This window comes from Cygnus olor, chromosome 2, assembly GCF_009769625.2.
Source record: "Cygnus olor isolate bCygOlo1 chromosome 2, bCygOlo1.pri.v2, whole genome shotgun sequence".
Taxonomy (NCBI): Eukaryota; Metazoa; Chordata; class Aves; order Anseriformes; family Anatidae; genus Cygnus; species Cygnus olor.
In genome coordinates this window covers 114,920,315-115,064,493 of record NC_049170.1, presented here as the reverse complement: position 1 = coordinate 115,064,493, position 144,179 = coordinate 114,920,315, and the positions used below count along the sequence as shown (strand labels likewise).

General features: G+C 39.6%; 5 protein-coding genes and 1 long non-coding RNA gene across 12 annotated transcripts in view; 1 reads left to right on the top strand and 5 right to left on the bottom strand.

The window, feature by feature from the left end:
• MEP1B (meprin A subunit beta) overlaps window positions 1-3,088 on the bottom strand; it is a 25,687-nt gene extending 22,599 nt beyond the window's left edge. Inside the window, exon 1 of the mRNA XM_040548696.1 lies at window positions 3,026-3,088. Coding sequence (XP_040404630.1) covers window positions 3,026-3,088 — 63 coding nt within the window. The remainder of the gene's footprint in view (window positions 1-3,025) is intronic.
• Window positions 3,089-12,640: 9,552 nt separating this feature from the next.
• Window positions 12,641-23,133, bottom strand: RNF138 (ring finger protein 138). 4 transcript variants are annotated; one of them, XM_040550297.1, is made up of 7 exons: window positions 22,818-23,123; window positions 21,701-21,866; window positions 20,049-20,164; window positions 18,459-18,524; window positions 17,861-17,966; window positions 16,908-17,015; window positions 12,641-15,500 (listed from the first exon to the last, which is right to left on the bottom strand). In XM_040550297.1, exons 1-7 carry the CDS (start codon window positions 22,922-22,924, stop codon window positions 15,432-15,434), a joined length of 738 nt encoding a protein of 245 aa, XP_040406231.1. In that variant the 5' UTR covers window positions 22,925-23,123; the 3' UTR covers window positions 12,641-15,431. The 4 variants fall into 4 exon arrangements, with proteins under 4 accessions (XP_040406231.1, XP_040406230.1, XP_040406229.1 ...); XM_040550296.1 differs by having other exon boundaries at window positions 18,459-18,527; window positions 22,818-23,114; XM_040550295.1 differs by lacking the exon at window positions 12,641-15,500 and adding an exon at window positions 15,537-15,926 and having other exon boundaries at window positions 22,818-23,133.
• A 24,429-nt stretch (window positions 23,134-47,562) lies between these two features.
• LOC121065707 lies at window positions 47,563-50,187 on the bottom strand. The gene is made up of 3 exons (XR_005817270.1): window positions 49,430-50,187; window positions 49,114-49,230; window positions 47,563-47,981 (listed from the first exon to the last, which is right to left on the bottom strand). It is a non-coding gene; the product is annotated as an uncharacterized LOC121065707 (long non-coding RNA).
• A 2,793-nt stretch (window positions 50,188-52,980) lies between these two features.
• On the top strand, window positions 52,981-102,107 carry TRAPPC8 (trafficking protein particle complex subunit 8). Of its 4 annotated transcripts, XM_040550290.1 has the most exons (31): window positions 52,981-53,354; window positions 58,139-58,333; window positions 61,150-61,233; window positions 64,018-64,107; window positions 65,357-65,531; window positions 65,925-66,078; window positions 67,206-67,293; window positions 68,425-68,672; window positions 69,177-69,292; window positions 70,112-70,262; window positions 71,575-71,675; window positions 72,187-72,292; window positions 73,824-73,955; window positions 75,926-76,150; window positions 76,887-76,995; window positions 78,027-78,221; window positions 78,398-78,525; window positions 79,591-79,665; window positions 80,328-80,454; window positions 81,509-81,666; window positions 82,139-82,581; window positions 84,379-84,526; window positions 85,794-85,890; window positions 86,687-86,755; window positions 86,872-86,912; window positions 88,270-88,455; window positions 89,011-89,112; window positions 96,386-96,433; window positions 97,781-97,926; window positions 99,140-99,229; window positions 101,063-102,107. In XM_040550290.1, the coding sequence occupies exons 1-31, from the start codon at window positions 53,198-53,200 to the stop codon at window positions 101,295-101,297; spliced, it is 4,419 nt and encodes a 1,472-aa protein (XP_040406224.1). In that variant the 5' UTR covers window positions 52,981-53,197; the 3' UTR covers window positions 101,298-102,107. The 4 variants fall into 4 exon arrangements, with proteins under 4 accessions (XP_040406224.1, XP_040406226.1, XP_040406225.1 ...); XM_040550292.1 differs by lacking the exon at window positions 61,150-61,233; XM_040550291.1 differs by lacking the exon at window positions 96,386-96,433.
• Window positions 102,108-107,051: 4,944 nt separating this feature from the next.
• On the bottom strand, window positions 107,052-109,257 carry LOC121065166 (cation channel sperm-associated protein subunit delta-like). Its single transcript, XM_040547770.1, is given in 4 exon segments — window positions 107,052-107,329; window positions 107,332-107,953; window positions 108,378-108,432; window positions 109,049-109,257. Coding segments are annotated over 4 exon segments (1,164 nt in total).
• A 19,260-nt stretch (window positions 109,258-128,517) lies between these two features.
• LOC121065704 lies at window positions 128,518-130,022 on the bottom strand. The gene is made up of 2 exons (XM_040548694.1): window positions 129,839-130,022; window positions 128,518-129,667 (listed from the first exon to the last, which is right to left on the bottom strand). The coding sequence occupies exon 2, from the start codon at window positions 129,476-129,478 to the stop codon at window positions 128,531-128,533; it is 948 nt and encodes a 315-aa protein (XP_040404628.1). The 5' UTR covers window positions 129,479-129,667; window positions 129,839-130,022; the 3' UTR covers window positions 128,518-128,530.
• Between the last annotated feature and the right edge of the window lie 14,157 nt (window positions 130,023-144,179).

The window sequence follows — 144,179 nt, the reverse complement described above, 5'->3', positions numbered from 1 at the left end:
TTAAGAGGGGAAAAACATTTTTTTTTGCCTAACCAACTGGAGGCTATAATTTAGAAGTTTAAGATTTTTTACCTGGATGTGTCAGTTCCAGAAACCATTGAGTAGAATCTGTTTCCTAACCCAATTTCTCCTGAAGCGGTCATGTTATTAGAGAACAAGTACCTCACAGTTCTGGGTTGTTTCAGATTATGGTAGGTTTCAATATACCTGACTCTTAAAAACCTAGTGTCATCATGGAAAAGTCCATTGTAAAACCCTTGCTAGAGTTGTGCAAATGTAAATGCACAAATGCTGAAGGATTGATTTTGCTCTCATATTTCACTGAGTTAACTGGTGTTATTCAGGTTTACACTGATACATGAGAAATAAAAACAGTGATTTAGAAAAAGAATAATCATATAAATATATATGGATACAGTTCAATAAAACAAAATATATTTTCCAGACAAATCACCCATAAATATGTAATGTCAATAGATGTCTCTTGCATTCTGAAATTCTATTGCACTCATATCCTATCATTATGTTCCTTTATCACAAGATATCCCCAAGACAGTATCTGATCCTTGTATTCAAGATCTGAAATGAAACTTAAGCTTATAAAACAAGATAAAAGTATGCAAGCGAAATGTGTCATACATGCTTTGAGCAATTTATTGCTATTAAACTCCCGCCCTCAGACAGACTTCCAGGTAACGTGAGAGAAAAACATTGAGAAGTAAAGTTTGTAATATTAAAAAATTAAAATCACATTGTGGTCTTTCCTGTTAAAGATTGTTGATGGAGGAGAGGAATCATAGCTATATGTATTGAATAAACTTACAGCCATTAATGGAAAGTAAAATTTCTTTAGTTTCAATAATTACAATGTTCCCATTTCTACTAATCAGAAAACGTAACTGCTCTAAAGGTAAAAACTGGCTAGCTCATGGAAAAGCTCCTCTATCTGCAGCCAAAGCTCATAAACTGAAATAACTGTAGCTAAGTCCAGTGGTATTTATGGTGCATAAACCAAATTATGAGGCCATCACTGAAGAATACCACATTCAGCAAGCAACTGAAATCCAGGCTGGTCCCCGGTATCTGAAAACTGTTGCTGAATGTTCTACGCAGAAGGAATTCCTTTCATCATTCCTTTCTACTTGTTTCTGAACAAAATTAGGTCCTTAGGCATGTGAATCCGAACAGCAGAACACTGAATTCCCAAAGGAGTATCTGTGTATTACTTGTTTGAGTAGAAACAGCTTCAGTCTCAGCACCAGCCTGACAACTGAGACCCATACGATGAATTTCTAGTCTCTGAAAATGTTGTGAACAAATAACAGATTCACAGTTCACAGTCACATACAGGGGGAGGTTACATGAACTGCGGTTTACCAAGGAGGAATCTAATTTAGTCTAACCAACGCTACTTTTAAATCTACCCAGAACATTTTTTCTGAACATTTATAATATTTTTCCCTAACTTTGGCAAACAACATGATTCATGTGAATTAAGTTACTTTAAAGGTGGGTCAAACCATGGCTTGTCAGCACATTTAACTGTTTAGTAATTCAAGTGCACCCTGAACAGTTGGGAAAAACACCTCACCTATTTTAGTCATTGAAATTAGACATGTAATCAGTGGAGAAATAAATGGGTAATTGTATACATAATTCATCTCTCCTGAAAATAGGTATGGCACCGCCATGATGTCCTGGCATGTCTAAAAGATGATGTACCTCGCTGAGCTTCTACTCAAAGATGTGATGAATCACCTGATGAAAATTTCCTGGTCTCACCACAGACTTCATGTGGAATATGGTCAGCTAGTTTGGATGAGACATCCTAACTTACCAGTGTTTTCTCCAGACTATGTAACTTAAGGTATTGGTATCCAGAAGTATGAAAGGAGCTCTTCCTGGCCATAATGAACATGGAAACCAAGTAAGTAGCCCTCATGATCTTAAGCTCCTGCCTCACACAGGAACTGGTTATTAGGAGTCAGCTTGATGGGTGATAGCTTGTAGATGCTGGTAGCAGTCTGCACCACCTGTTGTATGATTTATAAAAGCCTTCAGTGGAATCTAAACAAGGCTGAGGGTTGAGTGTCCAAAAATTTGGTAACAGGGGAAGAAGAAGTTGTGATGTGTGAGGAAATAGAAGTGTAGGGCTCAAGGCAGTGGGGGATACAGGGAGCTATGTGAGTTGGGGGGTTGGGGTAAAACACTTGACTGAGGGAGATATATGAACATCTCTTAATGGAGAGGAAGAATATCTGACTGCCACAGCAAGATATTGGAGCTGGATTCACAAAATCAGACAGTTAAGTTGCATAAATTAAAAAAAATAAGATTATTCCTCTTAAAGGAATACCTTACTCTGTAAATTACCCTGAAGCTATTAACAACAGAAGTGAACTTACAAAAACCCACTGGTTTTTGTTCTCTGAATTAATTGTATTGTGTATCACCAATACACCTGGCCTCTACAATGAATTATCACAAAATCAGCAAAATACTACCTTCTCTACAAAAGAAAGGAAATACAAAATCTCAAAGCTGTCATTGTTATTTTTTGGCATTAAGCAGTTTAGCTGGACTGGAGAAACAGAGAATGGTCATTAAAAAGCAAATCCAGCAGCTAAAAATGCATCATTTTCAATACAAAATGTGTTGTAGTGAGAAAAACACACACACACACATCATATTTCTATTCAAATATGGAGTAGCAAAATAAATTTTAATACTTATCTTGGCTCTAACTCTAGACTTACAATTCTGGTAACACTACTTTTAATGCTAGTGGACATTTTGCTCAGATGGGGCGTGCAAGTAGGCTCTTCTAATGTATAGCGAAGCCTATTAAAAATAGCAGCTATAGGATCCCAAGGAAACAGAAATCCTTTTCTCCTCCACAAAAAAAAAAGACAACAGACTTCTTATTTTGCAACAACCACATACTTAAGTCTTTTCTTCTCAAACTCATCTCAACCTGCATCATTTACTTAAGAATATAAAGAATGTGTATTCTTTGTTTTCTTACCTGGCTCCAGACCACCTGCAAGAGAAGCCACGTTAGGAGCACAGGCACAGAAAACCAGTCCATGTTGTTATCCAGTCAGCAAGCAGGTGCATTGACAGAATTTGAGACCAACTTGGTACTTAAGATGGAAAATATCATAAATCAAAACCTTTGTCCTTTCATCAATGATTAACTTACCTCCCTCTGTGTTGTTTTAAAGATGAAGTCCACCATAAGTACATTAAGGCAACTAACATATAGCTTAATTATTTTTAAGCACTGCTGTAAGAAAACGTGTCAGACACAAGCTGAAATACAGGAGGAAATGAACACAAGAAAATGGAAACTGAAATGAAATGGATACAAACAGAAATATAACAAATTCCATTTAAACATAAGAAAACATTTAATTTTTTATTTTTTATTTTTAATTACGAGGATGATTAAACACTGGAACAAGTTGCCCAGAGAGGTTGTGGAGTCTCCATCCTTGAAGATATTGAAGACCCAGCTGGCCACAGCTCTTAGCAACCTGCTGTAGGTGACCCTGCTTTGAACAGGGGGGGGTCACACCAGACAGTCTCCAGAGGTGCCTTCCCACCTCAGCCATTACGTGACTCGGAATAAAGCTGGCACTAAAACACTCAGAAAAGCTGAAAGCTAGTAAGACACTTGGCAGGGAAGACTTTAATATATGAATTATGTAGTTTGTAGCAGAAAGTGAAAATGGTAAATGTGTGCACATAAAAAAATCTGCCAGTAACATGATTTCAGAATCTTGCTTTTAGAAAAGGCAATACTGTTTCTATTGTTGATAAACGTGAGACACTGTGTTTGTCAGTAAATCACGTGGTGGCATTCTTCTGTCTTTATGTAAAAATTCCTCACAAATTATTTTTTAAAATGTTGCTATAGCTATTGTACTATCACCCTTGTCACTGTTTGGAGTTTTATCTTATTCCAACTTCATTCTTCTCTTTACTGACTGGGAGTGTTGAAATTGTCACTTAAGTTCCCTATTATGCTTAAATTTAAGGTACTTGTGGTAATTGTATGATCAAACTTGGCTAGCTATTTATTTTCCCAGACTAGTTATCTGGTTAGAATTTCATAAAAACTAAAATGGCATTTAGATTTTTGTACTGTAAAGGAAAAAATAAAAAAGAATTCTACATGATTGTATAAAAATGAATAACATTTCTCATACTAGTATCAGAAATGATAACAAACTGGTTGGTCTCAAGCATTTGCCAAGCCAAGCCAGTTTTTAGCTGCTCAGATCCATGCTTATTACATTGTTGATCCACTGAGAAGCAGCAGTTGTTGATATCATTATTCTTACAGGATTAGCTTTTTCCTACAAAAAATAGTACTAAATATCGTAGTCCTCTAGCCAACAACAATGACACTGTCAATTGTTATCGGATCAGTAGTATTTGGAAGGCTAGAAAGCTTTTTTCAAAGTTTTTGTTTGTTTGTTTGTTTGTTTTCTTCTGCAAGTTCAGCAGTCCTTGAATTCTGCCTGCTGCCTTCTGCAGCTGCTGGGTGAAGCCAGTAATTCTCTTTTTGGAGGCTCTGTAGGTTAGACTGGCTATGGCTATAGTAACAACCACTTTGAACCAACTGGAACAGATTTCTAAATCGAAGGATTTGGTGCTAAGAACCTGGCATCTATGCTGTACACATTTCAAAGGGTTTTACTTCAGCCAAGCTCTGATCTGATCCCAAGGATTGCAAGCCAGTGGTGGCAACTGGACTGCATTAAGCAAGGATTTGAAGCACATATTCTGGTTTAGTTTCAGACCAAAGGAATTCAATTTGTATGCTCCAACACTGCTTTGTGATGTGAACTAAAGTATGGTAAGTGGGGATGATGATGATACTTGTTTAAAAATACACTTCTGATCCAAAGTAAAAGACTACTATAGCTGCAACCATTGTTCCTTGATTATATTACCTTATAAATGCCTTACAGTGAACTCAAAAGAACAAAAACATTTTTTGGTCTGGTCACTTGGTGTTGGAAGAAAGCCTAGAAGGCTGTTTTTCTACTTCTTTTGTCCCCTCTACATGTAACTAATCAAGACAGTCTGCTCTCTGTTCCCACATCCCTACCTATAAGATGCATCAGCCAGCACTGAGACCTCACACCAACCTCTTTACAATAGGAGATACAAGGATGATTTTCCTGTCACAAAGAAGGGCTCAATAAACCTCTATGTCATGATCATTGCTGCTTGGAGGACTGGCTAAAAAGTGCGTTACTCAGAGAAAACACTAGAAAGTGCTGGAATTGGAAAGTGCTGAATTGTAACACGAAAGAGAGAAGGCACAGATGAAGGTAACCACTGCACACAGTTAACCAATGCAGCTAACCCTGCATTGTTATACAGTCCATATACGTGTTTTTCTTCCAGTTCATTCAGCTTTTCAACCAGTTATCTATTATAAATAAATAAATAAATAAATAAACAACAGATAGTTAAAAAATATATGAACAATAGAATGTCTGGAATTCTAAGTCAGACGTTCTTGCATAAAGTCCAAAGTCCTCCATGAAGTAGCTAAATGGAGTTTTAATACATGCTGAGACAATGGTAATAAATAAGTGGGCAGTCTTCAAGAAGTTGTGTTTTTTGTTTGTTTGTTTGTTTATTGTTTATTTGTTTTTTAATTTAATTGGAAAAAAGCTTTTCAATTGAGTTTATCTGCTTTTGTGACCATGTTCTCTACAACGACAAACACCTTGCTTTATCACTGACTTTCTGTGTTCAGGCAATATACCTACCCCTTATTTTACTAAAGGGTTTTGCTACATGATTGTATTTTACTTTAAAGATGAAAAGCACTCTTTGCCATATCATACTTCTAAGACCAAGGTCCACAGTAGGAAATAACAGTATTACTGGAGACGAATTAATGAAGGCTAGTGAAACTTATTTGAATAGGTGGTGTGCGTTTTCAGATGTACAAAAATAATGGCAGTCTTACATTATGAATTTATTCAACAATTAGCAAGACATATAACAGCCAAAAGTAACACATATACTTTCTTGACACAGTCAGGGAGCTGTGGATTCCAAAGATGTTGTTTCCATTACCATTCTAATCTGCAGGTAGTTTCCACTGACTAGAAGCTCTGTATTTGAGGAAAAGAAAGAAAACAGAATGAGCAGGTCTTTAGCTGGTTGATTCTAGTCAATTAGATTTTGCCCTGTAGACCCACGTGCTCCTGTGCTGGTAGTACAAGCAGTGACAAGGAAAGACATCAGAAATCAATGTGGAGGTTGCTGCAGAAGTCCTGCAGTGACCTCTTGGATCCCTACCACCAGACAGATGGGCAACATCACAGAGCAGGCTGCACGTTCCCTTGGACAGACAATGTCTCCTGGTGTCTGCAGGGCAGCACCATCGCAGGTGGGCACTACTGTACCACAGGTAGTAATGATAATCCTGCAGTCCTTATCCTGCTGCTTTGTTGCAGAATAAGAAACATTCACCAGGCATTGCCCAATGCAGACGGAAAGCTACACCTGCTTTAGACTGCTTAGTAAAGCTAGATCTGGGGGTAAGAACCCAGGAACAGACAGTAATGCTGGTAGACATACTGGGAAAAAAAAAAAAAAAAAAAAAGAAAGAAAAAAAAAAGTGAAGTGAAGTACAGGAGAGCTATAAAAAGTCCTACTTTGCTTGCAGGTGCTCTTTATAAAGCCAAAGGAACTTAATTTCAAAATGCAATCTCAGCTAACTAAAAAGAACCATAAAAACAATAAAAAATAGCTCTAGATGGACAGAGATTTTCTAGCATTTTTGATAGGTAGCTTTATACTTGGTTGGTTTTGTTGATCTGTGTTTCAGCACAGATGCTTTGATAATTTTGCCATCAGTATACTGCTCAGTGAACAACTGTGATTCATGGCTGCTTGTTGACATTTGGGTGAAACCTGACTGATTGTGAGTTTCAATGTGAACTTAAGTGATATGAATTAATTAAGCAATCTTGAAAATAGCTGGCTTGTAGTGCATTATGTACCCCATTTAGCAGTGCTTGTAGAGCTATTGTTAAAGAGCAGGAGGATATTCAAATGGTCTGTTACTCTCAGATAGCAGATTGTTCCTTGCCCCATCTCAAACTTCCTGTGTTATCTTGCACAAATTAGCTTCACTTTTTCAGATAAACTCATGAAAGGGGATAACACTGAAAAGCTGTCTCCTTGGCTGATGAGGCACAAGCACCAATAAAGATAAGGGCTGTCAGATAAACCTGCAAGATAAGAGACCTTCATCCAAATCCAAAACGTTTCAAGTTGAACATGTAAGTATTTCAAGTTAAGAAACTCCAATGTTTACAAACCCAGCAGGTGTCTAGTGGAAATAATGTAAGAAAGTGAAAATTACAACAGATACCAAATACAGGTGTTCTGTCTTCTTGCAGAGGAGCAAACCTGGCACAGGCTGCCCAGAGAAGCTGTGGATGCCCCATCCCTGGAGGTGTTCAAGGCCAGGCTGGATGGGGCTTTGAACAACCTGGTCTAGTGGGAGATGTCCCTGCCCACGGCAGGGGGTTGGAACTGGGTGGTCTTTAAGGTCCCTTCTGACCCAAACCTTCCTATGATTCTATGAAATACAATGTTTGCTTTCATTAATAGTTACCAAGAATATGAAACAAACCTTCAGCTTCCTCCCACTACAGGGGAATTAAAAAGCAATATTAATAAGCATCCAGATGAAGCCTGGGCGTACACATTTTTACCCTTTACTGCCCACTGTCACTTCAGATGTACTTTAACCGTTCTCTTTTCATTTGTGTGAGAAAAGTGTCTTTCAGAAAGTAGGTAATTACTCACACAGGATTACACCTCTCCCCCTCTGCTGGAACCCGAACCACATCTGACATGTTTTCACACAAGTGCGTTTTAAGGCAAGCACAAATGAGGTTAACGCACAAAGTAAACAGTGAGCAGCGTGCAGCCCTACAGTGGCTGGAGCTGGCCACAAAGCATCACACCACTCCAAGAGCCCGCTCCAGGGATACTTTGCTCTCTTTCAGATGGCAGAGCGAGAGACGTGGCTGGGAGAATTTCTCTCTTCACTCCGGAGGCCGGCAGCAACCCCAAACTATTGAGCGTGCAGGCAGAGAGCAGTTCACCAGGCCTAAGTAATGCTGGGGGTATTGAAGCCTCCCCGCACCTGGCAGCAGGCACACCTCGCCACTTCACCACCACAGCAGTTGTGAGCAGCACAACCCAGGTATGATGGGCGAGGTCGACGGCATGGGTGCAGTTTCATAAAGCAAGGAGTCAAAAATCAGCGATATTGCTCATCAGCACAGAAAGCAACAGTCCTCAGACGCCCCCTTGTGATTCCTGGCTGCACTACTACAACGCTTTCGTTGTAAAGACCTCTAAAGAAGGCGTTTGGGGAAGGAGGGGACTTGCAAGGGAAAAGCTTTCATGACCATGCTACTTTCTGTGTCCACTCGTCACCTGGGGAGCACTCAGCTCTTCCCAGGGCACCTCCTTACAAGCTCCTTACAGCTTACTTGCCCGGGTGATGAAACACACTTTATGAGTTGCAGGTTTTAAAGTGAATTAGAAATATCCTTACTGGGATCATTCCAATCTACAGAAAGCCTCTCAACCCCTAAAACATGTAAAAGATTTATTATGTTTTATGAAATGTCTGGATAGAAATATATCTAAAAGTGTCTAAGAGTATAGCTACTTAGTGAATTAAGATCATTAAATCCTACACTTTGACTCAGAGACAACCCAAAAATATTCAGTGCCCTCTTGTGGCTTGAATTATGAAAGAAGAAAAATTCATAAAAGAAACTATTGAAGTTTTGAACAGTCTCACAGCTGAGATGGCACATACATTGCACTTTCTCTAGGACTGCTGCTGCAACAGCTACCCTGGAGAATGGCCTGACAAAGGGCCTGGAGCACTTCTCCTATGAGGAGAGGCTGGGAGAGCTGGGACTGCTCAGCCTGGAGAAGAGGAGGCTCAGGGGGATCTCATCAATGTCTGTAAATACCTGAAGGGAGGTGCCAAGAGGACAGAGCCAGGCTCTGTTCAGTGGTGCCCAGTGCCAGGACAAGAGGCCATGGGCACAAACTGGCCCACAGGAGGCTCCCTCTGAACACCAGGCAGCACTGCTTTATGTGCGGGTGGTGGAGCACTGGCACAGGTTGCCCAGAGAGGCTGTGGAGCTCCCTCCCTGGAGATCTTCCAAAGCCACCTGGACATGGGCCTGGGCATCCTGCTCTGGGTGGCCCTGCCTGAGCAGGGGGTTGGATCAGATGGCCTCCAGGGGTCCCTTCCAGCCTTAAACACTCTGATATTATGAGAAAAAAAGCCACTGTCTTCTTATTGTCTTTGGTACATACCTGCAAAACCACAAAACCCAGCTCAAGTTTTTTTGAAAAACAAGCGCCTGTTATGGGGAATGAGCTGGTCTGCATGAGATGCTTTGATTTTAAACTTAATTCTAATCTAAAAAGATACCACCACCTACCACCCCCACAAGGAGAACAACAAAGTAAATACTTTTAGCTTGATGAGGAGACAGGACCAACAACTTTGATTATCAAATATGACCAGTAAGACTTTCGGAGTCTTTCAAACTGCAAACACATTTGGAGAAAGAAAAACTCTAGCCATAGCAGTAAATGTAGCAGGATAACTGAAAGGTATCAATGTCGAGTTTCTTAGATACTCTATTTACGCCCGAGGCAGACATCAGCCCCAAGATACTGAGGGTAGAGCCACAGGTACTTATAAAGTAAACAGAATATGAGACAATACTTAGTAGCTAAGTAATATAATCTTAGCTATTTAATTGTTGATTACTTTAAAAGACAGAAAGGAGAGTGGGAGGAATACTTACATGGAGAAAACTTCTGAGAGTTGCTGCAGGGAAAGACATAGAGGGAGGAAAACAAAGAGAGAGAGACATCCAAGAATACAGAAAGAGAATATAGAGTAATAGTGAGGAATGCTTTTCCCAGTGACTAAGTGTTCTCACAAGCTTAAGCAAATTCATAAGAACAGTATTTTGTCACTAAACCCTGGGAAATGACCTGCAGCTTCATGGAGCTGAGGAACGCATCTTAAACGTATACAATTTCCTACAAAGATTTAAAATGGAATTAGATGATTTCTATGGAATGCATTTGACAGTGATGATTTTTTTTCTTTCAATTTCTTAACAGCTTGGGGGGTGGAGAGTAAACAAATGAAAATTTACTTTTTTTTTAAAAAAAAAAAAAAAAAAAAACGCTCTTTCCTGTCTATAGAAACAAAGCTACAGGACTGGGAAAGGGGAGTGAGGGGAGGGGAGTGTTACAGCCAGAACAATGCTGCTTAGGGAAGGAAAATTAAGAAGCGAAGACTAGCCCTTTCCAAAGCAGACTTACAGCTTAAGCACAGTAACAGTCCAAGCTTACTTCTTGCATGAGAGGAAAAAAACGTCAACCAAAGCCTGGTAATTCACTGGGAAGTGGCAATTTTAACACTACTGCAAAGCCTTTTTATAGTAGAGGCCCTGAATTTTGTCTTCTACATATATTCAGTTATACATATAACAGGACATAGAAGAGATTTTTAAAAGGGAGTTTGTGTTCCATATTGAGAAAAAACTATATAGCGTTTCTGTCCTTTCATCACTAGTTTCCTACAATTCTAAAAGAACCTTGAAGATGCTTTTCACAGAATTGGCAAAGGCTGGAGGGGACCTCTGGAAGTCACCTGGTCCGGGCAGGGCCACCCAGAGCAGGGTGCCCAGGCCCATGTCCAGGCAGCTTTGGAAGATCTCCAAGGAGGAGCTCCACAGCCCCTCTGGGCAACCTGGGCCAGCGCTTTGCCACCCGCACATGAAGAAGTGCTGCCTGGTGTTCAGAGGGAGCCTCCTGTGGGCCAGTTTGTGCCCATGGCCTCTTGTCCTGGCACTGGGCACCACTGAACAGAGCCTGGCTCTGTCCTCTTGGCACCTCCCTTCAGGTATTTACAGACATTGATGAGATCCCCCTGAGCCTCCTCTTCTCCAGGCTGAGCAGTCCCACCCAGCTCTCTCAGCCTTTCCACACAGGAGAAGTGCTCCAGGCCCCTCATCACCTTCACAGCCCTTTGTTGGACTTTCAGTATGTCCGTGCCTTGTACTAAGGAGCCCAGAACTGGAGAAAGTGCTCCTGGTGTGGCCTTACCAGTGCTAAGAAGGGAAGGATCACCTCCCTCGACCTGCTGGCAATGCATTGCCTGATGCAGCTCGGGATACCATTAGCCTTCTTTGCTGCAAGGGCGTGTTGCTGGCTCATGTTCAACTTGGTGTCCACCAGAAATCCCAGATCCTTTTCTGCAAAGTGTTTTCCAGTTTCGTGGCCCCCAGCCTGTATATGTGCATGGGGTGGTTCCCCCTACAGGTGCAGGACTTTACACCTCTCCTTGTTGAACATTAGGAGGTTCCTGTTGCAAGATATCTTTGTAGCTCTCCTTGTCTGTAATAAAACAACTTTGGCTGCAGGTTCTAGTGTCATTTCACAAAGTGCATAGTATTTACAAGACCCAGCAAAGAGTACATGATTTGAGAATCCATGAATTGATGTGTGTGTTTCAGCATAAAACACAGGATACTAAAAAATACTCTAGAAACACTTATATATAGCACTCTCGTGTTCAAATCCCATTGGTCTCAAAAGTAACATCTAAAGACGGGACTGAAAAATGCTTCCCAAACACAGAATACATTCTAGCCCTGACTACCTGTCAGAAGACAACACAAGTGACCCCTTGTCTCCTTGGGAATGAAGTCCTGGCTTAGGACTAGAGCAGGACAAAGAGGAGTTCTGTGGAGCTCACTTATCCTATTATGAACTCACTGACAATGAGAATTAAACACACTGAGTACATTCTCTCTACATAATGAAATATACTTTGCTACAGTAAAAGAAAATTAAATGGAATCTCTAACAAAGGGCTTATAACCAGATTTAGGTGGTACAATAATCTGTTTAGAGCTCACAAAACTACATTCTAAGGAGAAAGAACAATAAACTAATAAAAACTAAATGTATATATTTTGCCATATTCTATCATTCAAAATAAGATGTTAACTCAAATGTCTTAACCATATTATCATGTTTATGATCCTTGAATGTAAAAACACAAAAAATAACCAAGTTTTTCTGCTCAAAAATACAGCGGCAGAAGGGTAAATCACCCGCATGCCACCAAGGTGGTCCAAAAATTCAGCCAGCCCAAACCTATCAACTAGTCTTTCCTCAGAAGAACATTAACTCTTTTCAGTAAGTTTACTTTCAAATAACAAGGTTTGCTATCAGTGCCAAGTGTTACATACATCTTTCCTTCTTTTAGGAGGTTATTTTTCTGTTAACATCACATGGGACAGCAACGTACTAATGTGTGAGGGAGGAAAGGCTGCATGAGTAACAGTTTTGTCCAGCCTATCATCATTTTTGCTTCATGGAAAGATCTTATGATGTGATTTCAGGTAGCTTGTCAGCTCATGAGAGGATCATGAGCCAAGATCAAACTCATTAGTTCCAGCAACATACTATGAAGGCATATGAATGACAATTAACTGAAGTTTACAAAGCATCTGGAAAGGAAGAAGTAGTGTCAAAGGAATTGATCATCTTTATTATGCAACAAAAAGACAAATAGAAAATAAAATATTTTAATCGAAAAAAAACAGAAGGTAAAATTCAAACATAATGTAGCATATTGAAACCATACACAATGCAACATGAACATGAAAACATTTTTCAACAGCAATGTCCCAGTAAAGGTTTTATGTTCTGAGTATAAGCATGACCTATTACAAATATACAGCTTTTTGTGAACGTTTTTAAGTTTCAGTGAGAAAGACCATGACCAGCAGCAGCATATTTAATCAGATCGTTCATTTTCATTAAATGCTTACCTAGTGAATGTACTGGATGCAGTATCTTCATATTAGAAGTATAAAACATTAATCAAGGCAGCGCCTACCAATACAGACCTTAGTATATGCAAATAAAGAGGATAAACATTTTGCAAGGTTTTTTTATATTGCATTTATAGCCATTTGTTGCTTTAAAATGTGCATTTGAGTCTTTCAACGTTTAAACATGACCAAAATGCTACTTCAGCAACTATGCACCAAGTGACAACTAATTATTGCTATAGAAAAACATATTTCCCAGAGTTTTAAAGTAGATGTAAATTTATTTGCAATTCTCAAGGTATGTTCAAGTAACAGAAATAACTAGTTCCAGTGTCCAAGAGGTGTTCTGAATCTGTATTGGCTATAGGCATTTTTTGCCAGATCAGATAAATATTTCACTGAATTAAAAAAAAGTTTCATATAACTATTAAATTCCTTAGAAAATTTATGCAGCAATAAAAACCAAACACCATGGTCATTTTATTTTAAGAAGTTACACCTTTAGTATCAGGCTACCTTGAAATTTCTTTCTGTTTAAGGACACTATTTCATAGCTAGCTTTATAGAGGAGCAGAGAAAAAAAATCTAAAACTTTTCAGTTAGATCACATTTGGAGTGAACCACACCAAAACAGTATGTGGTCAAAACAAGCACTAGAGCTTACAGAGTGAGAATACTCAGATAGGAATACGGAGGCAAACAACGAAGGTGGAGCACCAGATCAAATTCTGGCCCTTTGTCAAAATACCGTATCAAGCCAGTAAAAAAATACTATGCATGTTTTATAAAAGGGATGCTAACTTTTAGACCACCTCTGAAATAGCTGATTTTAGCTGTATTTGAGCCAGCTATTATTCCTTCAGTGATGTTTTAGACTTTTTTAAAATAGAAGATAGACATTTCAAGTTACAATGTATAGCATTTTAGTTCCAACATTCAACATATTATAACTAGGGTTCAGTTTTGAAACCCATTACATTGTAGAATGAGGCATTTCAACCTTTAACAGTTTTAGAATAAGAAATGCTCTAGTATTTAAAGAGTAATCAAAACCCTGGAGAGCAAATGGGAGAGAGGGTACAAGAAGCAGATTGTACTTCTGCTGCACAACTGATATTATTACATATAACTCATTAACTAGACTAGAAAAACTACTGAGTATGCTCTTCACCACATATACAGTACACGCTACGAACAACAGTTTGCCAATGGATGATAGTAACGCAACATGAAGAGTCAGTCCTAAAAGGAATATATTCAGAACCCTGTCTGAACCTCTGAAAAAGTTACCTGTGCAGCTTTATTTCCCATTCCTCCCATTAGTATTAAATATCTGAATGTTATTTTAAAAAATGGATTTTCCATTTGAATTCAAAACTGCCTAGGTGATTTTCTTCTCTGATTTTAACAGCTGTCTTGCTGGGGGTATGGTTATCTAAAATAGGAGTATGTTGTTAATTATTTTAAAAGAAGCTTTTATTCTCAACTGTTTTTTCAAGCCTTCGGATGCAGTAGGTGTTGAAGTTTTAAACAGTTTTACCAAAATAAACAAGTTCATTTCTGAGCACTGGTAGGTCTGAAGCCAATTAGTTCTCTACTTACACAGTCTCCCAAGAAAGACAGGACAGAACCAAACTTAAATTCCTAAAACAACTGTAGAAGTTTTTAAAAAAGCTCCAGAAATATGAAAAACTAGCTGGCTACAGTCATATATTAAGAAAGCATACCTTTTGCATGCCATCTTGGATTGCTCAGAAAATATATCAGGAGCACTGTCTTCATTAACAGTTGGGAGTACAGGGAAAACTCTTCATCCAGTTTACTAAGCAAGTGTCCTACTTCAGTTATGCTCAAAGAGGGAAAACATAGATGTAATTATTCCCAGGCAATGGCATCATTCTTTCTCAGCGAAAGTGAAAGAAACCTCCTCTGCATTGCTGATCTATACAAAACAAGTATTCTGATTTCTTACATTGGCATTATTTTCATTTACACAGCAATGGTAAAAAACAAATCACAACATCAAACAAAACTTTGTCCTTGGGCAGGAAGAAGAAAAAATGATTATCTCACAGCTATCTTAGTAGATGAAAAATGAACTTAAAAAAAAAAATCAACAGTGCAACAGAGCATCTTTGCATCGCTTTCCAACATGCTGTTTTCAAATTGTTACTGGTCAGTTAAAATATCTGTCATTAACATAAGAAACTTTGTAATTAACAGAGTAGTAAAAGTTAAAGACAATCAAGACAACTGTGAGATGTTCCAAAAAGGTCCCTAATTCCACCAGGACAGATCTCAGTAAAAATATCTAGTTTGAGTTTTAGTAAAATCACTTATGAAAAGTCCTTATCGGCGTGGAAAAAATTAAGCCTGAAAACTAGTTACTGGATTCCATTTTTATTAATATACGCTCCAGATTACCAACACAATTAATACATTTTTTTCTCTCAGATAGCCAGTAAGATGAAGGGAGCCTATACTTTAAAAGTTCACATGACAGGATTCTTGAACTGCGTTTTGGTATTGGGCTTCTTCATCAAGCTGAAGATTCTAAACAAAATGAAAACATCATCAAAATACTCAAATATTCAAATACTCAAGATGCACCAGAGTCTTTACTTTAATCATTCATTTTCCACATTTTTACATAGGAATTGTCACGTGGTACTTGGTGGTACTCGACTGTTTATGTTGCACAGTATCTTTTATTTAACCAAGTTAGTACAAGATCCACGAGACAGGAGAAGAATCAGATGAGTGGGACAAGGCTCATTAAACAGAAGGGTCCATCTTCTCTTCCTGGCTCAATTACATTGCAGAATAGTCAGCTCAGGAAAGCTGACTGTGTCACACAGTTCTTATACCAGGGTTTCCAACAAGCCATAACCTTCTCCATTAATAAATACTAAACGTGATCCCCAGGCAACAGTAATCATAGATTGTGGAGAATATACTGCTTAAATTGAGAAAGCAAACCTGTATCACAAAAGATGGGTGGTTAACCCTGCTACTTTTGGAGAGCTATATTCCAAGATGTTAACATGCCAGAGTAATACACCTTTTTAGTGCAATTCTGGCAGCTTCCTCAAATCGTAATTCCAACCACCAGTTCTACATCCTCAAACACGCAAGATGCACTCATGTTGAAGAGCCCAGTCCTGAGTCAATCTCCAGGCTCTTCTTATCTTTGTCACAGATCACTCAACACAAAGAACATACCTTATCATTGTGTTCATTAACCTGTGAGGCTGCCTATGCCTCAAATACTATGTTTGTCCCACACAAGGCTAAAGCAGTGCACCCCAAAGTCTGTTAAATACTCTAGAAACTACAGCTTGAACTCTCCAGAGACCTGATCTCTGTAGGTCTCATCTGTCTGGCTTGACTTACGATCCACCCAGTGACTAACAATCTGCTTATGTAGTTTTGCATCTACTCCAGGGCCACTTACTCAAAGTGAGCCTGAAAGAAGGCAACCAGACCAATGATTCAATGTCACATCTCTTTTTCACACTGCAGACCCTCTCACAACATACTGAAAGAGAGGCTGTAGCAGAACACCAGCTTGTAAAGCTGCACTTTTGAGTCCTGAGAACTATGGTCTAGCCACTTCTGCCGTGACAGCTGCAAAATGTCAATAAAACAGAGTAGCATCTATTATATTTTCCTCAGAAGCAGAAGTAATAGACTGTTATAAAAGAACAAATAGTTCAGATTGAGAACACTAAGCTAAAGACTTAAGTTACCAGTTTGGAGCATAGCTTAAGTGTTGACAACATCTATTCCCAGTAGCATTCCATATAGATAACACAAAGCTAAGAACAGACAGGCCTACTTCTGACTTCTGTCCAGAGCAGCAACATAGTGTGAAGCACAAATTTTTTATTTGGCATTTGTATTTCTAGAAAAAAAAAGTTACTATTTGTTCCCGTACATATCAAAGACGAGAAAGCTTACCACAAATTCTCCATAGTCAAACTGGTGTCTCAGATTTAGATGGCTAACAAGATTTCTGGTAACCTGGTTAGAATCTGCCCAAGGAAGAGATACACAAATAGGGCAGATCTGAATTTGGGAGAAAAAGAGAGAATTAAAAAAAAAAAAAGTTACTGGTAATTCAGAACACATTAAAAACATGTTCTACAGGAATAACTAGACTACTACTTATCCACTATCAAAATACAGTAAAAAATGTAAAAAAACTATATTTTTAGTTTTAGGTATTCTTTTCCTCAGTGGTGTAACATTCAAAAATTAAATTTCAGCTTGACAAATTTGTTAGTGTTTCTCTAAGAAGTGGAGGATTATCACTTCTGTCTGGCACTCCCTTCACCAATTTCCATTGCTTAAAATTTAGAAAAGAAAGTAATCACTGAATCCTACTTACTGTTTGGAAGGATTTTCATAGAATTGAGATGATCAAGTGAAAAGAAAAAAATAACAATTCCTAAACATTTCTAAAAATTCATAAATTTGAAAACCAAACAGATTTTTCTCCTCCACTCCTTTTAATAACCTAAGTAACCTTAAGTTACTTCCCAAGTAACTGTAGGTTTCACATGAAACAACAGTTATGTTACAAATGAGATTCTGTAAAAACAGGTCTGGATTACTAAATGAAAAGGAGCTAATGTCAAGCTTAGAAGCTGAGTTTGTTTCAGCTTGAGATAAATGAGGCAGTTATGTGAGAACTGTCTTAAAAACAACCAGAAGATGGATAAGTGTTTTCAATTCAAATGCACTGCATTACGTACAGTGCTTTTCAGAAGTCTACAGCAACCTGTGCAGATATAGACTAGTTACTGCACACTTAAATTAATTTTCACATAATTAAAATGAAAGTAGCTTAAAAGGCATACATTAGTAAAAATGTATTTAAAAAAAAAAAGGGGTAGGGGGTGACTACTTACTACAGGAACTATCTGATAAAGATGTCTATTATTACAGTGATCCAACAAGCGCTGTCTGGTAAAATTGGCTTCTTGACACAGGGGGCATTTGAAAGTTGGATGTCCACTGTAAACAGAAATACACAGCATTAAACAGCAAAAAAAAAAAAAAGTTTTGGAAGTAGTGTTATGAAAAGTTTAATTCATCTGTTATCAGAACTTAGGAAAATAATGACAAATTAACAACAAATAAAACACCGTTAATGACATAACAGTGAACCTAACAGAGCTCCACTGATACTTCCAAACTGCAATTTTAAAACAAATTTATTATTTGTACATCTAAATGCATTCTTTTGAAACTTGGACTTCAGAAAACACTTTTTATCCAATTGCAACTACATCCTGTTCTTACTTACTGGGTAATATCTTTTAGTTCAAATCCTTCAGGAAAGTACTGAAAAATTCCGATATATGGATGCAAATGAAGAAGAAACAAAAGTGTTTTTTTTAAATATTTTTTTCTGTAGCTTGTTTTTTGTTCTTTAGTTAGTAGAAGCTTACACTATGATTGTATGGATCTGTTGTAATAGTAAGTATCAGAAAATAAGCAGCCTACCTTGTATCTCCTTGAAGTATTTGATTATTAGCCATCCCTCCATTATCAGATCTTGTATCATTCCTGCTACTTTATATGAAATAAAAAAAAAAAAGTTAAAAGGTTATTATTGTCCTCCACTATCAAGATTTCTTAAAATTTATTAATAACAAAAATATATGTATATATCCATTAAGTCCCATGAATTTCAAGGCAAAACATAAAATGGCACACATTTTAACTTTCACAACTTTTCTTTTGGATCAAAGCATGTCTCAGTATCTAGTTACCATGGTGACTCTCAGTGGAATACCACACAACTTTATAGGAAATTGGTATACAATGAAATAGGCATTTAGTCAACAGTAATGGTAATGGAGTTTACAACCACGCAACTCAGAAGGCATTTTGAAGTATGAGAGCATAAGACAGCTAGTATTTTATATATATATATTTTTTTTTTTTTACTTATGGCTATGTAAATAGTCATTTAACTACCACGTGTTCGCCCGAGTCATTTACAACTTTCAACTACAGCAAGAACAATTTCCTCATGCTGTGCACAATATCATTTTCCTAAAATAAGAGTGACAAACAGGAACATTTTAGAAAGTACATTTAACCATATATGCACCTCAAGTTATGCCAGAAGAGGCAGCTCAGATACACTGACAACCCTAAGACCATGAATATTTATTATCACAAATCTGGTCGCAGTACATTTTTTATACTCTATAATGTTACAGGCACAGATATTCTACTGTGGCATAATCAATAATTGTATAACAGTATCCAGAAGCTTCAGTTAAACATTGCTACAACTAGTTCTGGTAACAGCTTGAACTTCTGCTTTCAGTATGCAGATGGACTGAAAACCAAACACACAGAAGTTCAGTGTGCTAAAAATAGGATGTCAACACACAGTGCATAAAGCACAAGCTATATGTAATAAAAATCTCCATGAAACTAGTATGTAAAAATGGTCTTCAAAAAACCTCCCTCCCGCCATCTCTTCCCTCCCCCTACCCCCCCAAAAAACTCCACAACCAAAACAAAACACATCAGTCAGAAGGTATGAGGAAGAAAGCTCTTGAGCTTTACTGTCTGAAAGCAAACTGGTAAATGGCATTTGATTTTATGGTGTGTAACATGCTGGCATTCCTCATACATTTCATAAAAGATCAGTTCAAAACAAATTCAACCTGAAAACAAAAGCTTGCACAGTAATGTTTTGAAACAGGATAACCACTAAAACAGACTTATGAAAAGGGAGGGGGGAATAAATGAAGGGAACTTCCTTGGGGCTAGATATTATGAAATCTGTTACAAAGCAAGCTGCTCAAATGCTGTCAAAGCAAGGAAAGTAAGTTGGAAATACTGTATGTTTTTTTAAAAGAGCCCCTAGAAGACATTCCAAGCCAACATGTAGAAAGGTTTTCTTCTGTATGCTGAGTAAAGAAAAACATCTGGAAAAACTGTCATTTTTTGAAGTGTAATATAACAGAAAATAATTATTACTAAAAGAAAACATGTCCTGGTAAAAAAAAAAAAAAAAAAAAGTCCTTTGGGGGGAAAAAAGATGCATGGTTATACATAAAACACCCTGATTACCTGTTCCCTGTTGAATCTTGGGAAATCTGTAAGTTTGGAATAATAGAAGAAACACCATATTCATCCTGATACTTCTTACACGTTTTATAATGCTGTCTCATCCATGAAAATCTAACCTGTAAATGAAATGCCAAATTATTCAAATCGTACTGAATAATCCAGGGACAGAAGGAAGAGAATTCTGCCAACAGAAAACAATGCATGCAGGGATTATTTAGACATCATATGTAGCAGAAACTCTTAACTTGTGCCTCCCCTCTCAGGATGAACATTTTCCTTCCTAGCATAAGATCTTCAACTCCCTTTTTTTCCCCCCTATAGAGCTTCTATCACTGTGAGAAAGGAGAATGTTTCCACACCCCAAACCCTCTACAGCCAGACAACTGAGAAAGCTCTCTCAGGGGTGCAAGACGTGAGTAAACTCCACTTGACTGAAACAAAACCATGGGAACTACACCTCTCACATCCAAGATCAATTACTGATGAGCTACTGTGGGGAGGGGACCTGAGGATGGAGGCACCACTGCTCCTTATGTCCTCTGGCCCACTGTTTCTCTGTTCAGAGTGAAATCTTTTTGCATTAGGTGTGTTATGACAATATACAACTTTCCTCCTTGAGGGAAAAAAAAAAACAAAAAAACGTAAGAGGACATGAATGAACAGCAGCTTATAGATGCCTATCCATTTTAGATGCAAGTAAGACAGTAATGAGTTGCCCAGAGTTTGTCCAAACAAAGCTGTGCTGGACACGGCCTAAATCAGAATCTCAGGTCCAGCAGCACTCTCAGAAGTGCTTACAGGTTTAGAAGCTGAACAAGACCACATCTCATGAGCCTGTGCCTAAATTTCATTAAAGTTCTGAAGATCTGCTTCATTCTTCCTTTTGACTTACCAACTTGTTATTGTTTCTTTCTCCCATTTGTGTCATATGAATGTATCAGGTGGAACAAAGCAAAAAGCTGATCTTTGCACACTGGTAGACCCAAGACCCAACTGAGATCCAACTAACATAACAATTACGTGGATCAGATGAACTTTGATGTAAATAAAATGGGTTGCTAAAATCCTGGATCCAGTTATAGCAGAAGGCAGATTACTCTAGATTTCACTGGTGTCAGGATTTCACCCAATGCTCTGATAATAATGCCCCCACCACAAAGTAAACAGACTGATGTTCTGTGGGGCAGGGAGAAACTCCACGATTGTATGTTATGTACAGAGTTAATCAAGTAGTGTTTGTTGTTTGTAATTTAAGTTTTGAAGTAACTCTAAGCACTTTCATTTCCCTCCTGAAAGTGTCTGAGGTTTTCCGTATACCTCTAACTTCCATTTTCAGTCACCTAACTTTTATTTTGCCAGTTTTATAGCTATATCCAGTTTTCTCATTGTTTTGGGGGAAAAACTGGCACCCCACTCAGAAAGTCACTGTAGACAATACAAGATCTTCTTTCAGTTTACATGTTAAGCGTACCTAACAGGTACCTAATGGTAGGCATCACATGCCTCACATACACACAAGCCAAACAAAACTAAGTCCAAACTACTACAGCCTTTTTTTTTTTTTTGTAGCTCCCAGACATGAATGGCACACAAGTGTTCCTGTTTGAAAATAAAAACAAGATTATTCAACTTTTTGTAAAGTTTTACTCTACCTGCTTCTCACAGCATCTACAGCCCCCAGAAGCTTTCTTCATATTGTTTTCAACATCTAGAGCCCTTTTGGGATAAGATCTTTCTTTTTTAGTCACACTCCCCCGGCAGAGAGGACAATGTGTTCCACTTTCTCTGATAGCTGTCAAGAAGCACTTCCTGCAAAATCTAAATTGCAAAGTTACCACAAACACAGATTAGCAAAGTGAAAAAAGTTAGATACTTTGTCCTTCAGGAGAGATGAGTGATTACTAGCAAAAAAGCAATACATCGGACTACTGAACAAAAATCTTTAGAAGATAGACATAAGAAAAACGAACAGTGCTTACAAAGAAGTATACAGAAATTAGGGGAACCCAACAATGAATTTTAGGTAAAAATCTTACTATTTTCTGTCTAGTGCTCCAGAGCTGCGCACTGGATTGATCATTAATGATATTAAATGGTGCAGCAGGCACGTGACACTGGAAAATCTTATCAGAGTAATCCTTGTTTATTGTCCTTAAGTGGAGCCAAAAATACCGCAAAGCCTCATTTCTGTAGTTTTCCCAAATATTCCAGTCCATTCACTTTTGCGTTTCTCCCCTGGCTTCTTCTTGAAGCCTCGTATACCAACTATCAAAGGTATTTTGCCTTTCTACTAACCGCACTGTGTGGTTAGTAGAAGAGTACTTTGTGATTAAATATCCCTCCAAAAAGGCATAGATTTCCACTACGAATGGACGAAGGGAAAGAGGGAACAACTAACCTACGATCTCGTTCGGAAAGCGAACGGGAAAGCACAAACAAAGCCTAAAAGTGCAATTTCAGTTAGGTTTCTAAGTTGCCTTCGCTTGCAGCTCAGCTCGGCAGGCACCCAGAGGCCAGGGGGGGGACCTACTTCAAGACGTGCCTTTTCTAACCGGGCCGCTACAAAAGAGCCGGGTGCGGGTGACACCTCCGGGGCCGGCCTTACACCGAGCCCTGCCGCTGCCTTACCTCGGGGCGCTGCCTGAAAACCTGAAAACCGGGCGGGGGGGAAAAGGAAGGCAGAGAAATAAAGGCAGAGACCCGGGGGAGGCGAGGCGACCGCCTCCGCAGGGCGGAGGGGAAGGGAAGGAGGGAGGGAGGGATACCCACACATGCTGGCAGTTCGCGGTCCTCACGGGCGTTTTGAACACCTCCTGGCACACGGGACAGTAGAAATCATCCTCGTCGAAACGCTGCGCGGCGGCTTCCCCGGCCATGGCCAGGCGCCGGGGCCTCTCAGCGCGGAGCGGGGGCCAGGCGCCAGCCCCCCCCCCCCACCGGCGCCCCCCGCGGGGCCGCCAGAAGATGGCGGGCGGGCACCTGGCGCCAGGTGGGCGGCGGGGGAACCGAACGGGCCCGGCACGGCACGGCTCGGCTCGCCACGGCCCGGGCCCGGCTCGGGAAGCGCCGCCGCCGCCCCTCGGCGCTCCCTCCCCGCCCCCCGGCCGCGCTGCTACCTGCCGCTGCCCGCGGAGCGCTGCCGCCCCCGCCGCGGAGCCTGCGAGCGGCTCAGCCGCGGCTCGCCCGGCCCGGCTCCATGCTGCGCCCAGGCCCCGCCGCCGCCGCCACCGCTTCGCCCGGGGGACAGGGGCGGGACCGGGGCCTGGGGCGGGCCTGGGTTTCCATGGCGATGGCCTCCCGGCCCGGCGGGACTCTTGTGACACGGCGGGGCGGCCTCGCCCCGCTCCGCCCGGCACGGCACGGAACGGCACGGCGCCCCTTCACCCTTCACCTCTCGCCCCGTGCTTACCGCCGGTGCCAGCCCCGCCGCCGGTGCCGGCGCCTTCCCGCAGGCCGCCACCCCGGTCACGGCCCCGGGCTTAGGGACGGCGGGGAGGGCGCCCATGTCCCCGGGTCGTCCGGCCCCCAGGGGTGCCCGGGTTGTGTTGGCGAAGGGCGGCTTGGTGCCGCTGACCCCGGCCGCAAGGGCGAGCCCGGCGGCAGGGCTGTGCCCGCCGCCAGGGGGCTCCGCTGGGCCCCCCGTGGCCGTGGGTTTGGGCCTGTGCTCACACCCTGGCACGGTGCGGCCACAGAGTCGGTACCTGTGCTGTGCTCCTGACGCTTCTCGGCACACCAAAGTTCATGGAGTTAGGAAAAATCCAACTCCTGGGAAGGTTGTGCCGCCCAGATGTCCAGCTGCTGCAACCCCATGTCCCTGTCGTCACCCCCGTGTTGAGTATGATGCGACTGCAAACACCGATGTGAAAAAGTATAAAATAAATGGTGGCCCCTGAAGTAGCTAGGGGAAGTGCTACAGGGTAGCAAGCAGGTCTTGTATGGGCACCCTGACTCTCTGGGAGATACTAAAAGTGCGCAGCCAACCCAGCTAAGTGCAGACATTTCATCCATGTCATAACATTCAGGAGCTTCAATTATTAACTAGGTGAACATTTCCAGTTATGCTGACTAGCACTAATAAATTTAGGACTTTGTGTTAGGAAACTCTTGAGGTATTGAATGTTCTGCAGCTGGTTCAGTGTGGTATATTGACAAAGCTGGCTTTCACTAATACCTCTGCCTAATGAAAGTCTAAAGCCTACGCAAAACAAAAAGTACGTGTGTGCCCTTTGCTCCGCTGTAAGGCATTGCCGGTGGAACACACTGCCTAGTGGTGAGGTGACTGCGCCAGCTGCATCAGCTGCAGAACAAGGTTCAGAAGATGGCTCGTGGAAAGATGACCCCATGCGGCCTCGCATAGGCTGTTCAGGAATGCACCTGACCTCTCACTGTGGCCATCTGGATATCATCCAGGACAAGAAACACATCAGCTCTTCAGTTTTGAGCAAGAAAGACCAACAGGATAACCAAAATTAGTTACTTACTTTCTGTGATACTTTGCCTCGTGTATGGAGTGCTTTCCATATACACATATCCATCATCAATAAATAAATAAATAAATAAACAAATATGTTATGTCAAAGAATTAATTGCTTGTGATAGGAAAAAAATAAGTTGTACATACAAAAAAATCATTTATAGATTTACTAACACTAGCAGTATTTCTATGTGTAGTTTTACTGGTATTAGTAATATCTGGGTCACAATTTCTACCTGCTGAATCATACTGATAGAAACTTCTAACAGTAAGCCAGCAGTATGATTGCACGCTTTTATTCCACAATAATGAGTTGTAAGAATATAATTATAGTGATACAGCTATGCCAACAAATTTCTCTGTATTGAGAAGACTTTGGACCTGCTAAGTCCATCTAGCACTGACCTCCTCTGAACATAACTCTTGGCAGATAAACAACAAACACAATTCTGGCAATACTTTAAAAAGAAACAGATTCATAGAGATTGTATTTGTTTCGGAATATATTAATTTGGAGATATATTAGTTTGTAATAAAACTAAGATTCATGTTGGGTCTGGTCTCTCTGGGCTGAAGATAAATGTTTCCTTCACCTTCATGTTCCTTTTCTCCTTGGGACTGCAGCTGTCTCTACCACAAGTAGATGTCTAGAAGAGATCGCTAGGTAGGGAGCTCTCTCTAGCCTGTGATTAAATTTTCGGGGCAGAGAGAGTACAAAACACTAAGCCTTGTGGTTCACATATGTCTCCAGCTCTTCAAAACTATTTAGGCTTCAGACATCCACCAGAGCTATGTATGTTGTATCTGCCAGTGATCAGAAGTAAGAGGCAATGCCCCTGTTGCCATCTGGGACCATGGCTTGGAGAGGAAAGAGGAAACCGGAGGAAACAGCAGTTGGTGGCAGTGACCTCTCCAGTAGCGTAAGTACAGCCGGAAGAAGACACCCAACTACACCTTGAGTGGTAAAGAGCCTGCAGAAAGCTTTTTGTATGTCTCAGTGCACCTGTTTGGACTGTACACACCTGTATAGCCAGATTCAGATATGCCCTACTCATGCCATGAAGCTACATTAAACAGGAAGAATTACAGAAGGCCCAGTTTAGGCACTACAGAGCTGCCATGCATTATTAGCTGGGAGGGAGACAGCATGGCCTTCAGCCTCAGCAGGTGAGGCTTCCACACAGCCATGGGCCTCCCAGCCTTTTCAGTCTCCCTGTAGGACTTCAGGTAAGCGTGTCATCAGGCCTCAATTCCTCAGTCTGTGAAAGGAGAACAGTTTTTAATCACCAAATAAGGCTGCCGTAAAGGTAAATTAATTACCGCAGGTAAAGAGGGTTACGTTCTCTGAAGGCAGGTGTTAAACATAAGCAAAGATTTATTACTAAAGGAACATGATAGGTCCATTTGAACTTTGTTCAGGAGACTGCAGTATTGATTGATTAGTAGCTTTAGGCAGGGGGAGAAATTGTGCTGGTGACCTCAGAGAAGTAAACTACAGGAAGACGTGTCCGAAGGCATTCATGCTGCTGCTAACATTATTGTAAATCTTGGTCCTTTAATAAAGCTGTGACCTTGGAGTAGACAACTAGTATGCCATGGAGCGATATATAGCATGGCACCAGCCTTGTAAATCTTATGTACTTTTTGCCATTGACGTAGACAACATGTAAAAAGAAGTCAGGCAGCTGAAGTTTATGAAACACATTTATTTGAAGGAAAGCATTTTAAATCAGAATTTTTAGATTAAATGAAATCAATGGCCCTGCCAACTTTTTATTCCTCAAGATAAAGAGTGTTTGTGAAATGAAATTTCGACAGTGAAAACTTATAGAATTGCTCATAAAATTTTGCAGTTTGCTGGGGGCAACTGTCACTGAAAAGGTACATTTTAGACCACGTTTGCACAGCTATTTTACAACTTTGTACAACTACTTTTTGTACAGTCATTGCTTTGAGTAGCTATTATTTTGTTTGCTTTCCTGGCAATGCTGCTGCTGCAACAGTGCATCTCCTTGTCAGTATGAAAAGGGCAGCTATCTGGAGTTCCTTGGGAGCTGTCAGAGAAAAGACATGTAAGCAGGAGGGGAAAGAGAAAACTGTGTAGCTGCACAGTGATCAGGAGGTGCCATGTGAAAATCCTTTGCTTTTGCCAACTGTCTCTGTATCACTACCTAAAAAGAATGCTTGCAGCCTCTGAGAAAATTAAAAAGAACATTCCTCAAGAGGGAACTTAATTCCTACATACAAAGAATTCTCCATACATTGTTTTTTAGATGTTCAGGAAGCCATAAGTCCAATAATTTATATACCAATCAATCTGACTACTTTGCTTCTAGCAGAACAGATTTTTATTTTATTTTATTTTTGAGTAACTACTCAAATGTTCCCACAAATTTCATGCTTTGGAGCAGCACTGTACATCTTTCTGACTGGGAAGTTTTCACACTCAAGGACAGTTCTCAAAGGGAAAGGGAAATAAATTTCCAAATTCATGAAATGTTGAATCTTTCTCTCCCCAGAAAGAGTCCCTTTCTGATTTCAAGAAGAACTAGCAAGGACCTAAAGCCTGCCATGCTTTTCCTTGTTGACATATTACCACTGAGCTACTTTAATCACTATACATGCTTCTGTGCATGAACATGAATTTTCATTTCTTACAGATCAACAGCATCCGTGAAAGATACTATGTTAAATTGCACATATAAAAACAGTGTTACTAATTTTATAGTTTTATTACCCTGTCAATATCTTGAACAGGTTTCTATGTTCTTATCATAAACGTAATATTCACTTCTTGTTATTCTTTCAAGATGTCTTTCACTTACCTACATTGCTAATTTTGAGCCTCATCTTGCATAAGCTGGAAATGGAAACTCGTGTGCATTCTTACAGGGTCAGTAATATTGTTCTTGACAGTAGATAGTATGCCTGATACTGTTTTTTTTGTTGTTGATGTTCTGATTTGTTTAGTGCTATAGCATCTGAAAAGCTGTTTGTCATCTACCTCCAGCATTGCATTGTCACCATGAATATCTAAAAGACCAGCCTGCTCCTGGAATGGAGCTGCAAACAGATAGACATCACTGTACAAGCCGATGTATCTGTATATTGGACTATCAATGAGTTCGTGACCATCTGTTTTCTGTAGAGAAACTGACAATATTTCTTTTTATCCTTACAGATTTATTTATTTATTTTTTACAAAATTGAAATTTAATTCAAGAAATTGATTCAGAGACAAAACAATGTTTAAGGAAAAAGAAAACCAACATTTTTAGGTCTAAGCAAATTGCTAAGGCACCATTAATTGCAAAAGGCTAAATGTTGTTTTCCGTTTTTATCTACAGAACATGTTCTTCCACTGCTACTCAGTAGTCTTTCTGTGCTGCTTAGGGTGCATGCACATATTCTGAGAATGACCCATCCAGCACACTCTCAAAAAGAACTTCTCCAACATAAAGAATAAAGGGATATTATATTGAAAATCAAGATACTACTAATTAATGTGTTAACAGATTTCATTTTGACAGTTTGGGTTACCAGTCAACAAAATACTGGTGTCAATGGGTTTACATTCATGTTCAAACTTTACTGTCTAACTTTCTACTCCGTAGGCGTAAACACTGCAACACAGAGCAAGAGAAATCATTATGCAACTTGAAATAAATGAGAATGTCAAGTGCAGAAACAGATGAATTAAGTGATTCTGGAAAAGCAAACAATGCTAATGCTATTTGTTAAAGAGTCCAATTTGGTGATGCATGTTATGTTATTGTGTATATAAATAAATACTCAAGTCATGCGAGCTATCATTAAATGCTATCATACACAGTTCTGCTTCTGTTATGTGCTTTAATTATGGGTTCAAATTATTAAAACAGTTCTTCACCTCTGCCCTCCACTTGGACATCATTTTCTTTAGTGCTTTTGCCTCATTTAAAAATAATAATAATAATAATAATGATTTATATCTTCCTTTGGCACTTTGTTTGCATGAGTATCAAAGATAAATATAGGAAAGCATTAATTAATATTCTTGAGAATTCTAAAAGCATGTTAATGCTTGTGATGCATTTTCTACCTTACAGCCCTCTCAGCAAACAGCTGCAACACCTTTCTTAATTCGAGTACAACTGTGTCATCTTTGGTTCTTACAGAATGCAAATGGATTGTTTAAACAAGTTTCATTTCAAGTATGTAGGGCTTCATTTGAGGATCTCCAAGTACTTTATAAACACAAGTAATATGTATACTTGTTTAAGAAATGAGATAATCAAGAACCTTTGCCTTGCCACACCATTAGACAACAACAGAACAGAGGACAGAAACCGTATCTTAGCACCTGTGAGTACCTGACTATGCTACCTCTGTAAGCATCTGCCACACTTTTTGACTTCGTGGTGCAGTTATCTGCTCAGTTCTTTTCATGACCTCTTGTTTGCAAAAGGCAAGATATACATAAGAAAATTAAGCCCAGTAGCTTCAAAATATGAAGACTCACTACGTAGTCTTCATAATGGAATGTATGTTTTGGTTGAAGATGCCTTATAAAATTTCTGCTGAAAGAACTTGGATCTATCCCAGGCGTCAAACAATAAATTGGACAACACTAAATAAATGGAAGGAAGGAAGTATTCAATTTCCATCTTGGAGTTCTTACAGAAGAACACGTCAGTGCTTAAAAAACAGAAATGTAGAATAAGTGGGTCTGTTATGGCCAAATGGCATTCTCTGAGCAACGTGAATACTGCTAGGGACAATGCGCTTACAGGTCAACATCAATTATGCTAATCTCAGATGTGTAATTTGTGCCTGCAGACATCCCAGGGATTGTTGGTCACCGTACATCTTATGGTTAATGTATTCACTTTCTCTAGCTAACAAGAGATAAGACATGCAAATGCTTTTGTTTTATACAAAACAACATTTGTTTGTTACCCAAACCATTTGTTTATCCATTTGTTTATCATCCATTTGCTTATCATCCCAATAATATATAAATTAGTAACAAATAACCCACATACTTGTTGAGATCTGAGTCTGTACACTCAATGGGCCTTGATCCTACAAGGACAGTCACAATAAGACCTTTCAACCTTCGTAAACATTCAGAATTAAGCAATTATGTGAAGTTATCTTAACCTAAAAAAAAAAAATAACAAACAAACAACAAAAAAAACCACCCTATGAAAGACTGCATACATAAGGAGTTCTCAAATTATGACCCCAAAACCCAGATTAGAATACACAGCAAATGCTGCACAGGAAACTGAGTTAGGTCACTAGAGAGACATAGCACACACATGATTTTAAAGCAGACAGGTCACTGAAACTAATAATGTTCATTGTATTGGCTGTAAGTAAATATTTTAAATATTATGTGCATCCACACTTGTCTGTGACAGCAGGGGAAAGGGAAAAGATATAGGTGTGTTTTTCCTGCACTGTATAAAAGAATTAAGCAAATAATATATTTTATGTTTGTCTGTTTTCTGCTATCAGTAATGTTTGCTAGAATCAATCAGTTTAGCATGTGAATACAGTAAAATATCTACTTATGCACATTGCCACTGCTCTCCTTTCTGGTCTGCAGCGAGACGATGATCCGTTAGATCATCCTCATCTATGTCACACTGGCATAAAGGACAAGAATATCTGGGAATAAGAGGTAGTATAGTGTTAGTGGCAGCAGATATAAGAAACATTTTTAGTAGTACAAGTAATAACAAATGTATTTAGACTTTGGCAAGATATCATTATACACTTCTATTGCCATTGCTAAAAATGTAGCATGGGTCTATGACAGGTAGCTAGGTGTGACGTATGCTGTGTTAGCAAAAGGTCAGCCTTGCTAATGTACACTGTGCCAGCATGTCAGGATATTAATCTAGAAAAGCATTCTTAACATAACCATGACATTAGGAGAGAATGGATGAAAATACTGAACACTACAACTATAGACATTTGATAAAAGCGTCATTTAATTGCTGTGATACACGCAGAGCATGTGTGACCAAACTACCAATTCTCAGGAGCCCATGTTAAGCATCAGCACTACCTTAGTAGAGGAATCCTACTTAGTTTTCTGTACAGAATATGGTCTTGTTTCTTGGTGGAGGCACTGATTTCAGGTTACTGAAATTGCAAAATGTGTGTGGATGAAACTTCAAGATTTTCTGAGTATCAAAAGTGCAGTAACTGAAAAACAGATATGTTTTCTTAGCTAGCAACCTAAATAAAGTGTCATTTAAGAATTCAAATAACAAAAAATATAAGGACTTTAAATTCTATAAATCAGAGAAACATGTTAATACTGATGTCAAAATTGCTATTTAATAGACAAAACTAAAGCCCTTTGAACTTCAAGACCTCAATCACTCTAGGATTGTTACATGTCTGACCTGCTCTAACAGGTCCTACCCTGAAAGAGAATGAATGGGACAAAAAATCTGAACTTTCAACATAAATGTGTATCTATAAATATATATACATACGTTTTGTAAAAAATATATGCTATAAATATGTAAATAAGAAACGCTGTCAGTCTTCTTTGGGGAATTCCGCCAGTCTCTCACTATTTGCTTACTAACAGTGGTTATACTTGAAAACTACCTCTGAGGAACAGATTATTAGAAGTGAACCAATTGTATTTAGATTATTAATGTCTTATTCTGGAAATAATTAACATTTTCAAGGACTTTTTGAAAGCAAACCTACTTCTCCCCAAGAAAAATAGCAAAAAGCTACTGACTTGCCAAAACACAGTTGTTTCTACAAAACAGGTCACATGGAGCTAAGTTCTATGAAAAAAAATGTAACAACTGCAAACAAAATGTATTGTATTGTAATCATATGCTAGAAACAGCATCCATTTTAAGTACTATTTGAGTACTATGACTTTAAAATATTAGTAATTCATCTTGAATGCTATGAAACACAAATAGGTTCTAATAAAAAAATAAAAAATAAAAAATCAGAGAATTCTTCTGCCAGTTTGACTTTACTATGTAGGGATAATAAACTCAAAAGCACTTTTGCAATGTCATCATCTTGTTACAGCACCTCCAAGCTCCTGTACAGGTCCATATTTTTCTATACATTCTTCACAACTCTCCAATGAGCTCTCATTTTACTCAGACATACCAAAGAGATGAGAAGCAGCAGCTCGTTAAGTTTTATTCCATGAAATGTTCGCACATTGCTCTGAATGTTTTTTTGGTTCAAAGCCTTATTACAACATTGTGGCTGTACCTAGGGAAGAGTATTCATTTCCTTCTACTACTGCAATTCCTCAAGCATTATGCTATTGGTTCAGTGTTATTCAAATATATTTTCTAATAATAGCATTCAGCTTAAGAGTCTAAAGGGAGTTAGATTGAAATAATTATTAGTTTGTGGTGATTTTATTTGTTCCTTACATTGGCCCTTAATATTTTGGAATGAAATTTGAGAGGCAGTGGGGACACATTTCTAGTTTTCGAGAGCTCCCATTTCACATCTTCCTCTGTTTTTAATGGTGAAAATCTAGACCAACTCCATTAAAAACAAAAGTTTTCCAACTCAAGGGCCCAGTTCTGACCTCAGTGAAGTCAACAGCAAAACTTTTTACAGATTCATGGAGGTTAAGATTTGGGTTTTTTATTGCTGCTGCTACAAGCTCTCCCATTTTCTTTAACTCAGAACCTCTATACAACAAATCTTTGAAGCACAGTCATGAGGTATTTCCCATGAAGAGAAACAATATGAAATTATATGTAATAATCTCGCTGAGATAATAAATGCTAAGTATAATATTGCTATTCTATATTCATAACTTTTAAACATTAATGAATGGCCTTGATGAGTCTCGGTGAAGAAATTTGAAATAACCCTGACCCACATGCTTGTGCCATCACCTCACTACAAATGGTCATCCTGACTCCAGATGCAGCAGAATGAAACATGCTCTTGCCTCAGTCACTTAATTGCAGTTTCCATACTCCACGCAGAAACTGTAAACGAAATTAGGTTTATACCAAAACGGCAGTCCATGCGTTGATATGTCTGAGACAACACATGAGCATTTGCCAAGGGTAGTCTGCTAAATATCAGAAACAGCATTCAGAGGTACCTCAATGCTATTAAATGCACTCTCTATTTCAACGTGTCTTAGTAGCCTTTACGCTTATTGTTGGCTTTACACAAAAAATACAGCCAACACTTCCTGCAGCCATAATAAAGATTATGAACCACTGCAAATATCCATACTCAGGTCACTTGTTACGCTCTGCCACTGACCAGTGAAAAGCAGTGCTCAAACTCTACCAAGTACAGAGAAGCTCAGCTAAGCCATAGGGGGCTCAGCACTTCCTAACCTCCCCGTTACATTTGTGTGCTTCTGCTAAACCTGATTTTTAAAGCATTGAAAGCAAAGTCACTATTTAACTACTGTTGATATCAAGGTATTGGAGTTCATGCATTTCATTGTTCATTTTAAACAAATCTTTCCGAGTTACAAAATCCATGGTAATAAAAGTAAAGAACCAACAGTGTTAATAACAAAACAAACAAACAATCAAACAAACCCCACATTTTTGCTGCTCTTCTTATGCTCTCTGTTATTCCCCACAGCCCTAGAAATAGCAGTCTTCCTGAAGTTCTCAGGTTTACCTGTCGGTTTACATTTTGTATTATTTTCACACTGCTGCTGACAGACAAGAAAGATTGATGGCTATTGTTTTGCAGTTAGCAAGACAAAGGAAATGATAAAAGCCAGACATGAATCCAGTCAGAGAAAAAAAAAAAAGAGGAAGTAAAATGTAAGCTGCACAATCTCCTCCCACAAAAGAGCCCAGGCATAAAAATATGAGTGTGAACTAAATCTCAGTTAACTGTTCTTCCTATTGATATATGCCATGTCCTCCACCACAAAGTCCTCTTTACCTTCTGGTCTGCACATCATTTTGATGAACATATGTGTTCCAGTTCAAACAGCAGCATGTTAAACTTTGTTTGCATGAGTAAATGAAGTTTCAAAGGCCTTAAGAGAAAAGGCTCAGTGTAGGTAGCTTTACAAAAAGGTGGGAATAAAAATAAATAAATAAATAAATAAAATCACAACATTTTATATCATTATTCCGTATTTTAGCAGATCCACGTGTGATCAGGATTTTTACAATTGGGCAATTGGAGTTAAAAAAAAAAAAGCCATTTGCCCTTTCTCCATCCAAGCCAATGTGAAGAGTCAAAAAGATTCATTTCTTGTAAGTTTAGGCTTGAGCTTAATATTTGCAGTGGCGCTGGCAGTACGTTTTAGAGCACTTTTAGATAAGGATCTTGGTAAGCCTAGCAAAAATCACAACATTTATTCTTCCATCATCATTATGGTGGAGATTCTCTGTTTAGACTTGCCTTAAAAGGGATCATAACAGTGTCAGTTCTTGCGCATGGGTAAATCTCTGGAATTATTTAGTAATTAGTGTTCAAGGTCGCAAACCTGTGTTTCACATTGGGTGCAATTTTGGTATATCTTCATTTTCTTGGCAATATCAGTAGCTGGAATTCTTTCAGAGGGAAGTTAAGCATGGCAGTAAAGGCATGCCCATGCATTATTCTTTAAACCTACAGAAATAAAGGAGTGTCAGAATCTATACAGAAAGAAACAAAAACAAATGTGGTAGTCACCCCAAAACACGCTTCAAATAAGGGAGTATATATAACAATAAATCAAAATTTTACACCACATAATGACAACCCCAGTGTAACATTGCAGGATATTTGTTCTTCATATGATACGCTGTTAGGAAGACTCCAGGTATTGTTCCTGCAGGGGCTGTGGAACTGGTAGGTGGCTGTGTGGACGTGGCTAATAAACAGCATGCTGACTTCGCCATCACAGGCTTTGGACTGGCTCAAGGCACACCTACCTCTGGGAATGTCTCAGCCACTTCAGTTCTCTGGTTTTGGTAGTAAAAGCAGATTGGATTAGTGGTTACTGCAGCTGCTTTTTCTAAAAGCTTTTTTTCTAAAGCTTTTAGTTATCTATGGACATGACAGATGAGCTCTGGTGCGTCTTCCTGTAGAGGTTTAAGACATTACTGCTTTTTCACTATCTGAGCACCATTGCAGAGCCCCAGTGCTAGTGGGACAGGAGACGATTCTTGCAGTAATTGTCAAGGTGATTTGTATCAAGTCAAGATAGGCATCAGAGGGGTCTCAGGTACTGTCACTGCCTGGGGCTGCAAGGAAGGACAGAGGCAAGGATGCACACTGACTGCCAGCAGCTCTGGCTTTGGCGGAGCTAGAAGAAGCTACTATGTCAGACTGCAACCAGCAGCAAGCACGTTGTTCAAAATGGATGAGTGTGGGATCAGTGAGCAGACAAGCACAGACGAGCAGAGAGGTGGCAAAAGTCCTTATACCTCTGTGATAATTCTTCATGTGTGCCCCTCCGCCAAATATCACAGCCCTGCAGCAAAAGAAGCAGGAGCAAAACTTGTGTCCACAACTCCAGCCACACGGATGTAAAATTTCACTTAAGTAAGATGCTGGCATTGCACAGAAACAGGTAAAAAGCAGGAACATCTCCTGTTTAGGTAGTTCTACATGATGATTTAAATGCAATAGCTTCCAGAAGGGAGACACCTAAAGCCATAAATCACTGTGCCCGTTTGCCAGTTACTCAAACTAGCCAGTACCAGTGGTCATGCTGAATCAATTTAAGCTGCTGCCACTCTCACCTGCCTGTGCTGCCCCTCTGTTGAAGGTTACCTACCTTTTCTTCTGTCACCTCTCCCCATCTTCCAGAGCAGCAAGAAGTTTCAAGTGCTTCTCTCTCAGATGCTCCTACTCAATTTGGTGTTTTTGTGCAAGTCCACTTGCTTTAGCAGTTAAAGCTAAATGCTGACCTTTGCACTAGAGCTGCTCAGTCGCAAGTCTGCATTCCTCCTGCCAGCTCTGCTATGTAGAAGTCACTCCAGCAGAGAAGTGGAGCTGGAAGCTGAGGCAAAACCTTCTAGAGCCACTATAAAACAGCTTTCCAAAGCTCGTCTGCCAGTGCAGTCTATGACAGCATTTCTAACATGTCTAACAGCCTGTGATCCACCTCCAGGAGGATTCCAGATGTGATCTCTTCTTTGAAAGCCTTCTTCATATAGCTCCATGGAGCCCTGTCAAATCCCAAGTCAGACGGAAGGTGGTATTTTGCAGTTACCTGACAGGTGTATAAATGATTACACAAAGTGCAAAGAGAGTACAGCCAAGACCCAACATGCTCTTTGTCCAAGGATAAACTGAATTGTTATACATGGTTTGCCCATGGGCAGGTTTTAACTTGGATTAGTCCTGTACTTTAGATGGGGTTGAAAAGGTTTCCTTGTTTTCCACCAAATGAAATAGTCTTCTCTAAATACCCTGTACAAGGTTCACTCGTGCTGTCTGAGAGCTTTCCCCTTTTAATGTCACAAAACATGAAATCAAATTACCCTTGTCACTTTGTTCACCTTCCCCCTAAAATGGTTGGTAGCAGGAAAAAAAAAAAAACTAAAAAAAAAATTAATGTAAAGGATCCAAGGGGATCCAAGGAAAGATGAAGAACACTTACATCCATGTGCTATATACAAATAGTCTTTTGTTATTAGTCAGTGATTTGTTCTATTGATTGTAAAAACAATTAGAATGAATTTCGGGTCCAACAACAAAAAATCCTCCACCCTTAACCCAGTGTATCTCTCTGCTTTATTTGCTCATTGCATACCTGGATATAAAAAAAACAAGCCGACAAACAGTTCAGGAAGAAAAACCTTAAAACAGTCCAGGAAGAAGAAATAAAAACTGAGCCTCTCAGGATATCTTCCCTGAACTATGCTAAATCCCTACATTTTCCCCTTCTGTATGGCCTCCAAATAACTGACTCAAGGCTCCAGTTAGAGGCTGCATGGACACTTCTCAAATCCAGCAAAAGCTAATACACTACTTCTTGAAGATACTGAGGGTGTTGTAAATAGCTGCATTTTTAGTCATACGGATGTGTGCGTGTTGCAGCCCAGAAGCAGATAACTTTCCACGAACCGTGGCTGGAATAAATAATAAAAGCAAGCCTTCCCAAATGAACAGTAGAAAAGGTGCAGTTTCTTAAGCTGCATTTCCATATAGAAGGAACTCTGCAGAGTTGCCTGTAATTTCTGGCACAAACAAGTGACCCTAGAAACCAAGAAGGGGCACAGGAACGTACTAGGATGCCCTTTATAATTTTTGAAAGTTATTCCTAAACGCTGGCTTAAGCCTAACTTCTGACTGCTGTTATCACCAGAAGAATGTCTGTGCCAGAGGCCACGGCTGTAAAGGGAGTCAGTAGCAGATGATTCTGCTGGCAAGAGCCTGGCTCTCTCCTCTTTGCAGCCTCCCTTCAGGTATTTATAGACATTGATGAGATCCCTAGCCCAACATTTCTCCAGGCTGGACAGTCTCAGTTCTCAGCTTGTCCTCATTGGAGAGGTGCTCCAGTGCCTTCGTCATCTTCGTGGCCCTTCACTGGACTCACCCCAGTGGCTCTATGTTCCTCTTGTACTGGGGAGCCCAGAACTGGACCTCCACATGCTCCAGGTGTGGCCTCACCAATGCTGAGTGGAGGGAAGGCCTTAAGCAAATAACCCTTAGCTGGATGAATCTAGACTTATTTCTTGGTATTTAACAGGAAATGTGCATGAGTGTCTTACCTTCTCTCTGCAGTCAGCAGAGAAGCAAACGTAACTTTCTCAGAGTAATTCAATGTTAAATGAATCCAGAGCTGCTTACCTGTGCTCACCATCATCATAGGCGAGCATGCAGTGTTATTACCTTACTCTTACATATTTGGAAATTGCCTATGACAACAATTACCTTATTTTTAGTCATTTCAAATTGGGTTTTTCCCTATCTCCCTCCATTTTTTTTTTTTCTCAGGCCTCTCTCTGCCGTCTGGGTGTCTGCACTCCAAACCATTTCCCCACCACTGACCCCAAATGTCCTGGCTATCTCAGAGAAAATCTGCCTCACTCAAGCCAGGCAGGAGATATCTTAAAGTTCTGATGTCTCTTGAAGTCACTGAAGGTCTTAGGTCTTGTTTTTTTTAGAGCATAGCAAGTGTCAAAATGAAATAGGCCCAGTGTGTTTGTTATAACTCCTTGCAATGCATATTTACAAAATGGTAATATTGTAAGGGCCTGGAGCACCTCTACTATGAGGAGAGGCTGAGAGAGCTGGGACTGCTCAGCCTGGAGAAGAGGAGGCTTGGGGTGGGGGGTGGGAGCGGGGGCGGATCTCATCAATGTTTGTGAATACCTGAAGGGATGGTGCCAAGAGGATGGAGCCAGGCTCTGTTCAGTGGTGCCCAGTGCCAGGACAAGAGGCCATGGGCACAAACTGGCCCACAGGAGGCTCCCTCTGAACACCAGGAAACACTTTATGTGTGAGTGATGGAGCACTGGCACAGGTTGACCAGAGATGTTGTGGATCTTCCTGATCTTTTTGAAGATCTCTTTGGAGATCTTCCAAAACTGCCTGGACATGGTCCTGGGCCACTTGCTCTGGGTGGCCTTTCTTGAGCAGGGCGGTGGAGCAGGTGACCTCCAGAGTTCTCCTCCAACCTCAGCCATTCTGTAATGCTGTGACTTTTTCTGAATTAGAGAGCTTGCAGTGATGCTATATTAACTACTAATTAAGCACAAGTGTAATCCACAATTTTCTTGAAATAGTGGTAGGCAGCGGTAGTTTATCTCAAGGCTGATAAATCGGACAATTGTTACTTTCTGAAACAAATTTCCATTAGCACTGGAGATGGCATTGTCTCAGATGTGGACAACAATGGTCCAAATCTCCAAATCGACTGTTGCTAGCATAATGGACCCTCAAGTGCCACTGTTAAAAAAAAAAAAAAAAAAAAAAAAAAAAAAGGCTAAAAAAGATATAGACAATTACACTAGATATTTCAGAGAAATGTCTTTTTGCTGTCTCTCTTAGTAAAGGTTATGAAAGGCCTTGGTTTTCTGTTTTACCTGTTTGCATCCTATTTCTTCACCTGGTACTCTGGTGATAGCCACACTGAGGATGTCTGTGGCAAATAACACAGGGCAACGGAAGCCACGAGGCATATAACGGAAGCCACGAGTTAGCAACTGCTAGTCAGTGGACATAAACCCACGTTCCCCATCAGTGTGTTAATTTCAGTGGAAGCTAAGGTGGTCAAGGAGTGCCAAGCTGTAGATACAAAGCTGTGACTATTCTTGCCACGTTCTCTCACAGATGTTCCCCATGCATGGAGCTTTTCTGCTCCTGGTGGAAATGGCTGCTGGATGACTTTGAAAGACCCAGGGGAGAATCCTGGTAGGAGCTGAACACCTATGAACATCACACAGCAGCCTTAATACAACTGTCAAAGCAGCGTATAACTTAGGTTATTTTTGCCTGTGATGAGCTAAATTAAACTAGATTTCTTTTAGGCATCCCCAGTTATGTGAACACTTGAAGAACAGAAGTAGTATTCCCAGTTATTTGTACAAGTACTGGAAACTTTATAGTACATTTGGTAATGCACAAAAATTAATTGGAATCTATCTAGGTTTTTCTTATTTGGCTAAAATTTGTACATGCTATACTAGGTACAGTTATTGAAACACAATATATTTGGGGCAATGTTGTTTATTGTGAAAAATTATTGTTTTTAATATTAAGGAAATTTGAATATTGAGGAAATTTGAATATTACTGTCACAAAGACTGATATGTCTCAGGGTAATTGTGTATTTTGTATATTGTATATTTTCCACTATCCAATGCATTTTCTGTAACTTAAATATTTTTTACTGAAGCAAAATCAAGTATGACCCACTTTTGAGTAAGAAATGAAAAAAAAAGAAAGGCAGTAGATTTGGCAACTCCAAGATGAAAGCATCTGCATGTTCAGTATCTTTCGGTTTGTGTCTGGCCTGCAGTAAAACTCGTAATCTCTTGTCAAGTGATTTTCATGGAAATTTCCATCACAGATTTGCTTCTGAAGGAAGATATCACCCTTTTCTGGGCCCAGAATCTACAGTGATGATTATCTCCACTGAACATTTAAATATAAACAGCTTTGACAGTCATGTTATTAACTTGCCAAATCAAATATGTAACGACAGCAGAAGGATAGCAATATTTCCTGTGCACTTACTATTTACTCATATGCTACCTACTGATGAGTAATAAAAGCAAATGTAAGAATTATATTTTGTCTTAGGTAAAAAAACAAAAACAACAACAAAAATCGAACAACACTATGCATTTTTACAGAAACTGCAACAAAATATGTTCCAGCATACGTGAAATCTTGTCAGCCAGAATCAAGTCAATGAATTTCCTTTGTCAGTTAATGTTTATCTTTAGCATCAAATAAAACATGAGGAAAATTGTAACACCTTGCCATTAGCTAAACTCTAATCTTGTCTGTTACTGTGCTATTTTTGGTGTTGCTTGGTTAAGATTTAGATCTTGGTTATACCTAAGTTTAATTTCTAACACTGCATGAATAATATAATGTGATAAAATGTCATTAACTGCTGTAAGATAACTAAGTACAAAAGCTATGAAAGAAAATCAATCAGGGACTAAAACTGTAGTTTTTCTGGTAAATCACACACAAATTTACAGTCTGACAATGTAAATATGAATAATGTATGGAAAACATTAAATCATGAAGGATAAAAGCAAAATGCTTTTTAAAAAGGCATAAAAAAGCAAATAAGCCCTTAAGTGCCTGTCACTAATAAGTGAAAATAAAAACAGCATTGTCATCATTGATTTATTTGGAATGGAAATCTCATGAAGACAGTGGTAAGACTGCATTAGAGTTTTCAGGAATTACTGACAATAATTTTCCAGCACAAAATAGGTGCCGTGCACATAGACCTGAGTGTGGTGGGTAAAGAGGGAATCGCAAGGCTGGAAGCTTGTTCTTGCCTGAAGATCAGTGGTCACAACCAATTACATCAAACAAGGGCAGACAGAGTGCAGGCTCAGCCAAGCTCTTTTACATGTGCACATGATTACAGCTGAGTAGGCATTACCTATGTGTATGTATTTGTTTAGATACTGCATACAGATAAATGTCTACGTCTGCCTAATTAGTTACCTAGAAAAAGATATTAGTTAAGAAATATGAAAATCCAAGAATGTATGAGGAGAAACTTAATGATATTAACAAAAGTCAGGGTGTGTATCAGAAGACTTTATTGTGTGGTAAGTGTACATCAATTTTTTAAATATTAAAAAGCACTATTTTATTAAAAGACCTTTCTGGAAAAGGAAGTAAAGACAATAATTAAAAGTAGATGGCAATCATAAATATGGCAATAAAAATTACCAAATGAAGCCAAGGAAAATTGAAGCCTAGTAAAAGTAGGGAAAAAAAAAAGCAAATGTAAAATATGAACAAAATAATGTAATACAGCAGTTAAGGCTTGGTGTTAGATTGACAGGATAGTGATAATGACACAGAAAGTGTTCAATGGTTAGCTATGGTATTTGGTAAGGAGCAGAATGATGTATTTATATCTGATCAGAATATTGTGCAATTTGCCAGTCCATAACGACAAGGTAAGCATTAAACCACATTTATTAGGAATAAATACGGTAAAAAGAAGGCACGGATACCTTTCAGCCAATAATCCTACAAGACTTGGCTGAGGAGTTTTCTGGCTTGCTGATAATTATTGTTAAGAATTCTGAGCATACAATGGAAATCCTCCAAAGTTGAACTCAAACCACACAGAACTATAGAATCATAGAATATACTGTGTCGGAAGGGACCCACAAGGATCGTTGAGTCCAGCTCCTGTCTCCGCACAGGACCACCCCAAAGTCAAACCATGTGTCTGAGAGCATTGTCCAAACGCTTCTTGAACTCCGTCAGGCTCGATGCCATGACCACTGCACTGGGGAGCCTGTCCCCAACCTGATGTGGTTGACCTCATTGGTTATAAAATGTAAAAGATGAAGTTCAGTCAATACAAATATATGCCCTCTACCACAGTTTTAGAAATTGGTCTTGTCAGCTGAACTGAGGTTGTTCTTTGCTGAACTTACAAAATAATTGATTTTGGTAATTATGCAGGTGTAATATACTTCTGTATACTATTTAACTTGGTATTTCATGCCCTTCAAACTAAAATGAATTAGTATTGTATAATATTAATAAGGTACATAGGAAATAAGAAATACTATATGATAGGTCTTGCAAAGTAGTGTCAAAAACATACATACCTGATTTTGGATAATATTTTTATGAATAATCTGGAGATAATTATAAAATCATCAAGCGACTGTTTGCAGAGTCAAAAGCATAGATGACAATGGACATTGAAGAGTATGATCTGGTTTCCAGGCTAAATTGGACCCATTTGAAGAAATTGCATTCTGAAATAGTCAAGTGCATGCTCGTATACTCTATTTCTAGAAGAGTAAGTCAGGGCCAAACACAATGGAGCAGCAGGGTGGAAAAGCAGCATGCACTTCCCTGGTAGCACTACTATCAATGAAGACTGATAAGTTCTAATGGGGATAGCAGACGGCAAAAACGGAAAATTATTTTATTTATTGCATTAGATTCACTGCTCTAAGTGAAGGACAAGTGAATGAACCTCTGCTTAGTGCAACTCCCCCTTTTTTTTTCTTAATAAAGAGATGGAACTAAACCTTTCGGCATAGCTGATGTTTATCTGAATGCTGTGCACTTCTCACACAATTTGAAATAAATTACATTACATCACTGTTCAAGTAGGGCAAAGTTGGACATTTATTGATTCATATCAGACAGCTTTTTGTACTCAGAAATAAAAATCCAATATTTGTAAGTTTTTTATTTCTGTTTTTGAGGTCTTTGAGCATCATTAAAGTAAATATTCCGGAGAGGAGAGTGTTAGCTGCGGAGGGACAATGATGTTCATTCATGAGATTTTAGGCTGGTCCCCTAAGGATGTTAAACAATATCATCTTCTCTGTGTGTAGATAAATCTGTCTGTTCTCCCTCATTCCCTCAGGCCTGATGGCTTGTTTTTTAGCAAATCTCAGAGCAGGCATTGAAAGGGATGATTCAGAAAACAGTGGAAAAACCCAAACATAACCTAAAATAGTCTGTCTCATAGAGGGTAGACTGCAGAGGAGACACTCTACAAAGTCCTGAGCAGGAGGAGAGGTGGACTGCAGCAAACCCTACATCAGTTCACCCCTCCTGCAGGCAGGGAGGATGTGTACAGCAAAACTTCCATGAAAAATGGAAAATGATCCTTACCCCCAGAAAAAGGCCTGCCAAGGGAGAGTAGGGGGAGAACATGAAGGTCAAGCAGTGCCTGCCCTTTCTAGCACCTCCACATGACCACAAAGCTGCTCTGATGAGACATGATCCTGTATCTCCCCCAAAAATGGCCACAGCTTAGGATGAGGATGATCTAGTAGGAAATAGCTTGAAGATGCCGGGATATGCCTGCTAGGCTGACAACAAAAATGTCTACCAAAGCCATGATATTTGCAACAGATAGTCTCTTTTGAAGGTATATAAGCATAACTTTGACACAGAAGAACTGGAAACGTCATAACATAGGACTGCATGATAAAACAATACACATTTTTCTTTCTTGGGTCTTTAATGTAGCTTCACAGTCCCTTCAGTCATACCTCAGATAGGACATGCCCATGGATCATCTACACAAAATTGCACTAAGGACATGGGGACAATAGATGGGGACTGGATACATGGAGGCTGTTCCAGAACACCGGCTCTGGAATAAATTTCCCATTGTATAACATGGACATGCATGTAGTGAACATTGCTCCTGAACCGCAGCACATTTTCCCACCCACACATAAATCATGGTCTTACAATTGAAAATACATGTTCAGGTACAACAATGGATGTTTGTTGACTGGCCTAGAAGGAGCCCACCGAACTGCCCTTCCTCCTCATTTCCTGCCTTAATAAAAAATGCTAGAATTGTAGAGGATTTCCTCACTTGAGTTTCCTGTCATTTGTGCAAGTCAAAATGACACAACTATTTTCCGCTCCCAAAAGGGAGACAATAGAAAATCCACGTATGTAAGACAGCAGTGCTGTTGCCTTGAAATATGAATTTCAGTTTCAGTGAGCTTTCTTACAGACGACTCTTCATCTATTTACCTGCTTTTAATGAAGCTATTATATGAGAAAGTAATCTCCAACAGTGATATTATTCATCATAGCTTTCAAAAACATTAATGTCTTAACCTTTCCTGGAGTGAGTCATAAAATTAAGTAATTGAGTGAGATCAATTAGAGTAGACACATACTGCCAGATGACAGCATGTGTTGCCATGATTCTGCTTTTATAAAATAATCGTGTAATCTCTAATATGTGCAGGTATCTTGAAGAATTATACTGTTTCCCCAGGGAAAACCCTTGTACAGATATTTTTAATTGCTAGCATTTTAAGAGAAAGACTAAAATATTTTGTTAATTTATGAAATTACTTAGTTTCCATGCTTCTTTCATGGAAAAGTGGTAATGAAAAACAACAACAACAACAGCAACAAAAACAACAACCAAACAAACAAAAACCAAACAAAAGTATCTGAAATTTATTTCTGGTTATCAACATATAAAAAAAATAACCTATTGAAAGCCAAATAACTTCAAAAGCCTCCTTTAGGATTTTGATTTCTCTCAGTTCCTTTTATCTGATCTTCTCTGTAGCTGAGGCTTCTACATAGAATCACCAAACTTCCCACTTCAGCCACATGAACTTTCCTTCAAGTTTAGTCTTTCTTTAGCCTGAAACTGTTGCTCTGCCCTGTTCATTTAATCTAACTGAGATTTGGGTCCAATACTTTTTCCGGGCAGTATTGCACTTCAAGATCCAACTTCGTACAGTGATTTTTTTTCCCTGCTGTTTCATTGTAAACTAGTAATCTATGCTGGCTTGTCTTCCAAGGTTGCTCCCTGATCTGTAACACTCACTGCTTTCCCAATCAATTTGAAGAAGTCATCTTTTTTTTTTTTTTTAATTATTATTATTATTATTATTATTTTTATTTTTATTTTTTCTCCATGATAGAATGTATGCTTGAGTGAACATTCAATTTTCAGTACTTACACCACATTTTGCCACATTTTCCCAGAGGAAGAAAATTCCTCTGAAAAGCAGGGGAACAACAGGTCTGAGCCAGGGTTAGCTGAAGAGCCCAGACAGCATGCTGCATCAAGCCGTGCTTTTGGAAAACAAGCTTGAGAGAAAGGAGGCCTCAGAGACAATATGAGCAGGAGGCAAATGGGAAGCAAGCTATTGCAAAGCCTTTTACAACATTTTAAAAGTGTGAAGCCACACAGACCACACTCAAATTAGAGACACCACACCTCTTTGCAGTTGGGTTCCACAATCATCTTGGACCTGCCTGTAATTGCAAGAGGTGTGTTCATGAGCCTCTCAGTTTTGACCATGGAAAACTTCTGGGACTTCTTAAAAAAGAAACTTCTTAACTTGTTTTACAGAATGCCCCATTTCAAAGAAAAGGACAGTCTTAGGTCAGGAGTATATGGTGAATTTCGTGAAATAGAGTAGGTGCAGATCTAACAGGTTACTGGAATTTCTGTTCCTGAATTTATTAGTTTTTTTCACTTTAAACCGGAACAAAAGTTGAAATTTTGAAATATCCTATGAACTGGCATCTTTGCAGGGAGAAAATCACTTTGTTTCAGGTCAGATGAAACGTTCAATTTTTAAAAAGCTTCTGTTTTGACTTGTAAATGTCATGCTTTCAGTGTATAATTTATGCTGTAATGGGAAACAGCTTTCTCAATTAAATGGCATTACTAAATGTAGAAACTGAAGCACGCTGTTTAGAAATGTTGGGAATGTTTGGACTTTACCTTGGTACAGGACACAAGAAGTGGAAGAAATAGGGATTATAGCCCATGGTCATGGCTGTCCAATTGGGAGCCGGCACTGTCAGACTCAATCTAACACACTTCATTTCCTTCCTCTGCTTCCCTTTTTTTCCAAAGAGCAAAATTATAATTATCCATTCAGTCCCAGTTCCTACTAGTGAGGATGGCTCTCTTATAGGTATTGTGCTACCTGGAAGCTGCTGAAGTGGGATTTTGACTCTGTTTCCTTGCCTTCTGTCTCTTTCCAAGCTAAGTACTACATCCCTACAAATAATGCAGACAAAATTACACCTGTACTAAATTCAGAGATTCTTGGTGTAATTCAAGTCAGAATTAATTCTTATAAAATTCTTCAGATTATAGTGCATTAACAGAATTTGAACAACATATTATTAATATATTATATTGTATTATTATTATATTATATTGTATTATTATTATATTATTAGTAAAACAACAAGTTATATTCTGTGTGTTGTCTCTGCATATCCACTTTATTCTGTCTGAGGAATATTTCATCGACTCCAGGGTGGCTTTGCAGATTGCTTAGATCACTCAAAGCCCAAACATCCTTTGAAAGGGCTCGTCCCAGCTCCTGCCCAGAGTCACTGCCCCTTTCTTCTCTTGGTGCACATTCTTCGGTCAAAAGGTAAGCTGGACGGCTTTTTAAAAACAGGATTAATTTTTAGACCTCTTAGTTCATTATTCCTGCTGATTAAATGTCCATTTGACAAGCAGTGCCAGATTTATGGAGGTACAAAGATACAAAGAGGCATACAGCTAGGCAGCTGGGGAGGGTGGACTCTCTTTCTTTCTTTCTTTTTTTTTTTTTTTTTTGTCAGGCCTAAGTTGGCTTGAATTACTTTGTGAATCTACTCCTTAAGTAGATATCCACATGGTGGCTCCTAAGATAAACAGAAACACTCTGTAGTTATTTTTATTGTTGATGTTGTTCAGCAGGAACTAGGGTTGAAAAAATTATTAAACTGGGTAAAAATCAAAGATTTTACATGCTATTTGAACTGTTTCTATCTTTCCCTGAACTCTCCAGACACAGAAAATAAAAGGAACATGGAACCTAAAGGAATCTTTCCAATATAATTTTGCATCATGCCCTCAGTATGAAAAACTTCTCCCAAGTGTTTTTCTTTCCCTGTTCTCCTGCTCTTCAATTCTTTTTCCCAGCAGTGACGTTTTACAGTCACAGAGTCTAAGCAGGGTACTTTCTTGAAATACTGTTAATTAGAACCTGAATATCAAAATGTTGATTTGAAAATATTACTTGTCATGCATTTGTGTGTACAATAAGGGCAGGTTTTTTATTTTGTATTTCTTTCTCCTCAGTCCTCCTGTGGTGTGATAGATGAATTGCATCTACCAGACTGTTATGACTATTAAATTCTTGTAATCCTCAGATGACCTTTCTGTGACTATTTACAGTGTATTAAAATATGTTTTACAGTCAAAATCTGCACCACAACTTCAAAGACTGCGTTTTTTTTTTTTTTTTTTTTTTTTTTTTATGATAAGGGAAAGTTTATTTAGTCCTTTTGGTTTGTTTGGTCTATTTTATTTATATTCTTTTTTTTTTTTTTTTTTTTTTTTTTTTTTTTTTTTTTGTAACATGGTGAAAAGAAATCTGTTTCTGGAAAGACAGGCAATTCTAATTATACAAAAGAGAGGAAATCTCAAATTGTTTATCCCCAGTAGTAACATCTGGCAAACAATAGAAAACTCTGCTATTAATGTCCCAAGGCATTTATTATTATTGTATGATTTTGCACTATGTAGCACTTTATTTATGTAACTAAATACATAGGAAAAATACTCTCTGTTATCCAGAAAAATGTTTACTGCTAAGTGACAATCTACTGTTTGGATTGTTTTCATTTTCTCCTTATGTCTCCAGAAGTAATTACTCAAATATATAGAAAAGCAAAATTATAAAATCTATTTGAATAAAAAAATAGTTTGACCAAAATGTGACTCCATTCTCTTGTCAGAGAATGGCTGAGAAAATTTACTATTGAGATATCTTTGGAAGCTCCTCTGCATTAAGCAGATTCAAAATATTAAAATATTTTATTCAAAATATTAAAATTTAACTAAATAGCAAACATTTATAAACTCAGCATCTCAAATCTTTTAACAACATAGCTTGCACAAGTAACAGAAAAAATTCAGCTTCTCTGTGGACTTGAGTAGCAACAATTCATTTGCTAGAAATACAGTATCTGGTCTTAAATCAGAGTCAAAACTGACTACATTAAAAGCTACAGTATAACTCAGGGAAATTATTGCTTCTAAATTCTGCCCTTCTGCTGTTTGACACCGTGTGTCGAACTTAATTTTTGTCCTGTGGGGCTGGCACAAATCCAGGACTGTGTACACGCACGTTGCCTCCTTCCTGAAGCGAAAGTGAGGCTGGAGTATTGTTTTTAAAATTCACCCTCACAAAGACGCATCTATAAAGCTGTTACCTCTCACACAGTGGGCAGCTGGCTTAATGACAGTGATTGCTGCAGACTGGCTAAAGGTTGTACTTCTACTTCGTCTTGAAGCAACAAACAAACAAACAAAAACACATACAAAACCAATCCAACCAACCAACCAACCAAACAATAAAACAACAAACTTTACTGCTTCCTCCCTGTCTCACCTCTATACTTGCATCATCTGTGTCCATCTCTTATATCCATCTCCCATCTTGTCTCATCCTTTAATCCATAGACTCTTTGATGTGAAGACATGATTTTGCATGACAATTCATGGGCCTTTGTGTGTGCATGCAAGAACTGCAGGTGCTGGGGTGCTGGCCTCAGCCCTAGCTTTTGCAGGGAGCAAACCCTCAGCTGCGTGAGCCTCAGTTCCCGTTCCAGTTGCCTGATGGGGACTTGCTTGCGAAATCGCCTTCTAATGACTTATATGAAGTATGCTTAAGTGTATCATTTTTTGGCATGCTAGGGTCTAGTTTACTGTAATTTTCCTGCAAACTACACTAAAAGTTTCTGGTCAGGTTATTTAGTATTTTGCTATATAGTGTAATACACAAATGAGATCTTTATGTTACACAAAAAAATACTGTTTATTTCCATGGAAAATGATTTTTTCCCTTTAATTAGAAGATTTTGATGTGAGTTTATCTTAGGCATAAGATAGGAGACGTAACCACCACTTGCCTCATGCCCACATGGCACATACCTACTTGCCTCTCACCACCTCCATTTCCATGCTGTGTACTACCCATATTCACCAGTATACACGTTGATATGGGGCCATATTAATTGTAAGGCTTTTGCACATGACTAAGTGCCACGGAGACACTTAGAGTGCAAAAAGGGAACTGATTTGTGGAAATTAGTTCAAATGGCACCTAAACATTAAGAATCTATCCTTTAGTTCATCCTTGTTAACATCAGTAACTCTCAGTTTCATCAAATAGGAGCTATATCCCCAGGAATTCCCCTGGCTAAGGGCCCTTCAAAATCTGGAACATTATTCAATTACAATTCAAAGAATCTTATAGCAAGAGGGACTGACTAAAGATAAAAGTGTCTAAGAGCATTCCTTCAAAGGAAGCTCTGAGAGCTTTCCTTCAAAGAGAAGGAAAGAGTGTGAAGAGCTTGTGTGTCTGGGGAAAGCATCCTCTTCACTAACTTGTAAGAGCAAAGCAAGGAGCATTATACCTGTCCCTCTGTTGTGGTGAGTGGAGCCACGGTCCTCAGTGCTGGATTTGGACCTGCTGGCTTTCCTTCCTGTCTTCTTTTCATCTGCCTCTCTCTCTCCTTTGGTAATGCGCAAACCTTATGTTTATATAAAAAAAAAGTTACATTAATCCTTATGTAGTCTTTTTTAGACTTATATCTGTTAACAAAAAGGGGCTCTGAATTTAAAATCTCTGTTTGGGGCAATACTACAGAGTTTGATGTTAATCCTGGCTGAGGCAGGGAGTGGTAGATGTCTTCCCCTGGGAACAAAGGGGAGGTTCTAGAGAGCTATTACCTTGGAAATCCAACCCCAGATCAGGACTATCAAGTGCTACCAGCTCTTCCTTTATCTCTGTGGGTGATGGGAGTTGTTCACAGAAAGATCCGGTATCATCATGCCTGGAAGGAGAATTGCATTGTCACATGTTCCCATCCCATGCCCAGCAAAGGTGTTGTGATCCCTGAGCTGGGGCAGGGGAGTGCCCAATTGATTCAGAAGCACTGAAGATTGACTGTTTACCGTCACCTGCTCTTCTTTATAACTCTCCCTCAGGCAAGGCAGGGTAAACCTTTCTGATTAACCACTGCAACTGCAGATCTGACCATCTTCAGCCTGCACATCTGCACATCAGAAGGTTGCCTGGGTGCAAGCTGGGAGCAGTGTTACAGACACTATGGGGCTGGTACATACTTGAGGCTGTGGCACTGTTCTTACTGTGTAAAATCTTCCTTCAGAATTGAAAAAAAAAAAAAAAAAAAAGAAGAAAGAAAACATGTGAAATACCACTTCCATAACTCTGCAGAAGTCTGAACTAGGCAAAAACTCAAATTTGGCCTTTAAGTTTGCAGGGAGTTGGGAGCCCATGATGTAAACATTCAAGGGTATAGTTTAACCTGTAGCTAACTTGTAGGGTCATAGACCTGTTCCATATTTGAAAAATGGTAAATGAGAGCATTGGACTCAACTTCAGATCGCAGCATTTGCAATTCTATAGTCTTTGCTCTCTATGTTAAATGTACATGATAACACAAGTATCATTTTATTTACAGGCAACAAACAAACAAACAAAACAAACAAACAAACAAACAAAAAACAACACCAAACCCAACCCCAAAACAAATAAACAACGAACAAAAAAAAACAACTTTTAAACCTTTAAAAAAATCTTCCTCAGCAGCAACTCAGTGCAGCAGAAAGCTCCTAATCTCTGGCTATGTCATCTGCACAAAGGAATCAAAGAAATTCGAAGTTCAGAAGGCTTCTAGCCTGAGGAAGTCAAAACACACTTCTGTCAGCAGCAAAGCAGCACAGAAGAGTAGAGGCTATGCACTTCTAAGTCCAAATTTTTACAGTATTTTTTTTTTTTCAATTGAAACAGTGGACATTTCTTTTCTGTCTTGGTGATTGTTTTGTTATTGCCAGGCTTTGGAATGACACACGTAATTAGAGATGATATACTATATTCTTTCTAATGTACCTTCTGCCTTGTAAATAAAGATAATGTTATTTGAATCCTCTTTGACTAGACTATTTTTAGCACCAGATCTGGGATACAACACCCTGAGCTACTGTGTCCGTTGAGGATGGGGTTGTTTATCCCTTGGTAGCAGAGCAGACAAGTCAGAGGCTGAATCAAAGGTTCAAAGCCATGGGAAAACACAAACTTGTCTTACTATAACACAGACCATGAGATTGAAGAGCTATATCAAACCAGTATGACAGAATCAGTCCTTTGGACAATGTTGTACTGGAAGAGAACTATCACGAAAGGGAGAAAATCTTAGGACTAGTATTCCTAATGCTGAGCAAAAAGAAAATGTGTACAAAAAGTTTTTATAGACAAAGAACAGTTTTTGAGCACATAAATCTAGGTTCAGAATGTACGGGTGCTCTAGTGACAATAAAAAGCACTTAGAAACTTTGCCCACTGTAAACAAAACAAAAATTAATGTTGATTTCTCACGGTGTAATGGCTACCAAAGATCATTGATAGTCACACACTCCACTGAAGAGCAACAAATAAATGAATGTTGAGTCTTTGCTAGAAAGACATTAAGATGTTCAAAATTTTAAAATAGCTTTTAGTGTCAAATCATTTGTGATCAGGATTGGAACTTCTTCTGATCCACTTCAATCTACCAGATGTAATCCATGTACTGTTCTGAAGTAACAGATTAAGTGGAATGGGCGAAAAGCACTGGTGTTTCAAAGTGTCCGTCTGGAGATCATATTTTATCTCTAGAAGCATTACTTTTGAATATCACTGTGGAATTTGCAGATGTGGACAAGCCATAAATATTTGGAGAATGTTGGCCTTCAACTTGTTCTATTATCTGTCAAAGCCAAAATATTTTTTCTGCAATATTGAGTAGCTTTTGGGTAACATTCCCAGGATTCAAACCCGGAAAACAGTGAGTAATCTGGCCTATTATACATATATATATTCATTTTTTACTGCCTACATTGAATCAATGAATTAAAAACTAGTTTTTTATTCACAGAGGAAGTAGCTGACCCAACTGGTGTAGATAGATGAGTTAATACAAATTTCCAAATTACTGAATCTGTTAGGGAATACAGTTAGATATTCTTTTTCCAAGTTTTATTTGGTTTTCAGTCAGGATGCATTCATTCTGTAGTATCAACTACAGAAATAACCTCATCCTCTTTTTATTTGTTTAAAGGATCTTACACTTTAATGAGGCTTGGCTTCTTACGACTTTGTAAATCATGCGTATGAAAACACAACATGCAATCTCCCATTGAACCTAAGTGATACAAGATCTCTCTGACGTTTGTGATCAGGAAGGAGCAATCTTGTGTTATAAATCTTCCATCAGGACTGTCTCTCTCTCCTGTACCTACATGCCTCACTTTGTAGCAACTTTCTACCTCTTGACAGGCCTGTCAAGTGCACAGAAACTGGCTAGTGATTTCCAAACCTTAATACTGAAATCGTAATCTATTATAGTCTGCTCAGCATTGCTTTCCAAGCGCCACAGGGCATTTTCTGTGATCTTGACAAGTCCCTGACAGCATGTTAAAACCTAACCCTCCTATTGCAATTACTCATTCTTAATTATCACTGCTCAGCACTGTTGCCTGCCTTCCATGTCATTTCCTTATGCAGCTTACAAATGCAAAATCACAGAATTATAGAATATCCTGAGTCGGAAGAGACCTGCAAGGATTATCAAGTCCAACTCCTGGCTCCACACAGGACCACCCAAAAATCAGACCATGTGTCTGAGAGCATTGTCCAAACAGTTTTTGAACTCTGTCAGGCTCAGTGCCGTGACCGCTGCCCTGGGGAGCCTGTCCCAGTGCCCAGCCACCCTCTGGGTGCAGACCCTTTCCCTAACACCCAGCCTGACCCTCCCCGTCACAGTTTATAGCCATTCGTGCCAAAAGCAGCAGAACTTTGTATACCACCATGGGCAAAACGCCTGATTTTCACTTCACGCGTTCAACTGAGCAGTGATAGGTCTGCTAGCGAAACCTCAAACAATTCTTTAAACCTTAACTAATCTGGTTTTATTTATTTATTTATTTAGCGTGAGGGACGGGTCCTTTTAATTTATTTATGTATTTATTTTGCGTGAGGGACGTGTTTGTTTATTTATTTATTCAGGTGGGGGTTGTCAGTCAGGCCGGCAGCATCAGCCTGCCGCGGCCGACGGTTGACGGTGACGGTTGGTGCCGGCTCCCCGCGCCCCGCCCCCCCGGAGCGAACCAAGAACCACGGACGGCGGGGGGGGGAGGGGGGAATCCGCGCATGCGCAGCACTCCCCGCTTCCTCCCTTCCTTACCCCGCCCCGGCACCGCCCCTTCGGGCCAATCACATGAGCGGGCGCGGGGGCCGCCGGGAGCGGGCGCTACCCGAGGGGCTCGGCGGAGGCGCGACATGGCGGCAGCGCTGGGCGCCCGCTGCTGAGCGCCCGGCGGGCCGCGGCGGGGCGACAGCGACAGCGAGAACGAGGAGCGGGAGGACGAGGAGGAGGAGCGGGGCACCGGGGAGGAAGGTGGCGGGGCTCGGTCTCTCCGTCGTCGTCGTCGTCGGCGATGGCCCAGTGCGTGCAGTCGGTGCAGGAGTTCCTCCAGGACTCGTTCGTGCCCTTGGTGGCCGCGCTGTGCAGCGAGGAGGCGGAGCGCCTGGCCCGCAGGAACAACCTCGGCTTCGCCGAGCTGCTCAAGCCCTTCTGCCGCCTCACCTCCGAAGGTCGGTACCGGCGGGGGGGCGGGGAAGGCGGGGCCGCACCCTGCAGGCCGGGGGGAGGCGAGGACCCCGGCCCTTGCCCCTTTTTCTTCCCCTTCCCTTTCCCCTCCCTCGGGGTCGGCGCCGAGGCACAGGTTTGCCCCAGCTGCCTGCGGTTGTTCCCTTCTGCTCCGTGGCGTTTGAGAAGTTGGGCTTCTCCCCGAAGCACCACGAAGCAGAAGGTCGAAGAGAAGGGTGTCTGTAAAGCCAGCTCTCCCAGGCTGGTTTCTTTTAAGCTCCTCTGTTTGCCTGGTGCTTGTATCTGGAGCTCCTGCTGTGGTTTCTCTTGGAGTAAGGCTCTTAGTAAGCTATCTAGATATTGAAAGTCTGACAGCTGAAATGACAGCTAACATCGCACAAGTCTACCTTCTTTCACCTGCCCTTCTCTTGGATGTACATCTCTTTTTTTGGCAGTGTTTCTGTGAGCAAGACCTGCCCCAACAAGGGGGAGGACTGAACTGATTACATAGCATAGATAAAAGATAACAGTGGAAAACAGTAAAACGAGGAGTTGACCACTGGAAAAATGATCGGGCTCTTTTACTGTAATCCCTAAAATGTTCCAGGTAATAACTTTAAGCTGCGCTTTTCAATTCACTGCGTATCAGAACAGAGCTGCAGAACTGCTTATTAGCATAGCGATGCAGTGGCATTTGGCAGATTTGGTTTCTGGCAGACACTTGGCTCAAGAGAGACTTCAGTCTTGTGTTGAGAAAGCAGTGTAAGAAACTGAAACTTGTACTGTCACTTGAGCTAAATATTCTGCATTGTTAAGTGAGTGGTGACAACTTGAAAGCTAGTGTGTGTGAAAATCTACCTTAATTTGTGGCAAGCCTTGAAAACGTATAAAAATGCGTTTAGCAGTAACTTTTCTATAACTATTTTTCCGTGTCTAGTAACTCTCGCAAATCATGTGAGACTGCAGAACAGATAAAAATAATAAATGCAGAAGTTTCAGTCCTTGGAGTTCTGAAGCTGCTGAAATTACTTAAACATCATTTTAGGTTCTTTGGCAAAAGGCAGTGCATCTAGAAAACTAACCAGGCAGGCTATTCAGAATGAAGCACCAATTCTGATGAAGGATACTGAGTGTTTTTGTTCCTTAATAGTAACATGTTGTGTTCTGACTATTGTAACAATTAAGGAGCTGTCAAACCTGAATCTTTCTCCCTGTTTCTTGTGTAAATGCAGAACTCTGTGCCATAGCGTATCAATGTTTATAAATCAAGCTAGTCCTTCATCCCGTTCTGAAAGTTTTACTCTATAAAGGAGTTGGTTGTAGCTAACATTTAGACTCTGTCCCTCAGTACACCCAAGGACTTTGATTTTGTTAACCTGTGAGACTGATACTGACTGGATTTTGGTATTCTTCTGAAAACTTGAGTAGGAAAGCTCTGCCACTTAATGATCTCATCATGACTTTTGATGTTTCAGTGATAGGTCTTCTGTAAGTTCTGTAGTGTAACTGTATAAATAAGCATGCTTGTTAACTGCATCCGAATCCTGATGATACAGTTTTCATTTCCTAGTTTCACACCTGTGGCTGTCATGAGGAATTCTTGAGAAGGGGCATCCTTGCTGGTCTTTCCAGGTTGCCTAACTGGCAGCCTGAACTGCCCTTTTCAAAGCCTGACCCAGGCTTGGAGAACTGAGAAGCTGAAGCTTGGCACGGTGGGTTTGTGGCTACCCTGCTCGGTGTGTTCTGATTCAGCACACTGTGAGCTTGACTGCAGTTCTTCACTCCAAGCGTGACTTCCTCTGCTAGATTCATGGAAAATGCATTACTGCTCGCTGTGAGTAGCTTCTTGCAATGAAAGCCAGTGTGTGTGAGGGGAAGCAAAGTCGTACTAGGCACTTTCTTGAGGCAGATCACAGGTTAAGTGCAATGAAGTTATTGTAAAGTGTGTGTAGTAGTGAACAATTTCTCTGGAATACCAGGAGCTCTATGACAGGGAAACCTGCTTGCGGCAGTCTGCACAAACAGTGTTGCATTGACAGTCACAGCATAGTGGCACTGCTAACTGTATCCCATGCACCAGACTCTGGAAACTGTGTATTTGTTGTGCGATAAGAGGTTTGGCCAGACTTGGCATTAAATTTTTTTCTGTGGTCGCTTTTATGCCCAATTAAGAGGGAGAGAGGCATTATTAATGATCTGATCGTTGTACAGCAGAATGTCTACGTACACCTTTCTCCAAAACTGCGTGTCTTACTGTTCATGATTGTTTTGTTCCTGATTCTTTAGTCTTAGCACCAGTTTTCTTAATGGAGAAGAAAACTGGAGATGAGATGACATCCGACTTCAAACAGAACCCCACAAACATGATGTAGGTGCAGGGGGCCTCTGCACTAAGTACTAATCAGTGCTAATCTACTGATCGACTTCTGCCTCTGAATGACTTGCTAATGTTGGTGTAGCCAAAAATACCTTTGCAGTCTAACAAGTTGTGATGTGAGGAAGTCCTGACCCCACGTTCAGAGTTCTCCAGTGTAGTTTTTAGAATTTTGACTTTGATAATTAAGTCACTTCTGTTATTGAAGGAGGAATGAAGACAACTTTACTGTCCCAGTTTATTTTTGAATTTAGAGGAAAACAAAAACAAAGCCCCCAAACTTTTTTCTATATGAAAAGAAAAGCGACGGTCTTTTTTAAGTACTAAGTTTTGTTAGTAACAGTTGCTGGCTAATTTAACCTACCTATACAATATATATTTGTTTTCTTTAACGTAGCATCCTATTTGGTTGAGATACCTTAAATACTATCTGAACTAGTGCTGTCTTGGTGGGAGGATGTGTGTATACTTCAACTGGCAAGTGTCAATTTTAGGTAGCTTTTATTACGCTTCATGTATTTGAGTTTAGTTTGATGTTAGGAATTCTCTGCTCATAAGTTTTAGTTAGAGTTTGAATATGCTCAGCTTCTTACTGGGAAGATGTTCTGGTACACATTACTTCTGCTTCGGGAAAAATACTTTCTGAAATAATACTATGGAATTTTGAAGGAAATAAATAATGGTATAAGATTTTTTTTTTTACTAGGGATTAAGGCCGAAGTTTTGTGGTTCCAAATATGTCCTTTGTGTCAGTCCTTCGGATTGCATGTATGCCAAAAATGTCATCTACATCCTGGATGGAAATGTGCATGTTTTTATTATGATGGCTATTATATTTTAGGAGAGACAACGAGGATGAGTTTTGTTATAGCTGCACTGGGAAAACAAATTGTTGTCTTAGTTGTTTCTCCCTGCTACTTCCTCTTACATTTGATCTTTTCAGTAATTGTGTGGCTGTAGGGTTAGTAATTTAAGGGTTGAAAATTCATCCCATCTGATGAGATGGTGGGGAGGAATCCTGCAGTTCTACAACTGGAGCTCCGTCTTTACGAGTCATGTGAAGCTCAAATTATTGCTTCTGGTAAAATTATCTGTAAGATACAAAAGAGGTTGATTCTTTCCCTAAAAGTTATTGGGCTACAAAGAGCTAGACCTTTAATTTTTATACTTATCTGTGTAAAAAAACACCACCATTCTATTTATTTACTTAGGATGAATAACTTCTTGCTTTTCAGGAGACTGAGAAGTCTGCTGAACCTCCTCCTACCCTGTCCCCCTGTCGTGTCCCTCCCTTCTTTCCCCACCCAAGCTCTTAGGCTGTGGTCTTGGGTCTGTCTTTCTCAGTGTTTTCTTTCTGATGGCTTTCTTGGAGGAGTTGGTAGAGAGGGAAATCGTTTTTTGGGATAAATATCACAAGTCAGACAGCATAAACCACTGTGTGCTAATAACATAAGGTTGGTATCACCATTTTAAAGGCTCATCTTAATACTGCATCTGCTGCTTTTTTTTTTTGAGTATTGTATGTATTGGTGTCTACTTTCTCTAAATAAGCAACCTTTGTGCCAACTTAAACACTTGTCAGCTATTTGTAGTTCTGTCATAAACATGATGTCCATATGGTATAAACCGCATTGTCAGGATTTTGTTTTTGAGGCTGCCTGCAGTAATCCAGGTATACTTCTGCATGATTCTGAAATCAATATTTTGTGGTCATAAGATTTTTTTTCTGTTCTTAAGGATTTAAAAGTAAATCAGACATGCAGGTGTTACTAACATTGACTTTTTTGGTTAATTAGCTAAAAATAGTTTATCACATGAGAAATGTAACTTTCAGTAATGTTCTATTAAATCAGTTGTGTGGTGTCTTGGAGAACGGCTGCGTTCTAAAACCATTCCTTCAAGTTAAGGTGATCACACTTTTAATATTACAAATGAAAGGGTATGTTCATTAGGATGAACTAATGCTATGCTGTCCCTGTCGAGTTTCCTAAATGCTATTATTGTGTGTTAGATTTTCCTGTCAGACTCTTAGGAATGTGAGAGGTAATGTGCTTTCCATGTGGAGCTCCTATAGGCTTTCAGTGGAAGTTGAGTGTATTCCTCAAGGAAGAGGGTGTGCAGCAGTGTAGGCTACAGATCTTATGGGTAGTTCCTATTTGGAGTAGACACCTTGCTAAACTAAGATCCTGCTTATATTTTCATCAGTCTACCTAGGTGAGCTTAATGTTGAACATGAAATAATTTCTCCTTTATTCCTAACTCTTCCCCCCTCTCACTTTTTTGATACTCAAATATTATGGACTGAAATATAAAGTTGATGGAGGGGTTTAATGAAGTAAGCAAGCTATAAAGAAGGAAGTCTGGAGAAATAATAATTATGGTAACTATTTTAACAAAGCCTCTTTTTTTTTTCAGTTCACATGAGAGATCCCAATAATCAGCTTCATATAATTAAAAATCTGAAGATTGCTGTCAACAACATTATTACTCACCCACCTCAGCCCAGTGCCATTCGGAAGCTTTTGAATGAAGTGGTGTCCGTCAGTCAGCCTGCTGAAGGGCTGGTAGCTAACGTGATCACAGCTGGAGATTATGATCTCAACATTAGTGGTATGTAATTATATTGTATTTTTTTTGTAATTTAAGCTGAAATTTACTGTAAGGTTCCTAACCTTGATATCAAGTTTATGGCATGTATTAAGGTTGCTCTGAGGGTTGATCAGTTTTGAGTCGTTGTACTGAAGCTTAAATTAGCAAATATTCTTCTAGCATTTTATAAAAAACAAAACTAATTGAATGCAATTAATAACTCATAAGTTAAATTTGTTTCCCAGTGTTGTGGTTCTTGTGAAATTCTGTTAAAGCATCATAATATTTAAAAATTGAAAATATTCTTTCTTCGGTTTTATGATTACCTTACCAGATTAGAGGTTTTCCTTTTGTCAGAATTGAGACGCTAACCTGTTATCTTTGGCTGGATAAATACGAACACTGTTGGTACTAATGTATGGGTTTACTTTAAAGTTAGTCCTCCTGTCTTCTTCTGTTCGTCTCTTATTGCTTAATGCATGGAGTTCATGAAGTCGCTATAAACACTTGAAAGATAAGAAGATTTTGAGGAACAACATGCAAGTCTCTGCCTAATTTTTTTTTGCTGTGAAACTCCGTGCTTCGTATTTCACTGTCACAACAACTAGAACCTTCTAACAATGACTTCTTTCCAATCTCTAGGGGAAAGACATTGTGAATAATGCTAATTGAGAACTGATCTTGAGAGCTGAGAAGATTAAACTCCTCCCAATTAAGACCCTAATCTATTAAAGCCTTTGAGTACATACTTAATTCAAACCATGTATGCATTGCCCTGTTTAAACATGAGTAATTTATTTTACGTAGTTTGGCGTGCAGTAGGGAATTTGGGTCTGTTATAGGAAAAGAAAAGGTTTCCATATACTGTATATGAAAAATTCATGAGGATTAGTAGCTGATGTTGTCATAATGTTTTTTTTAATGTTGATGTTGAAAAATGTGTAATTCTACATCTTTGATTTCTAGTTTGCAAGCCGCATCCTCAACTTGATGCGAAATATTAATAGTAAAGGAAAAGACTTGACCCTGGAAATTCTAATTCTTGAGTTTCTTCTGCAGACTGTAGCCTCTTTCAGTTTCTGTGCCCATTCTCATCGAAGAAACTGGTTTATTTGCTTGCCATTTTAATATGGAAACTTTTTTTTGGTTGGAAAGTCTGTTTGAATTCTAGGGATTAAAGCCATTCTACTTTCTTGAGGTCATCTAATGAAGAGAATGTTCTAAACTGAGGCTGTTAGAAATATTACAGAAGTGGGGGGAGGGAGAGAACTGGTAATAGTTTATCAAGCCAGACAAGCTGTGGATGCCCTGGTAGTGTTCAAGACCAGGTTGGATGGGGCTTTGGGCAACCTGGTTTAGTGGGAGGTGTTCCTGCCCATGGCAGGGGGATTGGAACTAGAGGATCTTTAAGGTCCCTTCTGACCCAAACTATTCTGTGTTTTTATGATTATTTGTAGTTTTGGAAGCAAGTAGCTCTCCTTTTGTTTTCCTTATTTGCTTCTGAAGCCTCAGATGCGATAATTCTCACGCATTATTGTATTCTGTCTCAATGGTTAGGTTCTTATTTCTGTTCAAACTGGCTGTATGCTTGGTTGAGAGAGGAGGGAGTATAATCTATTTAATATTGTGCACAAGGACAGAAGCATGTAATGATTTTGTAGTTCTATGGTACGCCTTCTTAAGGCTTTAGCACGAAACACTAGCACAGTGTCCTAGATGATGAAATTTGAATCCCATTGCGTTGTAGGAGGATGTATGGAAGTCTCTATTTGTCAGGTAGAGTCTTCTTCTTAGAAAAACTCTGAATATTTCCTAAAAGTTTTTTCTACATTGTTAAAGCATTTTATTAAAAAATGATGGAAGCATTCATTCCTGGCCATAAAATGCACGTCTGTGTGTGTTTTTGCTTGGAAACGTGAAATACACTGATCTCTTTAAATTTTCTGCTTTTTTGGTAAATTATTATTCTAGGGTAGCAATATTGAAACATATTTCCTTGATCTTTAATGATGCAGTATATTCAGAAGGAGTATATAAAGAGATGGCTTAAGAAAACCATGTTATGGGTATTAGCTGCACTGGGATCATGATACTGCAGTTTTTCAGAAAAGTTTTGGGACTGCTCTAGTGAACTGTTCTAATTGGTTACAGTTGTTTTTTGTTGCACTTGTTAATAGTTGCATTCGTAATTCCATAATCTTCTTGTACTGATGGACCTGGTTGATTACTGGAAGGGCGCTTGCTTTCAGCCATGCATGCCTCTCCAATGCACTAGTGTGTGTGTGTGTGGGGGGGGGGGCAGGGAGCGGAAATGATCCTGCTAAAGGACTTGTATTTTTCTTCCAAGTAGCTTTCAGCTGGATCACTTCTGTGACTGTTTAGGGCATGATGCTAACTCTGGTGTACAGTAATTCAGGAATATGACAGATATAAGGGACAATGTTGGGGCAATCGCTTTCAGCAGTGAACCTCTTCAGTTCAGCTGTAGTTCATTACTACAGGCTGAGAAATCTCACGAATTAGTGGCTTACTCCAAATAGAAAAATAGAAATATATCTTTATATAATTCTAATCTCTACTGCTTCATAGACTTCTGTTATTCAGGCCTAGAATTTGGGTGGAACCAGAAATATATACTGGATCCTATTAAAGTACCTTGTGAAATGTGGAGGAACCTGAAATGCTCATGACTGAGGTTATCTGGAATCATATGCCTTTAGTCCCTGATGGGCATGCATGGTATAGATTTTCTACTTCATGCTACCAGAGCGTAAAAGCCAATAGTGTGTTTGCACCTGACCCTTGTTAGTGTAATAATACCGTGTTTTTTCTATCAGATCGCTCAGTTAAGGCTAGTGTTCCTTGGTACAGTAATTGGAAAGAGACACTGATGGAACTGAACACATCCACGTTTTATTCAGGTATTTTTTTTGTGGTTGGTGCCAACTTGCCAAATTGCCCTCTATTCCTTTTTCCATATGCTCCATCCACCTTTCCTTACCATCTGCTACAACTGTTTAGCACCTTTCTTGGCGTAGATGTGTGTTCCTCCATTTTTTTCCCTAAAATAATAAAAAAAATGGTGGTGGTTGTTTAATTTTTCTTACGGTCGCATTTCTACTGCTGTTAACATAAATTGTTTGGTCTTTCCATGGAGTCCAGTAAGTGCCTAGCTGGGGCAGGGGAATGATCTGATGCTGTGAAAGCACTGTCTTGTTTGATCCTATGGGAATGCCTGCTGTCACTGTTCTGTATTCCAAATGCAAATATTTTCCTGCTTCTCCCTAGAATTTCCTTCTCACGGGATAGTGGCACTCCTTAAATTGAAACTGAAGAGTTAACTGTACTAGAGCAGGTGCTTCTGCTATATTGATACTTTTTGTGGTGTATGACTTAAAAACAAAACACTGTGTAGCATGTCTTTAAGATCTGTTTCTACCGAAATGCATTGGCTATTGACCTCTCAATTTGTAGACCACAACATAGAGGTTCACTGTAAAGTAGCCAAATTTTGATGTTCTTTGGTTTTAAACATCAGCAAAGCTTATGCCCTCAGTTAATAGTAGCTATCCTTTAGTAGTGTCCATTCAGGTGCTTCTAAATACTTTCCTTTCTGAAGGTGCTAGCATACTTATTTGTGGAATTCATCTTGCTTAGTGAGGTAACTAAAAATGTGAAACCTAATGAAGTGGACTCTTTATTCTTAAGCTGTTATGTATAAACAGAAAGTACCAATTTCTAAACATGGTAGCAAGTTACTTAAACTTCAGTTCTTCTCGTTTAGCATCCTATAAACACATATTGGAAAAATGCAGACCATACAGGTCTGTGTTCCTAAATGACAGTGTTGCTATGCACTGCTGAAATTTGTGTTATATGTGAAACTTATATATGTTACATTTGAAATTTTTCTCAGGCACTGTTTTTGTTTTGAATGCTGTGCGTGTTTATTTAAATATCAAGCGTGAATTATTAACAGCATTCATTCAAACGTTTTAGGGCTGTAACGTTTGTTGTGGCTGTGTTGAGGAAATTCAGTTGCCTTCCACTTCCAAGGTTCTTACTAGACTGAGTGAGAGGGTGAAAAATAAATGTAATGCATTCCAGTTTGTGGATCTCTCAGACTTAAACTTATTCGCTTGGGTTCAACAGAAATAGAAAACTGAATAGAGCTTGAAACTAAAATGTACGTAGTGTTTTTACCCTAGTAGTTTGTAGAACATTGTAGAATTTGAATCTGATTTACTACGAGGCTTTGTTATATGTGTGAAAAATATGGATTAATCACTTTCTCATGGTTTGTTTTTAATAACAATCTGTTTTCCTTTATTTAAATAGCTGGAATATATATACGTTAGTCTTAGTAAAGCCAAATGATTTTTCACACCATAAATGAGTGTTCAAAGAGCAGCTGGTTAGAAAGACTAGTCAAAAGCTAGCCATTTGCCTCCTATTGATCTTTTTATAAAGTTATATGTACTGACTACTAGACTGAGTTCAGATGTATAATGTATCTGAACCTTGTGTGGATGAAGCTGATATAAGATGGCCAGACAATGTAAGATTAAACAAAAAGCATTAACTTAATGCACTACAAGAGAATTGCAATGTACAAATTAAACTCAGTTTGTTGAAGTTGGCTAAGAAATCAAGTGTTTGGGAGGTGGCAGGGGGAGGAGAACAAAGCTTTAGAACTACTTATGTGAATTAAATCAAGGAATGTACTTGGGGCTGTATGTGGAAAACAAATACCTTCAGAACTTAATGCATTTTCTGTACCAGTTACTGTTTTCTAGTTTGCAGGTGAGTTTACTCAGGGTTCTTACTGCTCAGTGAGAAGCCTGGTTATTAAAAATGGACTAACTTTTCTCTGGTCTTTTTTTCAACTTAGGTGAAGGAGTTGCAGAATTGAGATGGCATAAAACAGGCTTGAAAGGAGAATGATTGTTTCGTGGCTAGACTGTTGTTGTGGAAAGAGACAAGATTAAGTTCACACGTTCTTTGTATATCCCAGGCATGCTTGGCTTTCTTTGACTTGACACTCTTAAATTTAAGTCCCTGTTGTAAAAGACCATTTGAACATGACAGGTTAACATTATAAGGCATTGATGGCACAACTTAGATCTGAGCTTTCAGCTTTTTGGATCTCTGCTTGGCCAGCTAACAACGAACTGTTGCTGTTTTTATTTATTTTAGCAGAGAGGAGGAAGGGGACTACTGTAAAGCCAAATTACAACACCTTGCAAAAAAGCTGGCAGGATAGGGTTTTGGTAATCCTTAGTTCCTTTGCATAGTCAAAAATTAATTTTTTCTTCTCAGTCAATCGTTATATATCCAGCCAAGGCAAATACAATGATCATTAGAAGAACTTGTTTTTTTTTCTTTCCCAAGCCTCTGTGGTTTTAGAGGGGTGGTAAGGTTCTTTAACAAGGACTGAATGTGTGAGCCTGAAATGCTGAAGAAGTTAGTGCTTAAGATGCTATTCAGTTTCACAGGATTTAATTCAAAGTGTTTCTCCTACTTGTGTATATTTTTGATGTTTTCATTTTACACTGTTTTCCCCTTCTTTTCCCTCCCATGCAAACCTTGTCAGAGTTTGCAAGTTTTACTTTTAGGCGTAGTATTTTGTATTTCCTTTTTATAAATGACTAAATGCTAATTTGGCTAAATAATTAAATTTGGTCTTATCTTATTTTGTGTTTCAGCTACTACCCCTTGGTTTGAGTCTTACAGAGAGTGCTTTCTTCAGTCCATGCCTGCATCAGATCATGAGTTCTTAAACCACTATGTTGCATGTATCCTTTGAGCATTACAGACATCTTTTGGTGGAGACTGTTACAGATGGCTGCAGAAATGTAATGCAGGAGACTTTGAAACTTTGGAACAACTTTTTGCCACAGTGGTTTGAAATGTACCCTTTTCAATATGTCCAACTATACAGACTAATTTTGTAAGGGGTCCAGGTTTTCTCTGTAGTAAAAGCCACACTTTAAACTGAACTCTGAGCTAATACTTGTAACACTTTAAGATGAGCGAGTTTCTGCTATAACTCTTTAGGTCCTCAAGCACAACAGAGGCTTGTGTGCACGGGATGCACCTGCAGCCTTTTATAGCTTTTCTAGCAGATGGATGGGGGAGGCTGGGAAGGGTGTGTTGAAAAAACAGTGGACTTTTAGCTGTATTGGACAAAAAGTAGTCTGGAAAAATGCCTAAACGCTTTCAGTGTTTTTGTTGCTGTGACTTAATCCTGACTTGTTTGCCTGCAGGAAAAATAAAAATATGTATTGTTTCATAGTGTAGCTGGTGTTAAGCTGAACAATAAAGATAATGCTGAAGGTTTCATAATACTTTGCTTCTAACTTTTAACTAATTAACAATTTCAGCATGGTATACCTCTGTACAAATTTTGACAGAATCTTGTACAGAATTAATTTGGCAAAATATTGAATCTGGCCTTTGCAGTAATGTAAAGTACAATTTGCTTTCTGGCCTCTCTGATTTAATGCCTTTAATTTGGTGAATACGTGTGGCAGAGCAGGTTGTTCCTTATTAATGATAATGGAGTTGCATTGAGGTAAAAGTTAGAACATGTCCGTTTTTTACTTAGTAGGTGTTGCTGTGTTTATGAATACTGGCAGTTGTTATTGCTCAGGTGATGCCCAAAAAAGCAAGTCCCAACTCTTTGAACATTGCAAAGTGAGCATTGAAGTGAACTTCAGTTATATTTCTACAAAAAAGTTTTACATGGGACCTGGATTTGAAATATGATGAACTATTAGCTGTTATATGTCAGATTAAACTTGGATTTAGTTTCAGAACTGGAGCTAGTTCCTGTTTTATTTTAGTTACAGATGTTAACAGTTAGTTGACTGTTTAAATAGTGTTTTTTATTGAGACTTAGGCGAAGTTCTAGTTGCGCTTGCTTTTATGGCAGTGTATTTTATAGGTTTAGAACAGAATGAGTGCAGTGTTTATATGCTGCTTATTTTATCATCAGTGGCTGTTCCTGGGCTCTTTTGGTAAATGTCCTTAATGTGAATTTAGGTATGCTTGTAGTTTCTTCTAGTGAACCGGAGCCTGTGGAGCAATTTCTGAAGCTGTCTCAAGAGCAACATAGAATTCAGCATAGTAGTGAATATATGTATCCAAAATGGTTTATACCAAACACGCTCAAATACTACGTGTTACTGCACGATGTAAGCACGGGAGAAGAGCAAAGGTGGGTCTTCTGCTTTCAGTGAATTTACAGATATATGTTTTGACTGGAATGCTTGCATCTATAAATTGCTGTTGAGATTAGGCATACAACAGAATCTATTAACCAGTATGCAATTATCAAGGCAGACTTCATTAAATAGTATTTTTAGGTCTAATTATTGCATTCACATAAAATAAAAAGAATCAGTCCCAGGTTCTTGAAGTAGAAGCTTTCTTTGCTAGCTCACTGAGTAAATTCTCAGAGATAGTTGGTTTAACTCTTGCATAAAACACCAGTTAAATTTTTTTTTCTTCTTAAACCTTACATATAATAGTCTAGAATAACTTGTTGGGGTAGACACTTAGAATTGGTTTAATATCAAAATGAATAGATGTTGCTGTATTTTTTTTTCAGAGCTGACACCATTTATGAAGAGATGAAGCAGAGGTATGGAACTCAGGGTTGCTATTTGCTGAAAATAAATTCGCGGGTGTCTAACAGAGGAACGGATGAACAGATACCAGATCCTTGGAGTCAGTACCTTCAGAAAAACACTATCCAAAACCAGGTATTGTGGCGTTTTTAAAACAAAACAAAACAACAACAAAAAAAACACCTAAGGTGCATATTAATGCTCATTTTAGTTGCGTTAAAATTTTCCTAGTTTTATGCATATGGTTTTACAGAATAAGCTAATAGGTAGAAGAGACTAAGGCAGTTATGTAAGATTTAGTTTTTTTTTAACCTGACTCATTTGTGAGGAGATTAGGTGAGTCCTTTTTCAGAGAGCTGTCCTCTATGCTACTTAGTGACTCTTAGAAGCACAGAAGTGCTAGACTGAAAGGAATGTGGAAATAGTGGACTCCTGAGGTTGCCTGCAATGCATAAAGCAGAAGTCTTATTTGTAGTAACCTTTTACCTTCATTTTCATAATTTCCAGAATGTTTCAATTTACGGGTTCATGTAGTTCACTAAAAAATATGGCTGTTTTTTTTGTGGTAACTTTTTGCAGTCAAGTATAGCCTGTCATTTGCTAAGATAGCAAATGGTAGTGTATGTTCAGAGTTCTGGGTTATGTTTGCCATAAATGTCTATTTTTGACTTCAAGACCAAAAAAAGTGCCTTTTTGAATTTGCTTTTTGAGTGTACTGCAGTTCTAACAGTATCTGATTAAAAGATGTTTGTGGAATCATAGTTTTTTACCAAACCTAGCTGGCACTGGAAAATCAAAGCTATTCATATTCTGTAAGCTGTTAAGAGGAGCAGTGAGTAATGTTCCACCATAAACTAGTTAATCTTCATTTTTTTTTGTTCCATGTCAACTATTCCACGTTGTATGTTGTTTTTTTTTTGAGTTTGTTCAGGAGTTGCATTAGGGAGCATATTTTTACTGCTTTAGGCATTGCTCTGTAAGAGTTCCAATTAGCTGCTGGAGCTGCTTGCTTTAGTTGACAGTGAAGCTATTTTGAGCAAACCAGAAGAAGCTTGCTTCATCTGTTGGTGATTATAACTTTCATCTTTACAATAGGTTGGGACCTTAAAGGCTCAAAAAATGTTTCAGTGAATATATACGAACATTAGTTGAATGCACTTTCTTAATCTAGTTAACTGCTATAAAGTTAACAATTACTGTTGACTGGCTTTTGTGTGTATTCTGTTATTTGTAAAGTCCTAACTTTCTTTCCCTTCCGGTAGGATTGCTATGAAGATTGTTCTTATGCTGTCATTTCAAACAAGAGTACTGATCACTTGATATCGGATGGCTTAGATAATGAAATTAAAGGTATTTATATAACTTCCATCAAACTTTTGATGTGATAACTTTTATAGAGCTGCCTTGTCTGTGGTAGTAATTCTTTGAGTGCTGGGCAGGTTCTGCTGTGCAATTATATATACTGCTATGTTAAGTGTTAACTATATTGGTTTAAAACTTCATGAATATTTTGAAAATTAATTTTAATACATTGAGATAAAGTTCCATAAATCTACAAACTTAATCAAGATATGGGATAAATGTAAGGTAGCCCACAAACTGAGATTGGAAAAAAGTTTGTAATTATAAACTTCGTGTTTTGTTAGGAGATTATAAGTAATGATTTCCTCGATGCTTAAAGGTAGTAACTGTATGTCAACAAATGAAAACATGATGTTGATTTAATAGACTGATGTTAACTGGGGGCTGTATCTTTAATGAGATGGGTATTGATGTATTAGGCTTTTTTGAAGACTGAGCATATTGTCTCCAAACTCTGACAATTAATAATTTGCTTTCACAGCTCGGCTTTGCTTAGTGCTAGCAAGGCCCAGATAAAGCAAACTGATATATCGAAAGGAGATTATAAATTTGAGGACTATTAAAATCTGAGTGAGTAGGTGTCTTGATCTAGTTTGGCTAGCTAGATGCAAAAGCAGTCACCCTTCTTATTGAAGTAAGGGGACTTCCTCTGAAGTTCTTTATCACCATGATTGCTCAGAAAGGCACGGAAAACTAGAGTTTTTAACCTTAGAAATAGAAAAGAATAATTTGATCCATGGTATCCACTGTAGCAATTGATGCGTGTCCATCTTTTCATGAATATTTGACTTTAAATTTACTGTTTCATTGTTTTCCTTCTGTACTGTTGATACTAATCAGCATATTTGGGAATTCTTTGCACTCTAGACTAGAACTGAAAACATACTTTCTGAAGCACGTTGCGTTTCCTGAGACTTGCTGAGCTTTCTTAATTTCAGGAGTGACATAATATTCACGTAGTTCTCTGCTGATTCTGATCTGTAGTGCAGAATGGTTGAGTAGCTCTGCTTGACAGAGTTATAAATAAGGAAAACATTAAGGTTCATAAAAATGACATTTAAAACCATAAATACTTCAGTAACTTCATACAAGGATTTTGGTGTTTCAATCTCTTACTAGATGGCCTGTCAAACAACTTCAAGACTCATCCCTTACAACTGGATCATCCCAGCGGCAGTTTGGATAGCACTGATTACTTGAAGGCTACTACATCACTGCAGGAGTCAAAGAAACTGAACTCCGGAATGCCTCATGGTGCTTGTTTAACACTCACAGATCATGATCGAATTAGGCAGTTCATACAGGAATTTACATTTAGGGGACTTTTGCCACATATAGAGAAGACAATACGGCAACTCAATGATCAGGTCAGTTCTGGAGGAATGGTAATTCCCTGTGGAAATGGTAATTCCCTGTGGAAAATTCGTCATTTGTGGGACTTCTCTGAAAGAATAACACTGTGTAACCTTGCTCGCAGGTGTAACTAGCACACTTGACACTGCAGAACAGTGTTACAATGTGGTGATGCTCCCCATGGTGATGGGGAGAATGCTCTCTCTTGAAATATACCAGAAAGTAGGTACTCTGCATTCAAGCAAATGCATCAGATTTTTTTTTCTGGATTGAGATATCTGAAGTTTTACAGCAGCAGTAAACAGTTTTAGACAGCTGAGGTTCATTAAATGTGGATTACGATGTCTGTCAATCAGTGATTCACTCCAATGATGTGTTCTTTTCACTTTTTTCTTCCCTCTGTTTTCTTGAAAAAAAAATAGAATTTGGAAAGTATTAATGGAGCTTGGATTTGTAGTTGGGTGTAACTTATTTATATCCTTTGCAGTCTAGTATTCTAATTTGTTGTTTTCTTGCAGTTAATATCCAGGAAAGGCTTGAGTCGATCATTGTTTTCTGCTACTAAAAAATGGTTTAGTGGCAGTAAGGTTCCAGAGAAAAGTATAAATGAACTGAAGAATACTTCTGGTTTGCTGTAAGTTATTTCAGTCATTACCTTTGAATCAAAACAAAAATGTACCTCTTTCTTAGGAGGGGAAGCCCATGTTTATTAATGGTATTCCTCAAAGTGGATTGAATCATCAGTACTGTAAAAGACTTTGGTGGAGCAATCACACGAAGTACTCTGCCTTGTTTACAGCTTTATATTTGTGTGGTTTGTCTTAATTGTCTTAAGGCTCATAATCAAACTGTTCTTCATTTCAACTTTCTATTTTGAATTTGTAAGTATGGCTTGCTTCCTACAAAGTCTTACAAACAAATTATGTGAAAACACATTGAATTTGCACTAAAGATTTGTATATACTTGACTGACCAAAAGTTACTGATACTAACAGAGGACATAAAATTGCTTTGTATTTTGGTGTAAGGCATAGTTTTTTCTAAGATTTTTCTTTGTTGAAGAGAAGTGGGGATAAATAACTACAGCTAGGTGAACAGTCTGTAAAGTCTTATTTTTCCTTCTCCTACAGGTTTCTTTAGCTCTAGCAGTTAATCGTAGTGAGCAGCTTCAGTGATAGCTGCATACTTGTTTCAGTGTTTCATTCAGAGGAATGCTTTCTTTGAATAGTAGTGGGATAGTGAATCTTGTTAATCAGAAAGTAGGCTGCGAAACCAAGTTTCCCATGGCAGAAAGGAAGCAGCTTCACTTTTCTTAGTAAGTTGTTTTTTGGTAACGTTGAAAGTACTGCAGTTTTTATTTCTTCTATCTGAATAGAAATTAAGATGAGAATAAAGTATGTCTTGCTCTATATATTGAAATTATGGCTTTAAATTGAAGTGTTTGTATTTATAGGTATCCACCAGAAGCACCAGAACTTCAAATCCGGAAAATGGCAGACTTGTGCTTTTTGGTGCAACACTATGAACTTGCATATAGTTGTTACCATACAGCAAAGAAAGATTTCTTAAATGATCAGGCAATGCTTTATGCAGCTGGAGCGCTGGTTAGTACTTCACAGTCTAAATATTCTATGACCTTTTTGCTATAATTTCTGATATATGTCTGGAAGTAACAAAACACAATCTCTTCCTTCCACATCCAAATTTATAATGGTCTTGCCAAACTTGCTGCGTATCTTCAGCAAGTCCTAAAGTATTCTCAAAGCTGTTGGCTGTTGTTTTATGAAGGGAATAAAAGCGTGAATAAAAATTGGAGACTTAATTCTTAAAATGTAAAATACAGAAAGGAGAATACTTATAGTGTAACCTCTAGCAAAATGGGTCTTTAAACTTGTCTAATAACTCAAGTGGGTCGGAAATAACTCTATAGTATATCCTTTAATAATTAGTCTTGACTTCCTGGCAAATTTATCACTATAAATATGGTGCTGTACAATTTTTTATTAAGATTTTTGAGGGGTGTACTTTGGGTATATCTTCACAGTGTAGTTCATCAGTAATAACATTCTCAATCATTAATTCTTAAGAATGGAGATGTGGGACTGAAATAATTCTCAATAAGATGAGTAAGAGCACTGGGAAAGACAAACAATTTTTAACAACATTGAGGAGCTGATTCGTAGACTTTAGTCTAACTCAAATTTGAAACTTTGCTTTGTAGACCTATGGAATTTTTTTTGTACACAGTTCCCTCTTGAATTAAAACCTTTAAGTAGATGTGTATTTTTTTTGCAGTATAGACAGCTGCACTGCATTTTGCTAATCTCAAAAGATACCTTAATTCCTTAATGAATGGTGTATAGAGCTCTTAATTTTTGAAACCTACAGTCCCTAATTACTGTGGAAGAACAGTTTGCTATCCTGCCTTTGCCCTGTAAGGAAAGAACTATAATTTCAGAGGATGTGTTTAATAGAGTAGAATAACACTTCATTTCCTTGGAAGTTGAAGAGTGAAAAATTTCCTTTAAGCAAGACTTAGAAAACAGTCCTCATTTTAAAAATAAATGCAACTTGATCAGAAATATTATTCCTGCAGTAGGAAATTTGCCTCTCAGACTTATAAAGCAGTACTGAATCATTGTTGCTGCATACTGTTGAGGTGTGCTATCAACTGAAAACACTTGTGTAAATGTGTATAACTTTTGCTGCTGTTTAGTTGATTACAAGCAGAGCTGTTAAGTAGACTATTTTATTAAACCTTCTATCAGTTACAGTATGTAGGGTGCACTCTTACATGCCAGTAATTGATTAAATAAATATTTTAAGACAGTAGCTGTTGAGATGTGTTCATCAGTGTTTTGAGATTTACAATGTGTTGAAAACATCTACACTGACAGTTCTGACTCTTCCTTGTAGGAAATGGCAGCAGTATCAGCTTTTCTTCAGCCTGGAGCTCCTAGACCTTATCCTGCTCATTATATGGAAACAGCAATTCAGACGTACCGAGATATCTGCAAGTATGTTGTTTACTTTCATGCTGATCCTATGAAAGATGAACTAGTTGGTAGCTTAACTTTCTTTCTGCAGACAGCAGCAGGTAACTAAAAGATCAGAAGTTGATAACCTCTTTAAAGAGTAAGTTATGTTAGCTCATCTAGGAACGAGACTCATGCTGTTCTTAACAGAGTACTTAGTAAATTTGTTTCTGGTAGTTGGGCTTCTTGTTTGTGAGATCATTTAGTTGTCAGTTGCATTATTTTAGTTGGTGTTTTATAAATATGATATGCTCAAAGGTTTTCTAGCTTTGACTTAAAAAAGGTGCTGTTATAGGAGGATGAGAAGGAGGATGAGAAACTTAATGGTACAAGCTCATCCCCTACAAAACACAGGTTGACACTTATCCTTTTTAAATTCAAAAAGGATAAACAACACCAGTCTGTAATGTGGAGGAAACTTGTCAGACTTGAGGTAAAAAGTTTTCCAATGTTTCTTTTCAATAAATATTTAATATATTTGTTTTTGCTTTAGGAACATGGTTCTAGCTGAACGCTGTGTACTTCTCAGTGCTGAAATCTTAAAAAGTCAAAGCAAATATTCAGAGGCAGCTGCTCTTCTGATTCGTTTAACCAGTGAGGTAAAGCACTAGTTTATTCCACTCATGTCCTCCCTCTGCTTGTGGACTTACTGAAGTGCTTTTAGGTGACACTGATTCTTATCCTGGGGTACTTGCTATCCACTGATGGCAAATGGCCAATTAAAGCTTGAAGTGAAGAAAGCTGTTTATGCCGCAAGTGAAGAAATGAGTACTTCTATTTTTTTCTTTCAAGTCAAGTGACTTATTTGATGTCTTTAAACAGCTGCTAAATGTACATTTGTTGTTGTCTTTGGAATTAATTTTCTTTGACATCTGCTTAGCTTCTGTGTGTTGTACTTTGAATTTAAGAACTTGTGGGTTAAAAATATTAGCATGGCTTGCCAGAGTTGTGATGAATACTATCTCACATATAATCAGAAGTTCTAAATAGTTTAAGCAATGAAGCCATAACTGCAGCTTAGCTGCTATGAATCATTAGAAGCTTACTGTGTAAGTGAAAGCTAGCCCGAACACTTCTGTAATACTAATTGGTTTAAATTAAGCATGGAACTAGCTCTCAGCAGCCCAGAAAGGGTCTTGCTAAACTATTACTGGTATTACATTTGTTCCACACTCTTTCAGGCATCTTCTGTATAGCTTGGAGGAAAGTCTATCTAGCAGTTAGTTCTGGCTTTGTAGTCACCTGTACCGAATTTGATGCTTCTAAGAATTCCTGGAATTTATTAAGCATGGAATAAATTTACTTAGTTTTGTAAGTTATTCTCTCAAGTGTCTTTATAGCTTCATTCTTGCCCTTTCAACTTAAACTTGGAACCAAAATTCTGTGTGAGCAGTATAAGTTACATAAATATAAATACTAGTGGCTGTGTGCAATCGTTTTATTTCTTTAAATTATGTGTAGTATACTTTTGTTGCCTTTTGGCAGTTGCAAGGAAAATACAGGATACTGTGAAGTTGTCTCAGTATATTTGTAGTCCAGGCACATACTTAGACACTACTGATAACAGTAGAGTTGAGTACTGGTAAAATCAAATAGATTCTATTCTTATTGGTTGAAGTAATATAGCTGTGTCTTGGCATGAGAAGAAAAGGGGATAATAGTAAGGAATTGTATACTGTGAGGAAAGCATTCTGGTTCTTGTGATCTAAATTCACTAAGCTACATTTCCTCTATTTTCCCTTAATTTTATTAAGCCTTGAAATAAGACAATATCTGAAATTGAGGGAGAGAGGGAGGAAAAAGGGTAGCAGAGTCCTTCATAGCCTGAGTAAATGAAGAGGCAGAACATATTTATTGTAACTCACACTGGAGCTGGTTTATAAATGGGGATGGAGGGAGGTGATTGTTAACAGCACTTTTGGTTATCACTATTTATCACCATGCATGTGACAAAGTGAAAAATACTTCTAGTTTTCATTTATTTTTGTGTGCATACATATGTTTGTATTTAAGGCTTTTCGGCTTTACAGCAATGTTACATCCTTTTCCTGTTAGCATTAAAACAAGCTACTGTTACAGTTACATTTATATTTGATTTTGAGGCTAATTCTCCTTTTCCCTTTTAAATAGGATTCAGATCTTCGTAGTGCGCTTCTGTTGGAGCAGGCAGCACACTGCTTTATAAACATGAAAAGTCCCATGGTTAGAAAGTTTGCATTTCATATGATATTAGCAGGCCACAGGTTTAGTAAAGCAGGACAGGTAAGTATTATCTTTCCAGATGGCAAATATGATCGGTATTTGATACTTAACACATTTAACATGCCATTCAGATTATTAGTTTGGTAAAAGACATGTAGCTTCTGATAGTTTTGTGTTAGTTAAAACTATTGAGCGCAGTGATCTTCTGACAATGATTCCTGCCTTGGTCTTTTATATTTGTATTGGAAGTAATACTGAAGATCACTGGCTTGAAATTCAGTAATGCCTTTTTTTTAATTTCTGGGTCTCAGTTTTATCCCCAAATAGAAAGTCGTATTTCATTGTATAAGGGAGTATTTTTACTCTTGAGATGAATGAGTTGCAGGAGTTAGTTTTGTTAAATTCTATTAGAATAATAACAAAATTTAGAGATTATAGCTAAAGCACAAGGAAGACAGGATACTTTTCAGTGGAGTTTTAAGTGTATGAATAATACAAGACAAACTATAGTTGTCTGGCTGTGGATCGATTCTACCAATTAAACCAATCCAAACTAGTTCTACTTCCACTCACATTCCTGGGTAGGCAGCTCTGTGATAAACTCAGTTTGGACATGAATCATGTGCTTTGTGTCTCAGTTGTGCAGTAGACTCTATGGGCAGCTTGTTTGATTTCTGTTGAGGTTAGCCACTGGAATTCAGTTATGGGGCTGTCCACAAATAGTCAATTTCTTCTTACTTAAAAGCTGCAAACTTGTGATACAAGGTATCAATACAATTTGTATTTCAAGTCAATAATACAGAAGAGCCTAGGCATCAGATCTACATTTGAAACAAAACTGTGTGTGTGTATAGGGGTGGTGTTTTAAGACCTCCCCCTTCCTCCCCTCCAGCAAAAATAGTAAGAGTATTCTCCCATTTGGTTCTCTTCTTGCAGTAGGTTCTTTATCTATAGTTCTGACAATGCTACTGATAGGTATCTGCTCATAAGTTTTTTCCATTTTATTTTGTTTTAAATCTCATTCTTCTGCCTGGAAAACTGCATACATTTTGTAATGCTTTGACGTAATATTCAGGTAACAGCTTTACTGTTGCTTGTTTAATACTTGTAAGGATTCTGTTTTCCAGTAAATGCTTTTCAGTGTTACAGTAAACATACGCTATTTTTTTTTCCATATCTTAAACAGCAAAATATTAAAAACTACTGCAAAGTCAGACAGGCTGCTCAGCTACATACTGCAATATTAAATATTATCATATTAAAACATCCTGATATTAAGGGATTACTGCTCGTCCTCTGCTGTTGTTGCCATACTTACTTGAACATATCTTGGATTAATTCCTGTTAATGCTGTAAATAAGGGAATGTTTTTGAGAAGCTGAGACTTGCCTGTACAGTGACTACCTATGCAGATGTTCAGTGTGTAGACCTGGGATTGAATGCCCAGGTCCTGATGTATCCACAGTTAAGGAACTGTAGAGGTCATTGGGAGTAAAGCATCCATTTCATGTTGGCTGATGCAATTGATAACTTTGTCCTGTATGTACTCTAGGGGCTGTCTGTTGCTTTACTTGGTGTGAATTTTGTCCTAAGCATCTTTTTTTTACTGAAAAATTGAGTGGAGATGTGACATGAAGATTCAGTTACTAGAGTGAAATGTAATAAACGTAGTTTGTTCTAAGGCTTGCTAATAGACCTCTACAAGCTCCTGCAGTCAGTTCTAAAGCAATGCAGAACGGTATTTTTAAAACTAGTCTTGTTTTCTAACTTACAGTCTGTTACTGATACTGGAGAACGTGAACTTTATCTGCAAGCTAGGCACTGCAGTGTAGGAGCCAGCACTATTTCTGTGTTTAGATTAATGTTGACCAGGTTCTATGAGGTACAGTTCTGCAAATGTTGTTATGCTTAATATAGTGGGGATTGTGGTAAATAACTTTCTGACTTGCTGTTCAATCTTCCTGGTATTACAGTTGCAGTGCTTGGTTAATGGGACTGTCTGAGAAATAATCTTGTTTTTTTTCTTTCAGAAAAAACATGCCTTACGTTGCTACTGTCAAGCCATGCAGGTTTATAAGGGCAAAGGCTGGTCTCTTGCAGAAGATCATATTAACTTCACTATTGGTCGCCAGTCCTTTACGCTTCGTCAGCTTGATAATGCTGTGTCTGCATTCAGGCATATTTTGATCAATGATAGTAAACAACCTCCAGCTCAGCAAGGAGCTTTTTTAAGAGAGTATCTTTATGTTTATAAGGTAAATGATTTTCTTTTAATTCCTGAAGTGGTCAGCAATTTCATTAATGGTAATTTTGTATTACATTACTGATTGATTTTCTGTCGCACTTGCGTTGTTCCAGGGTTGGTTTTTCTCTAGTTGATGTGCTTATTTTTTGCTTTAGGTTTCAAAGAGCAAATTTGCAGCATCTAATGTGTGTTAAGTTTATTTCCACTGATGAGTGTATGTTACAGGGAGTTTAGTGCTGATTATCTCCACAAAACTTGCAGTCTTCCAGTTGCTTAGTGTCTTTTAAAGCTTATAAACAGAATGTTTGTAGTATTTGCTATTTTATGTTAGACCTTTTTTGAGACTGGTATTTGAATCCACAGTGTGGTGAGAGTCTATTGAATGGTGGTGGTGTAGTGAATGTAGCTTATCAAATTCCGAGTTAGGCCTTGCACCATAATGAAGTTTGCAACAGCCATGCAGCCACAACAGTGGTTAGAGTACACAATGGAGATTGTTTTTTTTTTTTCTGTAAAGACTTCATGGACTTTAAGATCTTTTTGAGAGAGAAAATACTGCAGAAGACTGAGGCAGAATGAAATCTCAGAACAGTTAACTGAAATGATTCATTTCATATTTAAAAATACTTGTTCAAGTGTTGAATGCTTAAAACTTGGTCTCCTTATCATTCAAACATTGGTAATGTGCAGCGTGTATGTTATGTGCTTTGATAATGACATGACACTATTTTCCTCCTTTACTCTAGAATGTAACCCAGCTGTCACCTGATGGTCCCTTACCACAGCTTCCTTTACCATATATTAACAGTTCAGCAACCCGTATTTTCTTTGGGCATGATCGAAGACCAGCAGAAGGTTAGAAAACTTTATGTAAACAGCTTAAAATTCATTTCTTATGGAACTAAAACCTATGCAATTTCTCTTCTTAAAAATCATTGTTACATAAAAAATAATGTGGCAAGGTAACTTCTGAAGTTGGATTTCAAAAAGAAAAGCTTCAGCTTAGCACCTACTCTCTAAATGTATTCAGACTCCTTGTGTAGATATGAAAACCTCATAGGCAATCGTACTGACTTTCATTATTTTTAATAGCTTGATGCTTCAATGCAAGTCCGTCATGAACTTCATGAAAGGGATTTAAATGCTTTAGTAAATGCTAGATGCTAGTGTCAGAGCTAGAAATTAGCTTTCCAGTTAACTTTCTCTAGGATGAAGTGTTTGAAACACCGATTCCTGAATGGAAAGCATGTTGAGTGGAAATTCTTGTGTAAACTGGGTCTGTACTCTGGTATAAAATAAAAATAAACTGTATATACTGCTAAGTATACTACATAGCATGCTAAAATCATAGAATTCCAATATTTGCACGTAAAAGTGTTCTCGGATCATCCTTGGTATCTTCTACATGTGCGTTTCAGAGTCATAGAATCATTAAGGTTGGAAAAGACCTCCAAGATCATCTGGTCCAACCATACCCCTACTACCAGTATCACCCACTAAACCACGTCCCTAAGCATCACGTCCAACCTTTCCTTAAACGCCCTCAGGGACAGTGATGCCACCACTTCCCTGGGAAACCCATTCCAATGCCTGACTACTTTCTGAGAAGAAATGTCTCCTAATTTCCAACCTGAACCTCCCCTGGTGCAACTTGAGGCCATTCCCTTTAGCCCTCTCACTAGTTATCTGCGAGAAGAGGCTGACCCCCAGCTCCCCACAACAAAGTGTCTGGCAGTCCACTGACTAGTTGATTAACTGTAATCTCAAAAGTGATGCTGACTGAGAACTGAATCTTTTTAACAATACTTGCTAAATTGCCAGTGCAGCCCTCTGCATTTGTTGTGTGCCACTGTTGTCGTTTTCTAAGATTGCCTTTCTATTATTAGGTGAAAAGCAGGCAGCAACACATGTGAGTCTGGATCAGGAGTATGACTCGGAGTCATCACAACAGTGGAAGGAACTTGAGGAGCAGGTTGTTTCTGTGATCAACAAAGGAGTAATACCTGCAAACTTTCAACCAACACAGTTCTGCTTAAATCGCTATTCAGATAACTCCAGATTTCCCCTTGCAGTGGTAGAAGGTAAAGCTGAGATTTATACAATTAGCTCACTTTATTTCTGAAATGAATTTGTACAGTATTTCCTGCGCTGTTGTAGACTTAAACCAATTTTTATGTTATTGGCCTTCTGAATTAAGTGAGCCTTCAGAATGATGGGGGTAGCCTGTTGTCATTATTTTCTTATGTTTCTTTAATAGAACCAATAACTGTAGAAGTCTCTTTCCGAAACCCATTGAAAGTTCCACTTCTGTTGACTGACCTTTCATTGCTGTGGAAATTTCAACACAAAGACTTCAGTGCTAAACATGGTGAAGCAAAAGAGCCGGTAAGGAAAGCGTTATCTTTTTCCAAACAAAAAAACCCAGGCAGTTAGTTATGGAGTTAAAAGGTTGAAAACTTAAGTTTTCAAAGTTTCAGAGTATGAAAACAGCTGGTTTAAGTGTAAATTTAAAAGGTGGGGGCTGTGGGGAAAGGGAAGGCAGCTACTGTATATGATTCATTATGAATTGCTCTAGATTTTCACACACTTACAGGCACGAAGCAACCAAGTTAACAAACTTAGGCTTTACAATACTCATTACAGTAATGCAAAGCAAAATACTTCAACGTTTTATTGCACGTGTAGCATATCTGAGTCACAATAGGCACCTTGACCGATAGAAATGACTTGCCGTGTTAATAAGTATTTTATGTAATGCCTATTTCTTACTCACTACTTTGTATGTAGTGAAGTATGTGTTCTGAAAAGTGGTGCTGGTATGATATATGAACCTCTATGTATCTAGAAGTAAAATGGAAAATATTTTGAGTATTTTCAGTGAACTACTTACTACTGTTTAATTTGACGCTTAAACTAATACTGCCAGAACTTCCTTCTTAAGGACTCTTCTAACTCCCTTATTTTTAATGCTGTTATATGTTCTGATACTGAATATTACAGGAAATTTGTTGATAATTTGGTTTCTTAGACAAAAAAAAGTTTTGGAACATAGTGATCTGTAAAGGTGCTGCAAGTTTCTGCTAGTTATGAGGTTTTATATAAATAAGTCTCAACAGTTACCATACATTTGCAATTTTATTCTTGTCTAAACTGCTACTTTAATGGTACAATCAATACTTCTGTGAGTATCAATGAAATTATAAACTGGAACTGTTTTTAATCAGTGATAAGTCTTAAATTTCTCTCAAGTACATGTTTGAACTCTCAGCAGCTGCTACAGTTCAGAAAGTCCAAGAGGATGGGCATACAACATTGCCAATTTTTAAGTCTGTAAACTGGAATTTGTGTGCTTTTTGTTCTTGAACACTCTAGGAAAGCTGCAAGAAATAGTATATATGGCAATCTTTCTGTCCAGGAGTAATATCTGAGAAGGTCTGTCTTCTTTTTCAGGGAAAATGCGATGATGATATGATAGGAACTGAAGCAATAGCAGAATTTCTAATTAATAGTGAGGAGACAAAAGTGGTAAGTACCATACTTTATATAACATTGATAATAGTCTTATCAATGTTATCTCTTCTTAAAACTTTGGGATAGGATGGAGTTCAGTCATGTTACAACCTGAATTCAAACTTAGAGGAAATGTTACTATGTGTGAAGAACTGGATTTTTTAGATCTCATCAATGCGTATAAGTAACTGAAGGGAGAGTGAGATAGGACAAGATGCAATGGGCACGTACTGAAACATGGAATGTTCTGTCTGAACATCAGGAAGCAGAGTTTACTGTGTGGCTGATGGAGCACAGGCAGCCCAGAGAGGTTATGGAGTCTCCCCCAGAGATATTCCAAACCTAACTGGGAGAGGTCCTTGGGCAAAGCAGCTCTAGGTGGCCCTGCTTGTGCAGGGTTGTCAGACAAGACCTCCAATGGTCCCTTCACACCTTAAAAATTCTGAAAAATTCCTTAAAAATTCAAACTCTGTTCAAGTTAAATTTTATTACAATTTAGGATTCTTTTCTCATGTAACAAGTACTTTCCTGTAAATGACCTGTATTTACTATATATGGTTATGTCTTATGCAACTGTAAAGTAAATGTAGCTATGAGAGTCTTTAGTAATTGGACATTTAAATGTAATATTACTTATTTAGTAGCAACAACACCAAAAATTTAACATATCTCCACAGGCAAGACTAAAGCTCTTTCCCCATCAAACAGGGGAGCTACATATTCTGGGAGTCGTTTATAATCTTGGCACTGTTCAGGGTACTGTGACATTAGATGGGATAGATCCTTCTATTGGATTACAGGAAGGTACGTATATTATTCCTTCAAGTGTGTGTGTCTGGAAAGGGGAGTTGTGGATTCTGCTGAGTAAAACTGAATTGTGGTCCAGTGTTTTGACAATGCAAGGCCTTTCTTTAAGTAAAGATATAGAATCAAATAGGGAGAGAGAAACTGGAATGGGGAAATAATGAATTGGCATCCATATGATTACCATAAGAAAGGAAGTAACTTCTGCAAAACCTGTTCCTACATTCCTTTTAAATCTTTAGAAATTCTGAAACCCTTAAATTCATATATTCCATCTATGGTGTCTATAACAAATTTATTGACTCCTTTACCATTTATTTTTGTTCCTTTTTTAACTTTCTTTTAACTTTTCTGTGTTGCACTAACCTTTTTGACATAGATTCCCAAATATAAATTTAGCTGATATAGTTTACTTATCTTGACTTTTTTTGGTTGTCTTTCCTTTATATTAACATATAAATGCCTTAATTGCATGTTACTTAATATGTTTTGTTGAGTCATTCATCTGGAACTGTCTCCCACAGGGAAAATTTCATTCTTGAAGTAAATGGGGATTAAAGTACATACTTGCAGATGTCTAAAAGAAATAAGCTTGGTTAACTATCTGTGAACTGGAAATTTGTGGCTAAGCTTTTGGAATAAAAATCATCTGAAGAGTGGTGGCCTGTTTTTGAAGGAAGAAAACGTTTTGAGCAACTTTTTCATAGCTTGGCAGAAATTAGGAAGTTAAATGGATCACCTTTACTCAATACCCCCTCCCCTTTTCCCAGCCAGTCTCATATCCTTATTCTTTTTACTGCCAGAACTTTAAAGAATTGAAGTAAAATTTAAAGGGCAAAATTTAAATGGATATCTGGCTGTCTGAACTTGCAATAGCAATGCATTCTGTGTCACAGTAAGCTGTGAATAGTTTTTTGTCAGTGATGCTGCTTAATCAGTGAACACTGCATGTTCACAGTAACAAGAATCAAAATGATTTGTAAGATTGGGAAGGGAAGTTCAGATCACTTTGCAGAAAGAGTTGCTTTAAAAAAAGCTTTTAAAACTGTTTCAGGAAAGTTTGTCTCCAATGGGTTATCTGTACGAGGACGACAAGACTTAGAAATCCAGGGGCCTCGACTTAATAACACAAAAGAAGAAAAAACATCAATTAAGTATGGACCTGATCGACGTTTAGATCCCATTATTACAGAAGAAATGCCTTTGTTGGAGGTATGTAGCTTTTTCTACTGGTAATTTTGAGCAAATTGCTGAATCTAGAACTATAAATGTAGTTCAAACAATGAAGTCTTAAACTTCATTTATGTTTAAGTCTTTCCAGTTAAATTTGGCACTGACAGGTCATAATCTGTGTTTTGTTTTCCAAAGGAGACTTGAAGCCTCCAAATTAATGTAATTCTGAAATTGTTATACTCCCTTTCGATTTTTTTAGTTTGCAGCAGCTTTTGTAGCCAAATTATAACTATAGGTAGGGAAGAGTCAAATAGGTGTCTTTGTTTGCCATTTTTCATCTGGAATACTTCAAGTTGGTTAACAAAAGTGGTGGTTTTTCTTCCTAGGGTTATTGAAGTGGTCTCTCTGGCTAATGACAGCACTCAATAGTTTAAGTGCTAGATTTTTTAAAGCTCATTCGTAACTTTGCTCAATGTTCAGTTTTTTTCTCCTCCTGTTCTCTCCAATACAGGTGTTCTTTATAAACTTTCCTACAGGGCTTCTTTGTGGAGAAATCAGAAAAGCATATGTGGAATTTGTGAATGTAAGCAAGTGTCCTCTTACTGCGCTGAAGGTTGTGTCCAAGCATCCAGAATTTTTTACTTTTGGTGCAAATACTGCAGTTCTAACACCACTAAGTCCTTCAGCTTCTGAAAACTGTAGTGCTTACAAGACTGTTGTGACAGATCCTACCTCTGTGCGTACTGCATTGCTATCTTCAGCTTCTTCTGTAGACTTTGGGGTTGGCACAGGAGGTCAACCTGAGGTAATACAAGTCCCACTTCCTGACTCAGTTCTTCTTCCTGGGGCATCAGTGCAGCTGCCAATGTGGTTACGAGGACCGGATGAAGAAGGTGTTCATGAAATAAACTTTTTATTTTACTATGAAAGTGTTAAAAGACACTCAAAAATGTGGTAAGTTATCTACCTTTTTCTCCTACTTATTAGGCTGTTAATAATAAACACCATAAGCATAAATTTAAACTCTACTGAATTTCTCTGAATTGCAGTGAAGATATGTGGCCTATTATCTGCTGTTCTAAGCAATAACTTTATTGTATGATCCAGTTTTCATGTGAAACTATATAGCCTATACTTCTTCCATCAGAGCGCCAATATTTAATAACTTAACAGAGGGGGAGTTAATGGAACTGCTTGATACAGAGACTGTTCATAGTTTGTGTCTCTGGGAGCACATCACCCTGCGGGACAGAAGAAAAACTTCATGACTTTTTCTTTCTGTATTTTATATTAAAAAAAAACAACAAAACAGTCTGCTTTAAACCGAAGATTTTTTCCTAATTAAAATGTGGCTAGTGATTGTATTATGATGAAGTTACCCTTTGTAGGGGTTAAATACCAAGTTTGACTTGCATGCTGTTGTATAGCTCTTCTTTGGACCATTCCTGGGACAATGAACAGTTGTTTGATACTACAAGCTAACAAATAGTACATTCCTTTAACTTTACTATTGCTTATTCTCAAGTCCCACATGTTTCCCAAGCTAAGGTAGCTCAGAGGAACTTACTTTGAGAAACCCGTTCTTCAAAGATTCTGGGGTAAATAGGCCTTTGCTCAGAAAGTGAAGGTATCAGCCTTTAGGAAGGCATTTCTGAATTTATCTGTTTACTAAAGCTTCACTATGAAGACTGTCTATTCTTGTCACCTCCTGCCCCTACAAGCTGTCTTTTACCATTCTATAAGTACTGTGCATACAACATTACCTTAGAGCTGTTAGAGCTCAAAGCTAGAGCAGAAAAGAAGTTTTAATAGGCTTTATCTAGATTTAGTTTTCTTTCCAATAAGAAATCTGATTGTGGACTAAATAAATGTAATTATTTAATTTTCTGGGAGAGAATTTCATTAGGGAGCTGTATGTGCTAGATTCATTTGTCTGGAGAAGTGCATCTCAGCCTTCGTTAAGTAGTAGTGCAGGCTAGGAGCAATGCTTCTGTAGCATCAGAGCTGAGGAGCTGCCTCCATACGGTAGACATTCAGGATGATGGTGCCTTAGGTGTGATGGTACCTTAGGTGAGCTCTAGTCCCATGCACTTAAGCTCCAGCCACAAGCTGACATTGTTTTTCAGGCTAGTTCTGAGAAAGAGCAAGTGAGCTTGGCTTCTGAGACTTTTTCATCATGTAAACCAAAGCAAAGTAAGTTGAAGACTGTCAAGATTAGATCAACAACATGTTCCTGAAAATCAAACTACAAATCATGTAAATGTACCCTTTGATAACTCCCAGTCCATGGGAATTTGTTGAATGCGGTGGTGTTTTGGTAAATGTTTGTGCAGGAGCTGTGACTCACTAGTGAGCCTTTTATGGTTTACTTGCTGAAAAACTGTATTTCCAAAGCATGTGGTGATGTTAAATTGCTTAATTACATCCCTCTGCCTGTTTGCTTTCATTATGCCACTTGTTTTATATCTGAAATATTAACAAAGTATTTTTTGTCATGGTAACATCTGACCTTTTTTTCTGGTAGCTTGAACTGGGTAGGCACTGTTCAAACAGTTTCTTATCCATTGCAGCATGGTTGTTTAGCATCTTATCAAAATGATATGTTAAAAAGAAAAATGCCTTTTTGGTCATTGAAGGGAATAAATTGTTTAATAGCTTGATATGGATGAGAAATGTAAAAGCTAGACTTGATGAGAAGTTATGGACAGCAGTCCTGGTTCTTCAGAATGTTGTTTTTCCTTCCATTTCTAGTCATAGAGTATTAAGGCACACTGCAGTTATTTGTACTAGTCGATCTCTACATATTCGAGCTACTGTCTGCAGAAGTAATGCACTTGAAGATGATGAAGGTGGAGGGGACAACATGTTGGTGTTTGTGGATGTAGAAAATATCAATACTGTAAGTTCTTTCTTTAATGACAATACTGTTAAGCTCAGCAGACATGTAAATGTCGCCAGTAGAACCAATATTTAATTAAAAGCTTTTATACTAACATTCTGACTGGAAATATTAAGTAAGCCTTGCATATTTAGACTTTCAAATTAATGTTGGAAAGAAAGTACTAACATTAAGTTATGCCTCAAAACTAGCTATGGATGTCTGCTAGAACCACCTCAACACTAAATGTATGTGATTTTGAATCTGTCTTCAAGCTCCTTTTGGAAGACTTATTCCAAATTCATGGATGTTCCTAATGCTTGCATCTCTCTGAATGAGGCAACCTGTGTTCCTTCTCTCTGTGCTGCACCCCCAACCCCAGTAGAATTAGCAATAACCTGAAGGAAGCTTCCGCGTCCATATTCGTTAACAAACTCTCACGTTTGGAAACACAATCCAAACGCAGATATGTCTGTTGTGGTCTGATGGCTTAGCAAAGCAGATGACAATATTTCAGTTTTTCTAACTGTGTTAATTTAAATTTACTTTTTCTGGTTAAAGCTGCTCCCATTTTTTTTAACAAGGCCAGGTAATCGAATCCTCTGCTTATTAGAATTCCTAGACACTTAAATGGTAGTGGAATCATGGAGAATCTTGGAGCTGATTTGTCATTTCAAGTTAAGTGTGTACGTTCTTTTTTCTTCAGATACTAAGGTGAATATTGCCAGCCTTCTTTGAGGAGGAGGGAGTACACAAAGCAGTTAGCGAGTTTACAGATGACATTGTGCAAAACTTATTTTTCCACTGTCATTTCATTCTTTCCAATAAAGAAAACCATCCCAAAAGCTACTTTCCATCGTGTATATATATGTAATTTTAAGAGCTGTTGAATTTCTGGGATTTATGTTTTTGCAAGGATCCTGAAGTAGTCTTAGAAACTAAGTGTCCTTTTGGACAATGGTCTGCATTGGAGTTTAAAAAAGTCTAGGTTTTATTATAGTCACGTTAATCTAAAATGCCACCTTGTGGGAGTTTGTCCATAGGATCTTTTTCATCTTCTTACAGCTTTGCTTACTGGAATTCAAAGTTGCTGGGAGCCGGGACTGTTTTATATTACAGTGGGTCTTCAATCTGTTCTTGTCTCCTTAGTACTGTATTGCAGGTGGCGTGAATGAAGAGTTAAATGAAGATTCCAACAGTACCACTTTGTGATGAACACATACTGTGCAATGAAGAACACTACAAGTATGACTGGTCTTATTTGACATCATTTTTGTTTCTTTCTTAGAGTGAGGCTGGTGTTAAAGAGTTTCATATAGTTCAAGTTTCAAGTAATAGCAAACACTGGAAGCTTCAAAAATCTGTTAACATCTCTGAAGACAAAGGTGTGTATCCTTAATACCAAAAGGATAGCAAGTCCAGCTTCTGCCTGATGAGAAAGTTAATCTTGTAAGAAGTTGAACTTGCCTTTCAGAATAACTCAGTTATAGATGTTTTTGTGTTCCTTTCAAGCAAAGTGCCTTTCAACTTTCATTAACTTAAAACATGGTCTTAATTTACAGGTAAATTATTTAAGTGTTGTGGAGAAATCCATGTCTGGGTTGGCTGATAACTTGCCTCGCAAGAAAAGTGTCTCGTGGCATTCTTTTATTTCTGTTTGTGTATATCAGTGTAACATTTGACTGATCAACAGAATATTTGACAAATGCTCTATTCAGTTATTAGAAATATACCAGAATTGCTAGTGCTGTGTATCCTGCCTTAGCTAATATACCTTGCTAATTTTTGAAAAGGCAACCCAAGAAAACAGACATCTATTATTGTATCTAACGTGCTATCTTTACATGTATGCTGATGCTTTATATATTTAAAGTGAATCTAGACAAATCTTCTTGCATTAGTATTGAAGGTGAACCAGTTGGATATGATTTTGTCTTCTGTTCCTTCTTTCTTTCTCTGTATCTGCTTTACGTAGTGCAGCTTGTTTTCTGCTATAGAAGTAGGTGGAATGGGTTAGCAGAAAGTCATCTTTACTATAATGCAGTTGTTCTGCTTGTTCAGACATGCTATTTAAGTGTCAGTGTGGTTTTATTTGTGAAGTTCAAAGGCTGACTTTTGGCTAGTATGGGATGCTAAGTGATTATGTTGAAGGGGAAAAAAAATTTGTGATTTTTTTTTCAGATACTAAACTTGCTAGCAGAGAGAAAGCAAAGTTGTGCTTTAAAGCAGTAAGATGCAAAAACTCAGAAGGTAGGTTCTCTTTTGAATGAGGTAACATTTTTTGAAGGGGATTACAGTTGGGGTGTTGTCTACTGCAGTTTACTTTTTGTGATGCTGAAATGATGCCTTCTCTTTTTATCCCTTAGAAAACTACACATTTGCAGATATTGTCTTTGGAAATGAGCAGGTAAGTTAACTGGTGCAACTGCATATTATGTCTTGTGCAAGTAGCCTAGTGAAATCCTTTTTTACTTATTCTATTGTTTTTTTATCTTTTCACTAAGATAAATTAAGAATTCTAACTCCAGATTATTGTAAACATTGGAAACCTCTAATGAATGTAGGTACTAGAATTTCAAAACCACTAATTTAGGTTGCAATCAGTTCAGGGAGTCTGTTTCTCTAATTTCTTGAAAGATGGTTAGAATTACAGGCTACCACACCCTATTAATCTGTTTAAGCGTACAAATGTCTGAAGAAGAATCAGTTTAGAAAATGATCTTGGTACATAGAATGTTTTTCCAAAACCTGAGAAAACAAGACACTTAATTGGATCAGAAATCTACACTAAGGTAATGAATTTGGTTAGTTGGATGTCGGTACTAGATCGCTTGTTTTACGTTGAGGGTATATTTTCCATGTATGCATCTGGCTTTTTAAAGCCAAAGAAAAGCTACTCAATGCCATTTCTTTTATAGACATATAAATTGAGTTTAGGACTGAAAATCTGGATAGGCTTCATGAACTTCAGCTTTCTTGTAAGAAAATATTCTCCACTTGGGCTGTGGGAAGGGTTCCTTCCCTTCTAGGCAATTACTTCAAAAAGCAGTTATTCTCCTTGGATACAAGTATTCTGCCGATGGGGGGAAAAAAACAGCAGCTCTGCAACAACATATTCTGGAATGTCTGACATTCTTTTAAATGGAGGAAGCTAAAGTCTTATTTATCATGTTTGTCCAGGCATCATTGATGTCAGTCTTAACCACCACTTCCTTAATAAGCTTTTGACATTTGTCACTGCTTATGCTAAGCTTTTCCAAACTTGACAAACAGCACAGTACTTCTGCACCTGTAAAACAGGTGGGATCTCTAATCTTTGCTAGTTAAGTGTACATTCCTAACTGGCAATTATAGGGTAATTAACTAGAAGAATTTATTATTAACCTAATAATTAGTTAAAATACTAATTAGTATTAATAAAACAGTAGTGATTTGCATGTACGTTAGTTCAGAGGAGATGCTTCAGCTCTCTTGATTATTATAGCCTCAGTAGGCTGTCTGGTAATAATCAAATACCTTATTTCTAAGTTCAGTACTTGTGATTTTAGATCAGTGATCTGTAGTCCTGTTCCCGTATGTTGCTTTGGAGGTTTCACTATGTAGTGCTGATGGCTGTAAAAAGAGCAAGCATTGTAACCAAAATTAGTGGCATATTTGCAAAAGATTGTTTGAGAATGGAACTGAAATACTACAATGATGAGTTCTGTTAGGGAAACTTGTACCAGCTTGCATCTTTTCCTGAGAGCACTTTCTTTTTCTTGCAGATAATAAGTTCAGCTAGTCCTTGTGCAGACTTTCTTTTTCAAAGCTTATCCTCTGAATTAAAAAAAACACATGTGCAATCTCATACTCATGGATCTCAGAGGGCTGTGAAACAATCATTTGATGAGGCAGTCAGATTGATACAAAGATGCAGTGAAGTGGACTTGAATGTTGTTGTACTGTGGAAGGTAAGTATATTATTTTCTACATGTCAAAACTCATAGCCAAATTTCAGAGAGCTTACAACTATGTCGCATCCTGAACTTTCAAGCATACTTGTACAAAACTTACAGATGTAACTTTTTAAAACCAGACTAATAAACTAAAAAAGTGGTAAGAAGCCAAGACAGTCCTAATACTTGTAGTAAACCACTTAAATGGTTTTATGCTGTCCTACATGCATCCCGTTCTTGTAAGCTCTTTTTTTTAAGAGAAAATTAACAAAAAAATACATTTTAAGTTTTCATAATGCTTGCTTTTATTATAGATCTGTAAGAGTGACCCCGTGTGCTTTGAAGAAGACCCAATTTACCAGAATGCAAGTCTTAAGTAGTGGCAATTAGCAGTCTGAACCACAGTTGTTTGTGCTTGCAAAATTTAAAGCATAAACATAAATATGTAAGTCAAGTTAGCATTTAGGTTTTGGACAAAACATCTTCCAGTTAAGGAGAGAATGTTAACTATGAAGCTTATCATTGCTTTTGGTCTGCTAATGTCTGTGGTCTCTGTTCTGTATTTTGTAGGCATATGTTGTGGAAGACAATAAGCAGCTTATTTTGGAAGGCCAGCATCATATTGCCCTTAACACAGTTGGGAAGGAGGTTTTTTCATTTCCTCAGAAGCAGGTAATCTACTATGAAACTTTCCTTTGCAATCGCTTCTTTCCCAAAATGCGTTTGATGCATTTTCTTGTAAATGGAAGTAAGTGGAATCATTTTGGGTGCTTTTGTAAAATCTAATGTAAGACTTCAGTAAGGTACAGCTATGTCGTTGTTTTTGTAAACTGTTCCCTGGTATTTCAGACTACATCTAGAAGCTTATTAATAGATTAAGTCAAAGTTAAAATGATGTAATTATTTTTAAGTGTTAACAGGATAAAAATTTCATAAATTCTACTACGTACGACTTCTAAGTGAAGGCCTTTATTGTAAAATTTTTAAAAACAAAAGCAGAAACTCTGGGGAAATTAGTAAGACATTGAAAGATTTATTAGAATATATAAACTAGCTTAATACATTATTTCATTTTCAAATTTTATAGCCTGTTTGGTTATACAAAGAAAACATCTGCAAGAAATTTGTATGTATCTCTTGGTACATGAAACAGTAACAACTATGAAAGTTATAGATAAGTTTGCATAAAAACGTGTATGCAATTTTGTATGAAGGTGGCTAATGTGTAAAATGAAAAACATACTTATTTAGTTTTCTGTTGGCCAGTACAATGCTGCTCCTTCTTGTTTTGGTTCTGGTTCCTTTGTAATGCAATTCTGGTGAAAACATATGCAGCTTTTAGTGAGCCCTCTTACTCTTTTCTGGTAAGAAAACACTAAGACAAATGTGACTTTCTATAGAGATTGTTATAACACAAATAGTGAATTACTCAGATATCTGAAGCTATGCATTTGGCTTTGGTTCATAAGCCTGTAAGTAATTTACATCGCAAAGGCTTTTCTGTTTAGTCCTTTTATGCTATGAAATTGAAATAGATCAGAAGGGACGTTAGTTTGATCTAAACTGGCTGCTGTTCATTCCCACTGAAGAATCAGAAAATGTAAATCCTAACTTCTGAAGAGGTTTCTCTTGCAAAAACAACGGAAGCCTCTGCATGTGTGGACTCAAGCTATGCTTACAATATTATACTGTATTGGTCTAATGATTACTTCCCATTCTAATATTCTTTCCTGTATTTTAAGTTGTATGTAGAACAGTAGATCATACTGTAAACATCTGAAGTTACAAGAGAAAATGCTGTTGAATTCTGCTCCTTGATCCTGTTGAGGTCTTGTTCTAGCAAATGGATGGGGAGAGAAGTAGGAATGAATTGCATCTGCATCCTAAAAGAATCACATCTGCATCCTAAATAAACGTATCACCAAACATTAGACATGCTAGGTATAGGGATTTTCATTTTTTGTTGACTGTATCGGAATACTAGATGTCTGCATTGAGTTTAGTTGTTTTAAGCTAAACAAAAATGATCACAACTTGTTGAGGAATGCATGCTACTGTCTTAAAGATTAGAGGCTGCATTCTCATCAATATTGTTATTACAACTACAAATAGATGCTACATTGATTATATACACTTAATGAACAAATTTTCAGAACTTTGTTTTGAACCATTCTGTACCTTTAGAAGCAGAAATCCATCTGTACTGTCATGGTGTTGAAATCTAGTTTGAGTAGGGTGGTTGTTTTTAATAAATGCTTAGCTCCTCTGCCTTCATGGTAACCAAAGCTCAGGTTGAAATTGGACTTCAAGAGCCTGTAATCTCAGGATGGCAGAAGAGGGAGAGACTTTGTATGCTCACATACTTTTAATTGGCATTTTTTATCATGAGAAGACAAACTCCTCTGAGTTCGAAGGTTTGGAAAGACCTTCAAGATCAAGTCCAACCATCAACCTGACCTACGGAGTCCCTACCATGTCCTTGGGTGTCTGTATGTCTCTTGAATACCTCCACCACTCCCCTGGGCAGCCTGTTTCAATGCTTGAACACCCTGTCCGTGAAGAAATATAAGCCTCCCCTTGTGCAACTTGAGACTGTTTCCTCACATGCAGTCACCTGAGAAAGGAGATGGACACCCTCCTTATTACAGCCTCCCTTAAGGTAGTTATAGAGAGGAATGAGGTCTCTTCTCAGCCTGCTGTTGTTCCCACTAAACAACCCCAGTTCCCCTGGTTGCTCCTCATAAGCCTTGTTTTCCGCTCGCTTCACCAGCTTTGGTGCTCTTCTCTGCATATGCCGGAGCAAGTCAACACCCTTATTGTAGTGAGGGGCCCTAAACCAAACACAGTATTTGAGGTGTGGTCTCATCAGTGCCCTGTGCAGGGGTCCAATTACTTCCCTGGTCCTGCTGGCCACACTATTTTTCATGTGGGTCAGGATGCCTTTGGCCTTCTTGGCCAGCTGGGGATGCTGCTGGCTCATGTTCAGCTTGACAAGCACCCCCCAGGTCCTTTTCTTTGCTAGGCAACTCCAGCCACTCTTTCCCAAGCCTGTACCACTGCCTGGGGTTCTTATGACCCGAGTGCAGGACCCAGCACTGAGCCTTGTTGAATGTCATGACTGGAATGCATGTTGATTTAGCCTATTGAGAACCCTCTGCAATGAGACTGAGCCCCGAAGGACGCTACTGATGACTGGCCACCAACCACGTTGAATTCTGTGCACTGTGACTCTTCAGCCAGTTCTTCACCTAGTGAACTGTACGCCTGTCCAAGCCATGAGCAACCATGTTCTCCTGGAGAAACTGTATGAAACAATGTCAAATGCTTTACTAAAATCCAGATAACATCCACAGTCTTGTCCTTATCTGCTAAGCATGGTATCTTGTCACAGAAGGAGATCAGGTTAATCAAGCAGGACCTGCCCTTTATAAACCCGTGCTGGCTGCTTCTGATCATCTGATTGTCCTCTGTAACAAGTTAAATGATCGGAGACTTTGCAGCAGTTAAATATGTGGAGTGAATGAAGTAAAGAGTTTAAAGAATCGCCAAAGTAGGATTAAGAGACGCTATGCAGGGAAAATAATATACTTCATCTGTTAGTTAAGGCTTGCATATTCTCTTTAAAATATCTTGCTCTTTAGTTAAAGTTACACAAGCAGTGAAATGGGGTGGAGGAAATCCCAGAGTCAAACAGTACTTCTGCCATTACGATTTCAGTACATACCTCCCAGAACTGTAACAGTCAAATAGTTTCTTTGTAAATCTGTGTTTATTTTGTGTAAGTCATCAACGAGGTTGGAAACCAGACTGTTTCCGAGTGTCTTGGGCTGACAGTATAGCATTTAGCTGTTTTCTGTGGACTAGACAGCAGAGGGAGATGGAGATGCATGCTTTTTACCACAACTTTATACGGTTAAGCTATGAAGAGCTGCTTGGTTCTGGAAAATAAATGTATTTGCAGATTCTGAACAGTGGTCACTGAGGGTGCAAGAGTCTGCTTCACTCCCTGTGTTTCTTGCTGTGTTTTTACTTGCTGCTTTTTGAGTGGCTTTTTTTCCTCTTTACTTGAACTGCTTCTTTTTCATGGTGTTATAACCACCAACAGAACTGTTGCTTCTGGCAATACAGCAACTCCCAACCAAGAGCAATTTCACAGTAGACTTCGAGAAAACATGAGTAAAACTGTACCCCCCCACCCCTTTGTTTTGTTCTATTAATTTATGTTAAAGTAAACTCCAAGTGATTCCAATCTTAATGGAATTCTTCAAATAATTGCGTTAAGTAAATCTGGATAGCTTACTTTTTTTTTGGGGGGGAGGAGGGGGAATTTAACCTCTGTGTGCTTGCTGACCTCTGCTTTGTCAGTTATTGACTTAATTTTTTGCTAGCCTTTAAGGGTTTTGTTTGGATTTATTCAAGCTTAAACAACCTGTCAGAGAAACAAAGCTTCGGTAAAGGTCTGCATTAGAGAAGCACTAGATCTGTATTCATTGGCATGTTTCTCAAGTTCCTTAGGCAGTTGCTGATAGATTGGTAATTGTGTGTGCTGATATATAGTCATCTTAAGGTTTCTCAGCTAAAATGTTAAGTCTGCTGTCTGAAATGCAAGGACAGGTTACTTCCATTTGGTTCATTGTGGAACAGACAACAGGATGTGATTATTCCTGTACCACAGCAGCATAACTTGGCAGAGCATTTGATTTAAAAAAAAAAAAAGTACGGTTTCCATAAAATACAAGATAGTGGGGTTGAGGAAATGCCTAAAATGTTTCTGGCTAAAATTTCTTTATACTTGCGTTAAAAAGAGAAATTCTCTGAACTTTATTTGAAAGCTCAAATGCACATGCTTTACTTTATTCCCACGTGTGATCATTATATAATCATAAACGTTAAACTTTTTTCATTATAATCAAGGCTGCTTTTCTGTCATTGTAGACAGACTCTTGTTTTTACACTACAGGGTTTTTATCTGCAAAATTAAGTAGGTAATTAAATGTTTTCGAGCATAGGTTGCTGGACACAGTAGATATCTCGGGTGATGTGAGGAGCTACTTGCATCTTCTAGAATTTTGGAATTGGGACACAGAATGCTGACAGAACACTTAACAAATATTGACTCTGTTAAACCATTTTTATGTGTCGTACAGAAAGCTCTCTGAACAGTACAGAAAACATCTACCTACCTATCCTTTCCCTCACATATACTTTGGGAAAAAATGCTCTTTTGTAAAAGGTAGAAAAAGACCTGCTAAATATAGCTTTTTGCTGAATCAGAAGTTCAAAGGTGCCACACAGTGGTGTATGGCCTAGTCAAAGTAAAAACCTCACTAATAAAACCTAACTGTTACTTGTAGATAATATATATATATATATATATATTTTTTTTTGACAACAGTACTGCTAAGGAGAATGTTTCTCTTCTGAAGTTTGTTTTCAGAAATTCAGCTGTATTAAATGAAGGTCAAAATATGACCGCATCCAAAATACAGCTATTCTGTCACTTGAGTTCTTTACCTCCATACCATACTTCAAAGTAAAAGGGCAGAATAACTTCAGATTTCTTCAAACATCTATTCTCACCTAGGGCTGTTCTTCAATACTGTTTCTTTCTACTTTTTCTCCCATTTTTTTTCCTAATCCAGTCAATTCAAGCAGAAAGGTTCTGAAGCAAAAGCACAGTGCATTCTGTATAGTGGGGTTGAAGTAGTATTGTGGACTGGGGCATTTGCCATAATTTTGATTGACAAAGACTTGACACTGACCAAAGATGAGGAGCAGCCTGGTAGGGACTTACCAGGTAGGGACTTACCACTTCGGAATTTCATCATGTTCTTACACTACTAGCACCCATACTTGTGGAACATGTTAGCACATGAGCGTGATTTAGTTTTAACTTGTTTATATGAGGTTAAGTAAGTATGAGTGCATTAATTCAAGCATACTTTTTAAATGATTCTGTTCCCATGTATGGCGCTCTCCTTTCACTTTAATTGTGGAGGGGTCCTGTATTGCCCAAACTTAGAGATTCCTTCCAGACAGGATTAATCTGTGTATGCCCCAGGGCTGCACAAGATGTGCTTCTGGGCTGCTGTTTCAGTTCTGTGGATCAGACTGGTGTGAGCCCAAAGGAAAATCCATGAAATCCTTATGAAATCCTTATGGAATGGATGCTGACTTTTTAGCAGATTAGCAGAGTTTCACTTCAGAGATGATTGCTTTTGGTAACGCTACTTCTTAATGTAGGTATAACTTGGGAGTTAGAGTGAATATAGACAAATCATGTAGTGAAGAAAACCAGTGTAAAACTGAGATTTAAAAATGGTACTCTGGTTTTATTTTTTTCCCTGATATCTTTAAGAGTACATTGACCCAATCATTGGGAAGATTGTCTCTGAAGTTGAAAACTTTAAGTTGTCCAATACTCCTTAAAAGAAAAAAAAAAAATAGTTGCATGTAAAGATACCATCATTTCTGCCTATCTGATGGAAAGGAAGGACTTCTTACTTTGAAAGTGCCTTCTAAAGTTAAAGGACTTATTATGGGCAGACCTATCTATTACATCTATCGTATAATGCAAAAGATATATTGATCAGGGTGTAAATTTTGACTTTTCTAGCTTTAATTGGTTTATTAGTACAGTTTCTGGAGAAATCAAAAATTTCTGTGAATAGTACATGATTTCAGAAGCGTAACTAGGGATAATACACTTCTTTCTTTCAAAGAAGCAAAAAACCTCACTGTAATGGTCCTTACTTTTTTTAAAAAATACTGAATAAATAGTGAAATTGTGAAGATTATTCTAGTTGGAACAGTAAGCTTGTGTATTTTTATAGGTGTACATATGAAGCTGAGCTTTGTATATGACTTTGGACAGCAAAAAGTTTTCTAATAACAGAAACAGCATTTCTAGTACCAGTCATACAGTTTGTAGCTATTGGAAGGCAGCTGTGGGAGTGGTGCAGTTCTGTTGCTGCTCTCTATTGAATGTTTTCATAAAAAAAAAAAAAGACAAACTTAAATGCAGCTAAATAACTTGACAGGGAAAAAAGGTTCTGCTGCAACTGTCAAATTCAGTTCTTCCAAACTCTATGATGAAACCCATTCCAATCAAGCTTATCTGTACCACTACTGTTACATATGGTTGAGACCTTTAAATTGCGCCTAAACTATTATTTAAAGGGAGTATCCTGAATGTCGTTGTGGCCTTCTTGTATGGAACATACGGTGCTTGCTGTGTACTGTGGCCCACAGAAGTTTTGCAAAGAACTATAATGGGTCAACAAGCTGACTTTAGGTCTCAGAACTTTAAAAAGGCAAAAAACAAAGGCAAAACTCCAGTTAGGCTGGTGTTCTAGGATTTGAGCAACAAAATACCACGCATTTAATTTTTAGTTTTGTTTTACTTTAAGTGTGACTTGAGGCTATTATCTGTTTGGTGCATATTCTTGAAGGGGAGGGTACAGGTGCCCAAGTGAGTATGGGCATCTTTTTTTAGTAGTTTTGATTCAGTTTCTGAAGCTCCAGAGTAGGGAAGGAGTTTAATGCATCTTTAAACTTGGCATTTCTTATTAGATATCTGTAGGTAGCTCCATGGTCTGCATGCAGATCTTCTTGGTTACCATTTGGAAGTGTTTAATTCCCTCCTGAAGCATTAGGTAAGAGAATCATGTGCTAAATGTCATACAGCCTTTGTTCTAGATAAATTGCAAAAAAAAAAAAAAAAAAGACTTTGAGCAGCTGAACTTGAAGAAATGGACATCTTTAGTTGAATCTGACACCTAGAGGGTGACTGGAATTAAAATTTAGCCCTGTGATGGTGTAGTATTAGAAATAGAGATTTGAAATATTACTAGTATACTGCACTTTCACCAGTAAATGTTCCTGCTGCATTTCATGATGTTTTTGTCTATTTGTAGAGATAAATCTTCGTATTTGTCTTTTGTAGGGTTTTAAAAAAATACTCGGGAGTTCTGATTGGGAGGACTTGGAACAGGTAATTAACTCTAGGGCAAACTACAGTATGTAGGATATTGGTGTATGATCAAAGAGGTTGTTATAATTTGAGAGAAATTCAAATGAAAAACTATAATTTGAACTCTTGAAGGCTGGTGTTTTTCATGCTGTGAAGTTCCATCAAATTAGGTACATATAAAGTTGGGGTGGAACTAACAAATTCATTCAGGGCTTAAAGCAATTTGGGGGGAGAGATACTACACAGTAACAATGAAATATAGCTTAAGAAAGCTATTCTTCCTTTCAAGAAGAAAGAAAAACAAAAAAACACCAAAAAAACACATTTGGCTTGTCTGGTATATCAGCAGAGAGATGTTTACAGATTGCAGAATGCTTGCAGATTTCACTGGGCCCCCTGTGTTTGAGTCAGGTTTTGTTCCTGTAGTATATCTGTTCAACGTAGAAGGTACAACCCCCCATCCTTAAATGAAAAGTATTACTTTGTGCAGTGTACTGTCTTATTCGTGTGTTTAAATCTTCCTTCACTTGAAGTAGTCACATTTATTGCTGCAAATTCTATTTTTTTCTAAAGGTGGACTTTTTGTAGAATAGATTCATAAGGCAATAAAGAAGGTAGCCCCTTCCTCAATAAATCCTGCTTGCAAAACAGATTAAATGTTGAACAGAGTTCAACAGAATAGTACTGTAATGCTGGACCAAATGTAGCCCAATTGCCTCATTTGGTGTTGCATCTTTGTCATCTGATTTCTTCTGCTTCAGAGCGTGATTCTGCTTATAAGGTTAGGATGAATCCCACGTAATGTCAGTGCTTTACTTGGGCTTTCAGCTGGGGACAAGGAAAGGCAACTTCAATGTCTACAAGAGCTTGCTATACAATTCTTGACATACTCTGCCTTTTTAAATCCTTCTGTCATTGTTAGCATGTTTCCGTGAATTTGTTCGCTTTACTTTGGATCTTTTCTGGGAAACTTGGTTATTGGCTTTTCTGTTGTGAACTTCCCAGGGTAGGTGATGGGTATTTTCTAGTTACAGCTTCTTAATTAGGAACTAAATGCTGTCCCTTTTTCTTAAAAAGAAAACAAAACCAAAATGCAACAAATTACCACAACACTAGCCTGCTTTTGTGAAGCTTGCACAGATAGTGTTTTCACAATCAGCTGTGAAATCTCTCTTAAAAGAAGGTAACTGATAGCCATATCATTTCTTTACTTAGCATGCTTAAATACAAAAATTGGAATAATTAAGCTGTAGACATGTCCATGGAATTAGAGTTCATAATAAAAACTTGTAACTTCTGTGACTGGATTTATTGTGTTGCATGGTGCCTCATGCCAATGTTTTAAATGTCATTCTGAATTTGTTTCAGGAGTTACCAGAAATGGCTCTCTTAAAGTTTTTTCGACCAGAAAGTACACCAGGACCCGCAAGACCAACACCAGAGCAGCTTTCCAATCTTATCAAGACGAGTCTTCATTACCCAGAATCTTTCAGTCACTCTTTTCATCAAAAAAGGTTAGCGGAATATTTTCTTCGGAACCTTTTGAAATATTGTTAATTTGACATAAATCCTGTTGAGAGATGCAATGTAGATTATAGTACAGAAGACAAAACAGCATGAAATCTTGCCAAATTCTGAAACTTGCTGCTTAGGTAATGCATAGGTAAAATAGAAGTTCAATGTAGCAAAACAGGCTGTAATATCACAGTTTGCAGTTCTAATGTTAATTGGGAACGTTATCAAACTTACTGAAAACAAAATAAATACCCTGGTGCCTTTGTGTGCGTTTTGGTGGGTGTCAAAGGAAGAAGCAGCATAACTACTCTGAGGAGCTAGGCAGACAGTAAACAGTACCCTTAAATTAAAAGAACTGCTATGTCTACAGTATATGACTTGTCAAGATCAGCCATGGTTCTGACTTACATCAAAAATAAAGATGATAATGGTTTCGATTCCTTAGGCTTCTCTCCTGGAAGAATCTCAAAATTAACCTGTCAAAAAGCAGACTACTAGGGTGAATTAGTTGGAGCCTGCAAAAATTTTTGACTCTTCCAAAATGAAAGTGATCTGAACAACTGCCCCCAAATTAATTTCTAGACATGAAATGAATTGTACATGTAACATTAAAATAGCTATTTGGGTCTGGGTTTTTTTTTCCCCGAGAGCTTTGCTGTGTTATACTTGCATTTACTTTAAGGTAATGTAATTTGCCAACAGAGAAGGATTTCTTTCCTTACAAAATCTAACACTTTATAAGGTGTCATATTTTAACGACAATTACGAAGTGCGCATGTTTCCAGAAACAAGTTCATATCTTCATTATAGTTTCTAGTAGTTCTCTTCTTGTTTGTCTAACTTAGAATATTTAAACTGTTAAGCAATGGCAAGGAGTTCCAGTGACACAAGTCACTTCTTGTGTGAATAGAGCTATTTCAATGGCTATTTCTAATGAACTAAGGTGGTGGTTTATGCTTCTGCTAATTTTCCTCAGCTGAACGAAGGAAGGTAGTAACTTCAGCATTGGCTTAATTGGCTCAGTAGTTTTTTACATGGACTAGAGTTACTGACACTAAGTGGGTGTATTATGTACACTGTCTCACACTTCTATAATAGATGACTACATGTTAATCTTGCATGACCTGAAATTTCTTTTGATTACTTAAGTCTTATTCTCAATAGTCTTTAATTACACTTTTTTCATTGCTGTGGAACTATTTCTCTTTGCAGCCTCTGTCTGGTACCTGTCACTCTCCTGCTTTCCAATTGTTCCCAGGCTGTTGTAGATGTGATGATTGATTTGCGGCATAAAACAACAAGGTAATGCATGTATGTTAAAACATTTCCTGAGACTGCTTCCTAGTTTTAGGAAGTTTTGCAGTTTAACTGCACAGAGTATCTAGAATAAGATCTTTATAATAGTGGCTTCAATGAAAGAATGCAAGGTGATCAAGGCTTCATACAGTCAAATGGGAGTCTTCAGTCACTTCTCAATTTTTGTTTTGCTTCTGGCTATATCTAAGAGAAGACCTTGAACTCCAGTTTAAGTAGTTAAACTTTGCAGACCTTTTCTGAAAAAAAGTGGAAACATTTTTGAACTTGCAGAATACCAGCTTTAGCAAACTTCTATTACTAAACATGTTGCTTTTTTCATTTTTAAAGTATCAAGTAATTTGTAGAAAACAACTTTTGAGGTATAAACTTGAATACTTCCTGCTGTAATGTGATTTAGTATAAAAGGTCATAAAAATACCTAAGGTTCTAAGATTTTCCCCTAGTATTTTACCAGCTTATTCTTATGACTGGCTTTTGACCTAGAATTGGAGTACTGTGAAAATACTACCACATACACCATTTTGTGAATTGTTTCTAAAAGTTTTACAGATATTTCTGTGGGATAGATGGAATTCACTATCATGAGGTACTGCTAATTTTCATTTCTGTTAAAACAAGGCAGTTTAACTCATGTAAAATTCACGTGAACCCTAATCCTAGATACAAAGCTACCTGATTTACCACAAAATTAACTTGTGGGATTCCCGATCTGAATGATCTGGGGGGACAGGAGAGGAGGGAGATGACATGACAGATTGAGACACATCGAGGACTTGTTTATGGGGAACGCTTGCATGTTGCCAACAGGCTGTCTAGGTGGTAAACAAGAAATTAAAGACCCAGAGCCTAATACACAACTATTTCTGTTGACATGACACGATCTGTCTCTGGTTCATGGGACAGGCCTTAAAAATGCCTTATGCAGTAATTTTAAATCCTGACAATCTGTATCTAGTCTATTGTTATGTCATGGTTCTATAAAAGCTGGGAGTACACTGCAATTTATAGTTACAAATAGATGTATAAAGTTTGTGTGGTGTACAATATATTAAGAACGTAATATATTAAGAATATATCCAGAATATATTAAAAATATATTCAAACCTTTTAAAGTCTGTACTGATCAAGTCTGTACTGAACTCAAGCCTGTACTGATCCATATGATCCAAAGGAAGAGTAGTTATAAAAGTTTGTGAGAGTCACAGAATAGTAAAAAGTATTTGGTAAGAAGTAAAGAGGACTCAGTTAAATGGACCTGATGAGTGGACAATGAGTATCTTTACAGATCCCTAAGGTGACCTTAGGTTCTCTGCCTCATGTTATGCATGCTGGGAAAGAGGATATAAACATGATGCTTTGTTGAAACTATGTTTAGCATCTTGGTTAAATGTTAAGCACGCTTCTGTCTATATCTTTGATTGCTGTTGTCTTTCAAAATCTAGGCTTGTCTTGCTAGGAAAATGGTAATCTCTTAATGATAAGGTGGGGGGGATGAAACAACAAAGCACAATGTATTTGGGGAAGGCAGCGATTTAAAAGGCAAGCAATGAAAAAGACCCAGCAACTTCTAAGACTCCAGAGAAGACTGACAGTTGGCACTCTAGCATCTGAAGACTGCCAGAGTAGGAACTTAGTTTTCCAATTCCTGGCTTTTGGTTAGTTTTCAGAAAGCATATTCAGAACAAGCATCTTTGTAAGGGGCTGATTATGAACACACAGTGCATTCTGAAGTTTTGGGAAAACTTCAAATTGAGGGGTTCATGTAAATTGCTAGTATTTCAAATACAGAGAAATAACTTCTCTTACCTTCTTTTTCAGCCCAGAAGCACTAGAAATCCATGGATCTTTTACGTGGCTTGGGCAAACACAGTACAAGCTTCAACTGAAAAGCCAGGAAGTCTATAGCTTGCAGCTAAAAGCTTGCTTTGTTCATACAGGTGTCTATAATCTTGGAACCCCCAGAGTATTTGCCAAGCTAGCGGACCAAGTTACTTTGTTTGAAACGAGTCAGCAGAACTCCATGCCTGCACTGATTATTATTAATAATATCTGACCACTTTCTGAAAAATCATACTAAAAGACAAAAATAAATGGGATTCTTTTCTTATATTGCTGGTTGACATTTTGCTGCAGTTTTTTGAAATAGCACCTCAAACATCTAACTTGTTACTAGAAATTGTGTAGGAAAGAGGATAGCAAAATATTCCGACTACTTGTCAGTTTGTTTCTCGATGCAACGCACGTTGGACTGAAAATTCGTTTATCCTTTTATAATGTATTTCTTCTCCGGTAATTAAGATGTTCATAACACAAAATAATCTTTAACTCCAAATCTGAACATATTTGTATGTCCTATGCCCTGTCAAAAACGCAGCTTGACTGCTGTTCCAACTTCCAGCATGGTGTGTTTAATATTTGTGGCTGTATTAGGATATGGTTCAGGAAGAAGCCATCACTGGCTTTTTCCTGTCTAAAGCCATTAGTCATGATAAATCCCAACCTTACTGTGAAGTTCAATAGGGTATCTCCAATCTGTTCCTGAGTTCTTTAGTATAAAACTTTGTTTTGAGTTTTCATGTTTATGAAAGCTGATGACCTTCCAAGGTTTACATACAAGCCCCACCTATGGTGTTTCAAAAATAATTTCTTCAACCAGTTTGAGTATTTTTTCTCATTCATCTCAGCACAGAATGCACTATTTCACAACCATGAGATTGTCATTTAAATTGTCACTTGCTTTATTATGTAACTATAACAATTGATCTGTTTTAAAAAAAAAATCTACTCAAGATTTTCAAGAAATGTATTATATTTATAACAAATGTACTGTAAATAGAATAAAACATACACCATATTCACTGTATGGACTGCTGCCTTTAAATTTTTTCCTTCCTTTGTATACAGCTTTGGCAACCTACTAGTGCTGATTTTGTATATAAATTCAGTTGTGTACACTAGAATATGTTCATTCTAGTCCTTTTTGCTCTGAAGTTTCCATCTTGTCGTGGTAGTGGTGGTATACATGGAAAATTGCAGAGGTTGCTGTAGTTGCCTTTTGAGTTCTCAAATGGTATTTCTGTGAGCAAGTCTCAGAATTCAGCTATATGGGGAATATCAGTTAATGTGTGGTGCGGATTTTTAATTTGAGTAGTAGCTGCTGAACATAGAGAAGGCTGTGAAGTAATCAAGTGCAGCAAAACCAGTGTAGAGTTAGGAGATGTGGTTTATGATGGAGTACCTGTGAACAAGGAAAAACTGAAGTACGTAAGGAAACCCAAGACTTCTGTCTGTCTGCTGTATCATGTGGCTGAAGGAAATTCCATCACAGGACAGCACTGACTTATGAAACAGTCAATCTGCATTCAGAAGCTTTTTTTTTTTTTGACACCTTTTATCAGCACTACTGTTTCCAGGACTTAAATTCCTGAAAAGTCTTTGAATTTATTCACAGCACGTGGCCTTTCGTAGTCATACTTAATGACTGTGGGCTGTGCTGATTTATCAACAGAGTGGTTGAATATTACATAACAAATGTGCTGCTTCTGGGATGGAGTTCTTTTCTGCTATCGGGCAGATTTGAAGGCTACACTTCCTAAATTTTTCTTGGCACTGCATTGTAGCCTTATACTATGTCATGAGTGCTCTGTCTTGGCACTCTTTTTAGGAAAGAAAACATCATTTATGCCAGTCAGCTATCATGCTGTAGGCCACTAAGTTGTAAGTCATATCTGATGTGTTTTCAGCACTTCTTTGAATACCTGAGTGGCAGAAGTCACATTAATCAGACAGAGGATGTTTCCACATGAGTTTTGTGACATATGAGTCATAATTTTACCAACTTTCAGCCTGTCAGAAGAAGCTGCTAAGAAATATCTCGTGATTTGGAAGTTTCACTGTTGTAAAGAGTAGCCTTCCTGCTGGCTTAATTAACTGCTGCCTTGTGTAGTTTTTGTCAGTGATCCTAACTTTTAGATTAAGTAAACCAGTCCTTGATGTTTCTATTGGTGTATATCTAGTTTTTTTAAAACAAAAACACTGATAAGATTATGTAGCTTGGCTTGAAGGAACTACCGTATATAGTTCAACCCTTCATGTTTCTCAATGCTTATAGGAGTAGTAGGGTGAGATACTGATGTGGCAGGAGGCTAAAGGAGCTGGAGTAATGTTTTATTCAGCATGGGTAAAATTAACAGCCTCTTCAGCATATACTTATGAGATGCTTTTCTAAGTCTGTTTATGTAGACACGAGATTTCTTTCTGTGCGGACCAACTCTTCCCCAAAGTTCTCAACTAAGCAAAGCTCAGCAGTCTAAGCTGTTTCAACCCTATAAATAAACCAGACTTTGATTATACTATAGATATAATATCATGTAGCTTTAAAAAAAAGAAACAACAAACTATTTACTTTCTCTTCACCCTTCAGTGAAATCTCCCTTTTGTTCTCTTCCCCAGCATGCTTGTTAAAAAAAATACTGAGATTTTCAACTTGTCCTATTCTAAGACAACAATGGAAGAGCAGTATTTGAGTTTAACTTTTTAAAGCTTAGTATGATGTTAGAAAAGACTGCTATGATATGTCTGAGGAATGACTTGTAAATGTTAAACCATAAGCCAAAGTGCTTTATTTCCAAATCAACATCAGTTCCTTCATGCTGCATTGTCAGTTGTGTAGATTATCACAGGATCACAAAATCATTTAGGTTGGAAGAGACCTCCAAGATCACCGAGTCCAACCTCTGACCTAACACTACCAAGTCCTCCACTAAACCCTATCACTAAGCTCTACATCTAAACGTCTTTTCAAGACCTCCAGGGATGGTGGCTCAACCACTTCCCTGGGCAGTCCATTCTCCATTCCAATGCCTAACAACCCTTTCCATAAAGAAGTTCTTTCTAATATCCAACTTAAACCTCCCCTGGCACAACTTCCCCCTTGTCCTATCACCGGGCATGTGGGAGAATAGACCAACCCCACCTTGCTACAGCCTCCTTTAAGGTACCTGTAGAGAGTGATAAAGTCACCCCTGAGCCTCCTCTTCTCTGGGCTAAACCCCAGCTCCCTCAGCTGCTCCTCTTAAGACTTGTTGTTCTCCAGACCCCTCACCAGCTTTGTTGCCCTTCTAATGTGTAAAGCTGGCCACAGTGGAGATCAAAATCTCTGAATTTAGTAAAATGTCCAGTTTCATTTTGCATGATAGAGAATTTGCGAGTAAATTCGATTTGCGTCAAGTGAAACACAGAAGTAGTTCCACACCTTAGAGTACTTAAAAATTAGGATTTTTATTTGAGCTGCATCACCAACTAGCATGGTCCTGGAACAAGGTGGGTGAGTTGTGGCATCTATTTCATATTTACAAGCATGTGCTTCTGCATCCTATGGTATGAGGAAGCAAGTGACGTGAGAATTCAGGTAGTTTTGCCAAGATTTGTTGAAATGCTGCATTGGCAGGTTACAATTTTGTGCAATGCATATCTGGAAAAATACAGTTTGCTGATGTCTTCAATAGGCCCTGAATATGACATATAAAGCACATAACACTTCTGAAAGCATGATTTTAGAATGGAGGGAAAACAAGGCCATGCAGTTGGTGGCTTTTATGCTTTATATTACTTCCTTAAGCTTGAGAGGGGATTCCAATATTTGAATCCATTGTGTATATGAATAAATGGCACTCATAGTATCGCAGATAAATTATTTGTGCTCTTCACTTTTCCTACTAATTCAGGCAGCCTGATCTGTGTTCCTACCTCTCCTGTAAAGCAGTGAAAATAATTGTTTTGTTTTAATATACAAGTTGTAGCTGGCTGATGTGTATTCTATAATTTGCTTACAAAACTTGCATACATTCATTAGTATGGTTAACTGGGGCAGTATCTAGTTCTCTTGTATTGAACTGTCACATCTCTGAATAGCTTGTCAAGATGCTTAAGAATGTTGGAAGAGAAAGCAGGTAAACTGCATGCTGTGAGTTAAAGGGAATGTAGAAAGCGTGCAGTCCTTGAATGGGGAGGGAGGGGAAGGTAGGCAGAGAACAGAAATGGTTAAAGTCATGAACAAGCAGTAGGAAACTCAGCTATTGGGAGGGGAAGAAGGAAGAAAGGACAGTTGCAAAGTGAAAACTGAGGACTTCATGGTAATGAAAAATGTGAATGCTATTCAGGTGGTGCCTGTAGGCAGTGATTACCAAAGAGATAGTACAAGGTGACTTCTGTCACTCAGGCAAAACTTGTGAAAGTGTGCAAGCACAGCAGGATTGAAAAGGAAGGGGCAGCTTTGAGAGAAACTTTGGAAAGGAGAAGGAAGGGATCACACGGTTTAAAACCAGATAAAAATGAAGAAACTGAGCAGCACAGGGCAAGCTGAAGGAGAAAACATGCAGTGCTCGTTCTTAAAGAGAAAAAAAATGAAGAAATTTAAAGTCTGTATTTCATATTGAAGCTCTGTTTAATTTGTTGTTCAGCCTGTCAGCCACAAATTCTGGAGTCATTGCAGTTGGTGGTTACTGAAAGATGGAACCTTCAGCTATTTTGTGAGCAAGCAAAGACTGCTTTAATGACTCATACGCAACTAGATTGGCTGCTAGTATAGCGGAAGGAATGTCCGGAATCTCTTATAGAACTTTGCAAAAGGGCTCGGTTCTGTGCTTCAGTTATAATATTTAACTGAAGGGAGATTTCCTTGATTTTTCTTACTATTGTAGGAGGTGACTGATGTTATAGCAATGCCTTGTGCCTTTTCTGCTGTCAGCCAGAAGTTCCCATCTACCTTCTCAGAAATAGTAGAAATTGCACAAAATATGGTATTTCCCTGAAATTGTGTACTGCATTCGTGGGGGGGGGGGGGGGGGGGGGAAGTCTATTTATATAGGCATGGGGTTTCAGAACTGGTTGCCTCATCTTAACTTTTTAACTCATCTTAACTTTTTAACTAAACTCTTATACGTCAGAACAAGAAAAAGAATCTTAGCTTTAAATTAAAATCTAAATTACTTTGATGGAAACACATCTATAATGTCTCTGTCTTAAACTGCATTTTTTAAATCTTGTTCAAACATTCAGTATAATAGAGTAAGGCTTTAACTACCAATAAATACCAAAAAGTAAGGCATATACTGCAAATTCACAGGATTCACAGTAATAATTGTCGTCTAATCTATATACAAACTAATTTTTTTTATTTTTTTTTTACTATAGTGGTATTGAGTGCAGACTATTAGTGTATTACCAGGAAAATGTCTACCAATTTACTTTAAATACACAAGTCCATCTATGTAATGGATTTAGAAATTCTGGAGAATGTTGGTCTTTCACAGTACAGTTATTAGACAGATAATGTTCTGCTACTCAGCATGAGTGAAAAGCTGCACTCTTTGTGCGAGTTGTTTACAACTTCAAATTTGGAAATTTGGATAGAATTGGGCTTAGTCACACAGCCTTCATTCTTACTAATAAGAAATTCTCTCCAGTCCACTTGATTTAAAAGTTATTTCCTAAAATTAAATTTAAACACTGTCATGTTTCTGAAATCATATGCTTGTATTGGGGAAAAAATATATATATATATGCTGTCTCTAACCACACAGGGTCTGTGACAAGTTTAGAATGATAAATTAGGGGAAAAAAATGGGGAAAGCTGGTTAACAAGTTAAAACCATTGTGAAATGAACTCTTTTTTTACAACTTCCAAAAAAGTTTAACTTTCTAATTAGGAAAAGGACATTGGACTAGTTTCCCTATCAGATCTTTGTAATAACAAGAAAACTTTCCCAAACAAAAGAACTTCTGCAATTAGATCTCCCAGAGACTTTCAAAAATTGCAGTCAAAGCACTTTGACTCTTGGCATTTTTTTTGGCATTCAGTTTTTAGCGATAAATAAGGTGGGGAATATCTTGTCAAAATCAAAAATAAATTCAGAATGCCTGACAGTGCTGTCCAAAAGCTTAGATGGCTCATGGGAAAAGCACCATGCATATATACTGAGAAGGTTACAGGTAAATCACAATAACTGTAAAATGTATCCACTACACTGGCTTTAAAGATGTATAGACCGTTATATGAAGGGAAAATGATCTTATTTTCTCTTTATGAAGAATCGGATGCTTGATGGAAGGCCACTTTAACTCAGATTCACTCCTATTCTTACAGCTCATATAGTTACTTTTGGTCCATGCAGTATGTGGATCTGGCAACTCCTGTTCTTTCAGCAAAGAAGTCCAATTCTGAGGTAGAGAGAAGCACTTGGCATCATATGCAGTCAAAAGATAATCACAGTTACGCATTCCATGTATTTCAAACATAAAGTCAGCAGAGACATGCTTCTGATATTTATTATCTTCCCATAACTCAAGAACTGGCACCTGAGGATTTTTGCAATATATCAGGAGAGGACGGAGAGGACATCCCAGATTTGTAAAGTTAGCTTTGATCTGTAGAGTGTCCTGTTGTGTATTTTCTCCAGCGAGAAACTGTGGGTCATGTATATTATGGCTGATTGTATAACTGAAATTATTTCTCAGCGTCCTTTCCTGAATGAAGCCTTTTCTGCATGCTGCTACATTTTTAAAAATTCTGATATGCTTTGTAGGTGGGCAGGACACTGCAATATGCGCAGTCACGGGAGCCACATCAATACAGCCAATGACATTGTCAGGGATGTCCACAGTGGCAGTAGACATCTCTCCATCACGTATGCCATCATAGAAGTCAGCCTATGCAAATGAAGAGACATTCTGCTGCTCCAGAATTATATGCAAGAAGTATTGGATGTTTCCATCATATGTAAATCCCATTTCTGTTACATTTGCACTGAAAGCCAGCACATGGGGATTGCTGACTGTCATCAAGTGAATGAACATTTTTGTCAGGCTTGGGCACAAATATAGTTTTCAAAGACATTTTCATGCATGTTAATGTAATAGATATTGTTCTGGAAGTTTCCTGTGAGTATCTGCACAGTGCAGGACTGCTGAGATTTCTGGACTGCTAACTGCAAGCTGAGTTTGCATTTCTTGGTCATACAGCTGAGACAAATTGCTGGTCACAGGGCTGAGTATGGTTAACCATCCCACTTCTTCAAATAAGATATTTTTTTTTTTCTTCAAATCTATGCTCTCATCCATGCTAGTGACCAGCCTGATGCTGCCATAAGGACATCCATTCTGGGTCAAGACTACAATCTGGGAGGCACCTGTAGTCACAAGGAGGAAACCACTGTCAGGGAAAGCAGTGCCTTGAAACTGCTTTTAAGGCAGGACAGTCAGTTCTTCCATCATCAAGTAGTTGTTAGAGGATAAAGTATCTGTTGTCCAGAGAATGATTAAACCCCTTAGGACAAGATTCTGCGTGCTCCAAAGCTTACTGGTGCCATTGGGCAGCAGGTGAAAGATGGTAGAACTGTGTTTGGACATGTGGCTGTTCGTGGTGTCATTGTATCTGAAATAGGTCCCTGCCACCACCTTCCCAGCCTCATCCTCTCCAGTTCTGCTGATAAGCAAGCCAGTCATGGCAAGGGAGATGAAGTTGTGGACCTCAAACAATACTCTTTGCTTTCTTATATTGCTCTTGATAGATGTAAATGTGTAACTCCCGTCCTTTGAAACAAAGATATGACTGTTGGAGACTGAGCGTCTGGTGCTGTAAGCAAAAAGGGTCCAGCTGAGCTCCTTGCACCGGGAGTCTGCCCCCAAGTAGCCTCAATGGGCATTTGAGAGTTCAAACACATGGGAAGTGACTCCTGCTGATGGGACCCACCTGTCAAGGCTCTCGAAGTACAGGTAAACCTGGCCATTGATCACCATCATGACTCTGTGTGCACAAAGGTGATGGTGCTGACAACAGCTTCTTTGGCCTTAAGTTCTTCTGGGATGGGGAGTGGGGAGAGGCTGCTCTCAGAAGCATCCATGCTGATGAAAACATCCTTCCCTAGGTACGCAGATACCTTTGGCTGCCCTTTAGAGTCAAACCCTTCACAGGGGTGCTGCAGGATGGTGGGGCTGGAACTGTAGTAGCTCATGTAGGTTCTTCTCATCAATGTCACCGTGAGGCCAAAAAATATTGCGTGTATCAGCTGCTAGTAGCTGCAATCCAAGGCGTCCCTGCTGCCCCACAAGCAGAGCCACAGCCTGGCCACTAGCGCCCACCAAGGCCAAAATGCCATCTTCCTGGCTCCTGGAGGGCTGAGGGCTGCGTTGAAGAGCTGGGACAAGTGGCAGTGGGGTCTGGGGTGGCAGCTGAGACAGAGCCCAGAACATGGCGGCAGCTGGCTCCTCCCCTCCCTGTGAGGTTCCTCTGTCAGTAGCCGCATGTGGCAGAGGCGGCTCCTGCTGAGAGGTGTGCTTCCCAGGGGACCCCGGACAGGGACAGAGCCTGGCTGGATTGTGGGGGGGGGGGGGGGGGGGGGGGGGGGGGGATATGAAGAGGAACTGCTTTCAACAGAGTTTTTTCTTCAGCCGCAAGGTTTCCTCATGGACTTTATCATTGTCTGAGTAAAAAGCTCCACAGGCCTCACACTTTTTCAGTCGGTCTTATGACATTTCAACTCTGCATCAACCATCTGGAGTTTAAGACTTATCCAAATTAACCACTAGATGTTGCCATTAATTACATAGATGTTGGCAGTCCTTGGCACGGTGGAGTTTCTCATGTTTCTTCCTCCCTCTCTTCAGCAGCTTCAGGGTAGTGCTGGCGCTGCCAGGGTAGGCAGGCAGAGGGAAGAGGGATGGCATTGCCCAACCAAACGGAAGTGGGAGGTAGAATTATACAGATGCTATAAGTGACATAAATCTCAGAAGGGAATAAAGAAGAAGTGAAACTTGGGAGCTTTAAACTTTTAGGGCAAGCAGTACTTCTGTCAAACAAGGTCAGAACTAGGACAACCATTCTGAAATAAAGCTTCTGTCTATCCCGGCAAGAAAGGTGAAGACAATAAGGAGGTGTCATGAGAAGCAGAGGGTAACCACAAAGCAGCATCTGGTAGGTCAGGGAGTGCGGGGTGCACAAGGCAAGCTTAAAATACAGGGAAATGCAAAGAACTGGAGACAGATGAGGCCAAGTTAACATGAAAGGTGAGAAGGCCTTGAAAGGGATCGCAGGAGAATATGGTGAAGCAAAAATATTGAAAAAAAGGATGATGAATGTGGAAACAGGCATGTAAAGAGAGTGGAAATGGGTATTTATCTAAGTATGAAGGAGGGTAGAGAGGGCCATGTCCCAAGAATTGGAGCCCTAGTACCAGTATTTCATGGGGTTCTTTGAGTCTAGGCACTCTGTATTTTTTCCTGTCTGTATACAGGGTTTAATTTAGGAGCACTGTATAGCTTTCCAGTTTTGCAATTATTTTTGCAATTATTTCTTTTTTCTCTGACATTGAAAAATGCATTCAGTAGTTACTACTAAATTATTATGTTGTGTCATATTACTACACGTGTCTTACATTGGCAGGCAGTTGGAAAATCTCTCGATTCTGCTATTGCATACTATATTCACTGGCATTTTATCAACTGCTTTGTGAGATTTATCTATGATGTCTTTAGTTTTAAATTCCTGCCTCGGGTGCCGTGGGAAACACATAGAAACCCCATTGTATTGCTGAGTGTGGGTGGCTGCTCTCCTACTTTTGTATCCAAATTATATGAGTTAAGCACTGCTGCCATCTAGTGCTTTCTGCTTCTAAATGTGTTCTGTCTCATCAGTAGGTGGGCATGACTTTTATTCTTTTTCAGAAAAAGTATTATTTGTTAGGTTATGTGATAAAAGACTCTTCTCCACATAAACAGAGGAGCAGAGAGGACCAATGACGGGACCAATAATCTAACCAGAGAAATGAGGCACCGTGACTTGGCTTCTCCCAGAGCAGTCCAAGGAGAGCCAACAGCCCAATGGTCTGTGTGTGGTGCCCACTGAGATAATGGGGCAGGTTCCCCAAATCCCTTGACAGACTGAGAGGGGTTTCTGCCTAGAGCTGTGGAAATCTCTATGGGATGCAGGGAAAGATCCTCTTGGGATTGTACAAAACTCATGACAGTATATTTGGAGAGGGGAACCCAAGGTGGGAAAAGAAAAGAGATCACAATGATTTGTGGAGAGACAAACATGGGGAAAAAAGGCCAAAAGGGATCAGTCTGGTGTAAGCAAGCTGCTGGTCACGGTGCATGTCCAGCCATGCCCAGTGCCTGACTATCACGGACTGTCCTACATTCTTATTTAACTAAATTTCTAACTATTTTCCTAGGTGAGGGGATTCTCTATTCTGCATGTATTTGCAACTCCTGACGTCACTTTGATATTGTTCAGAGCTTCAGCTGAAAGAAGGAAAAATAAATAAATAAATAAATAAAAATCCTTGATTCAGCAATTAGTAATTTATCAAGAGAGAGATTTTGAAGAATTATTTCTCTCCCACAGAGACCTTATGTAGAGAGCCAAATAATAGTCTACATTCTTCATGGTGTCGTAGGTCATAGATAAATGTTACCTACTGTCAGGATTCAAGACTTAAAGATAACAGAGAATGAGTACTGATTTACTTTGAGTAAATCCTTGTCAGTCAAATCCAAGATACAAATTTTCTAGTGACTTGTGCCTTTAAACATCATCTTTTCCATAATGAGGCTTATGTATTCCTTGGTTCACATGTGTTTAAAAACTTTTGTTCTAGCTTTGTTTATTAAGTAGCTTGGGAGTCCTGAAATTAGATGTCTCTCCTCAGGATAAACTACATCAAAATATACCTAAACCCTGTTTATTAGTGTAATTTCTTGACCTTTGGGCAAAATTCTTAGTATTTGGACGTGATTGCATTTCTTGAAACATATTCAGCTACATTTTGATTTCACTTTTGAAATTGGCTTTTGCTAAGGTCAGCAGCAGAATATAGAGGTTTAGAGTAATTGTTCTTTGATACTTGCTTATATTGTGTATTGCTCCAGAACAAACACAAAAGGTGTCAAAATAAAAACAGAAGATTTTTCACATTTGGTGCTTGCTTATTGACAGAATTCCTGTGCAGTGAAAATAATGCTCAATACCTGCGACCTTTGTGGGTCCCAGTGCAGTTTGTGTTTTGAGCTGTTACCAAAAGGATTCTCTTTTCCATTGCCATTTATGTATAGCAAATTCTTTTAGATATAAAGACAAGTCAAATAAATTGTTTTAAGTTGTAAGGAACACTCTGTAAAAGTAGTAGATTGAGTGGAAAATACCTATACTTTGCTGAGGGAGGTTGTATTATAAATAGTATGATGAAAATGATAATAAAAAATACTGGTTTTGGATGGCTTTCATTGTTTAAACCTAAGGTCAAAATAGCTGCACATTTTGAGGATGCTCAGTAATAAACCAAAGCCTCCTTACTGATTTCCTTTTCACTCCACTGATGAAACCATAAAATCAAGATTTCTAATATTCTTCTTTTGGAAAATGCAAGTATGGCTGCTTTACTGACAGCAGTCATCCTGTCAGTGAGACTGCTCGAAGGAGGATGGAATCATATGTGGTAAAATCATGGCTATGATCAGATTAATGGGGATGGAATTTCTCTTCCAAATTATTCCCAGAGATATTTATGAAATATATAAAATCAGGCTTCCAACTTTACTCAAAAGACTTAATGTTAAAGCTCTTCTAATTCAGTGTTTACTGTGATGCAGAGCTGTCTATGCAGAAGTGTCATCTAGTACAGATAACAGAAATCAGGTCTCTGAATTGCAGTGGCTATAGCAATGACTCCTGGATCTTTTTTGCTTATTCTACTGTTACTCCAGTGAGGTAAGAGATTATTTCTGAGTATTGGAAAATATATTTGCAGTAGTGGAAATCCACCGAAGGGACTTCAACCTTTCTTTGTATGCATATTGCCATTATTTCAGTCACTTAATGTTTGCTGTCTTTTTAAACTTATTACCCTTGGATAATTTCATGGAAAAGAAAAAAAAAATAGCGAGAGTAAAAACTAGGCTGGTGCAGAGGATAATCATTTTCTTAACACTTCTATTTTTGAAACCATGAATGCTGATTAAATGTATTCCAGGACTGAGTGATTTCCTGATCCTATTTAAATCAAGATTTATTTACTATGCATTTCTATCAGTTTACAAGAGTAAATCACCAATTTGTAAAATGTCACTTGGCTAATGAGTTCTGCTAATTGCCTTAGTAGTAGCTGAAAAAGTGAAAAATTAATGTTTTAAAAACGTTGCTTATGGACTATAGCAGTGTATAAATCAATTCAGCTGGTGCTTGTGAATGTTAGTCTCTTGGGTTTTCCTCTTTTTAAGTTAGAATAGATGCGGTGTTCTCCTCCTGATAACTGTGGCATAGTTCCTTACCCTATTTCCTCCAGGAAAATGGAAATCCTGCTCAAAAAAAAGGACCATAACTTTAGATTTTTACTTACTGAAGAAAATAACTTAATGATAGTCCTTAAACAAGTGTCTCCTGAGCCCTGGGTATTTTGATGCCCTAGGCTGCAGAATATATCTTTGTATGTTGAGGAGGTTGCAGAGAAAGTAACAATTACGTCTGACCAAGAAAATAAATACTTACACTTGAAAACATGACCTGAGTGTACCAAAAAGCTCTGCAGCCACAAGACAAATTAAAAACAAACAAACAGGCAAAACATTATATCTCTCCCTATTGCGCTGCCATGGGCTACCAAAGGGAGCTGCTGTAGGAGGGAAAGGGCAGTGGTGGCTCAAAGCACTTCTAACACTGCTCGGGAGAAAGAGTAGGAGGAAAGAATACTCCAGAACGCTTTCCTGTTGTGACAGAACTGATTGAATGCATCACTTGAGTTCAGGGGATGTGGCTCAGGAATCACAACTAATACCATTTTTCATCTTAACATCTGTCCTTAAAGATCGCAGTTTTATTCTCCAGACTGCAGAGGAGAGATGCCTTAGAGGTTCATGTTCTGTTTCTGGCTGCTTTTCAGACCCTCTCTGGTTATCTATAGGTCAAAAGAGCCTTAAGCATTCTGAATGAACTGTATTCTCAGCTACACAAAAAATACTACTATATTTCTTTATTATTTTTATAGTTGTATATTACAGCAGAACTTGTCTTTAACTTACTGAAATCCCACTTAGAAATATTTGTATTTTTAGAATAATATGTAGAACTTGTACATAACAGGACCTTAAAAGGTTACAAGGGAAAAAGGAATATTTTATTGTTTGTCACTTTTTTTTTTTTTTTTTGTACCAGGTAAAGAGTTTCTTCTGTACATGCTAGGGTTCAGAGAAAACGAATGGGTGCTGAACTTACTCTTCAGAAAATTTATATATTCTTCTGCCCAAGATATTGCTATAGTATTGTTCAGTATTTTATGAAGCTGGCTACTGGCTGTAACTTTTCTGAAGACTCTGTACCTATTTTTAGTATTCTGTAATATCCTTTCTGAGGGTGTGAAACTTGATGTTGATGAAGATTGCCATGACATATCTTTTTCTCAGTATCGACAACTTACCATTAAAAACAGATTGTTTAAACTCCTTTCATTGAAGATCTTTGCATGCTTATATGCCTACGCTACACAAGATGAATGAGAATGTATGCGTTAGGGTGACAGTAGAAGGGCAGGTATGTAATGGAATCTTTCTTCACTATGCTGCCATCTTCCTCATTACTTTGGCTGATAATTATTGACAGAAATGAGAGGTTTTCTTTGAAAAAGCAGCACTGCTGCATGTTTTCTTTTGTCTTGAACAGAATCTTTACAATGAAAATCCATAAATTTCAGCGTAAAGGTTTAAAACTAAGAGACTTTATCTGAGCGAATGTTCTGCCTGAGCTGTCAGTGCTCTGTATCTCAGTGTGAGTGAGGACACTGAGTGACAGGAAAGTGCCAGCTTTGCAGAAGCACTGCAGTGTCAAGCAGCTTTGGAAGAAGAGTATGGAAATAAGAGCTCAAGCTCCTGCTCTTACACTGATCATATATTGAAATGACCACCAAGCCAGCTGTACCAACCAATGCACCAACATTAGCATCCTCAGGAGCAGATGGGACAGCAGTCCAGAACCCCATGCTTGCTAGAAGAGCTTATGTTGCTGCACTGTCTGGTGGTAAATGACTGTACTCTCAATAATCTTAACTAGTTTGAACAGTCTACCAAATAGAACTGTCTCCTGAAAAAATATATGGCTCTGCTCATTATGAATGCTGTGCAGCAACTCTTAATAAAAATCTTATATGCTGCAGTACACAGTTAAGTTTGTTAATTATTCTTGTCAGGAGGGTTTAGTCAGGTATGGCTTCCTAGGAATGATGATAATATTTCAGCATGATGTTACTTATACAGTATCTGCATGATAGATGCATTGACCAATGTAGCATTTCCGAAGACACTGAAATGAGAAATAGATCCAAACTTGACAGCCGCACAGTGGACACTGACTTCTGGCTCAGGAGAATAAAGTCTTCTTCAAAATAAATAAAAAAAAAAGTTCTTCTTTAAAATGAAGTCTTCTGGCTCAGGAGAATAAAGTCTTCATTTCAAGATGCTGCTTTTAGGCATGAAGCATGCAAAAATAAGTCTTTGGCACCGGATACCACTAACTGATAGAGTCCCTGTGTCTATAAAATGAATTTGAAATTTGCTATATTTCTTTAAGCAACAAGGTGGAAAATCCCAAAGTCATTTTTTGGTTCAAATTTTCTAAAAGTTCAAGTGAGATTTGTCTAAATAAAAAATGAGCAAAGTATTCAGGATTTGGAGTAATGTACAGATGTGATCATTCGCCTCCTTCCAGCAATTTTATTTCTCTTTCTCTAATATTTTCAAAATTTTATGGTTATAATTCTTCGTTTTTGGTATAATTCCTTATTTTTTCATGGATTCCAACCCATGCATTAAATGATACAGCAATGTTATCAACACTTTTTCTAGTCAAGGTACAAGAAAGAAGCCAAGAATAAAAATGTTTTTTAAATCTTTCATTAGCATATGCTGTTTTTCTTCATGTTGTGTGTGGGGCGCAACTTCGTAAAGAGAAGAGGGTCTCTCAAGAATTAGCTATAGTACTCATAAGATTGTTGGGGAAAAGTCATTTGTTGTAGAGTGCAGAGTATAACAAACAAAAAATAGAACATATTTTGAGCATAAATTATAAAATAGACAAATCCATTATTAGATTAAGCTATAACTTTTATTATTATTATTTTATTATTAATATTATTATTATTTATTATTAGATTAAGCTATAACAGGGGAAAATTTTGACTAAGAGCCCAAAGAAAATTTATTGCAATATTTTATATAGGCAAAATATTTGGCCTTACAAACCACTACAGAAAGTGTTTCTGAGGGCATAATCCATTTTTGCACAAATGCCCTTCTCAGATATGTTGTTTAAGTTATTGCCGAATGCGGTCATATTTCCAAAACGCTGTTGCTGCATGTTGATAGAGAAGAGTTGTTTTAAAAAGTACCTTTTGTAGGCACCCATATTCCATTTCTTGTAAACAATGTGACTAGCACTTAGTGCTTTCTCTTCAGTTTCTTTCTTTCTTTCTTTCCTTTTTTTTTTTTTTTTTTAATAAAAATAAAAATCTTTCAGGATCCTTGCTTCATCTTTAGATACTTAAACAGGGCTTTGAAAATCTATCTTTCTAAATTTATTTGTAGTACCCCAAAATCTTCAGTTTCTCAACTGCATATTTCAGCAGCTTTTCATATTAGTCCAATCAAGAAAAAAATGATGAGCACTGTTGAATGGTTCATGGTAAATGACTCACTGAACAATTTATTGTAATACATAAAAACCTCTTCTGTGATAAGATATTTTGTTCCACTGGGAAAGATATTTAATAGTCAGAGTGGATCAGTAATTACCTATGGGTCCTTCAATTCCACCATTTTAACAATGTTATATTATATCATCTAAACAATAACATCTCTGTATACAAATAAATTTTGAGCTTAGCATTAGCACATTTTGAATGTCTGCCTGTAGCAATGATGCCAATTTTGTTTCTGGGTGTGAAGAACACATGCCTATGGATGCATATAACCACTTATGTCCAAGGAACCAATAGGGCTCATTTCATATTGTGTTCTTATGTGCAAGTCAAAAAAAAAAAATCTTAATCTGAAGGATGAAATTTAGGGCCTGGTAACTTAAATAACCACTGAATATTTAAATAATCAATATACACCCTTGCTAGTAGCACCATATAATTGTAATGACTTCTGAAACCCCAGAAGTGTCTTCTGAGAGGAGGTGGTACCTTAAATTTGATGACATACAGATTTCAAAACCAATAAGGGTATCAGAGAAAACTGATTCTCAGGCCTGGGAACTGTATGGTCAGGGACCTATCTGAGTCATTTGAGTTTGCTAGAAAAAGAATTTGAAAGTTACAGAACCTAATGTTAGAGATCAAGAGAAAGCTTTAATTTTATCCACCTAATAAATTAAAAAAACTCCACAAAATTACTTATATTTACTAAAAAATAGACCAGCAACTATTGTTTTTATTCCAGAATTTTGCAGAATCTGACAATTAATCTGGAAAAGTGGTTTTACTACATCTATTCTGCACAAGGAATGTATATTTCTCTATAACAATGTAGGCTTCTGTTTGCTTGTATGTCATCTACCTTTAATTGGCCACCTAAATAATTCAAAATATTTACCTAGGCAGTTGCTAAAATATTTAACAATATATTCAGCATTTATTCCCTGGGGAATTGTTCCCATCCTTGCCTGATGCTGCTGTCCTTCATTTCATATGTGTCGTTTGGGCACAGGAGGAAAATCTAGAATTAATAGCTCAGATCCATGTCTTTAAGATCATTGAAATGCCTTAAAGGAAAGAGTTTTCAGTATGTTTTTTTTTCTTTGTCTTGAGTAATGGGTTGTCATTTATTACAGTCTACTTATTCACATCTGAATATCGTTACTTCAGATGCCAGATGTCTCATCATTTTTTGCATTTGGCAGACATCCTCAGATCCTCAGCTGGCGAAAGCTATGGCAAAATCATTCAAGTAAATGAAAGACCGTCCCATTAATGTCCTCACTGAACATCGATGCATCCAACGGAGGTGGATGATGAGAATAAAGTGACAGTTACATCAGTACAGCTTAGCAGTAGGAGCAAAGTGGATATCTCTCGTTGTTTTGATTTCTCTTTAAAAGCTCTTTTTAGCATCAGAAAAATGTAAATGTACTAAATGAGAAAGATCATACAAGACTCTAAACCACAAAATTTTTCATGGTGTATACCATCTTATTCTTGAAGGCTACAGAACACATGGATGGGAGACTTTGATCCTATTAACATTGCATGAGTGGAAATCAGCAAGAAAACAAAACCTCGAGTTATGCCAATGGGAAAGTCAGTTACATAAGTAATTGTCTACAAACACAAGAAAAATACCCTTTCTTTTACAAGGAACTAAGGTCATCCATGGCTAACTGGAAAACAAGGTTAGTCCTGCCCCCAGATCTGCCTGTGGCATTTTTGGTCCCATATTACCTAAGGACCATTAATAAATATAGTCTTGTTCTTCAAGCATACCCAGCTCCTGTCCATCAGAATATGGTGTAGCTGTCTGGTGACATGGGCCACTCTGAGGGATCTAGTGTGGGTTCATGGCCTGACTCTTTGGAGCACATCACAATTTTTCTTTTTTCTCCTATGCAGAAAATAACTCTCCAGCTGTGCACATCTGTCTAGAATGTGGTTACAGAAATTCTAGCAAGTTATTTCTGAAGTTATTTTAGATCCAGAGGAGATTTAATGTGAGGAGTGCAGCAGACTTTATTCTCAGCTGACTGAAGTTCACAGTAGCTTTTGGCCTTGAGCCAGTTTTTGTCAGGTGCAGAGCAAGCATCCCCAAACTCTAATTTCATTGTCCATCAGTGCAGCAGCAACCACCAGAACCACCCTGAAGGTAGTGACTGAGACATCTCGAGGCTACAGAAACTGCCTGTCTTTCACTTCCCACATTTTAAACACTGTGGAGTGCATCCCAATTTCATAAACATAAATAGATTAAAAATTAATCTGATTTGACTGTAAAATATTTTAAATAGTTTCTGCCAGCTTGCTTGTCAGGTGTCTACAACACCAGTGAATAAAAGGGTCCTCACTCTCATGGATTTTAAAAGCCAAATGTGAAGTGCTCTTGAGAGATGAGCAATGGCTTTGTGTGTGGATATCTTCCCACAGAAAAAGCTAACAAATCTTAATTAAAAAGGGGAAAGACAAACTGACAAATATACCTGGACTGATAAGTATGAGGCCAAAGTTACACTCAATTTAATGGAACTACAAGACACACAACTCCTGGATAGTTAACTGTGCTGGGTCTGTGTTAAATTCATGGTCTGCAAAGTAGAAATATGATGACAATTCTATTACAAAGTCTTTAAGAAGTATATATGTTGTTATGCCTCTCAAAGCAATGCAGTGGATTATAAGATACGTTTTATGTTCCATAACAGTGATTTGTTAACTGGTTAAAACTTACTAAGCAGTTATAGTCTCCTTCTTCTCCCACCCAAAGGATTTTTTTTTTTTGGTGGGAAACAAAAAACAACACCTAACTTCTTTTTCTCTAGATTTCAATCCCAGAATTTTGGCAACATTGCCGTAAAAAGAGTTGTTCTCACATAGGCTAATATTAAGTATTTTACTGTCAAGGAAATGACCTAAAACATATACGTCCCTCCAAATTACATTTGAAGAGGTAAAACTGTGCAAAGCTGATTAAGAAATGGCAAACAGCCATTGAATGCTACACATTTAATTTGAGTCTTACATCTGTTTTATTCTCATGAATTACCATTTACTTGGATTGAATTGCTCCTGATACAAACCAGAGTGTAGTAACCTAATGATTCTGCATTTAATGAAGCCAGTGGTAGATGTTATTTCAATGGGTACAGCATCAGCCTCTGTTTGTGAAATAGCAAATCTGTGTGCCTGAAAGAGCAAAACTGAGTTGCGGAGCAGCACATCTCAAGTACCAAATTTAAGATTGCTCTGAGCAGCTCTTGGAGGAGTGTGAAGGGCAAAGGCTATCCAAAGTCAGAGGCCTGCCTGCCCTTCTTGCTGTCATTCCACAAATGTTCTTCCACAGCGTATAGCTGACTTACACCATCTATACACTCCTGTCTTTGGCTTCCTTTGCTGGTTGTACTAACATAACCATTTGGGGTCTGTATGATAAATCACAGCATTAATTAAGCAGGGTTAAGAAGACTCTACCTTCTTCTGTTGTACACCTGGACCAGTTTCACCAGAAAGCACAGGGTTGCACAGCAGCCCAAGCAGAGTCAAGTCAAGGCTCCTGTGCTCCTGCTCTCAACAAGCTGTTTCAGGAAGATGATCTAGTTGTTGGTGGAAGTTGATCAAGTAGTGACCACTGCAGCTGCAGAGGCTGAGGAAGATGCTCTCTTAAGTTCTGAGGGTTTCTAAGCTAAGGAGCAGTGGTCTTGGAGACTGGGGGATGTGGAAAGGCTCTGGTAACAACAAGTGTGGAGGCATAGAAAGGAACTGGTTAGCATGCTGGTGTCCTGTGAACAGCTGCTAGAGAGTGCTTGGATATCTGCAAGGTGAAGTTCAGAGCGTGGTGATATTTTGGTGGCCAGCTGATAGAGTTGGCAAAGTCAGAGCAGTTTCCAGGTGTGTATTAGTTTTGAAAAAAGATTTAAGTGTTCTGGGGGATGCACTTGTATCTGGGAATTGTATACCATCCCATAGTTGTGTTTGTAACATTAACAGCCTACGTGACTTCTTGCTTTGAGAATGAATCAATATAATTTATACTAATATCCTGATGGAGGGAAAATAAAGAGGCGAGATCAGGTTTTGACTGGCATCATCCTCTGTTTCAGTATCAGAGTTTTACAGGAACAAATGTGAACTATAAACAAAATAGTTACTTTCATAGTTTTGCCATATTTGATCTCCTATAGAGCCCGGGCAATGTAGAAGAGGTTGTCTCCACCAGACCCCAGGGTACTTGTGCTCAGGTGCTTGTGGAGACCCAGCTCCCTGTTGAGGCTGTGCAACAGCCCTGGTTCCACTGCAGCCAAGCGTGGAGTATTTGGGCTTGCGGGGTGGGGAGCCAGGCCCCCGTCCTCAACACGGGGAATCAAAGTCCGAACCCTGTGCTCTTTAGATCTGCCTCGGTTGTTACAGCAGACGGGCTGCCTCTTCCCCTCGGTGCGCGGAAGATGATGTTGAGGGATGGGCTTTCACGAAGCGCTGGGAACATACCAGTTTTTATGGCGAAGATAAGGGGGCTGGTTTTATTTTTGCTTTGTTTCACCCCAGCGCCGAGCTTTATTCCCGCTGCTCTTCCAGCGAGATCGGCGTGGCCACAGCTCCGTCCTGCCTGAGTCGCGCCCGGCGGATTTGGGGCAAAGCATCCCCCGGAGGGCCCGGGGGCACCTGGCCGGCCCCAGCCCGGTGTGCGGCGGCCGGGCTCGGCTCCCCCTCCCCGCGGAGCCCCCCGGAGGGCTGGGCCTGCCTCCGGCCCGGCAGCAGCGCCGCAGCCCGGCTCCGAGGTCGGCGGCAGGGGGGCGGCAGCGGGGCTGGGGCCGGGGGGCTGTGGGGGTGCCCGGAGCCTGCAGGGGCTGCGGGGAACTTGTGTGGGGAGCCGGCGCCCGGGGCTCTCAGGTGATCGTGTGGGGAGCGGCTGTGCGTGAGTACATCCCCCTCCTCCTCCTCCTCCTCCTCTTCCTCCTCCTCCTCCTGGCGTATTCGAGCTTTGCAAACCCGCGAATGCCGGGCGTTGGGCTCAAGCAGCCTGTCTGATGTTTGGCTTTTTGGAGGGACTTGTGATAAATACTGATAAATACTTCGGGAGGGACCCCCCTCTGGGGAGCGCTTACCGAGCGCAGCACCGTGGTGCTCCCTCGTGCAGGTGTCGGGGGAGCTCTGCCAGCCCTGGGAGGCGTCGCCTCCACCGCACCTTGCGTGGAAGTGGAGGAACTTTTAACCCAGCTGTTTCACGTTGTGTGTCTTCTCCAAGCTTTGATTGCTTTTTTCCATCCTGCCACATTGATGTCTTTGTGCCACCAGCCCCAGGATTCGGGGAGTTACAGGAAAATCTTATACTGATTTCAAGGAGGCTGCTATTCATTCAGCTTATGCCAAAAGCCTGAACACGTTGTTTCTTAGTCTCTCAAAACATTAGGCAAAGAATGCAAATCTGGAACTTACTCTCTAAAAATCCCATGATCTATAAAAAATAATTGATAGCTGAGGGCTGAACTGCATGGATTGAATGCTCCTGAGGTTGGTAGGAAAGCCGATTTAATTTATGCATTTTGTAGTGGCTTTGAGTATTTTGTTTTCAAACATATTGCTGCTTGTGGCAGCTTAGAAAATTGTTTCTCTGAGTCTCTGAGCACTTGTTAGCAAAGTTGAGCTCTTATTAGTGAAGGTACAGGACATAGATTTGTTTGTCATTTCTGCAGCCCCTCATATACTGGTTATAGCTGGACCTGAAACAAAAAATGTTTCTTAGATATGAAACAAATCTCAGCTGTGAATTTCCAACTTGCTTTTTGTCAACAGCAACTCTAAATTCAGTTCAGATGGCTTCCAATCAAAAGAAAGTTGAATACCAGGAAGCGTAGTTTTATTCTCGTACAGAAATAGATTACTGGTTTTGATATTTGTCTGCGGGTCAGCTTCACTTTTTCACTGGTTGTGAGGAAATGAAAGACTTTTAAAGAAGGGCACGGTGTAGCACTGTGCGATGCAGCCTTTGTGGGTACTAGTGGCTTACAGAGGTATCCGTTGCCTTTGCATTGGAGCAAGTGGTTGCAGCCCAGTTAACAACCAGAAGGATTCAGATATGCACTTTACGCCAAGAGTATTTAACAGTGATGCTGCTAAGTGGTTCTGAGCTAGTTTGATTACCGTATCCTGTGGAAATTATCGGCAAGTCCAATATTTTTGTTGACTAAGGTTGGTGTCACGGTGTTTGCATCCTGGGAACAAGGCAAGATCTGTAGGGCAAAGTAATATAGCAGAGTAATATATATTTTCAAACTATCTGCTAAAGTCCAGCAAAATGCGAGTGCTAGCAACTGTGCCTGCCCTAATTTTTGCTACAACTTGTCATACAGGAAAGAGATAATGCTACTTTTTTTTTGCAGCAATATGTTCTAACCTTTTTCTGCATAGAGAAGCAAGATCTCTGGTGTTTAATAGTGAGAAATGAGGCAGTTGTGCAGAACTGCTTTGAGCATTTGGGCAGACTTTCCTGGAGCTCTAGAAAAGGTTTGTAGACAGGGAATCCTTTCCAAGTGTGTAGCCACTAGGCAGTGGGGTGCATGGCTTTGCGAGTAGGATGCACACGGCCTCAGGTTCAGGCTGCAGCAACGATGTCATGTGAGATATTTTCTCTGTTAGGGTGGGGAACTGCAAGTGATTCACTCTGGGAGAGAAACCAGTTTGTAAGACAGAGTGTGGAAAGAAACTTCTCCATAAAGGAGAATTACCTGAGGTGGCTAAAGACATCTGTTGACAGGACCAAACCCAATGTTAAGTTTTTCCCTGCTTTGTCTCACCATCCTCCTGTTCCCCAGAACTGAGGAAATACCTGGGAGGACATATACCCAGATGGGATTAATTTTGCTGAAAACATATTGCAGGGTTTAATGTAGGTTTACTTGTAGCTTTCCTGCTACATTTAACCCTGCAATAACTGCAGCAGGTTCCCTTTAGCACCCTGTAGTGTCTCCCCATGGCACCAGGCCAGGAATCACTGAAGTCTCAAGAGCCTCTAAGCTCCAGAAACTGAGAAAAACCTTGAGACAGCTTTCCAAACATCCCACAAGACCTCAGGGCTAACAAAAATGTCGTGAGACATAAGAACTGCTCCCTTGAGTCACACACAATTAGACTCCTTACTCCATACTTCAGAGCAAATGCCTCTAAGCCTGATGCCATGAAGGAGGTCTGAGAGCTCTTAGAGCTGCCCCTGAGGAAGCTCATGGAAGGAGAGTTCTTTATACTGTTTTCCAGAGACTTGATGTGAGTTTTGCAGTGTCAAGATACTACAGCCAATAAAAGTTTGAACAAAGTGAAGAGAGGAAGAAGGCAGGAAAGATATGTGATCTTCATACGCCGCTTTAAAACATGAAAGATGTCATTGGGAAAAAAAAATCAAAATATATCAAGAGGAGAATAAGAGACAGCTAAGAGAAACAGTTTAGGACAATGACAGGCACACAAATGATGTAGTTAGATGAAAGGATTGTACCTGTCCCATTAAGAATTTGGACAAGGTAAATGAGAGATGACAGAAATCCTTAATTATTGAAGTAAAGAGCTTTGAATATTGAAGAAAATTGAATATCTTAAGCCTGGTGTGAACAAAAGTCTTTTAAAGGGATGGTGGAATAAAGGTGTGAGAGCAGCTGTGACTTAGCTACCGATAAGGAAGGATATGTCCTCGCCACAGACAGATGTAAAAGTCTGCATGAAGAAAGCCTTTTGTAAGAAAACAGCTTTAGGCTCCAAAGAAATGAAGAAAAATCGCAAGGATAAAGCAGATGTTCTCTGGAGAAAACTTACTTAGCAAGGCAGGAAAGGTGGTTTTAAATAAAGGCTTTGTTGGGGTTGAACTAACGAGTGTTTGTTATAAGTTTTCAAGGTTGATTTAGAGAGACATCATTATGGACAGTGGTCTTAGTACATTTTAGCTGTCTGAAAACAGCATGCAGATTAATGTAGAGAACAAAAAAGGCTAGGGTAGGTGTTGCTAGCAGCCAGGTGATGGCAGCGCATGGGCGGTTCCTCACTTCTTGGGAGTAAACCCACATCTTTCCCTCTGTGGAAGAAGATGCAAAAAGTGATTGTGGTACTGATACAAAGGAGTCAGATGTGACCCTAGACTGCGAAGGGTATTTCTGATAAAATGCTGGTACTGAGCTAACCAGTGGAGGATGCATTCATAGCAGTAGAACTTTGGCTGGTAGGGGAGGAGGATGACAGGATATTTCCACACTCTTAACTAGGCGATTAATCCTTGGTGGAGACTGGGAGAGGAAAGACAGACAAAACAACCCTTCTGTCATTTCATTTGGAAATAATAAATGATGAAAACAAAACTGGCTCTGAAGCAGTGTGGACAGGTATCATGGTACTGAGAGACTTGCTGGTAGACCAGAAGACAAATTGAACTTTGAGTGTAGAGTAAAGAGTAGATAATTATACAAGCACCTCGAGGAGCCCCAGCTAATGATCACAGCTCAGGAAATAAGTTTGGCAACCCTAATGGTCAGTTCTCTTTAACAGCTATTTAGTCTAGCAGCTATATTAAAAAACAAACAACAAACAAAAACAAACAAAAAAAGGCAAAACAACAACTAGACAACATAAACAACATAGATAGATTTATTATTTCACTGTGCAATTCAATAATTCAATAATTTATTGGTACTATTTGTGATTCTGGTCTCCACATCCCCCAAACCACATAACAGAAATGAAAAAGGTACAGCAAAGTTCAAAATTATAAAAAGAATTGACTACCAGAAGAAGAAACTTGCTCTTCCCCATTTCTCAGTACTTTATATTTACCACTACCTTCTGTGGCCAAAATGCCAGAATTATGAAGTTTCTAGAGGCAACTATAATTTATGGACAGATTTGCTGGTTTTAGGCTGTGGACCACTGATCTGGGCCTGCTTCATAATTAATTTGTGCTTTTTGCAAGTATCTTCAAATGATGCCTTCTGCGAGTCTACAGAGATTGTATGAGATCCCTGTTGAGAATCGTTAGGTTTTCTTGTGGTGCTTCCCATCTCCTATACTTCAGGAGCTTCCCGAGCCCTGGCAGAACAGGGGTATGTAGAGGCAGCTTGGCCTTAGTGTGTGCGTAGTCGGTAAGTGGGGTGATTTAGGTGTTGGCTTGGCCCTTTCATTTCATTTAGGTAAAGAGCAGAAGACACTGCTGACTGCAGAGTTGGGTCTCATCTCACCAATAGTATTGGCATGGGGAAACTGCAGAGACATTACAAAAATGGAAGGGAAAAAGCAGCGAGTTAGGGATAAAATAATAATAATAATAAAAATGCCTCACTGTTCAGAGAAAACAGGCTTTGGTGAGGCTGTGGGCAAATGTTCCTGCTCTCAGAGGTCTACACAGTGTTTATCTATCAGCAGTGTTAACTGCTGAGAGAGATGGCAATTTGATCAATTCATGAGGTATTAGCATTTATAACCCACTGTGTCTTTCAATGATCTCTTTTAAACATGTATGGGGGAAAAAAGGTTTTACTCAGAGTGGAAAATCCATAAAACTGCCTATTTCCAAAGCCGCAAGTGACTGCAGAGAGATGCCAGTTTTTATAAATAGACTTAAAAGAAAACAAGCAAAACTTTAGAATTTGTGCCTGATTAAGGAGCAGTGCTAGTGTAACAAGGATTTTATACTGCATGAAGAGATTGAATAGATTTAGTGTGAAAATTTTAAAGTGAAAAGAACAACTGAATGAAAGTGACTAACTCTAAAACTAAAAGTTTGCACCTGCAGAGATGGCAGCTCCAGCTCACTGATATATTCAGGAGTTCTGTGTATTCCTTTTGATGTTTCTTGGATGGATATTACCAAGAAGTCACAGCATGCCCAGCATTTCGACTTTGCTTTTGTTAGTGGTTCAGATCAGGAAGAGTATGACTACGTGCTTCAGAAACTTACCTGGTGTTTGTGAAGTAATTGGTAAAAATGCATTCTTTTCTCCATGTTCAGTGATGGTTTCCAAAAACATCCTGAAAGAGTTTCCACTGTGCACTGAAGCTGTTCTGTCTGTGTGGTTGTGCATGCCCTCATGGAGAGGGACCTAGGAAAATTCATTTTGTTTCCCATGATGGAAAAAAATATTTCAAATTCCTTTATCAAAAGAGAGAAAAGGTGGGAATATATGACGAAATTTACATAAACAGTTTTACCATTATTTTATTGAGGACAGGCTGACTTCATGGGGAAAACACGTGGAAGCAGTGAAGTTACAGGTGGGTTATAGAAATGCAAATGATCGTTGGAAACTTAATTCTGTAACTTGTGGTGAGTCCACAGCTGACTGATATCAGGTTTGTGTGTCTGTGCCCCCAGAAAGCTCCTTGTTGAGGTCAGGACGCTGTATGTTGTTCTGGCTGCTTGAGGGGTCCAGACTTGAGGAGAAAGGCAGAATTCAAATGGGCTGCATGGGCTGCAGAGGTCATGGGCACAGTTTTGAGAAGTCTGACTGAAGGAAGGAGTCCAGAGTGCAGAATAATGTGGGGTTTGGGGTCTAGAGAAAATAGAGCCATTGCTGTTACTTTGTTGGTCACATCTGTGGGGATCTGACATCCATCTGCTGTTTTCTTTCTAAAAAAACACATTTCCTTTGACCTTCTTTGGCTTTATGGCAAAACCCCCTTTCAGAAGCATTTGGACTGTTTTATTCCCTTTCTCCAAAACTCCTGCCACTGCTGTGTTGCCCCACACATGATGTCATCAGTGTATTATTATGGATGTTCAGGAGCTTCCAGCCCAGCAACAGTAGCTGGGGTGACATGGATTTTGCCTTCCTGGCTTTTCTTCAGAGGTATGCCCACACCACCATCGAACCAGACAGTGACACTGTTCAGCCTCATTGCTTTGGTAAACTCTGGGCTGCCAGGTCCGAACAAGCCCTGGGCTTGTCATTCCTGGTGACAGGCCCAGGTTTTGGAAAGACACTGAAGAGAGAAACAAGCAGCAGATCTCTCCCCAACAACAGCGTCCCTGCAAACATGCCTGAAAAGGCTCTGGAGAGACCAGAAGGCCGAGTGTGTTGATGGCAGTGCCATTTCTTGGAGCTGAATGCACATTGGGATATGTTGGCCACATCCATGAGCAGCATTGCTCTACCCCTTTTGCAACTGCAAGTGCATCCATGCCAGGACTCAGCAGTCACCCACCAAGTGCTTCTAACACACCTGGATCACACCAGGAGTTGGTTTCCAGTGACCACCATCTTTGCTAAAACCAGAGCACCCCTGAGGAAGCGTTTGGTGGAAGGCATTTCCAGCTTCTGCCAGTGGGATCAAAGCCCAGGGGCTGGTGGCTCTGCTTGTCCCGGGAGCTGAGCCTCAACCCACCTCCTATCCCCACCCTCATGGGGGCCTCTTGCAGCACCACTTTTGGGCCCTGTGGCCTGGAACACTCATCCCACCTCCCACCCCCCATTTCTGGCATCACACATGGGCTCTGCCCTGAACTCTCTGGAGTAAGAGCAAGACACTGTCTGTGTCAGAGTCACCACTTTTATTTATTTTTTAATGAAAACTAAATGTGCCCTGCTAAAGGTGCCGGGGGGGTGGCCTCTTGCAGGGGTGGGGAGAGTCGGGGCTGCTGTTGGACCTCCTCTTTGGGGGGCGCCGGGGCCCCCCACGCGAACTGTCCCTGCCCTGGCCAGGAGGAGAGGGCCCATGGCTGCAGCCCTGCATCGCAACACCTTCTGCTGCTGCCTGTCCCGGCTCTCTGAAGGGCTCCTCCTGCTCTGTGGGGATGGGTGCAGTGGGGTGGGTGGCCAGGACCCCCATGTAGGGTGGCACTGGAGGTGCTGGGGAGCTCCTCAATATCAGAACCCTCTGAGCTGCTGGAGGAGAACACGATGGTGAGAGGAGTGTCCCGGGAGGAGGCAGCATGGCCGGGGGTGGCTTCAGCGCTGTCTTCTGGCTCCCAGGCTTCTTGGGAGCCCCCGAGGTCCACCTCAGGGCCATTCTGGTGCTGGCTTGCAGGAGGGGGTTCCAGGAGCCCCAGCTCCTCGAGGAACTCATCGCTGCCCATCTCTACGGTTCTATCAATGAGCTGGTTCACAAAGCTCTCTGTATGGCCCTGCAGGAATGGCTGCAGCTCCTGAACCAAGACCACCTCCTCCAGCCTGCAGCGGCACAGCCAAGTGATGACATTGGCCTCTAGCACATCCTGGTCCCACCAGGCAGCCCTGAACAACTCCCTGGCTTGCTGGCGTACCCAGGGCCTCAGAGGACCGAGGATATCGGGGTGTTCCCTGAAAAGGGCCGCCCATTCCTCAGGCAGGAGGCCGCTCACGGCAGTCTGGGGCACCGGCACTGCAGCCCACTGCTCGTCCTGGTGGCTGTCCTCTTGGTTCTCTGCATGGTGGACAACTTGGACCTCCAGAAAGTCGTCTTCGGACCAGATGGAGTAGCGTATGGAGGTGATGTCCTGCCTGCAGAGGGGGCAGTTGGCGCTTCTCTTGGCCCAGCGCATGATGCAGCCCAAGCAGAACTGGTGCTGACAGGGGCTGACGATGCTGGGCTCCTTTAGGGTCCCCTGGCACACAGGGAAGGTGACGTCAGACTCTGTGGCCACGGTGCTGTCTTGCTGCGGCGGGCTGGGGAGAGCTGTGGATGGGGAGCTGCTTCCCCTCGCTGGTGCCACTGTGACAGGTGCTGCGCGCTGCAAGAAGGAGAGAGGCCAGGGTCAGTGGCTGTGCCGGGGCGGGCAGCGGCAGTGCCCCGGCCGCTCAGCAGGAAACCCCCCGGGCCCGGCCCCAGCCCCAGCCCTGCAGCTGGGCTGTCCTGTGCCTCCCCTGGGCCGCCCCGGGGCACTTGTCCCTGCACAGCTCACCTGCACTGCTGCGAATGCGCCTCACAGGGCCCCGGCTGCCTGAGCCAGGCAGGGCCGGGGAAACACGGGCACTGGCTACGGGGACGGGCACCGAGAGCAGCTGCCGGCAGCCCCCCAGCACAGCTCCACCAAATCCTTGCTCGTCTCTCCAAGCCTAGTAGACACGCTCAGCTGGAGTCCAGGCACGAGCCAGGCTGGGATGGGCTCTGCCGGTGCCCCCATATGAGCAGCGAGAGCCGTGAGGTCACAGCCCATCGCTGGGTGTCATCACAGCCCATCGCTGGGTGACATCACAGCCCATCGCTCTGTGTGACCCCCCAAAAACAAAGTACATGTCTGAGAGCATTGCCCAGATGCTTTGTGAACTCCAGCAGGATTGCTGCCCTCACCACTTCACTGGGAGGCCTGTTTCAGTGGCCAAGCCCCCTGCCAGTGAAGAATCTTCCTCACCTCCAACCAGACCCTCCCCTGTCCCAGCTCCATGCCGTTCCCTCGAGTTTTGTCACTGTCCCCAGAGAGCAGAGCTCAGCGCCAGCCCCTCCGCTCCCCTTGTGAGGAAGCTGTAGGCCACCATGAGGCCTCTCTTCAGTCTCCTGCAGGCTGAACAAAAGCAGAGACCTCAGCCACTCCTCATCCGTCCTGCCCTCCAGACCCTCCACCAGTTCGAAGCCCTCCTTTGGACACTCTCCAATAGTTTTATGTCCTTCTGTTATTGTGGTGCCCAAAACTGCACACAGGACTTGAGATGAAGCTGAAAGAGTGCAGAGCAGAGCACAGCAATCCCTTCCCCTGACCAGCTAGCGATGCCGTGCTGGAGGCACCCCAGGATGTGGTTGCTGCTCCTGGCTGCCAGGGCCCACAGTTGACTCACGTTCATCTCGCCATCGACCAAAATCCCCAGATCCCTTTCTGCAGGGCTGCTCTCCAGCCTCTTTTCCCCCAGACTGTCCATACAGCCAGGGTTGTCCCTTGCCAGGTGTGGAATCTGGCACTTGCTCTTGCTAAGCCTCATATTGTTGGGGATTGCCCAGCTCTCTACTTTGCCAAGATCTCTCTGCAAGGCCTCTCTGCAAGGCCTCTCTACCCTCAGTAAACTCAGCTGCTCCTCCCAATTTAGCATCATGCATAAACTGACTCAATATGCCCTCAAGTCCTACATGCAAGTCAGTTAGGACAACATTGAAGAGAACTGGCCCTAAAATGAAGGCCTGCGGAAGCCCCCTAGTGACTGGCTGCCAGCCTGATGTAACCCTATTTACGATAACCCTTGGAGCCTGACCCGTCAGCCCCTTTTCCACCCATCGCATTATTCATTGCTCTAGCTGTGTTCTTGCCAATTTGTCCAGAAGGAGACTGTGAGAAACAACATTGAGCTTTGCTGAAATCCAAACAGATGCTAACAGCTGGCTTCCCTTGGCCAACTAGATGGGTGTCTCAATGTGCTATAGGGACTTTCTCCTTTTTCCCAGGAAGTAACAGTTTTGTACTGGGCAGGCCCTGCTCTGTTGTCCGAGTCCCTAGTGATGGCTAAATAGGTGGCCAATCCTAAACATATATTGCAATGTTGGAATATCCCAGCACCCATGTGCCTTCAGTGTAGTCCTTAACAGTCCATTTTCCCAGGGGCCAGTGCATGAGAGGGGACGTGATAGACTCACTCAATGTCATCCTCTTTGGCCCAGCTATCTAGGAAGTTGGCCCAGGTATCATAGAATCATAGAATGGTTTGGGTTGGAAGGGACCATAAAGATCATCTAGTTCCAACCCCTCTGCCATGGGCAGGGACACCTCCCACTAGACCAGGTTGTCCAAAAACCCATTCTGCCTGGCCTTGAACACCTCCAGGGATGGGGCATCCACAGCTTCTCTGGGCAACCTCTTCCAGTGCCTCACCACCCTCAGAGCAAAGAATTTCCCCCTTATACGTAACGGAAACCTACTCTGTTTTAGTTTAAAGCCATTTGGCCTTGTTTCTACCCCAAAAGTCCTTGACAAAGTGTCCCTCCACAGCTTTTTGTTGTTGTTGTTGTTGTTTTGTTTTGTTTTGTTTTTTCCCAGCTCCCTTTAGGTATTGGAAGGCCTCTGCAAGGTCTCCCCGGAGCCTACTCTCTCCAGGCTGAACAATCCCAACACCCTCAGCCTTCCGTCATAGTTGAGGCGCTCCGGCCCCTTGATAATCATTGTGGCTATGCTTTGGATTTGTTCTAACAGATCCATATCCTTCTTTTGCTGGAGGCCCTGGAGCTGAGTGCAGGGCTCCAGATGGGGTCTCACGAGAGCAGAGCAGAGGGGGACAATCCCCTCCCTCGCCCTGCTGGCCACTCTGCTTTTAATGCAGCTCAGGTTATGGTTGGCTTTCTGGGCTGCAAGCACACATTGCTGGCTCATGTCAAACTTCTCATCAACCACCACGTCCAGGTCCTTCTCCTCGGGGCTACCCTCAATCCATTCTCCCCCCAGCCTTTATTTGGGCTTGGGATTGCCCCAGTGTGGGTACAAGACCTTTCCCGTGGCCTTGTTGAACTCCATGTGGTTTGCACAGGCCCACCTCTCAGTCCTGCTGTAGTGGGTTAACGTGGCAAGGTTTTGGTAGCAGGGGGCCATAGGGGTGGCTTCTGTGAGAAGGATTTAGAAGCTGCCTCATGTTTGGTAAGGGCCCCACTGCTGACCAGAACTGATCCAATAAGTGATATTGTTTTGCGCCTCTGTGAGAGAATATTTAAGACAGGGAAAAAAAAAACGCTGCGACACGCAGCAGCTGGGAGAGTGAGAGGAGTGAGGAACAGCCTTGCAGGCGCCAAGGTCAGTGAAGAAGGAGGGGGAGAGGTGCTCCAGGTGCCAGAGCAGAAGTCCCTTGTGGCCTGTGGAGAGGACCATGGTGAAGCAGGTTGTCCTCCTGCAGACACAGACACAGACACAGACACAGATTTCTAGGTTGGAAGAGACCTCAAGATCATCGAGTCCAACCTCCGACCTAATACTAAGCACTCCACTAAACCATATCGCTAATCTCTACATCTAAACGTCTTTTAAAGACCTCCAGGGATGGTGACTCCACCACCTCCCTGGGCAGCCCGTTCCAATGCTTAATAACCCTTTCGGTAAAGAAGTACTTCCTAACATCCAACCTAAAACTCCCCTGTCGCAACTTTCGCCCATTCCCCCTCGTCCTGTCACCAGGCACGTGGGAGAATAGACCAATCCCCACCTCACTACAGCCTCCTTTAAGGTAACTGTAGAGAGCGATAAGGTCGCCCCTGAGCCTCCTCTTCTCCAGGCTGAACAAGCCCAGCTCCCTCAGCCGCTCCTCGTAAGACTTGTTCTCCAGACCCCTCACCAGCTTGGTCGCCCTTCTCTGGACTCGCTCGAGCACGTCCATATCCTTCCTGTAGCGAGGGGCCCAAAACTGAACACAGTACTCGAGGTGCGGCCTCACCAGAGCCGAGTACGGGGGGACAATCACTTCCCTAGACCTGCTGGCCACACTGCTTCTTATACAGGCCAGGATGCTGTTGGCCTTCTTGGCCACCTGAGCACACTGCTGGCTCATATTCAGCCGACTATCAACCAATACTCCCAGGTCCTTCTCTGCCAGGCAGCTTTCCAACCACTCATCTCCCAGCCTGTAACTCTGCTTGGGGTTGTTGTGCCCCAGGTGCAGGACCCGGCACTTGGCCTTGTTGAACTTCATACAGTTGACCTCAGCCCATCGCTCCAGCCTATCCAGATCCTCCTGCAGAGCCTTCCTGCCCTCGAGCAGATCGACACACGCACTTAGCTTGGTGTCATCTGCAAACTTACTGAGGGTGCACTGGACGCCCTCATCCAGATCATCGATGAAGATATTAAAGAGGACCGGCCCCAGTACCGAGCCCTGGGGGACACCACTTGTGACCAGCCTCCAACCAGATTTGACTCCATTCACCACAACTCTCTGGGCCCGGCTATCCAGCCAGTTTCTAACCCAGCGAAGCGTACGCCAGTCCAAGCCCCGCGCAGCCAGTTTCTTGAGGAGAATGTTGTGGGGAACGGTGTCAAAAGCCTTACTGAGGTCAAGGTAAACCACATCCACAGCCCTTCCCTCATCCACCAAGCACGTCACTTTGTCATAGAAGGAGATCAGGTTCGTCAAGCAGGACCTGCCTTTCATAAACCCATGCTGACTGGGCCTGATCGCCTGCTTGCCCTGTAAGTGCCGCGTGATGACCCTCAAGATAATCTGCTCCATGAGCTTTCCTGGCACTGAGGTCAAACTGACAGGCCTATAGTTCCCCGGGTCTGCCCTCCGGCCCTTCTTATAGATGGGTGTCACATTGGCTAGCTGCCAGTCAACTGGGACCTCCCCCGATAGCCAAGACTGCCGATAAATGATGGAAAGCGGCTCGGCCAGCTCCTCTGCCAGTTCTTTCAGTACCCTCGGGTGCATCCCATCGGGCCCCATCGACTTGCGCACATCCAAGCTCCTTAGCAGGTCGCCAACCATTTCCTCATGAATAGCGAAGGCCACATCCTGCTCCCCATCCCCTTCCGCCAGCTCAGGGCACTGGGTATCCAGAGAACAACCGGTATTGCCGCTAAAGACTGAGGCAAAGGCGGCATTAAGCACCTCAGCCTTTTCCTCATCCTTAGTAACCAGGTTTCCCCTCGCATCCAGTAAAGGATGGAGATTCTCCTTAGTCCTCCGTTTCGCATTGATATATTTGTAAAAGGATTTTTTGTTGTCTTTAATGGCAGTAGCCAGGTTGAGCTCCAGATGAGCTTTGGCCTTTCTAATTTTCTCCCTGCACAGCCTCGCTACATCCTTGTAGTCCTCCTCAGTGGCCTGCCCTTTTTTCCAAAGATTATAAACCCTCTTTTTCCTGCTAAGCACAAGCCGCAACTCTCTGTTGAGCCAGGCCGGTCTTCTTCCACGCCGGCTCGTCTTTGGGCACGTGGGGACGGACCGCTCCTGTGCCGTTAAGATTTCCTTCTTGAGGAGCGCCCAGCCTTCCTGGACTCCTCTGCCCTTCAGAACCGCCTCCCAAGGGACTCGGCCAACCAGCGTCCTGAGCAGCTCAAAGTCAGCCCTCCAGAAGTCCAATACAGCAGTTTTACTGGTCCCCTTCCTGGCCTCGCCAACAATAGAGAACTCTACCATTTCGTGGTCACTCTGTCCAAGATGGTTTCCGACCACCACATCTCCCACCAGTCCTTCTCTGTTTGTGAAGAGAAGGTCTAGCGAGGCACCACCCCTGGTAGGTTCACTGACCAGCTGCATCAGGAAGCTATCTCCCACACTCTCCAGAAACCTCCTAGACTGCTTTCTCTGTGCCGTGTTGTGTTTCCGGGATATATCCGGGAAGTTGAATAAGAAGTTGTGCAAGTTGAATGCAGCCCATGGAGTACCACGGTGGAGCAGGATTCCACGCTGCAGCCCGTGGAGGAGACCACGGTGGAGCAGGTGGACCTGCACCGATGGAGACTGCGGCCTGTGGAAGACCCCTGCTGGAACAGATTCCGGGCCGGGCCTGTAGCCCGTGGAGAGGAGACCACGCAGGAGCAGGTGACCTGGCAGGAGCTGCTGCCCGTGGGGGATCCAGGTTGGAGCAGTTTGCTCCTGAGGGATGGACCCCGTGGTACAGACGCATACCTGGAGCAGTTCTTGAAGAGCTGCTGCCTGTGAGAAGCCCATGTCGGATCAGTTCGGCAAGGACTGCATCCTGTGGGAGGGACCCCACAGCACAAGGGAAGAGAGTGACCGAGAAGGAGCAGCGGAGAAGAAGCGCTATAGACTGACTATAACCCCCATTCCTCTGTTCCCCTGCACCACTTGGGGGGAGGAGGTGGAAGAGGGTGGATGGGGGGAAGGTGCTTTTGGTTTCTTTCCTTCGTTTCTCGCTTCTCTAGCTTGTTAGTAATAGGCAGTAAGTCTTACTATCTCCCTATGCTGAGTCTGTTTTGCCTGTCACAATAATTACTGTGCGATCTCCCTGTCCTTATCTCAACCCTTTTCATCATATTTTCTCCCCGTTCCTCTTTGAGCAGGGGGAGTGAGAGAGCGGTTGTGGTAGAGCTCAGCCGCCGACCTGAGTAAAACCGCCACACCTGCCCAGGTCCCTCTGGATGGCATCCCTTTCCTCCAGAGTGTTGAGACAAGGATATTATGGAGAAGAGACTCAAATGCCTTGCACAAGTCCAGGGAGATGATGTCAGTTGCTATTTCCCTATACACCAGTGCTGTACCCCAGTGGTAGAAGGCCCCCAGATTTGTCAGGCACAATCTGCCCTTAGCAAAGCCATTTTGTCTGTCACCAATTACCTCCTTCTTATCCATGTGCCTTAGCAGAGTTTCCAGGAGGATCTGCTCCATGACCTTATGTCCTGGTTTCAGGTAGGACAGAGTTAATTTTCCTCCTAGTAGCTGGCAGGGTGCTATGTTTTGGATTAGAATGAGAAGAGCGCTGATAACATGCTGATGTTTTAATTGTTGCAGAGCAGTGCTTACACCAAGCCAAGGACTTTTCAGCTTCTCGCTCTGTCCTGCTAGCGAGCAGGCTAGGGATGCAGCACGAGCTGGGAGGGGACAGAGCCAGGACAGCTGACCCAAACTGGCCAAAGGGGTATTCCATACCATCTGACATCATGCTGAACAATATATAGGGGTGGCTAGCCGGGGTGGAGGGGGGGGGCGGCTGCTCAGGGATAGGCTGGGCATCGGTCAATGGGTGGTGAGCAATTGCATTGTGCATCACTTATTTCGTACACATTATTACTATTAATACTATTATTATTATTATTGTTGTTATTCTTTTCCCTGTCTTAATAAACTGTCTTTATCTCAACTCACAGACTTCACTTTCCCGTTTCTCTCCCCCATCCCGGAGAGGGAGGGGGGAGGGTGAGCGAACGGCTGTGTGGTGTTTGGCTGCCAGCCGGGCTAAACCACAACACTTTGCCAGACACAGAAGTGAGACCGAGTGGCCTGTAGACCAGGGGAATGCATGAGGTTGTTTCAGAAATGAGTCCCATTATCTGATTCCATTCTTTTGGGTGTGCCATGTCACCATAAGACTTGCTTTTCAAGGCCCTGTTTGAACCAGAGCTCCTTTTCCCATTGAGGCTGCTATCACTTTCCCATGTTTCACTTTGGTCAAGCTGGCACTTTCTGACTAGAAGAAAAACAAAAATAATACCTGTTTTCCCCTGAAGCCAATCCTTTCCCAGACAGCCTTGCTGATAGATACTTAGGGTGTGCAAATGTCTGATCACCATTTGGCTATTTCATCGAATAGGGACAGTTCAATTTCTTGTAACAAGGGGTGAAACTTATGTGATAGCAGGTTACTTCAGAAGTGAATCCCTTTTTACAGTGGCCACACAAAACTAGTGCTGTGAAGCAGCAGTGATTTTTTTTTTTTTTTTTTAAGACTGTACATGCTATAGGTCTACCTTTCCCTATGCTCCAGTGAAAGAAGAACTGAACAACTCCCTTAGTTTCCTCTGGTTTTGAAATTTCAATTTTTTTTTTCAAGGGCATTTTTGGTGGGAAATAAACAACTTTTTCATAACCATGTTAAATATGACCCTGTTAACAATAAGATTTATTTATTTATTTATTTCTCGGAAGGTCTTTCAAGTATACCATTTTAATTGTTTTGGGAAGGGGAATTAAAGAAAAAAATATTTGAAACTGAATCTCTATTTCTTTTTTCCCCAGATCTTTATTTTTGTTTAACGACCATTCTTTCTTTAACAAAAAAAACCAGCAATACCTAACCCTTGCTAAGTTTATTAGTCAAGCCTGGAAAGAACCTGATAAATATTTTAAGGTTTTTATTATTATTATTTGTACAAAACATATTGCAAAACATTTTTGATGACATAATATATTTTTTCCTGTACTTCCTCATGACTTTGTAGAATTTGCCTAGGTAGTGGTGTTAGGTAGTTGCAATTACAGGGGAATAGACTTGCTGAAACACAGTACTTACAAACTTAGTGCTCATAGATAGGACTGTGATGTGCTTTAGGGTAGTACTGTAAGATCAGACAAAAGTAGAAACAGTCTTGGCTGCCTAAGATATGCATTAAGTTTCTTTGTCTATGACTATGTAAATACCAAAAACAAATTTTTGGGAACTTGGCATATTATCTCAAATAATACTGGAAAGCAATTTTTTACCATCCAGTTTTAGTGGTACTTTTTCCCAAGTATAGGCATGTTGATTCTCGTTCCCACAACAGAGTGCCTAATGCTTATCTGCAACTAATGAGCTAGAGTCATTTTTATGGGCCTAATTTTGTAAGTTGTAGATGTCCCCAAACAAAACAAATCTGAGCTAAACATTCTACTTCGTGAGGTGCACCAATGATGTACCTAAGATACAAAGAAAACAGACAGGGACTAGTGACCCAATAAAGACACAATTCACCTCTATTTTTCTCATCAGCTGGTGTACTTAATTCTGAAGAAGAATTTGTAAGAAAAAAAAAAAAAGTATATATTTCCTGGAAGATCTCAAAACCAGATATTTTTTTTTTTTTAAATTTCTTTTTTTTTTTTTTGGTGGAACTGTACTATTTTTATATAATTGGAGAATTTATTTAGGCATGGCATTTCACAGAGATGGAAGAAAATTGAGAAACTCTCTCATCCTCCTCCTTACTAGCACAGTCTTTGGCTTCTTGTTTGAAAAATTTGCCTGGGTGGATAAAACTCAAGTTCATGTAAGTGGTCCTTTACCTAATATCAGTGAGGAACTTGCTTAGGCTTCTGTGGAAGATTTTGTAGTATGGAGCAAAATAAACCTCAGGTTCTGCAAACAAGTAGCCATAATTCAACAACTAAGTTAGTATCACTCAACTTGTCAGACATTTGCAGCCAAAAATAGGATTCAAAAGTTTCTTTTGGCAGGTGAAGATAGTAGGCTTTACATTCTTCTTGCCATGTAATTGTACTGGGAAAGCATGTGAAGTCTGTTTGCAGCTTTTTCACAGGCCTGATCTTTCTCCTAGTACTGGACGCCTTATGCGTTTGCATACAGAAGATGAGCAAGGAAGATTTTACTCTTTCTGGGAGAAGATTTGCTGTCAGTTGCCTGCTACTGCTAAACAATTCACTGAATTGCAGAGTGGATGAGGTGGGAAGAAACCTCTGGGGATCATCTGGTCCAACATCCCCTGCAGCAGCAGGTTGCCAGGGGATTTGCCTAGTCAGGTTTTGAATGTCTCCAAGGATGGAGACTTCATAAGCTCTCTCGGCAACCAGTTCCAGTGTTTGAACACGTTTAGTGTAAAAAGGATTATTATTTTTTAATGTTTATATAAGATTTCCTGCATTTCAGTTGTAGTGTATTGCCTGGGCACTGCTGATAAAAGTCTGGCTCCCTCCTGTTTACTCTCCCTGCCTGGGTGTCAATCCACTTTGATAAGATCTGTGCCCTCTCTTCTCCAGGTTGAACATTTTTATGTCCCTCAGCCTCTCCACATATAACAGATGCTCCAATTCCTTGATCATCTCCCTGGTCTTTCACTGGCCCAGCTCCAGTATGTCCATGTCTCTCTTGTACTGGTAGGGGTGGGCAGAACTGGGCCCAGTGCTCCAGGTATGGCCTCACCAGTGCTGATCAGTGGGGAAGGGAGTACACCTTCCCTGCCAGAGAAGTCAAGGTGCTAAGAAAATGTGAGATGTTAAGAAGGGGAATGGGAAATTAGTGGTGCTGGTGAGGAGAACAGACCGTGAATTTCACGCTAAAAGCTTTTCTCTCTTTGCTCGAGGTGCTTCTCTGGCTCACAGATACTTCTGGCTTGCATAAGAAAGGTTGTTGCCAGAACTGACTTAAAGCAATAGGCTCCTTTTTAATTAAATTCACAACTTTTTTTAAAATAGAAAAAAAATAATCAGTTAAAAGGTAATGTTCTGACCAGCTACTATGCAAACAGTCATACTGAATACAATGTGGCTGAAGGTTTCTGTGTTAGAATGTAATTAATCTTATAAGAGAGTATTACATTGCTGGAACTGTAATCCCTCTGGGTTATCTGCAGGGGCAAGTATGACAGTAGAAGGTAGTTGGCCAACCTTTAATATGTATCTTCCCAAACTGAAAGGTTTTGCTGTTCACAGGGGAATACTGGAATGGACTGAGGGAGCATCAATACATGTCATGCTGTGGTTATATTCTATCTGTGTCATTGGATAACAACAAAGACTGAAAGTATTTCTGTTTGATCATAGCTGAATGATTCTGGCAGTTCCTCTGTTATCTGAAGCTGAGTCAGCTTTTGCCTATTAGATTTGAATATATGAATACAGTAAATAAGTGTTAGGGCTATCAGAAAGATTTTTTGTTGACAGTGATCAGGATTCATGCATGACATAGATGTTTTTTGTCATACTCCAAACCTCAGTAGCAAATTCTTGCTAATATCCAAGTTTTTTTTTTTTTTTTTTTTTTTTGTCTAAAACATGATATTTTTGTTCAAAAATCCAACCTTCTTCCAGATATAAAACCTTTAGATAACTGCTTGAGATTTGCCAGTCTACTACATGTCATGACCCAGACGGTCATATAATAAAATCACTTTGTGCTGTTTTCCATCAGCTAAATGGAAGGGGAGGTCTTATCCTTGCTGCTGTCAGTGTAACACTCACTGCAGCAGGACTGAGATTTTTCCCTACATTCCCCTGGCCTGGCAAGTTTGCCTATAAACAAGGGGCTTTTATGGTAAAGCTGAGACAGTGTAGAGGTTTCACATTTATCCTAACATTACCTGCTTTTAACTACGAGTCTGACTCTGGTAAAAGTAGCCAGAAGATCACAGAAAAGTTACTAAGTTTTGTCAAGTGCTGCATGCAGTCAGTAATATTTAGCTGTAGTAGAGTCTATGTTTCCAAAAGGTAACGGATATGTAACTTGGCTTAAATTTATACCATTCATTACACATCTTTATTATAAGAGGAGTTTATAAGCAGTCATTTTACACGTGTCACGGTGTAATCCACCTTTCATTTTTCATTGTAACTTTGTGACTCCAAGGTTTGCATTATGTCAGATCAGAGGGAATAATGAGTGAGGAAAATGGTTACACTGGTTGTACACCTGCTACCATCCTCTAAATGAAAATAAGTTAAAGTACTTTTTACTTCCTTAACATAACCTTCTGCCTAAGCCACAGCAGCAACATCAAAAGAGATGTTAGACTTGCTGGACCAGCAAGTGTGACAGATTTCCTGAGATTTTGAAAGAGTTAGAGTTGTTAAGCAAAGATACACATAAAATGGGAAAGAATTGATAGTGGATAAAAGAGTACAGTTAAGTAAAACCTCATGAATCTATCCTAAGTGTAAATGTGAAACAGAGATGGAATAAATCAATAGCGATTGAGGAAAAAAAAAAAAGGTTAAATATACTTAAAAGTAGTAACAATAAAAGTAGTATAAAATATCCCCTAGTTCCAACTCCACTGCCACCTCCCACCAGACCAGGTTGCCCAAAGCCCCATCCAGCCTGGCCTTGAACACCTCCAGGGATGGGGCATCCACAGCTTCTCTGGGCAGCCTGTGCCAGTGCCTCACCACCATCTGAATGAAAAATTTCTTCCATGTGTCTAATCTAAATCTACCTTCCTTTAGTTTAAAGACATCACTCTTTTTTCTGTCACTACACTCCCTGACAAAGAGTCCCTCCCCAGCTTTCCTATAGGCCCCTTCTCTTCTCCAGGCTGTACAACCCCAACTCTCTCAACCTGTCTTTGTAGGAGAGGTGCTCCAGCCCTTTGATCATCTTCATGACCCTCCTCTGGACTCATTCTAGTACTGCCATGTCCTTCTTGTGCTGGGGACCCCAGGAGGATACCCTCAGATGAAAGCAACTCAAGTTATCTTTAGCAAGAATGATTTGTGAATATTGAGATATGGCACCTATTCCTTCAGGAACAAAGAATGCATATCACCTGAAAGACCCCCTTCTGCACATCGCTGGGCATTCTCTTATCTTTTTCTTTCTTTTTCTTTCTTTCTTTCTTTCTTTCTTTCTTTCTTTCTTTCTTTCTTTCTTTCCTTCCTTCCTTCCTTCCTTCCTTCCTTCCTTCCTTCCTTCCTTCCTTCCTTCTTTCTTTCTTTCTTTTTCTTTTCTTTCTCTCTCTTTCTTTCTCTCTTTCTCTCTCTCTTTCTCTCTTTCTCTCTTTCTCTCTTTCTCTCTTTCTCTCTTTCTCTCTTTCTCTCTTTCTCTCTTTCTCTCTCTCTTTTTTTGATTTTTTTTCTCCTATTTTTGTTTGGTTTCTTTCCTACAAGGAGTCATTCGAAACACTAGCAAGAATCTGGAGCCATAAAAATCCCAGGAAAATAGTTTAGTGTTTGTCCTTCAATGCTTGGCAAAAAATAACAACTTTGTAAACTTTTGGAACAGAACCATGATATTAAAACAATTTTAGAACCCCTTGGCATGAGTCACATAACCATGTCTGGTCTCATCATGTAACTCCGAAAATCTTGATTTCTAACAATTTTTCTTTGTGCGCTGAAGTAATAACTCCTCCAAAGTATTTTAGCTGATTCATGTTCCCAGACAAGCTCCCCCTTTTCCTTCATGCTTGACCACTATGCTAGTTGGGAACAAAAATATTTTTTGAAGGCTATACATAAATGTCTTTGAATTTTTCCTTTGACCCAAACTCAGGGTTCTGGTCTGAGAAATATAGAGCTTTTCCTAGCTGCTGGAGAAATTCTGTCACAGTTTCTAATGTAAAATATTCCCAAAATGACGGCATTTGTAGATATGTAAATCTTAGCCATGTCTACTCTGGAAAACAGCAGCTACAAGGCTGTCCCAGTCCTTCTCATTTTTCAGGGAAGAGGTTGAAGTGATAGCAAGGAGATATTTCCCATTCATTTTCCAATGTCAATTTATTTGTGGCAAATGTGATCATTAGGAACATAAATGACACTTCTGAAGAAATACTTTGGATCAATTCTCAGCTAATTCTAATTTTATAAGACTAAAAACCTTCCATATATCTATGAAAAGTTCATCTATCTGAAGTCTGGGCTATCTAAAAGAGAATATCTTGAAGGCTTTTCAGGGCATGTGGATGTGTTTGAATTGGTCCTATTTCTGCTTCAAAGTTCTTAGTTTCTATAGAAATTTGGTCTTCTGTATTTACTAGTTTGATAGTTCTGGGATTTATCAAAGAAAATGATCTGAAACAGTCCTTCCCTCTGTCCCTTGGAGGCTGGTAGTGCCTTACCTGTACTTTCTCCTTCAAAATATTTATATTCTACAGATTTACTGTTATCCATCACTGGAGAACACTGAATGATGTATGGTTTAACACATTTTAATATTCCATCCATAATGGGCTGAGGTCTGTTCCCATACCACTCCAAGCTGATAGCTTGAATTGCTATGGTGCTTGCTCCAGGTATCAGTTAGGCTTTGGAACAAAGCCAGAGACTTTGTCAGCAGCTTCTTGTAACAGAGCTATTATTGTCTTATGTTGGTGAGGAAGACTTGTTCTTGCAGGGATCCTGTGAAGGATGAGGTCTTCATGGCTTGGATATGCTGGCAAGGCTGCCTGCACCAGGGTGTTTGGGCCGGCTAGCTCAGAAATGGAGAACTGGCCCTTTTTCACAAGATCAGACTTTCTAAGGAGATGAGCCTGTCTGCCACATGTCCTTTCTCTGATTTCCTTTTCTCAGGTATCCGAGGACCGTTTATATCTTTCTCTCAGTAAGAGGAAGAGAGAGATATTTTTAAAAGCAAAGATACCTCTTTCTGTTATCACTATTGCTAATAAGAATAGTGGGCTTATATGATACCTTTGTGTGTATGGAAACCACAAGGTGTTTGATGTATCCATTGTTCTTAAGGTCAGGGCCATCTAATGCAATAAGGACACTGGAGTAGTCCTGGATTTAATTAGAAAGATGGTATAAACCAAACAAAAAGAAAAGGTAGAGAAGACAGCATGGGTGTCAGGGTAGGGGGAGAAGATGTAGGTAGGAAAAGGGCTAAATTTAACATCCTCATCTCTTCTCCCAGGCAGATGTCCCAGACGCTAAGTTTGGGACAAGATGCTAATAGCCAAGCTCTTAGCATCTGCATGGATCATAGATTCTCCTTAACAGAGTAATCCTTCTCCCACTCTGCTGTAACCTGGTGGTTTTTGTGCTCCCCTCAGAAATGGGGAACATTGACTAAGAAGTCCCTAGGTCCTGAAATGCATGCTGCAGGTGTCTCTACGAGTAGCCATGTGGCAGAGGTGCAGGAGGCAGATATTTTTAGAACCCTTGTCTTTTTACCACGGGGAACTTTTCATCAAAGTCTAGGGATAAGGTAAAATTCATACCCAGGCCTAAGCT

Bases quoted from the DNA above. Each gene is read 5' to 3' on its own strand.
- RNF138 (XM_040550294.1), bottom strand. From the start codon at position 22,924: ATGGCCGGGGAAGCCGCCGCGCAGCGTTTCGACGAGGATGATTTCTAC. The intron at 20,165-21,700 runs GTAGAGTAAAAC...TTTCATTTACAG, and splicing joins GTAGATGCTGTGAGAAGCAG to GTTAGATTTTCATGGATGAG. The intron at 18,528-20,048 runs GTAATCAGGGTG...TTTCATATAAAG, and splicing joins CAAGATTCAACAGGGAACAG to TAGCAGGAATGATACAAGAT.
- TRAPPC8 (XM_040550290.1), top strand. From the start codon at position 53,198: ATGGCCCAGTGCGTGCAGTCGGTGCAGGAGTTCCTCCAGGACTCGTTC. The intron at 65,532-65,924 runs GTGGGTCTTCTG...TTTTTTTTTCAG, and splicing joins AGCACGGGAGAAGAGCAAAG to AGCTGACACCATTTATGAAG. The intron at 81,667-82,138 runs GTATGTAGCTTT...TCTCCAATACAG, and splicing joins AAGAAATGCCTTTGTTGGAG to GTGTTCTTTATAAACTTTCC.
- LOC121065704 (XM_040548694.1), bottom strand. From the start codon at position 129,478: ATGCGCTGGGCCAAGAGAAGCGCCAACTGCCCCCTCTGCAGGCAGGAC.